At 34.0% G+C, this 142297-nt stretch overlaps 3 protein-coding genes across 4 annotated transcripts; all 3 read left to right on the top strand.

The window, feature by feature from the left end:
- Nucleotides 1-31519: 31519 nt before the first annotated feature.
- LOC111508633 (uncharacterized) lies at nt 31520-131599 on the top strand. Its single transcript, XM_074173939.1, has 2 exons — nt 31520-31676; nt 128410-131599. Exons 1-2 carry the CDS (start codon nt 31650-31652, stop codon nt 129622-129624), a joined length of 1242 nt encoding a protein of 413 aa, XP_074030040.1. The 5' UTR covers nt 31520-31649; the 3' UTR covers nt 129625-131599.
- Nucleotides 50818-64917, top strand: LOC141481774 (uncharacterized). 2 transcript variants are annotated; one of them, XR_012465164.1, is made up of 2 exons: nt 50818-58162; nt 59241-64917. XR_012465164.1 is itself a non-coding variant. In XM_074173938.1 (2 exons), the coding sequence occupies exons 1-2, from the start codon at nt 57953-57955 to the stop codon at nt 59520-59522; spliced, it is 492 nt and encodes a 163-aa protein (XP_074030039.1). In that variant the 5' UTR covers nt 50833-57952; the 3' UTR covers nt 59523-64917. The 2 variants fall into 2 exon arrangements, 1 of the variants encoding a protein (XP_074030039.1); XM_074173938.1 differs by having other exon boundaries at nt 50833-58162.
- On the top strand, nt 118373-120274 carry LOC111508632 (probable cytochrome P450 301a1, mitochondrial). The gene has a single exon (XM_023164201.2). The coding sequence runs from the start codon at nt 118475-118477 to the stop codon at nt 120206-120208; it is 1734 nt and encodes a 577-aa protein (XP_023019969.2). The 5' UTR covers nt 118373-118474; the 3' UTR covers nt 120209-120274.
- Nucleotides 131600-142297: the final 10698 nt, after the last annotated feature.

The raw sequence follows: 142297 nt of genomic DNA, 5'->3' as shown, positions 1-142297 counted from the left end.
TATAGTAATGAATATTACTGGAATTTTTTCCCAACACCAAACCATTATTTCAACACCTCCACACGTGTTTAGATCACCAAGTAATCATTTTCAAGAGAAAGATCAAACTGTTTTATCTTCCTTAGTGATCGAAACACGTGTCGAGGTGGAGGAAAAACTCCAGTAATATTCAGTAGTAATCCTTATTCATGCCGAGCCGGAAATAATTTTCATGAGGCAGAAACTTGGACAAACTAGTATATACAACAAGATTGTTGGATTAGCTCTAATAGACAATGGGAGAAAAAACTCAATAAACCAATGTTTTTTGAAGACTTGAAATTGATGCTTTGATTATTATTCTAATTATCTATTGAGCTATGTTCAAAATGTTCAATGCAAGATTTTTTGATGATCTCAAGGAATTGGTTGAAAAAATTCCAAACTATTGGAAATGTAGCTAGAGCTGAAGGAGCTGGAAAAGTCCCTCTCGAATGAGAAACAGAAAAAAAAACGTTGGGTCTGTGCAATCCATGACAATAGTTGTTTGTGGGAATGATGTCTCAACAATCACCGTCAAAAAATATCTCAGAAGACGTAAGTTTCACCCCTTTATCTTTTTTCTGATTAATATATTTCTGATGATGGCTATTCCACGGCTCAGCGAGAATTTCGAAAAAAGAGTAACAAGTTGCTAACGGCAGTCAATATATTAGGAGGCAGTGCTTGTGGGTTTTTTATTTTGTGGAATATCCTATTTTTGGATGGGCACTACTTGGTTTGATTTTGCTCTAATCAAGAAATGAAAAATATGCATCGGTCAGAAAGTTATTTGATAGGTAATTCAGTTCGAGACCTCAAAACTATGTTAGATATGATAGCAGTTATAGTTTTTTTATAATGATCATGTTGAGTTGATAATGTATATAACAAATGAAATAATTTGCAGGCGGTGCAGCTGCAGTAGGATCCTACAAAATAATCAATATAAAATTCATTGGCAGGGAAATAATGGAATATAAGATTGGATTCTCAATAATCCAGCAAAAAGAACGTATTCAGAAATCGATGAGAATTCCAAACCGAATAAAAATGTTAGTGACGTTAAGATATTCTACGCTTCTTTAAAATACCAAGCGGCTTTATCCATCCGTGGCTTAATGGAAACCGGCAGATCTGCAAAAAAATATTTCGCTTGATATATTGATTCCAGAAACACTTTAATTCTTTTCTGAACCCTAAACAAAAAAGCCTCTCAGGTCGACATGTCCCTGATATAGTCTGGTTAACATGTACTCGATTTAGCTCTTTTTGGTGACATTTTTCAGCCCTGTCCAAAAGTTACGACCAAGGTGTCATTCGATTCGTATTTTTGCCTAGAAAGTTTAAGGTGAGGTCTGAAAACGAGCCGATAAAAATTACAAAAGTTATAAACAATTAAGTGAAAAAAAATGGGGCTTTAGTTTTTTCTTAATATCTCGGAAAATTTTCAAAATTTTGGAAATTTGAGAAGATCAATGAATTTGCGTAAAAAAAGTCCCAACTCCCGAAACTGTATTTCGATTATTTATAATTTTTACAGAGCCCTGAAAATAGAGCCAAAAGCGGGTAGTCTGGCTTCCGCGCGCCTTTCGTCACTCTGACATAAAAACAAAAAAAAATATTTAAACATATCAAATATAAATATTAAGGAATGAAAAAATTCATGTAATGTTGGGATACATCAACAAACAATAATCCGCAGTCAAAAAATTTTTATCCCAATTTTAACGTTAATTATAAATTTGATAAATAATAACTTTTTCTGAATTGAAAGTTGATATAAAAATCCCTATAATTATTAAACTAAAACCCTGGAATTTTTTTCCTTCAGTGAAGTTATCCTTAATAGGCAAAAAAATAGATTACCGTTGCCAAAATAAATTTTTTAGTAACAATTGAAAATTATAATTCTATAAAAAATACATTACAAACTTTCTTTTTAAAATTTTTATTGTTTCAAAGTCTCATGACTAAAAACTAATTATTATTATTTTTTTTTTAATTTTTTACAGCTATTGTTAATAAATGTATTATAAACAAATACATTGTTTATAAGCCATTCGAAATTTTTTTTTTGCATTATGTTAGTTGAGAAAAATCATGATTTTCAGGAGAAAATGATTTCTTAAAAAAATTTCTTTGTTGTTAAAAAATGCGTTTGTTAATCAACAATCTTTTTTTGCAACTTAATATTAAAATTAAGAAACCGTTTTTTTTTCATCATAAATTCTATTGTTCTTTAGGGTTTTGAAAAAACTTTTTTTTTAATTCTTTTTTTAATTGTTTATTTAGAAATTTTTTTGTTAAAAACAATTTTTTTTCAATATTTTGTTCTATAATAAAATTAACTTTGTGTTTTTTGTTTTTTTTAAGTTATTCTATGTTTTATAAAACTTTCAATATTGTGTAATATAATAACTTTCAAACTATTGCAGTCATCTTTTCAAATTTTTTTTCAAATTTCCAAAATTTTGAAAATTTTCCGAGATATTAAGAAAAAACTAAAGGCCCATTTTTTTCACTTAATTGTTTATAACTTTTGTAATTTTTATCTGCGCGTTTCCGGATCTTTTCTCAAACTTTCTAGGCAAAAATACGAATCGAATGACACCTTGGTCGTAATTTTTGGACAGGGTTGAAAAAAGTACATGACTAATAAGAAGAACTTTCAGCACAATCTCGTTCTTTGCGTCATAACGTACATGTTAACGAAATTTGTCGGTCTAAGACTACTCAAATAGCTCTCTTTTACCCCTGGAGAAATTAGAAACAAATTCAAAATACCTCTCTCTGGTCTACTGTTCTGATGCGGCGTATCATGATTCGCGAGGCGCAGCCAAACTAATTCGCCACCTAAAACAGTATCCTTTGTTTATACTTCCTTAAGCCGACACAAACGGACCGTCGCTCGAGACAAAGCTACCGCTGTCTTGCCGAAAGGCGGCGTTCGGTTACTCCAAAGAATGCGTTGCAAGACATTTGGGTGAACATACCATACAATTTTACTATGCCGCCAGCATCGATATCTACTCGTGAATGCGCAGTCCCTTGGAGCTCTGTAGTACAAAGGAAGGTCTCGGGGAGGAACTGGGCTTCATCAAAAAAGATCTTCGACGGAATGATTACTCCAAAGTGATGGTGGAACAGACTTGGGCTGGAAGACAGCAAGAGCCTCGCAAGGAAGAGAAGTTGTCACAACCAGTACTTGCACTTTCCTACATCATAGAATTGTTGGAAAAGATAAGAAGAATTGGGCACCAAACGTGGACTGCGATTCTGAGAATTGCATATACCAGATACCCTGAGAGTGCGGCAAATCCTAACATAACATCGTAACATAACATCAAGTGGTCCCTAGCTGAGATTATTCACAGGGAGTACCACTGGTTCTGGAGAAAATTCAAAGAAACCGCATATATGTTGTTCAACAAGGTATTCAGCCAATCTAGCGTAAAGATACGCAACATACGGAAACCCATAATGAAGCGGAAAACTGCCAATTCTCGCCAAATGATCATCTCTCGCTAAACCGAGAGAGGGAAGAGAGGATACGTGAAAGCACTCGAATGTGCTATAAATTGTCATCTCCCGGAGGAATAGTCCAGTTATCACCGAAAGATGATTGTGGATACTAACAATCGAAACGTCATGAAGTAATTGAAATCCTTCAATTTTCATTTCCTCTTTCTTTGATTGTTCGATTTTTTGCTTGTATTTTATTTTATTGTAGTTTGATTTCAGGGTTTTCTGCTTATTATTGTCATACCGTCATACCGAAAAGATATAATAATGGTTTATGGTCTGTAAGGATAATGAACTTTTTCCCGTAAAGATAAGGACGAAATTTTTTCACACTCCAACAAATAGCAAGTAATTCTTTCTCTATCACACAATAGTTGACTTCAGCTTTATTCAGCGATCTGCTGGCGAACGCCACCGGCTTATCATCTGAATTTGACAGAACTGCTCCGATAGCCAAATTTGAGGCATCGGTACGTAATTTAAAAACGTTTGATTCCGAAAAATCAGGATATGCGAGAATTGGTGGTTGTACCAGCGCCTGCTTTAGCGTTTCGAATGCTTTTTGACATTCTTCGCTCCAAGCGAATACTACACCCTTTTTTGACAATCTGTTAAGCGGTGCTGCGATATCCGCGAAATTCTGAATGAACTTCCTATAATAGTTCGCAAATGCTACAAACCGTTTAGTTTCATTCGAGTCTTTTGGAACCGGAAATTGCTGTATAACACGTATTTTTTCAAAATCTGGAGATATTCCTTCAGATGAAATCACGTGACCCAGATACAATATCTGTTTTTTCAAGAATTCGCATTTGTAAGGATTTAGTTTTAAATTGACCTGTCTCAATCGCTGACATTGCTATGGTCATCGCTCGAGAGAAAGCACTTGGACTCAGTTTCAACCCCATCGGTAATCTCGTCATTTGATACTGACCTTTATCGGTTGTGAAACTTGTGTAAGCTCTAGATGTTGCATCCAATTCAACCTGATAATAGCCCTGAGATAAGTCAAGATGTGAGAAGTACATCGCTCCGGAGAGTGAGTCTAAAATTTCATCTATGCAAGGTAATGGAAATTTGTCATCCTCAATGCGTTTATTCAACAGACGGTAATCGATAACTATCCTCCATTGTTTATTACCCTTACTATCCTCTTTTTTCGGTACTATTAACAATGGTGCCGACCATTCGGACCTTGTTTCCTCTATAATTCCTTCTGACAGCATGTTGTCAATTTGTTTATTTATTTCCGCTTTCTGCGAATGCGGTAACCGGTATGGTTTTACGTATACCGGAATGGCATCCTTTTTTAAATGTATGGTCTGTTTACAGACATTTGTCACCGTCAGTGGGTCATTTTCAAAGCGAAATACGTCCGCATATTTTGCACAGATTTTATCAATAGCTATTTTTTCCTGCTTATTAAGACCTTTGGTATTTATGGAGTTGAGTAACTTATCTATACGCTCAACTGAAAAGTGTGTGTTTCCAAAAGTATGAACATCAAATTCTGAAATATTTTCAGTTTTGGGCCTAAAATTTTTCAAGTGTACCTCTTTATCCGTAATATTCAGAATTTTAACAGGTATAATGTGGTTGTGAGGCTTTGCGATAATTCCCGCAGTATAAACACCTTCTGAAATTTCTTCTGGTATGATAATACAATCATCTGAGTTATGTACTTGCAAATATTTAATAATTTCGCACCTTGGTGGAATCGTTATATAATTTTCATACTTGGATTGCAGTGGAATCGACAGTTTCCGATTGTTTATATATATAGAGAATGTGCATAATTCGTAGTTTAATATTGCAGAGTGCTTGACAAAGAAATCTGACCCAATAACACCATTCATATCACTACCAAAGTCATTCACCACATGAAATTCGTGACCTATCTTAACGTCAGATAGTTCTAATGTAATATTAGCCGAGCCTTGCGTGAAGACAAAACCCGCTATGCCGTTTATTTTGATTCTATTTGTCGTATCAACAAACTGATTTTTATTTATACATGATGTAAAAATTACGCTTACCGAAGCACCCGTATCCAATAAAAATTTCAACTCACTTTTTCCGTTTTTCATACATACATAATTAAGACCATTCATACTTAAAACCTTATAATCACCTACATTCTCACTGACTCGACCGAAAAAACTGATTAGCTTGCGGGGAAGGGTTGTTTAATTCAGCATCCTGAGCGTTTTCCATAAAAAACCCTCTTCGAGATGGACTGAAAGTTTGGTTGTTGTGATTATTCCAACGCCCTCTAAAATTTCCGCGAAAATGTCCCTGGTTTCGACCCCTAAAATTATTTTTACTATGCAAACTACTTCCTCTGATCTTATTCGATTGTGAGTTATTGAATTGTCCGGTACTGAAATTTGGTCTTCCCCTATTATTCTGCTGAAATCCTCGACTCGTACGGTTGAAATTATTAAGTTTTGAGTTCCCTCGCATGTGAAACACCTGCGAAGAAGAGGTTGCACCTCCCGTACATTCCTCATCTACAGCTCCCGTTATAGCATCTTTCAAAGCGCTATAGTTCCTAGCTTTTATGACAGTTCCCAGATCGTGACTTCGCAGTCCGTTCGCGAAAGCATGAATTGCCAGTTTTTCGTTCGCAACTTTAAGAATTTTCATTGCCTCGACATTTCCATCGGCTTGCGCTATTGTCAAATCGACCAGTAATTCCTCGATTGATTTACCAAATTCATTCACTGATTTATGTTTTTGTTTTGCATTATGTAATTCAACTGATAAACTTGCGGCAGAATGCTTTGTCAACAAGTGTGTTTTGATGTCTTTAATTAAATCAGTATTAGACGGATATGACGACTCTAATCTCATCTTTGCACTTTGTGACAATCTAGTTTTAAGGACATAGTTTGTTAGTGTTATTTTTCCATTATCGTCTAAAAGACTATCGTATAATTCAATGGCATCTATTAACTGTTTTACAGATTCCTCCGAATTGTCGGTTATAGGCAATAAGCTTGACGCTATTCTGAGATCAAATTTTTCACCCATTATTGTAAAACTTCTAGTAATTTCTGTAATATTAGCTAATCTAGTCTCTAAGGTATTTCGAATATCGACTAATAATTTGTTTGAAGATTCAACATATAACTTAACTTTTTGAATTATATCTGCATCTTTAGGGCCCGCATTGAATTTATTTTTCACTTCATTTAACTCTGATTCAATCCTATTTAATTCTTCAAACTTGCGATTTATAGCTTTTAGATCGACTCGCCTCTCTTTGCTATCTTTATTTAAATTCCTATTAAAAACTTTGAGTTCTTCAAACGAGTATCTAAATAAGTCTATGATGCTCATTTGCTACGCTAAAGACGAAAATAAATCGATATATTGATACACAAACTTATACTAAATAAATACGACCTTAAAATGTCTTTCCATGTGTCATCCAATTTCCACTCTACTTGTTGTTGGTTTTCACTTTGGAATGCGTGAACCACCCATGAAATTCGTTTTCTTCTCACTCCTTACGCCTATACCAACTCCTGACTCCTCGTTATCTCTCTTCTTATCTTCTTTTCTAATGATTTCTGGCACCTCTTTATTAGAAATGCGCCGAGTGCCAAAATGAAACAGGCGAAAGCTACTATGCCTAGTACTTCGGAAACGGAGAACCCATTGCTAGCTGAAACTCCACCACTGTTCCCGGCTTGGCTTATGATTACTTCTTCTTTACTCTCTGTGGATCCCATGTTGGAAGATGTCAAATGCAACTCGTCTCTATTTCTCAGTATCTACCCGTTAATAACATACGTGGTAATCCTGGAATCATCCTGGCAGGATCGCCATGTAATAAACTCACTTCAGGTTCATTTATAAGGAACGGAATGAAACGACTTCGTAGAAAAACTTCCTCTATTCAGAATAACTCAAATTGATCTACCTTGTTTCAATTACATGTTTTAATAACATAAGATCGGCATACATCGAAAAGAGCTGTCCTGGCACGTATTAGGTGTTCTAATTAGAATATTGTTTATTTCTCAATTTGTTATTGTTCCACATTATTTGCTATACCAGTACAATTGTATTTTTATTTTTATTTTGGCTTTTTATTTATTAAATGCGCCGACTCGAGTATTTTTGAGAATGTTCAAGATCGAGGGTAGGAGTATAAGAGCGACGATCGTACTTCCACACTGAGGCCGGTGACATACTTCGCGTATTTCCGAGAGGTATTTTCCAGGCTGGATTCCGAGCGGGAATCGCTGAGTAAAAATTGATACAGTGTCCGCGATTTTCGAGCGATTTCCTGGCAATCCAGATTTCTAACTGGAGGCGGATTATCCCCTTGTCGTCCTCTAGTATCGTTCGCGCCTTGAAAGCAACCCCTGAAGTCTCCTGCTGTGATATTTCACCATCAAATGGTGTTATCCCTTTGTGCTTTGGAAACAGAAGATGCCACCCAAGGAGTTACGACGTGCACCAAAAGAGAAACCAGGAAGAGAGGTTTTTTGTTATATGAGTGCCCCTACCACCCGACATGCTTTATCTCTCTACAGTTTGTTGGCAAAACGGGGGTCGCTTTTGTCCCACTAACAAGGATGATGTTCTACGCTATGAATTGAAGTGTCCATTTCCATGTTCGAATCGCAACTGAAAAACCGCTCGGAAATAGCCAACACTGTCTGGTCCCATTCGTTTAGCTGGGTTCTTCCTCTACTTGGTCGCCCTTGCCTTCCGAATGTCATGTTTCATTTAAATGCAGGGATTGTCATAAAAATAAAAAATTACTGGTAAACCGAGCTGGAACAAGCCGTTCGGGAACCGCGCTGGAAAAAGCCGCTCGGATATTGCGCTGGAAAAAGCCGTCCGGAAATCGCGAAGTATGTCACCGGCCTGAGTCAGTGGACGATTATCGTTCGGAGCAAACCTACCTGCTAGACACGAAGTGTTTATTGTTCTATTGATGGATTCTGATTGTATAGGTTTTGTACATTCCTTCTTTGAACTAACTCTTTTACGCAGTGACTATCGTACATTATTTTGACCTCACCATTTGACTCACTATCTTCTATTATTATACTTGTCATAGTTAGTAATAAGTAAGTGTTACCTTGTACTGTTATTATGCTCATTAATAAAGAATACACTTATTGTAGGGTTCCGTCACAAAAAAAGTTTGAGAACCTCTGCCATAGATACTATAATATCCATTGGTATTCATATCCATGAAGATTTTTCATTAAAATGTCATTAGTTTTGGTTAATTCAAAGTTTACTAACAAGAATATTCACTTATACATTACTGATAACCATTATTGTACGAGTTTATATTGTATGTCTTCAATACCAAAGCCAAAATGGCCAGAACTACATTTTGACTATCGCACTTGAAAGATACAGTAAATTATTGTCTCATTTTAGTCATGCGATAAAAATTTATTGAATTGATGATGCCGTTTGAAAAAAAAATCATTTTGATTTTCATTTGAATATGAATTTTGTTCTCTGATTATATATTTCTACTTTTTCTTCATTCTGATGAATGTTATGTTGCAAGCATCAGCTTGAGAGTTAGGTGATGTTTATACTATTCTCATTCTCATTATTCATGACTAATATTTTTGTTTATCATTCATATAATTTATATACTCATTACTCAATGGATTGTTTAAACCCGTAATACAAATGCTCCTATTCAGTGAGCATTTGCAAACTTTCTTGCACAAATATTATGTAAATTTCAAATGCCAATATTTTCGATGTATTTTGTAATACAAATATGGAGAAAATTTCTTGTCGAGTTAAAACTATGTGGGAAACAATCACCTGTTGTCAAAATAATTGTATTGGGCATTGACAGATATGTATGAATACCACGTAGGTAGACATGTTCGAGCTTAGTTCCAAATAGGTAGCAAAAGACGTTTCATTTTTCTATTCGTGAGTCATGCATTTTTAACCTCCATTTATGAACTCTATCAAAGTGTGCCACTGAAAATATAAGATTCACTACTTGCCGCTTGTTAGATTTCACTCTCACTAATTTATTGCGATTTAAATCCTTCTTGAGATATAGTGTTATCACAAATGTTTGTAAACTGTATAAGAGAATACATTTTTGGATTTCCGAACATTATTCGTAGGCAAATAGGTTTATCGAACGAAACAATTGGTATCCTGTACCAGTTTTTCTTCAACAAACATTTGAAGATTTTTTGATTGATTTTCAAATTCATAGTAGTGATGTTAAACAAGGCGTAAACTTGATTGACCTCCGTGTAACTCAGAAATGAACGTGTGGTCAAAAAATGTCAAGGAATACCTCAATTTTTGTTTCGAAAAGTAAAAGTTACATCACATTCTATTCCAATTCTGAAGACGGAGGCAGATTTTAGCCACCAAAACGTTAATATAATTATTTATATAATTTTTCATATGGAAAATTATTGAATACTGATAAACAGGAACGAATACTTCTATTTAAATACTGAATTATTCAGAAAAAATTTTTTTCTGCTGTTTGTATTACAAACATTCGTTATGAAATTAAATCAGATATCATTCACAGGGTTTCCACACTATATACTAAATGAAAATAAAAATTTCACTTACATGGAACACTGTCATGCTCACTGGTAGACATCGATATTTCGCCACTTGCCTTAGGGTTCTTCAGTACCAATCTGGATAACATTATGAGAAAACATCCAAACATTCGTTTGGAATACAAACTGTATTAAGATGGAGTAGTAGAAAGCCAAAGACTTTTTTTCCCAAAAAATTTCATATGTTTCGGTAACCCCGATCCTGCTATCTGTCTTTTTCTTATATATTCACGATGTTCATTTTTTCTCACATCAAGGAGTCTTGAGGTTTCACCTATGTAACTTTTTCCCCAGAAAAGAGGTATGTTGTAAATACAATCTTTCGTTCTTTCAACTGTATTTTAGGGTTTAGTTTGTGTCAAAAGAGATCTCAATGTGTTGATAGTTCTCTGAAACTTGTCTTATATTATGCTTATGACCGATGCGTCTCAATTTCTCAGACAAACCGGGAACATAAGGTATAATGTTAGTTGTGAGGTACGTGTATGGTTGTTGTATTTGCGGTGATTGTGGGATCTATATAGGATAAAACCGGGATAGATGCCCTACTTTTTGAAATAATACCTAAGTTGAAAAATATTAATTTTATACGAATAATTTCAATAATGTAGCTAGCTCAATCCTTTATATTGAATTATAATTATTATTTTTCAACCTATCAAATACAGATTTTGCAAAAATTAACTTTTCGTGAAACTTTTTTTTTGAGGATAGATGCCTACCTGTATGGATAGTTGCCTCACCATGGAAATAGTGGGAAGAATAGATGCCTGCAGTACAGAATAGATCCCATTCATACCATGTACGTGAACAAAAATCCAAACCAAGTGTTAGGTAGTTCCAATCCTGAAACAGCAATTGTTTCCAAGAAACATGAGTCATAATTATAAAAAATATTTTGTATTTTTTTGAATATTTTAATTATCATTGAAGAATGATTCTGATATCACATTAATGATTATAATCAAATTTGTAAAGCGTTTGTTCAACTGAAATATAAATTCTTAAGTTTCAACATGCATAGGTAATCATATTTTTTTTAATTAAATTTTACAAGCATTTATTCAAAAAATATATAAATTTTTGATGTTGTTATGAAACATTCACATTGAGTTTCAATATGTACATCACGCAATCATTTTTTCAATATTGAAATAAATACAATACAGATATCTTCATTATTTTATCCATTTGCATTTTGGGTCAGAACTTTGATCAAAGAATCATAGAAGTTATTGAATTCTTCTCTACTGAGACCTTTACCTCTAGCCACGGATAAACCTTCAGATTGTCTGATAGACAGCTGCGAGTTTCGTTCAATGAAAATTCTGAACCATGCACCTTCAGCCATTTCGTTTTCGTGGTCGAAATTATGTTTTAGCTTCAGCTTTTCAGCAAATTGATAAGCTAACATGCGTATGACTTGTCTATTTGGGAAAAATCCTGCACCACCAAGCTTGAGAATGTGCTTTACTAGCCTTTTCTCGTTGTCAAAATCCAAAATAGGATGTTCTCCTAGAAAAATGCTTACGTTAATGTATTGGAAACTAGAGACAGCAATTAGTTACTTGTGATACACTGTTTGGAACCTTTGGTGTAGTAATGAATATTACTGGAGTTTTATACCAACACCAAATCGTTATTGTTAACACCTCGACACGTGTTTGGGTCACCAAGTGATCATCTTCAAGATGAAGACTAATCTGTAGTTTAGTCTGAACTTTAGTTTAGTTTTCTTCTTGAAGATGATCACTTGGTGATGGAAACACGTGTCGAGGTGTTGAAAATGACGGTTTTTTGTTAGGATAAAATTCCAGTGATATTCAACAATTGGTTAATTGAAAGTTTGTAATGTCCTCTAGTACATGATCTTTGATACATACTCAGGATCAACTTTGTTGTATTTCTAGCAGCATATCATCTTCGCAATGTTTCCGATGGAATCCCAGACTGTCGGGATATTTCGTTTATCCCCATGGTTTTCTTGTCCATTTCATCGAAAGTTGACTGTAGTAGGTTTTCTGTGGTCCACGAACATACTCGAGCTCGCACTCCTTTCTTTTTTTACAATTTCGAGGCATAATTCTGCTGTAATCATAAATGACAGTGTATGGAGGGATTTATGACCCTAAGGGCACCTATACCCCGAAAAATCAGGACAACTATCCTTTCTGGATGGGGATAGATTCCCAAGTATTTACGTCAATTATAATAAAAAATCTATTTGCACCTAGATTTTGATCCCAGATAGCGAACACATCATGAACATATTTCCACCATATCTTTGGACCCTTCTGGTAAGTTTTGATATATTATGTTTCCTCAAGTTGCTCCAAGAAAATGTAACTCAGAATCGGCGACAAAGGTACGCCCATTGCCATTCCAAATTCTTGTTGATAAAAATTCTCCTTGAACTGGAAAACAGTTTTGTCGGTACATAACTTCAGAAGCTCCAAACTAGCTTCTGCATTCAGTTTCGTTCTGTTTTTGAGATTAACATCATTTTCTAATTCAGTCGTTATAATTCTTAGGGTTTCATCAACCGGAACATTTGTGAACAAACTCACAACATCGAAACTCACCAGGAGATCTCCGTTCCAAATTTATAATTTATCAAGTTTCTCAATTAAATCGGAAGTAATCTTTATATAACTGTTTCTATTTTCAGACGAAGGTTTCAAAATTTGAAGGAGATATTTTGTAAGTTTTTGACAAGGAGGGCCGATTGAACTAATAATAGGTCTCATAGGACAAATCTGTTCGTGTATTTTTGGTAACATTTTGCTTGGTTTGCTTAGTAATGATCTTCAAAAGTTTCGACTGCAACTGCGGTAGTCATCTTCAGTGGCGTTATTGAAGTACTCTTCTTGACGTGTCAATTCTTTTTGGAGCAACTGCAAAATTCAAATCCTTTTGCTAATACGAGTTTTTCGTTCATATTCAATTCTCTAGAAGACAAATGGTCGAAAATGAGAAGATAGGAACAATCTTCTAGGTATAAAGACCATTATAATTCTCAAACTAGACAAAAATTTAGGTATAAATACAGTGAGTTACTGACCCCAGAAAAACCTATATTCCAAAATTATGAACGAAAAAGTCTTTGTTACAATTACATGATTCATTTCATCATTTTCTTCCGGGTGGACTAAAAGTGTTAGATTTGAATAACAGCTATTAGCTGCATACATTTATCTCACGTTTACTTCAATAAAAAACACAATAGTTCAACTATGAAACAATTATTAAAAAATGCGAATATTGTTTTTTTACAAATGACTGGTGAAGCAAGGACTCTATAATATATTTTTATTGGTCTATTATAGAAAAATCCTTGAGAGCAATTATCACAGATGATGCATTATCATGTTAATTTGAGAATTATTTCAATAGAACAATTATTCGTTAGGATTTCTTTGGATTTCACTCAACCAGGTTTGTGAGATGTTAAGCTGTCACCCACTTAGAACTACACTTCCTAATTGAAACAAATTCTCACAAACACGAAATTTGACATTGGCAGTCAAATAAATTACCTAGGTCAACCATTGTATGCATATCATGCCCGGAGAATATCAAGTTAAAAAAAACATCATGGAATTATTACGTCGCCTGAATAAAAGAAGAATTTGAATTATCAAAATACGGTTCCCCACATTTATGATGATGATAATAATAATAGTAATAATATCTTTCGTTCCAACCACTCATATGCGTACCCTCAAGTGATGTTGATTAGGAGCAGATTTGGCCGTATTTCATAAGTTATAACAGTAACAGATTATATATATGATAAGAAACCAAACTAATGGGGAATGAGGTGACTCATACAAGGTTGTCAGTCTGTGAAAATATTGCTATCAAATATAACAATAAAACAAGAAATTCATTAGATGTGAATCTGAATGACATTCTAATAAAAATTGTGTTAGTTACCGAGAGAAGAATAAAATTTTGCATAGTGGCAAATCATTTACTACGGCTGATATCTCAATCGCCACAAAAGAAATAACCAGGGAAAGAATTTCTGCCAAAAACATAACAATCTGCCCTGATAGCAGACAAGCCCTAATAGCCTTGAACAGACGTGTTACCTCATGGCTAGTACTAGAGTGCCACCAAGATTTAGCCAAAGCCTCGGTAGATAATAACATTATCCTGAGGTGGGTTAAAGGGCACGACAGGAGTAAAGGTAATCGCATTGCCGACTCTTTAGCCAAGGAAGCGGCTGGACTAAAAATTTCAGGACCCAGTGGCACCTACGGTCTGGAAAGCCTGGAGAGCTGGCACCGAAGAAATATCTGGCGATGACCAGGAAAAATATACGCTTGACAGTAGGATTTCTGACTGGCCACTGTCAACTAAGGAATTCTATAATATATAGTGCTAGTGGACAAACCTCTATGCAGAATGTGTGAACAGGAAGATGAGACTATCAGGCATGTCCTATGCGAGTGTCCGGAGTTATCGCCAATGAGAGAGTGTTTGCCGATATAAAGGAGATGTCTCCAAATGTCCTGTCCACCTTCCTGGAAAGAACGATGGACGATGACCTAGGAGGGCAACTCCTCGGGAGGATGTACAATGGGTCACATGTGGCCTAAATGCTGTAGGCCTACACTCACCCTCCTTTTTCTACAGATACAGAATCATTTACTATTACCCAGAACCCATACAAAATTTATTTCTGTTACATCTTGGCGCCCAGACGTAGGGTAATAGCAAAAAAATTGTTTTGGATCATACACCTGACGGAAACAACAATGGTTATAACCTTAAGAGCAAGAGCGGCAGGAATCCAACAGGAGTTGTTCAAGGAGGTCGAATAAGAGCAACGGAAAGATTGAGCTTGAATTTGCTGGTAACACCTAACAGTCATCACCAAGGTATGTGACTCTTATTCCCTTCTAGTTCCGGGCCCCACCGAGGCAAACTAACCACTCTCATGAATGTCAAAATCCGGGACACATTCTCGCGCTCACCACCGTATACACTGAGAGGGCAAGATTTTGGGGTTGATTCGCAAACTTCCACTCACCCTGCAAATCAATTCAATGAAGCAGGATCTCAAGCAATTGACAATTAATTATTTTATTCCCTCAATTATTACAAACAATACAAAATGTAAATCACCTAACCTTACATAACCAAAATAATTCAAATTTTAATAAATCTGTTCAAATTGTAATCATTCAAAAGTTATTCCAGAAAAACCTATTTTGCAGACAATATTTTTTTAATTCACCACCCGCATGTCTACAGCAATTGAGTGGATTTTTTAGGATAGTTAGTCAACATCACTATGTAATTCCGTGAATCTCAACTTTCAGAAACAATATATAGGGTGCTCGGTAAAACCGGTTAAGTTTCATTCATTCTGGCAATGCCGCAACAGAAATTCGAAAACAAACATTCTTAAGAGAGCTAAAAATATGGAATTGAATGACGTATTCATATATTGGATGTTCCATATGAAAAAATATAACTTTGATTGGACACGCTCGGTTGAATCACCTAATGTGCGACAAAATGATTTTAAAAGATAGTACCTATTTATCGATGTGACTGCGAAAAAAATTGAGCAATTCAAATTTATTTCCCCGATAGCAATGGAACAAGGGAATCTTGTTGACTCACCCTGTATGTATTCTTCAATTAGAAATAATACACTGAAATTCCACTGTAACACCCTTACATTTTGAAATTTCAAACAGCAGCTGACTAACGAACTACATTCAACGAACTATACTCTTTCGAAGAAAAAACAATAATGAAAGAATAACAATTTCTATTTTCCTATCGCTACCACTAATACCTTACATAACTCATAAATACTCAAACTATCAAAAGAAATAATGCGTCATCGAATTCTTATTCACAGCCTTCATTTGCCTTCATCATTACCGTTGACAATGATGTCAGTTCATACTCGGCCATTCCTAATCAGATGATGACTGCTATATTTCCATCGAAAAAAAAATGTTACGATTAATTACATAGTTTGTTCGAAGAAATCAGAACCCCATTTTTTTAAAATTCAATTTCTTCTAGTTAGTAATACAGCTTCGAAACTGAAAGTCCCTCCACCTCCACCTTTTCATGGCACAGGGAGACGTTCCCGACGGCCCAATATGGCACAGGGACACGTTCCTGAAGGAACAACATGGCATAGGGACACGTTCCCGAAGGTACAACACAACACAGGGACACATTCCTGATATTCCTGTAAGGCAAAGGGACACGTTCCCGATGGCCCAACACGACACAAGGACACGTTCTCGAATGTTCAACACGATACAGGAACACATTATTGACATTCCTCTACGGCACAAGGACACGTTCCCGACGGCCCAACACAGCACAGGGACACGTTCTTGACGGCCCAATATGGCACAGACACACGTTCCTTATGGCCCAACACGGCACTGGAACACGTTCCTGACAGCCCTACATGGCAAAAGGACACGTTCCCGATGGCCAATTATGACACAGGGACACGATCTCGACGGCCCAACATGGCACAGAGACACGTTCACGATGGCCCAACATAGCACAGGGCACGTTCCCGACGGCCTAACACGGTACAGGAATACGTTCCCGACGGCCCATCTCATTATTACTCTTGTTCGTCAGCACCCATGGTGGCTAGGCAGTCACTATTATTTCATTGTATCCCTCAACATGTTATTCCTCCTGTGGTATCCATACCGCATCGAGGTGGTGACCAATGTTCTTCTCCATGCAAAACTCTACGAACCTTTCCAATGTTCGGGAAGTACTTTTTCATACTTCTATGGTATTCTTTCATCTGATTTCAATGGATTATCTTGGAGTTGGGCAGCAAGAATGCAATCATCTACAGTAAAATCAATACTCAGAATATCATCGTAACCCTCAATAGGAACGTGACTAAGTGCATCAACGTGCTCTCCCTTTGATCCAAGTATTTAAATATCTTCAATATATAACTCTCGAACTTGTAACTACCATCTTCCAACTCTAGGTATCTTGCCCTTTCCTGTGAACATAGATTGTATTAAACCGATAACCTATCGAATACACAAGAAACTCTTGAGAAGTATAAAAGCTGAATCAGCTGAACAATTTGCATCCCACTCTACAGTCGATATTTTTGCCGGAAATGTCTTTTCGACAACGTCAAGTCAGGCGAATTTTTAAACTGCTCAATATCAATAAGGCGTCTGGTCCTGATGAAGAACCCGTCGCCGTACTTAAAATGTGCATCAATGAACTCGCACCAGTATTTTGCAAACCTTTCAACCTATCTAACAAAGAAGGGGTATTTTCTCCTTATGGGGAGATTGATCGCGTTCAGCCTATTCCCATAAACGGCAAGAAAAATCTTCCAAATAACTACAGACCAGTCGCTTTGCTATCAGTGACATCAAAAATTATGAAGAAAGCAGTAAACCACCATATCCTTGAATATTCAATACCTTGACCGATCATCCGATGTCTTTCGGAAACAAAGATCAACAGGCGACCATCTATGGTATATCACCCATATTTGGACTAACGCAATAGAGAAACATGCAGAGTCAAAAGCTATTGCACTTGACATTTCTGAAGCCTTTGACCGTATGCGGCATTGGGGTTTGCTGGCCAAACTTTGATGCTATTGCTTGTCGGATCATTATTGTGTATGGCTCTTCAACTTCCATCAACGCAGGTGTTCCCCAGGTGGCCATATCGTATCCAACCCTCTTTTCATTGTATATCAACGACTCATTGGAGAAACAAAAAACAAGAATCCAATATATTCAGCCTTGCTGACGATAGCAGAATTGTCTCGTCATTCCATTTAGATTCCAGGACATTGGCTACGGACGCACATCTTTACCGGCAGCAGGAGGTTGCATACTAGAGATCTAGATCTTGAGATCTAAAGCTGATTTTGAATTGAGGTGAAAGTAACCAGGTTCAATTCAATACCACGAAAACTCAGGCATTGGGTTTCTCCAAAAAGATAAATGTCTCCGAACCGGATATAATAATTTCGGGACAGACAATTCTGCTTTCTGTTTCGATAAGTTTGTTGGGGATTAAAAAGGACATCAATTTGTCTTGACACAATCATGTCGCCGAATTGCAAAGGCTGCTTCCCACAAGCTTGGAACACTGTTTCGAACCAGAAAACTGTATGAACCCCTGTAACTTTTGATGCTCTATAAAGCTCAGCTCATACCTCATTGGCCTAGATGTAAGGACCACTGTCGTTGAAAGCCACTTCCTGATCGTCAGATCACAGAAATGTTGTATCCTTCTCAAGTAGCCTTGTGATAAGTGCAAAATTTTGATACAACATTTGATGTACTCTGTGAAATATCCTGAAAGGCATTTAAAGCATTTAGGAAAATTCATGTTTGAACAGTCATTACTTTTTGCTCACCTCGACTAATGCCACTATAATAACCCTCCTGCTCTGTATGATTCAAGCTTGTCTGGTTTCTTTTTTCTCAAAAACTGGGTTACCGTAGACAGAACTTGGTATAATTCCACAACAGTGTAGGCACCAAACTATCAGAAATATTATTGCATTAAACACAACTTTGAGATAAATTCGACTAAGACTAACTTATTTCACTCTAACATATCTATCTTTTTCGCGAATGTGTTTTCATATTTGTTTTTTGAATATTGGTTCGGAGTAAAAAGTTTTTATTTTATTGCCATGAAATTTTGTTGCCATGAAAAAATATGCTCCTAGTGAAATTGACTTTTTAACAGTAGGATAGGTTAGTTGGCCGCGATGTCGTGTGTTATAGTCGTGGTTTCGTGATGATGCTTTATTTTTGCTGAAATGATACTTCACGTTTGTACAATAGTAATATAATTTTCTCATATCCATCACTTCACACTCTTTATACAGGAGATCTGACGAGAAACGCAAATTTCTAGACATGATTAACTTCATGAATCTCCATTGGTATACGTCTAAGGGTTTGAGGTGTACACGCAGAGCTGATCCCCATGCTGTTGTACCATAACTCAAATGGCTCTCCACTAAGGAACTATATAATTGTTTGAGTTTTCTGTAAGGTAATTTTTCAAGAAACGGAAATTGTGAAGCATTGTTTGCAGTTTTTTTATTATAAAATTAAGTTTCTATCTATTTAGTATTGATTTCCGCCAGGGAATCTATTTTTAGTGTTTTCCTTGTTCACCGACATCAAGAGTTTCAAATGGAGCAAGTGGAAATCTGTTTCTACGTTCTTTTTCAAATCAACCCAAGTGTCTGCCTCATAGAATATTGCAGTATCTTCTGCGTATCCAATTATTTTCCCAACGCTGTTCAAATTGAATAATTCATTTAGATATAAATTGAAAAGCAGAGGGCCTAGTACCGTACCTTGTGGGACTCCACATTCTATTTGTTTCTGATTGCTAATTGTATTGTATCTGCAATTTGAACAGCTGGCATTCTATTTCGAAGATAGCGTTCAAAAAGCGTTTGGAAGTTCCCTCTGATACCATTATTATTTAAAGTTTTTAGGAGTAGTTGATGATCGACAGCATTGAAAGCCGGTGATCCAACGTATCACTTTATTGAAAACAGTGGTTCACATAATTTTCTCATAGTTTTCCTGTTGACCCCATTACACAACAGAAAATTCAAATTTGATTATACATGTTATATAACCTTGCATTGTGAAAATGACAGAAATAATCACTCATTCCACAAATTATGGGAATATGTGCTGATTGTTTGTAAAAAACAATAATTTGTATCAACTATGTCTAGTTGAGTCGAATTTTGTGAGAATAACAATGACGTCTTTCTTCTTTCGAATATTTGTAATTTTACATATTGTGATCTCAGAAACTTGAGTGAGGTTTTGACACTTTTTCGTCCATTAGATTGTTACGTTTCCGTTAAGTAAGAAAAATTAAAAAGTGATCAGTCGATAGTTTAATCAATAATTTCAATGCATGGTTTTGTATATTCTTGACTCTTAAAAAAGAAAATTTGTCTAAGTTTATTATTGTTCTGCGTGAACCAAAATGCACTAATAAGTTGGATCAATTAAAAAAAACGGAACATACAAATAAGTTACTAAACACCGTGTTCACTTCAACAGATGAAAAATAAAAAACATTTATTTTCAGTGTATTATGAGAAAAATACAGGGTCTGGTCCTCCATAGATTGTATATGAAACTGAAACTCTCGAGTTTGAAGTCGAAATTTCATGATTTAAATGAATCCAAAAACAATGGAACATCGTGGAAAAAATAACATGAAAAATCAGATGAAGTCGAGATATCATATAAAAAAATCATCCACTACAAAAACTTGAGAAACGATTAAATAGAAAAACTTGAAATTAGGTATATTTTGAAAATGATAATGACTTGATGATCGATAAATCAATTGATACACTAAAATAACACATTGAGAATAACACTCGAACCATAAAAATAATTTCCTAACATAAAAACAAATAAACATGGATGACCATCGGTTTGTTCAAATCAGTTAATTCCAAACAAGAGTTATACATGAAACTAAAAAAAAAAACGATAATTGATAACTGGAAATGAAATATAAAACTCATAAATTCACTCAAAATCTTCCTTAAAATAAACTTAAAAATACATGTACTACTAGAACTATGAAAAATGTAGAACGTGTGAATGTAACAAAACCAAAGCTGAAACCAGAAAAGAAAGAAGGATGATTTAAAATAGGAACATCTTTGATGAAAGTGATATATCCTCTGAGAGTCTGAGAGAAGTATCTACAGGAGTAGTGGCCCCAATACTAATCCTTGGTGCACCCCATACTCCACAAGTTACAAGTTAAATATGTCTCAATGAGAGACAAAGATACCCCTCTAAAACCATTGTAGTATAATTTCTTCACTAGTATATCACAGTCGAGAGCCTGGAAAAGGTCACAAAGCACCCTGTTCAAGTCCCTCGACTGCTCTTACTACATTCAAAACAGCATGTGTTGTGAAACGTTCTTTGCGAAATCCGAATTGTCATTTGTCAAAAAACTTGTGTTTTTTAAAATAAGAGTAAAATCGATGTTCAATGATTTTTTCTATTATTTTTGAGAAGACTGATATTTCACTAGTTCGGACTTCCATTGTCTACTATATAAAATGATTCGAAATCCCTGAAACAAGTAAAAAAGAATAATTAAAAAAAGAATAGTTGGAAATAACAATTATATTAAGCAACAATAAACCTGAAATGAAATGAGAGTGAAATAACCTACAAGTAAAAATATAATAATTGAATAAATAAAAATTGAAGGAATGAAAAATGTGAACTAACGTGACTTGGAATCTCTACATTTTTTTTTTATTATTTTCTTTTTTCATTCCTTCAATTTTTATTTATTCAATTATTATATTTTTACTTGTAGGTTATTTCACTATCATTTCATTTCAGGTTTATTGTTGCTTAATATAATTGTTATTTTCAACTATTCTTTTTTTAATTTTCCTTTTTTACTTGTTTCAGGGATTTCAAATCATTTTATATAGTAGACAATGGAAGTCCGAACTAGTGAAATTCATCACGAAACATTGTCAATCACCTTCAAACAAGACTGATATTATTGAGATGGGACGAAAATTGTCGAAAAGAGATGGGTCCTCTTTTTATCGACTTCTTTTGGGTATCTGTTACCTTCCACAATGTGAAAAATATAAAAATTATAATGGAGAACTTTATACAAGTGTAGAAGTGCAAACTTTTTAGTTTACCCCGATAAGTTACTGCGTAAAAATCAAAGTATTTTTCATAAAAAAAATCTTCTATTTTAATACTTGTCGTATTTAACAATTTTGGCTATCAAAGAAATTGTTAAAAAATAATACAATACTTATGTTAACGTTTCGGAGGCCAAAATCTGCCTCCGTCTTCAGAAATGGGCAAAAGTTTCTAATATATTGGCAGTTATTCCTTTTTGATTATATATTTTATTACTTCTTCGACAGATGTTGAAGGAGTTTTGAAATATGAAATTATATCAATGTTGTTGATTGACAACTGAAATTCGATGTAATACAAGGTGACGTATTCCAAAAACACTTTATTGTGAGATTTTCACTAAATTGTTTTACAAAAACGCAACACGTGTTTCGCCATACAATGGCTTCATCTGGCGTGTCTTTCAACTCACAATACAAGGTGCTCTCCGATATCAATCTGTTGCCATTTCGCCACTATCCAAATTTTTCTTCAAGATGGTTAGCCAAGTACAGTCTACTTCTAAGGAGCTATTCGGAATACAATTCTCTTCAGATATGAGAATATACGTTGATTCTTTTAACTTACGTCTCTTAGAGTGAGGCTCATTGGTAACCATTCTTGTCCTATTCCATTCCACTCAATGTTCACCGTCTGATTTCAAAATGTGATCTGACAATTTAGATCCTGTCAATTGTCTATTTTTTATGTAATCTCGATGTTCATTCTCACGCACTTTCAACGCTCTCGATGTTTCACCAATGTAACTTTTACCACAAGAACAAGGAATTTCATAAGTACCTTGTTCTTGTAGTTCTTGTGGTTCTTCAGTGTTGTTGTGTTTTGTATGTGTGAGTATAGATCTCAGTGTATTTTTTGTTTTGAAAGTAGTTCTAACATCATACCTATTTCCAATTCGTCTTATTTTTTCAGATAGTCTTGGAATGTAAGGTATAACGTTAGTTGTGGAAGGTGTCGGTGGATGTTGAGTCGGTAATTGTTGAGTTGTATGTTGTTGAATTTGTGAAGCCGTTTGTATGTTCGTTTGGTTTTTAATTGACTCTTTATTTTCTATTGCATTTATCGTTGAATTTATGAACGAATCTGGATAAGTGTTACCTTTCAAAACATATTTACTTAATGATATTTCTTTATTGAAATTTTCAGTTGAATTGCATATCGTTTTAGCTCTTTTGTAAAGGCAATTTATTTGTACCTTTTTTAACACTCGCATGATGATTCGATGTATAGTGAAGATATCTATTTGTATGTGTTTTCTTCCGATAAACATTTGTATCAAATTGATCTGATGACTTCTCCAACATAACATCAAGGAAAGGGAGTCGACCATCTTGTTCAATCTCTATTGTGAACTTTATTGTCGGCTCCTGCTCGTTGAAATAATTCAAAAAAGCATTCAGGTCATCATGGTTTCTATTACAAACAGCAAAGATACCGTCAATGTATCTTCATCAAACTTTTGGACCATTCTGGTAAGTTTCAATAAAAGATTCTTCAAAATATTCCATATATATGTTGATGGGAGATAAAGGGGAACCCATAGCCATGCCAAATTCTTTTTGATAGAAATCATCTCCATATTGAAAATAAGTTTTGTCTATACATAATCTTAAAAGTTCTAATATAGAACTAACATTCAATTTCGTTTGATGTTTTAAAGTTGAGTCATTTTCCAACCTGTATCTGACAATTGGAAGAGTTTTATCAACAGAAACACTCGTGAAAAGACTTTCAACATCAAAGCTCATCAGAACATCACCATTTATAAGTGTTATATCTTTAAGTTTGTTTACCTATGAAATGGGTTGTATTTTTTAGGAAACTATTACTGTTTCCTGAGATTGTTTTCAAAATTTACAAAAGGTATCTTGCTAATTTCTGACAGGGAGATGCAATTGAACTTACAATTGGTCTTAAAGGAACATTAGGTTTATTATTTTTGGTAAACCATAGAAATGAGGAGGTTTACTAAAATGGGAAATTAGTTGAGTGCGTTCTGGTTTGGTTAGCATGTTTTTATGTTTAGCCAATGTTCTATAAATTTTTTGTTCAATTGATTTTGTTGGATCATCCTTCAGTTTTTTGTAAACATTTTTTGTTATATTATGTGTTCGATATGTCGTGTTCGAAATCAACTGAGATAATTCATTTTCATAATCGAGAGTATCCATTATCACTGTGACATCACCTTTATCAGCTGAAAGTATTTTAATATTAGTATCTGAACGAAGGGATGTTATTGCAATTCTCTCATACTTATTCAAGTTACTTCTAGTACGATGGGGTCGTGACAAAATATTTTTACATTCAGATCTGTAATCACCAGATATTTCAGGTGGTGAATTTAGGGCTCTTTCTTCTATAGCAGTAACTAGTTCAATATTGGTACCATTTTTGGAGTTACTGAGAAATTCAGTCCTTTGCCCAGTAGCGATTTTTCATAAATATTGAGAATTTTGGCGAAATGGCAACAGACTGACATCGGAGAGCACCTTGTATTACATCGAATGTTTCAGTTGTCAATCAACAACATTGACATAATTTCATATTTCAAAACTCCTTTGACATCTGTCGAAGAAGTAAAGAAATAAATTATCAAAAAGGAATAACTGCCAAAATTTTAGAATTTTTTTATCCATTTCTGAAGACGGAGGCAGATTTTGGCCTCCGAAACGTTGAGATAAGTATTGTATCATTTCTTAACAATTTTTTTTATTGGCAAAATTGTTGAATATGACAAATTACTGATAACACAGCTCTACAAAAAAAAAAAATTGTGTTGCCCTGGATATTTTTGCAAATTTTTATGTTTTCGAGTGACAAAATCACGAATATATTTATGAAAGTACTGAATGTGACCTATTTTTCATGATTTTTACGTATCTTGTATTTTAATAATAATCGGCTTGTTAGTAAAAAGAATTTATTTTCTCAGTCATGATTAGACTTCTGCGCAACTTCTTTGCGCGTACAAACATCACGTGATCCTTGCTCTGCAAAACAGCTGAGAATTCAGTTATTTGATAATATTGAAGTACTAACACGGAAATCTGGATAAGTTGTTATATGTTAATATTTTGTTTCAATTGTTGAGTGTCCGTTCTAATATATTTATCTTGTCTTTTTAAACATGAGTTTGTCACGAAGGAAGTGCAAATATAATAGTGATTTATTCTGTTATATTTGTGGTATTAATATATCAAAAAAACAAAAAAGAAATATCACAGACTTTGTTAAGGAAACTTATGCTGAATATTTCGGTTTTAAAATAGACAAATTAGATAAATCATGGGTTCCTAATAAAGTTTGTAAGTCTTGCGTTGAGTCTTTGCGGTTGTGGAAAAAAGGAGAACGTTCTGGATCAGACTTTGGTATTCCTATGATCTGGATAGAGCCTAAGAATCATTTCGATGATTGTTACTTTTGCGTAGTAGATGATAAAGGTTTCAATCGAAATCAAACGTGGAGATATCCAGACTTACAGTCTACAAAATGTCCTGTTTTACACAGTGAAAATGTCCCTCGGCCTATTTATGTTTCAAAAGTGATTCGCATGCCCTCAGAAACAATGATGTTGCCTAATTCACAGAAATCGAATCAGTCTACCAGAGGAAGTGAATGGGAGGGTGAAACATCTACGTCAAAGTTGTTTTCTCAAAATGAACTCAGTGATTTAATACGTGATCTAAATTTATCAAAACAAGAATCAGAACTGTTAGCTTCAAGATTGAAAGAAAAAAATTTATTGGCACCGACAGTTACAATTACAACGTACAGAACGCGAGAAAGTGAGCTATTACAATTTTTTGATGAAAATGAAGGATTGGTATACTGTAATAATATTGCGAAGCTGCTTCTGGACATGGGTTTGAAAGAATACAAACCTACTGAGTGGCGTCTTTTTATCGATAGCTGTAAAAGAAGTTTAAAATGCGTCTTACTGCATAATGGAAATAAATTTGCATCAATTCCAATTGCCCATTATACAAAAAACATGTTTCTGCAAGAAGGTGAGATTTTGGTTTCTTTTGATGTTAGTTCATTATTTCCTAGCGTCCCAATTCCACAGACCTTGCAATACCTCAGGGAACTACTAGAGAAAAATAATTTCAATAACAGCGAAATCGATGAATTCGTTTCTCTTACCAATTTGTGTATGAAATAAAATCGTTTCCAGGTTGAAGGTTGCTTTTATGAACAACAGGAAGGAACGGCCATGGGAAATCCCTTGTCCCCCTACCTGGCAGACCTGTTCATGAGCAGATTCGAAATGGAAACTAAAGAAAAGTCAAAGTATTTTCCTAGGATTTGGCTAAGGTATGTGGATGATATTTTCGCGGTATTCGATACCAAAAAATCGAATGTCGAGGACTTTGTTTCCTTTTTAAATAATAGATGTCCATCAATAAAATTCACGTATGAATTAGAAAATAAGGGACAACTACCATTTCTTGACGTTTTGGTAATGAGGAGCAAAGATGGAGGGTTAGAATACGATGTATTTAGAAAAGAAACAAGCACGTACAGGTATATTCCTGACAGTTCACATCACTGTGGACAGCACAAACGTGCTGGGTTAAATTTTTTGGTGTATCGTCTTTTGACTTTCCCTCTAACACATGATAGGTTCACAAAAGAAAAACGTATAATACAGGAAATAGCAGCCACTAACGGTTTCCCGAGGGGTATTGTAGATGACATAATTAGGAAAAAGAAGTTTAGGTTAAGAATGAACGAAATCTCGACTTTCAGAAAGGACAAAAACCAAGATAAATACATCTCAGTTCCATACCACCAATGTACGAAGAACTTTGGAAGGATTTTCAAGGAACTAGGTATGAAGGTGGTTTTTAAAACAAGTCATACACTGCAGAGCCTTTTGAGAAGTCCAAAAGACAAAGTCGAAAATTCGGAAAAGTCTGGAATTTACGAAATTGAATGTAAGGACTGCGATGCAAAATATTATGGACAGACAAAAATATCTATTAAAGTGAAATATAAGGAACACATAGCACACTCAAATTATGGAAGACCTGAAAAATCAGCAGTCGCCCATCATATTTTGCAACAAAACCATTCCATAGACTTCAGTTCTTAGACAAGTTAACAACAACAGGCAACTAGATGCCTATGAGAGTGTGGAAATAAGTAAACATAATAATATCATGAATAACGATAACGGACCAATACCAAATAGCATACTATACCGGGTGTCAACGAATCTATTAGACAAGTCATAACTTCTAGACTATTAGGTGTATCAAAACGAGATTTGGTACAGATAAATGGTATGTGGAGAGGAGAGTTTTCACATATTTTTCACTTTCCGGTCACTTCCGGTTTCAGCGGAAATGGATCCGGTTCTGAATTTTTAAATGGAACACCCTGTATATTGTAACATTTTTGGATTTCTGAGACAATTCTGGATCAGAAACTGACATTTCCGGAAGTTTTTCAGCCTACTTGATTTTTTCAGAGTCACTTTTAAAATTGCATCTAGGTGGCCATGATCGGACGTAAACTAATCTATGGACCTCAGGTGATATCAGAAAATTGCAATAGCGGAGTTTTAGTGACTAGTGTGTTGAATATGAATGAGACAAGTTTACAAAATAACATTTTCGTGTCTAACTATTATTTTTCAAATGGCGACCATTTTTGACAAGCACTTTCCGAAAAAAGGATTTTTTGACAAATCTAACGATACTAATTTATTTGCGATTGGATTACAAATAAGAACATAAATTAAATATCACTGAGGAAAATACTCGATACAAATTCATTTACTTTTGTCAAGGGTGCCATGGATAGGAATGATGCATAATATTTTGCGGTTATTTCCATCAAGTCCACTTTGGAGAACAAAACGCTCACCTAGGTTATGACAGTGACATAAGCTTTATGAGCAGAAAGTAGAAGTTTCTCTTGATTTTCGTTAATTTTAGTTTAATTTTTCGTCGAAATAATGTATACTCAAAGTGAAAAAGTGGATATGTTGTTATTGTTTGGAGAATGCCACAGAAATTCAAGGAAAGCTGCTGAGTTGTATGCTCAGAGATATCCCAATCGGCAACACCCATCTCATCAGTATTTTCCCTATGTTGAGAGTCGTTTTAGGCAAGAGGGAAATCGAGACGCAGAACAGAGGTTTGTCATAAATGAGGAGACTGAGATTAACGTTCTTGCTATGGTAGAAGTTGACAAAACGGTTTCTTTAAGAGAAATTAGTAGAGAAATGCAGATAAGTCACGAATCAGCAAGAAAAATACTGAAAAAGCACGGATATCGAGCATTTAAATATCAGTTACATCAACATTTGTATGCTGACGACGGCAATAGAAGAGTAGTATTTTGTGATTGGTTGCTTCAAAATCATAGAGTTAACCCAAATTTTATCAACTTCATTCTATTTTCCGACGAATCACGGTTTACAAATAATGACATGTTTAATAAGCAGAATTGTCGGTACTGGGTCCAACAAAATCAACATGCAATGAGAGAGGGCAATTTTCAAGAAAGGTTTGGCGTCAATGTCTGGGCTGGTATCGTTGGAAACAGAATAATTGGTCCAATATTGTTTCAAGGTCAGTTAACAGGGGTTAGATACTTGGGTTTTCTTCAAAATGAAATCGAGGATCATCTTAATCATATGCCTTTAGAAGTTTTACGGCAAATTTACTTCCAGCAAGATGGAGCACCACCCCATAATAGCAGAGACGTACTTGATTTTTCAATAGAGCATTTTAATAATAGAGTTATTGCAACCAACGGTCCAGTACGGTGGCCTGCCCGCTCACCGGATCTGACTGTGTTAGATTTCTTCATTTGGGGATATGTAAAAGAAAGGGTCTACTATGCAACAGCCCCAGCCACTCTCGAAATCTTAGAAGAAAGGATTCAACAGGCATTTAGAAGTATATCGCCTCAAATGTTACAAAACGTGTTGAGAGAAACAATTGAACGAGCTGAAATGTGTCTTGAACAAGGAGGGATGCACTTTGAAAATTTACTATAGTGGAATTTTCAAGAACTTAGGATATTGCAAAAAATCTAAGTGCATCGCTGAAATTATTAGTTAAATATGTTAAATTTGTTGATCCAATCGCAAATAAATTAGTAACGTTAGATTCGTCAAAAAATCCTTTTTTCGGAAATTGCTTGTCAAAAAATGGTCGTCATTTGAAAAATAATAGTTAGACACGAAAATGTTATTTTGTAAACTTGTCTCATTCATATTCAACACACTAGTCACTAAAACTCCGCTATTGCAATTTTCTGATATCACCTGAGGTCCATAGATTAGTTTACGTCCGATCATGGCCACCTAGATGCAATTTTAAAAGTGACTCTGAAAAAATCAAGTAGGCTGAAAAACTTCCGGAAATGTCAGTTTCTGATCCAGAATTGTCTCAGAAATCCAAAAATGTTACAATATACAGGGTGTTCCATTTAAAAATTCAGAACCGGAGCCATTTCCGCTGAAACCGGAAGTGACCGGAAAGTGAAAAATATGTGAAAACATATCTCTCCACATACCATTCAACTATACCAAATCTCATTTCAATTCTCCTAATAGTCTAGAATTATGACTTGTCTAATAGATTCGTTGACACCCGGTATAGCTTGTTGAAATAATATTGTTGGGTTTACTGATTACTACAAAAAGACACATTGTAAATATGTGAAACTAATTGTGAAACTAATTTTATATAGCTGTAACATTTAAACATACATAAGGACATATTGTAAAATAATAGAAAGGCCAGTTGTAAAATTAATTTAGGGTGGTACACTTGTATGGGTGGTATTACTGATTACCTAGCTGTATGATGTACCTGATTAGTATAAGTAGCTTTACTTTTGAGTAGTCTTAGTTTTATCTTCCTCTTGAAGATGATCACTTGGTGATCGAAACACGTGTCGAAGTGTGAAAATAACGATTTGGTGTTGGGAAAAAACTCCAGTAATATTCATTCTACAAAACTCAAAGAAGAATATGAAAATGTCAAATTAGTTTTAGTAAAAATCAATTACTCGGAGCATCTATGGTCGATCTGTGTGGATTTAAAAATGGTTAATTTTTTACCTGGTCAACAAAGTGGATTCACGAAATACCCTTGCTTCATTTGTATGTGGGACAGTAGAGCAAAGCAACGTCATTGGGAACAAGATGTTTGGCCTGAAAGAAATTCTTTAACTGGCGGTAAAGCTAATGTAATAAGAGAGCCGTTGGTGAGCAGAGACGAAATTATACTTCCACCATTGCATATTAAGTTAGGAATGTTAGCAAGTTAGCAATTCGTAAAAGCTTTGGACAAGGAAGGAGATTGTTTTAAATATATTTGTAGAAAATTTCCAAAAATTAGTATGGAAAAGTTGAAAGGTGGAATATTTGATGGTCCTCAAATACGGCAATTGATGAAAGACACTGATTTTATTAAAGTTATGACTGTTCCGGAAAGTAAAGCTTGGGAAAGTTTTGTGTTGGTAGTCGAAAATTTCCTAGGTAACCATAAAGCACCAAATTATGAAGAAATTGTACAAAATATGCTGACAAACTTTCAGATTTTAGGAACAAATATGAGTATCAAGTTACACTATCTTCGCAACAATTTGAATAAATTTCCAGATAATTTAGGAAATTATAGTGAGGAGCAGGGAGAGCGGTTCCACCAGGATCTAAAAGAAATGGAAGAAAGATATCAGGGTCGATGGGATTGTCACATGATGGCCGATTACTGCTGGTCTTTAAAAAGAGATTGTCCTCTGAAAAATTATAAAAGAAGAACTCTTAAAAGGCGTTTCATGGAAATATAACGTGTTTTCGAAATTCCCCTCTATATTTACTTCAAAGTATCATATTTTTTTCCAAATAAAACTGAGATTATAAATATATCTGTTTTTTTGTTTTTTGTTTTCGAATTTTTGTAATGTAAAATGAAAATGAATATTCAAAGAAAACGAGAGCAAATCTTACAAAACCATTGATAATTTCATGAATTGTGAGTATAAATACACCCAAAATAAATCTTATATCTAGGGCAACAAAACCACTGTAGACCAGTGTAAATATAAGATTTTTCTTTGTCAAAAATACTTTGATGTTTTTACGCAGTAACTTATCGGGGTGAATTAAAAAGTTTGCCCTTCTATACTTGTATAAAGTTCTCCATTATGATTTTTATATTTTTCAGATTGTGGAAGGTAACAAATACCCAAAAAAGTCGTTGAATAGATGGGTCCTCCTTTTTGAATAACGGAATAACCTTTGAAAACTTGAATCTATACTATTCTATTCTATTCTTTTCTATCCTATCCCATCCCATCCCATTCCGTTTTCTTCCATCCCTTTCCATTTCATTCAATTCTATCCTATTCCACTTCTAGTTTAGAGTCGAAATGTTGAGTTTGAAGTCACAATTTCAACTTTTAAACTTGGAATTCCAAGGAAAAATAATAAAAATATGTGACCCTTCTATGCTTCCGTAGTTAGTTAGCGTTTAGCACCTCATTGTCTTGGTATCCCTCTGCATCGACAAATAGAAAAGATAAGAAATAAGTGGATTACACGTAACGCACGCACAACCTTGCATTGTACTCGACCTCTGACTCTCGATGGCGGGGCACGCCCACTCTGCAGCCACCGGATCGAACGCCCGGACTCGAATTCGCGACACCAGATACGCGTACAAGCCGCGCCGGTCAGTGTTTGTTTGTGCTGTTCCAGTGAGTCTCAGAGTGCGACGCTTTCGACGCAAGTGATACTATGTTGTCTTACTACCTTTTCATTCTGGTATGTGACTCTCGAGTATTTTTTAATCGCTTTCTCGTAGGTCGTTAACAAAATTATTAGAGGAATTTGGTGAAAACGGAGTTTTTAATTTGTTTTGATCCACTGAAATTGTACACACATACTTTTTTTATATCATAAAATTAGGATGCTTCCCAATTAAAACTGTTTTCAAAATTTCTTGTAATAAAAAAAAATCAGTAGGAATTAGTTCACGTATTAAAAAGTACAATATATTGGTGTGTATCAATATTGGTTGTACATTTTTAAATTAATTTTTCATTAGCTGTTACCCACAACTCTGAGTGTAATTCAATTTTTGGTTTTTCCAGATTTCCTAAAAACAACAGATATCATGTATTTGCTTGTTTTGCTTCATAAGAAAACATTTCACAAATTGAAAAAATAGGTACTAACCAAAAATTCAGCCAAAGCAACTGAAGAGTATTTAATAGCCTGTTAATTGACATAGTCAAACATTGAATATGAATTAAAGCTTACCCTACCATAATACACTGGTGAAAACCGCATTCAAATCGATTAGGCCGTTTTTGAGATTAGCGCCCAAAAATGCACACACAAACAATCCTGAAATTATTTTTATGGTTTTTATTGCATTTATACAGTGAAAATATAGTTAAATAATAGTTTCTTCGAGTATTTTCCATGCATAGACAATGATTAATGATATAAGGCCGTACACACACTGAATACTTTAGTTCAAGGAGCTTTTCAATCAAAAGAATCGAATAGCACACACTTGACAATTCAAACATGTTCGATTTTTCTGAACATTCAAATGTTGGCGGCAAAATGTAACGCACATGTTCATGCCCGTCTCGGCATATTTGAGTGAAAAATAACTGTTGATTTTTTTCAGTTTTTGTTACATCTTTTCCGTATCAATATGTCGTCAAACATTCATTTTTTCCCTTTCCTCATAGGTCATTGATGGGATTATTAGAAGAAGTTGATGAAAGTGGATTTTTTTTCTACAAAAAATATATGTATAATATGTTGTTTTGATTATCTAATTCACATATTTTCTATAACGTAACATATAATGTGAATAGTTCCTAATTAAGTTTGTTTTCAAAATTGTTTATGATAAAATTAATACGAATATTCAGAAGAAGTTACGTATGGGAGAATAAAATAAATATATTCATAATAATATTGGTACCATAGGATTCAAATATATTTTTCATGTCTGGTATAAACAAAATGAAGAACATAGAAAAGAGCAATACGAGTATACAGCACTTTTTTCACTTCAATGAAATGAATGAATACATTTTTGTCTAATTTCCACTATTTATTTCATATTTACGACCGGTTTCGGATTTTACCCGCAATTATCAAGTATGCAACAAACATGTGAAATCTGAAATTTTTTTTTGGGAAAGAAAAGTAGAGAAAAGTATCTTCTGTATAATTCAGTGTTCATATAGAAGTATTTGTTTCGAAAGAATTATTTTCAGGAGGACTTTCTTTCAGTTTGTGTCTGAAAGTTACTTCTTTGCATGATCTACACATTCATGTATAGAGTTTCAAATTGATTACTTCCTTCCTTTCTTTGGAAGATTCTCTCATCCCTTTTTTTTGTATCAGATGGAGTAGTAGAAAGCCAAAAACTTTCTTTCCCAAAAAAATTAATCACTCCTAAAAATATAACCCCTTCAATTCTGAAAATTTTGTTATATCGAGAGTTTTTAGATAAGCTAGAAGGAGAGGTAGTTGAATGAACAAGGCGGCCAACTATAAAATTCAAAACTGAAGATTATAAGGGCTGTTAAACTTATAAATTCGAAAGTGGAGACCTATATAAGACGAATTGCTGGTGTAGGGGTATATCGAGTGGTCCAACGAAAAGTATGCACCTTGCTTTTCTCCTTTTTTTGTAACTTAACGCAAAAATGCTCGGACAGGTCAATTTTGCTTTTGAGGGGAACACATTTTAGATGTATTTTTCTACCTGTGCCTTCAACCCCCTAGTGAGGGTGAGTAACAACTCTAACATTTTAAATGGAAAGTGGGGTCGAGTGATGTTCATACATTGTAGATTTTTTGTCAAAACAGACGTTTCACAAAGTCTTACATCGAAATTTCTACCAGTTTGGCCTGTATATACTGCAGAACATTCGTCAGGTATATATAAAACAGAGTGTGGCGAATGCTCTGCAGTATATACGGGCCAAATCGGTAGAAATTCTACCGGTCCGTATATTCTATATGTATATTCTATTCCACACTCTTTCTATATATATATATATATATATATATATATATAATATATCTGATTTCATCAGATATACATACCTGATATAGATTTCATCCCATTGTTCCACATTCTAACAAGCACACACATTTTATTGAAGCAACTATTGCTTCGAGCAATAGCTTCGAGCAATAGTTGCTTCAATAAAGCATAAAGCGACACCGCATTATTCAAGCTTTAAAAAATTGACCTTCAACAATTTAAGTACCTCCTTTTGCATTCGTCTAAAACCAGCAGTAATGTTCGAACCAGAGTTCAGGAAACAAACTAATTGTGTTCCAAGACTGGACAGCGCTGTGTTTTGGATATTTGAAAGGCGATTTTTTCAAATTTCTGCAAGTTTTTTACAACATTATAATTGATCATAGTTACTTCAATTATATACTGAAATAGAATAAAAAAAATTTGAGTACATTCATTTGGATATACTGCTCATCTGAAATAAATATTCTCTTCTGCAGTATGAGTCCAGAAGGAACATCTATGGATGATAAGCGCAAAATCATAAAAAGGTTTTCTCAGAAATAATCCTACTTTTTATTTTTTTTTTTTCAAAATAAACCACAATAATTATATTAAACAACTTGAACTCTGTTTGCTTATGAAATTCAAATTGCAGAAGAAGGAAAAACGTGGAAATTTAACGAAACTAACAAAAGAAACTATGGGAACATTTTCAATTCAGTTTCGATAATGGGATTTGGTTCGATATTTTATTGCAGTAAAATTAAGAATACGAGTTGCTGAATAATTTGGTGTTGTAGAGGAAACCGGTTTCGAAAAAATCTGAAAACATAACTATTAAAAAGTATATTTCAAAACTGATTACCAGAATATTTCATTTACGAAACAAAATATGCATTCTCAGTCAGTTTGAATTCAAAATAACTACAATCGCTAAATTTAAATAATTTTTACTGGTTGTTATTGATATATTGTAAAGGTAAAAGTCAGTTTTTCAATGTTACTGGAGATCCTGCGATGATAAATACGACATGCATAAAAGTTCCATTATGGATTGTGGATGTTGAACACCTATTCGATAATGTCAGCTAGATGAAATCATAAAGGTGCAGTAAACAACTCACTTTTATAAGGAAGATGTATGCAAATATCAGTTACGGCCGACCTTAAATAAATAAATTGTGTATACATTTTCACTGTGTAATCTAAAAGCATAATTTGTCAGTCACAGACCTCATATGCTCGCAAGTAATTTGAAAAGTGATATCATCAAATACTGGAGCTAATACAGCAAACAATAACTGATGCTAATTGTTTGAAGTTTTCAATGTATGATTCACTACCAGAATAAGTCATTGAAATATTGAATAGAATACGTATTAAACGACCAAATTTCTTAGACAAAATAATTTTAAATTATTATTTGATATTATAAAAAATTAAAAGAGGACTCTTTGAAAATATTTTTTCATCTTTCTCTGGAAAAAGTATGAGAAATATTTTCATAACAATGATATTGTTAAATGGTAAAATCTGTTTTCGAAATCGACTTTCCAATAGGAGGAATAAACATGAAGTGCTACTTATTCAGGTTTACATGAAAAAATGGATTTTTATACAAAATTTGGGAGAAAACGGATGATCCATAATTCAAAAGATCCATTGTTTTTTATATATAATATCATGAATGTTCTATTAAAATTTCAAGTATTGAAGGCATATTGAAAATAATTTTTCCAACAGCAGCGATTAATTTATTTCATGTTTTATAGTCGCACCTTTAGCCTGACAGGTTGTCCGGCCCTAACGCATATTATTGATCTTTTTCATTTTTTTCATCGATTTCATCAACAAGAGCTTCTTTGTACCTATCAGCACATGTTCATATCTAATCAGCCTAGACTACTCCTGTGGATAAACAAAATAATGCATTACAATAGCAAGGATGAATAACTCATCAGACTTGCGCAATAAAATTTGAAAAGAAAGGAAGTTGACTGATATTGTGAAAATTGAAACACTGGAGTATGTAGTTCATAACATAATTTTATCAAACCGGTAAAATGGACTGAAACGAATATCTGAGCCACTGAATATTTCGTATATCATAAAGTTCACTTCTATTCAGATATGAGAAACATTTTGTCAAAATCGACTCAAAAATATATGAATGTTGACAGAGGCATACATAACTAGAAGCTACGCGTTCGATCTATACTCGGTTTAAAAAAAAAGCAAACTTCTCAAGCCGTGTTGTTACTTTGGATAGAACTTAAGAACATTTACACAAAGCCAGAATGTTTCTATGGACATGTCGAGGGATTTGTGATAAAACATGGGGTTAAGGTCCCAAACAAATCCATTGGATTTATGTGATGACTGTTAGACCAATGATCACTTATGGTGCAATTGCCTGGTGGCCGAAGGCTTTACAGAAAACTTCCCAAGTGAAGCTCTCTGGCTTACAGAGACAGGCTTGTCTGGCTATCAGTGGTGCCATCAGCATCAACGGCCATAAACATGTGGAGTGTGGAATGTGGAGATCTACCTCCTCTCCACATTCTTCTGGAGAGGGAGTCTAGATGGATTGCGTACAGACTTGTGCACATTGCCAATTGCTCAAATCAATTTAATGCAGAATGCCACATACTGTTGGGTGACACTGGAAGTCACAGTATACTGGAAATGACCTCTGACTTCAAGCCTCCAACTGTCAACTACAAACTGCCTTATAAAGTACTATTCCCGAGTAAAGAGGACTGGATCCCCCAGGAGAAGGAAGTATTGAGAGCAGATAGTTGTTGGTTCACAGATGGATCATAAACACCTTTCGGTTCTGGTGCAGATGTTTTTAGTCGCAGACCCAGGACAGAGATACCTACCTGCCCAGGAACCTATGCGAAAGTATTTCAAGCGGAAATTTACGCTATTGAAATGTGTGGGGAGAAATTGAAAGAATCCAACCTCATACATAATTCAATAAATATATTCTCGGACAGTCAAGCGGCGTTGGAAGCTCTTGGTTCCTACCGAGCAACGTCAAAGTTGGTAGCAAATTGCCAAAAACGACTCTCGTCGATAGGAAGACTCAACAGATTGTCTCTGGTCTGGATTCCTGGCCACACTGGCCTGGGAGGCAATGAGGCTGCCGACTCCCTTGCAAAGAGGGTGCTGCAAGTAGCTTCATCAGACCAGAACCTGTCATTGGCATCGCTTTAGGCTTTGCCAAACAAAAATTGAACACTTGAATGGCAAGAAGATTTATGGACTTCTGGCAGAATCTTCCAGGATTGGCTCACTCCAAGGCGTTTATTCACCCTTCGAAGCTTGATACCAAACAGTTGTTGGACTAAAGTAGGGATGAACTACGACGTCTAACAGGCCGTCTTACAGGTCACTGTCATTTGAATCATCATATGCAAAGACTTGGGCTGTCGGAAGACAGTGTGTGTCGCCTCTTTTTGAAAAATGATGAAACAGCAGAGCATATACTTTGTGCCTGCCCCGCTGGGGACCGAATCAGGTTTTTAGAGTTCGGCAGAGCCGTACTCTTACCATATAACCTGAAAGATCACTCACCATACAAACTAATCGGCTTCGTTAAGAAGCTGGGTTTATTTGGTCGAGTGTGAATGGGTGTGAGCCACAATAAACCCTTGCGGGTTGCGGTGGAGGGTCCAATAAACCCACTCACTTCAGACCTAACCTAAGTACATTTCTTCGTCCCAGAAACAAAGCAATGAACGATACAATGGAAACCTTCAGATTCTCTAAAACCGCAGGAAGTTTGTATCAGAATCTGTTTTAATAGTTCTTGTTTCAGTTGTTTTTTGGGATTGCCAATGATCATCGTTACTGATTTTTGGGAAAAAAGATGGAACAATAACTGTAAATTGCTTTTTTGGGGAAAAGCTTTTTGGTTTTCTATATCTCCACCATTGAAGAAAAAATGTGTGAAATTTCCGACGAGAGCAACAAAGAAAATAACTACAATGAAGATACGTAGATCACACACAGACGTTCCTTCCAGATACAAACTAGAAAAAATTATCTATTCGAAACAGCTATTCTCACATGAACATTGAATTACACGAAAATCACTTTTTCTCATCCGCCATCATCCTCACGCTCTGTTTCGAACTTTTGTGATAAGACACTCGTCTTATCAACTCATCAGACGAAACGAAGCACTCATTTGTTTCATAACATTATATTCAGCTTTTTTCCAAAAAACTAACCTCTTCTGAAAATATTCCTTTTCAAATATAAATGTGAATTACTATTCGAAGTTACTAGTAGAAAAATTGTATAGGAAATACACGGAAAGTCATTCAAAGGTATAGCATAATAATGCTTCTGCCTACAAATCGCTTGCTGCTTGTTAGGATTCGAATTACTCGATCGCCCCCGATTCACCGGATCTAACACTGTCCGACTATCATGTCTTTCTAGGACGGAAAAACAGTTTTTCTATTTTTCAATGAAGAGCTTGTGAATGTCGACTTGCAGAAAGGTCTAGAGGAATTAGGAGATTTGTTGTAATAAATTCATCCAATTAAAATTAAATCTGTTTTTCCGTGAACCAGCTATCGCACCCCTACGAACAACAACCCTCAGAAGTCGAAAGTTGTGCGAGCTAAAAACTACCTGACATAGCATAAATACGCGTTACGAAACCTTAATATTCAGGCATCGGATATTAATCTAGGATGTATAAACCTCTGAAGTAGCTAGTCGCTTACGCCAGCGAAACGTAAGGAAGAAATTCCAAAAATACACGGCCTTCGAACCCGAAAAATAGTGACGCCGAAAACCTCGGCCGCAAAAGCCTTAACCATTTTGTCATGATATTTTTACTTCGAGGTGATATTGTTATATTTTTGAAAAGGAAACTCTTTTGATTGAAAATACCAAGATAAGAGATTCTGAAATGAACAACTCAATTGAATTGTCAGTCATATTCAACACTTTTCAAATATGCATCTTCTGATAACCAAATTGCAAAGTCATTTGAAAGTTGAATTCCGACGAAGATTCAAAATCTCGTTTATTCATAACATTTACCTGGAATACAGTAGTTTAGTTCTGGTTATAATAATACCTAGTACTGAAAGGTTGGCATTAACAACTGCGCCGTAGAAGGAATAAATATATTTCATAAGCATTGTAAAAAATGTTAAAAAAAGTATTACTACCGAAAAATTCATTTTTTTTTCTCAGTGATACTAAAATGTTTGACTCCTTATACACTGATCAGACAAAAAATCAATGAAAATTTTTCTGTACATCATGGTATTGAAGAGAAACAAGCAAGAAGTAAAATCAAACTTCCCCTCATTGGCAAATGAAACACTACAGATTTAAAAAATCACCTCAAAGAATTCAAATGGATTAAAACCACTGATAAAATATTGTTTTATCGAGGAAATAAAACACGTCACCAAAATGTACCTCAGAGGATATTTGATGGTTAAACAGTCATCACTGTTTCCACATCCTTTTACGAAAGTGATTACGATCCCCGATGACAAAATTCCTATCATCTTTTGACGACAGTTCTAACTCATGTGAGTGTAATTCCCCGTTACGAAATTTTGCGAGGGAAGTCATCTGATATAGATGACCAAATTTGAATTCACTGTTATTTCTTTCATTTCCATGTTGAATATGAAGCAATAATATTGATATTTGCTACCAATTTTCATAGAAATGAATAAAATTCTATAAGTTAATATTCAATCACTTCTTTGGTCCTAGAGAAGAATAAAACTTTTTCTCTGAGGAATAACCATCTGTAGGTCGATGAAAAACTCAAATCCAGTAGTCTGAGATGACAGAATAATAACGATTGACTCATTGGACTTCTGGATAAAATATGACTGTGTACTGAAGACAGATACTCAGCTTGTCATGTTGGCAAGTGTAGTGAAATAATCTTCGAATCTGATTTCATGTAATGAAGACCTGAATTATAGACGAAGAGATAGATATATACTCAGTGGCAAGTGTGGTGAAGTAATCTTCGATTCTGATTTCGAATTTTATAAGTGAATTTTGATATTATTAAATAATGATTTGATTGCAAATTCTCAGTTCAATACGTATTCTTTTTCATTTATTCATCGTCCATCACATTAATACTAAAATAAGTATTTCCTGCAATTTCCAAGTTGAATGTTGGTCTCAGAATCGGGTTTCAAATTTCATTTCGGGCCACTGATTTTAAATCTTCGTCCAGAATTGACGTGTATCTGGCTATTCATAGCCAAATATCTCAGCAGAAATAGTCCACCTTCTGACGAGAAAACTATCTAGTCGATGGAGGATTGAAAATCATGACACCAGGATTGAGAGCTGAGCACATGATTATTGCACCAGTTTACCGTTACTCAGAAAAACAATAAAAAATAAAACGTTGCACAATCATGTACTTGTCACTCTAAAGAACATACCGCTCATTCTTGATATAACTTTTCAAAGTCATGGTTCCACTATTATTTTTACTTCTCGTATTTTTCTAGTACCAGGCTGCTGTACAGAAATGTTGCCAAATTGTGGAAGTTATATTGAATATTGTGATGAAACCAACTGTTGTGTTCTTCTGTTTATTATTTAATAAAGCTATTCGAATCTCCATCGAGTCCAGAGTTCAATTTTCATTTTCTCAATTTCACTTTACCGGTCCTATGGCTAGAGTTCAGTTTCTGTTGTATATTCTGAAGCAACAACTAATGCAATAATTTGGCTCATTCGTTCTGTTTAATCTCCACTCCAAATAAGTCTTTTTCTTTGTGCTTTGGATGCGTTTAACTCATCAATTTTTCCCAAGTCTCCAGAAATCACTGCAGCTGAGGTCTCAATTTTTTAGACCTATGTTGTTCAGGTGTCCTTTAATTGAATAATGTCCACTGAATGGCCCTGTAATTATTCTGAGCTCTACTTTGTTCTGTTGAAGCAGATCTTCAGTTATTTTCTCAGATGGCCCTTCAAATAAGTTTTTCCGTGTGTGTTCCATTTCTTTATTAACCCATTTCTTTATCTGGTTCCATCCTATAGATTTTGGTATCCCGACACATAAGACCAAGTGTATTTTCACATTTGGTTCTGAAAATATCTTTGACGAAGTTTTTCTGTAAGGAGTCTTCATAAGTGTTTCATCATTGTCCGAACTTATTGAGTAGTTTTCACATATGAATCGAAAACCACACAAAAATAAATTTCACTCTATATAAATAAATTTTGAGATTTCTACTTGGCTGCGTAATGACCTTGATTCGAGTCATCTTGAAGAAATCAATTAATTCAGTATCGAAGAAAGTAAAAGTCCAATGTAATATGTGTTATGTAAATTTGTAGGCGTTACCAACTGAAACTAAAACTTCGAAATATTGAAGAAGCGTCAGTATGTACATAATTTTATGCAGAAATTATTTATTTCGCATCCGAGAAGTATCGTCTAGAAATCTTGAGAATACGGAATTTATTTTATGTAATTGATGGGAATTAAGATCTTTCCCAATTTGAAAAAAAAAATAAGAAGCTATTTGAGTCACACTTGTTATTGATATAATTTTGTAAGATATGAATTTTCCAATAGTTGATGCTTATTATATATTATAGACATTTTGTGATTGACAACCTAAATAGGATCTGAAAAAAATCCTTATTTCAACTTGAAATTACTTTCGATTCACTGAAAATAAATAATTCTTGTCTATATTTGGGATATGGAAGCAATTAAATTTTTTATTGATGGAAAGAAGAATATTACAGTCCAGGATAGCGAATATTTCAACATTAAGAAATATTATACAGAGTGTTTCATAACTACGGTACGTAACTTCAGAGGGTGATTCGTTGGATCGTTTTCAAAAAAAAAAAGTTGCTATGAACATATGTCCGAAGTTGCTTCGTTTCTGAGATACAGGGCGTTGAAGTTTGAAAAAAAGGTATAAAATATCATTGATATCCTTACACCGATTTGGTTGAAATTTGCTATACATTATTTGAAGTAATGAGGCGCTTATTTAGTCTTATGTAGACTGAAATTATTTGGTCCAGTGGAGTATAGAATGCCTATTGATAGTTAGTATTTTTTTAAGGATTTCGCCGTGGTCTTCAAGGTCTTATAGGGGAAATAGGGACAATAAGTTTGAGAAACCCTGCTCTCGATGAAAGAATTTTCAAAGTCGGTTGGGTAGTTTTTGAGTTCATTCATTGCAAACAACACATGGAGAAAATCAAATATTTTTATATATTGCAGAAACAATATATTTCAATAAAATAAAAATATTATCTTACCCAGTACTTTGATTGTTTTATATGACGAGTAGACTCAACCTTGAACAGACGTGTAACCTCAGGGCTAGTACTAGAGTGTCACCAAGATCTAACCAAAGCCTCGGTAGATAATAACATTCTTCTGAGGTGAGTTGAAGGGCACGACAGGAGTCAAGGTAATCGCATTGCCGACTCTTTAGCCAAGGAAGCGGCTGGACTAAGAATTTTATGACCCAGTGGCACCTACGGCCTGATTACTTCGACAATTGCGGAACTGGCCAAATGTTACAGCCATGCTCAATCCCTAAAGAGATGAGATGGAATCAAATGATGCAATCTTGACAGGATCAACTTGGGCGACCCTGGGAAGCTGGCGCCGAAGAAATATCTGGCAATGATCAGGAAAAATCTACGCCTAACAGTAGGATTTCTGACTGGCCGCCGTCAACTAAGGAAACACCTCCATTATATGGGGCTAGTGGACACACATCTATGCAAGATGTGTGAACAGGAAGATGAGACTGTCAGGCATGTCCTATGCGAGTGCCCGGAGTTATCGTCAATAAGAGAGTGTGTGTTCGGCGAGTCTTGGCCTACACCTGTCGATCAGAGCCACAATAAAATTAAATTGTACTCTTTGTTATTTTTTTAATGAAAACATTTCTTTTTCCAAGAGACTTCACTTAATGAGCTGGAAAAATGTTAGACTGGTTTCCATCTGAATATGACTTCCATTTATTGTTATTGCCTTCTTTCAAAGTTGAACATGAAATCAAAAATTTCATGTGATCTAGAGGGTCTTCATCATCAATTAACATATTATGCCAAGATTGATAACGAAAGTAGTTGCAAATTATGGATCCAAGGTAATCCAAGTTTTGTATAGACCATCTGGCCTTGTCAGTATTGCAAAACTTTGTATCTTAAGCAAGTGGTAATAATTTCTTCGAATTCTCACTATGTGTCTATGAAAAATAATCAAAAGTTAAAAAAAATGCATGATGAATGAAAAATAGTTTTTCGATTTTATCGAAGCTCATTTTATGAATATTTCGATTGTTTTATATCTCTATTTTGAATTGGATGTTTTTTCAATAGTGACCTAAAGAAACCTCTCTCAATCCTTTTTTAGATACACGTGTATGTATGAAATAAAAATACGGATTCATAGTTTGAACGCATACTTGTTGGAAAAACGCTCATTTATAACACGGAGGATAAAAACTATTTTTGTAGATCATTCAATAATGAGCGAAAATGATAATTATTAATTTCATCATATCATTCTGCTAGGAATTTCTCGGACTATTCAGGGGTTGCATTTTATGATGAAATACAGGTCTAGTAAAAAATCAGTAATTTTAGCATAAGCCTTTTGGCACTAACGGTACTGTATTATGCATAATCGTATGTCAATAAACTCATAGTTTGCGTGGGAACCCGACATTCAAGACTATTAATATTTCAGGTTCATAGATGACAAAAAAATTTGAACTTTAACCGATTGATTTCAAGCTCACATAATATATTGAAGTGCTGATGAATAGATGATTCATTTTTTCAATCTTTTTTATTATTATAATTTGGTTGTTTAGGGTATTCAGATGAAAAAGGTTATGGTGTCTACACGTAAACGAATGACGTCAGATTTTTGCCATATATGAGGTATGTGGGAGAGTGACTAACTCGTTAAATATCCTGCTTAACAGAAGATTTAAAATTCCTAATAGTAGTTGCGAACCGAATCAAACCTATTCTGAACATTTCTTCTCATTATTAGGAATTTTTTTTCAACTTCAGTTTCGAAGTAAAAATTCAACCCATAAGATGCTTCCCTTCGAACATTTGGAATCGTGAAATATTATTTTCAAAGGTATAACTTTATTGTCGCCGTAATATATACTTTCAAATCAGGAGACCGCTGTCTCGTAAGAAAATCAGTGATATGAAGAATTGCATTCCTATCCGAGTTATCATCTAAAAGACTTATATAACGTTCTAAGCAATAGGTAATAGTCTAATAATAGTATCAATCTAATAAACGTACCAATCAAGCTTTTGATTGAGATCAAGTATACGAATTACCATCAGGTTGATTGTAATTCTTTCATAATTGATTCCCATTATTGGGACAACTCAAACTGAAATTGGTTTGCGACTACTTAAAAGGATATACAAAGATTTCGCTAGGAATGCATGATGAGATCTTCATGATACTTTCTTTGAATAGCAAGTTTGTTATTCATTAAATAACAATGTTCAACTCTCTCATGGTCCTACACTTTGCAGCCTTGTTATTTGATACGACACTGAGGTTGAAATATTTCTGATTGATGTCGATTTGATTATATCAAATCAGAGTCAGTTTCATAAGTATTCATGTGGTCTCAATAAACTTTCGTCATTTTAAATACATTTTTATCCAACTATACACGAGTACTATATTATTATTTTAATGTTTTTCAAATAATGCCTTTGTATAATTCTATTGAGTATTTTTCCATACATGAATCATGATAGTCTGCTGTCTGAAGAAGAAACGATCAATGAAGGTCATAGTATGGGACTATAACAAAGAAGAAGAAACCTGAAAACTATGCAATCAAAAAGAAAAATCAATAAACAATTGGGAAAATATAAAAAAAAATCTTGAGAACAAAAATGGAATGAAACATTAGTATTAAAATTTTGAAAAGAAGTGCTCTGAAAATGATTTCAAACCAAGTTATATCGTGATTGAAATTTTTTGAAATACAATTGAAGCTTCATTATAAAGTATGAGAAAATGAAGGTAGGTATTGGGGAAATCATATTTCTAAAATATTTCGATGAAATACATATGAAAGTTAAATGCACTTTTTATTTCAAGTGTCAACAATCGATAGTTTCGAAACGAAATATGTTTCTACATGAAAATGAAATTTTAAAGATAATGTAACCATTATACCAAAAATTACCAGAAAAAAATTAAAATGTCAACAGTTCTTACATGTTTCAAAGAGAAGTGAAGAAATTCATTCTGAATACCTGAAGAGTTTTTTTTCTGATTTTATCAATGAAACTATTCCATACAGAAATTTAACCTAAGCAATTATTGAGTAGACGAAAATAACTATGAATTCTGTCTGTAACTACTGTTTATGCTATCATGGTTATTGACTGATTGATCACTCATTATTTTTCAATATTATATTAAGTATTTATACACTTAATTCACAATATAATCTTATCACGAACAAGCTATAGACTTCTATGGCTTCTGTGTTTACCTTGTTTATTTTTGATAGCACTCTATGTAATTTATATCAGTGTATGTAACAATAAACATATTATTATTATCAATTCAGTTAACTAGTTTAGTGATCCAATAATTTTTCTGAAAAAATGGTTGGTTGGGTAACAGGATCAAGTTTTTGTTAAAAAAAACAATTCTATTATTATTAATATTCCCTTGTGAATTTCACTTTGAGAACTTGTTGTTAATAAATATATATTAATAATATCATTAATATGCCGGAGATATCTTGTCCAAACTTTCGTAAAATCGTCTAAAACAACTATAAAATAGAAATCAAATGATTAAAAAATAATAATGAAAGCAAGCCAATCCAAATATACACTGTGTCCGTAAAGTATGGAACAAATTCATTTTTAGCTAAACAGGTCATTTTAAGAAATGTTAATTTACCGTATTTTAAAATAATAATCTAATATACAGGGTGAATTACGTTCGAGTAATGACGTCACCGTCATTTTTTTTAAATGGAACACCCCATTTTGTCTCAATTTTCCGATTACTCTAGCTGAGCTGATTCCAAAAATGTATCACATCTTGATTCCAATTGGTACAGGGTGGACAAAAATACAGTAGTTGTGTGTGTGCTAATAAAGTAACGCGTAACATTCTTTATTAGGTAAATTAACAATATTATCAAAAATACTTATTGTCTAGCGGACAGAATATGCTAGAATACATGACTTCATATTAAATGTTCGAACTGCAGCCCTTGCTGTATTTGACAGTAACCCAAACGGTGTTTAAATTCTTGTTGAACCTTGTGTATGGTTTCGGAAAAATTTCATCTACGTACCTTCTAACATCTACAGCATAATGTGGAGGTGCACCATCCTGTTGAAACCATAAACTTTCATCAAAACCTCCAGGATTACGTCTGCTGGGAAATGAATTACGTAAAGTAGGTACGAGATACCCCCTTAAAAAACTCAAGGTACTTTGCCCCGTTTAAATTACCTTCGATAAAGTAGGGTCCAATGATTCGATTTCGTAGGTACAATTCTAGCCCACACATTTACCTTTTGAGGGTATTGTGTATGATGCTCACGCATCCAGTGGGGGTTTTCTTTTGCCCAGTATCTACAATTCTGACGGTTAACCTCACCATTTAACGTGAAAGTGGACTCATCAGAAAAAATAATGTTTTGTATCAAGAGAGGGTCTCGGTGACATTTATCCATCATTTCTTCGCAAAATTGGAGTCGTCTATCGGGATCATCTTCGTTTAATTCTTGCACAAGTTTGATTTTATAAGGATGCCATTTTTCAAGCTTCAATAGTTTGTGTACCGTTGTTTTGCCAACACCGATTTCGCGACTAACTTTACGAACGCATCTTTACGCATCTTCTTCAAAACTCAGTAAAACATCTAATGCCGTATCAGCACTTGTAGGGGGACGACCTGATTTGCGTACATTTGCAACCATACCAGTTTCTCGAAATTTCGTTTCCAGCTTACTGACTGTTGAACGCGTTATAGGTCTTTTTGGATATTTATCATTGCACACTTCCATCTGAGTTCGCGATCTGTCTCCATACCCAATCATCATAAGTATTTCAATTCTTTGTTTTACACTTAACTCCATTTCTACTTCCAATTAAATCTAAGCAATCATTCGAATATTCACGAATACCAAAAATATTGTAGTACTAAACTGTCACTGAGCATCAATAAATTACTAAACAAATAATAATATTTCACAAAAAACTAGACGACTATGTTTTTTATAAATGTAGATAAGAAATAATTTCTTTCATATTCTGTCTGCTAGACCACAAGTACCAAACATGTTTCAAAACAGCTCATCTTTATTACTCTGAACATGTAGCAAATTAGGGGGTGTTACATTTAAGCCAATTGCCGCTAGACAATAAGTATTTTTGATAATATTGTTAATTTACCTAATAAAGAATGTTATGCGTTACTTTATTAGCACACACACAACTACTGTATTTTTGTCCACCCTGTACCAATTGGAATCAACATGTGATACATTTTTGGAATCAGCTCAGCTAGAGTAATCCGAAAATTGAGACAAAATGGGGGTGTTCCATTTAAAAAAAATGACAAAGACGTAATTACTCGAATGTAATTCACCCTGTATATTAGATTATTATTTTAAAATACGGTAGATTAACATCAAAAATCGACGTGTTTCAGGATTATTTCTTAAAATGACCTGTTTAGCTAAAAATGAATTTGTTTCATACTTTACGGACATAGTGTATGGACATTGTACATTGTCAGTATGACTGATAACTCTCCTAAGAGAAAATTATTGCACATACTTGAAGTATCTCAATACCTCCTGAGATAATAATTTGAATTGTTTGGTGTTAAGGACAATTATACCTAAAGTACGCTGTCTGTTCAAAAAATAAGGTGAATTCTTTTTTTTCAATATTTATTTATTCATTAATTTCTATTTTGTCCCCTCCAAAGTAACCCCTCTCAGATATAATAACTTATGCCAGCGTTTTTCCAACCTCGAAGAAGTTCCGATATGCACAATTCAGTGTTTTATCTCCTCAATTGTCACAAAACGCCGTTTTTTCATGGGTCTCTTCAACCTTGAGGACAGGAAAAAATCGAAGTGGGACAAATCTGGTAAATACGGTGGCTGAGGCATGATTACAGTGTGGTTTTTGGTAAAAAATTCGAAAAAGCAATGACGAGTGAGCAGATGCATTATCGTGATGCAAAAGCCATGAATTGTTTTTCCACAAAACTGGACGTTTTCTTAGAAATGAATCTCGCAAGCGGCTCATAACTTCAAAATACTACTCGTTTTTGACTATACGACCATGCGGTCGTACAGTACGACCATGCGTTTTTGACTGTACGACTGGGCAAAACCTTGACATTCGATCCAATTTGACGTGCTTTTTCGGTGTTGGCTCCCCTGGACTCTTCCATTGGATGATTAGACTTTGATTTCGATGATATAACCATATATCCATATCCGTCACCAGTTATCATCCTTTTAAGCAAATCTGGATCGCCGTTGACGCTCATTAACTATTCTGAGCGATGCTCATGCGACGGTTTTTTTGATCAACATTCAGCAATTTTAGAACGAACTTCGCTTCCACTCGCTTCATGCCCAAAATTTTCGAAATAATTGCATGGCATGAGCTAACCGATATGTCGAAATCCATAGTCACTTCTCTAATAGTGATTCAAAGATTTTCCATAATATTATTTTTCTCGAAATTTTTATCGGTTGTTGATGTGCTGAGTCGTCCAGGGCGAGCGTCATCATTCTCATCTTCTCGACCTTCTGTGAAAAACTTGTAATACCTATAAACATTTTTCTGACTCAAAATACAATCACCGCATGCCACTGTCAACATTTAACGTGTTTTCAAGTACTCAATTCCATTTTGATAAGCTATCCTTGAAAGATTGACATATGCAATTCCGGACTTTTTTGTAAACGTATAAGAGGAAAACAATATGTATTGAATCGTTTCGTCACATATAAAAGTAATTAGGCAATGTTTGCAATGAAAACGCATTGGGGAGCACCACTGCCTCGACAACTTTTCATGGATATCATCATCATATTTCAAGCAATTTAAAAAAGAAACCAATAAATCATATAGATAAATCCTTCTTTTTGAATCACTTTGTCCATTGGTGAAAACCGTTTCAAAATCCTTTCGGTAGTTTTTGAGTTTATTGCGTTTAGACAGGCTCAGACATCAGAGGACTTCAATTTATAATTTGTAACGTATATTTCTCAAATTGATTCATAGTCTAATCAACCAGTTCAAAAACATGAAAAATAGAGATAAAGGTCCTAAAAATATGAGCGATAGCTCATATATTTTTTTTCAATTGATATTTAGCTATGTCTGTTTTCACATTAAACAATTGCAATTATTAACATAGGATATGAATTTTTTACGTAATTTATTTATTGAATTGTTTTAAACAAATAGAGAAGATCAATATTTTTGAAAAAATGTTTTTTGCTATTTTATTGTCTAGAGATAATTATGATTTAAAAAAAATCTCAATTTTAATTTTTAATCGTTCAAAATCGATTTTTTCATATTTCGATTGTTTAAATAATTAGTTAAGAAATGCTTTTGAAAAAAAATGTTTTATTCATTATTCAATTGTTTATTAGTTTAACAATTTGTTGTATACAAACATTGATCAACGTTATATTTTTTTTTGAAACAGAAAAAAATTATGAAAACAGCTATATATAAAAAAGTACCATAAAATTTACTTTTTATTATACCTAATACTTCAGAAAAAATATATAACGTTGGTCAATATTTATTTATAACAAATTGTTAAACTAATAAACAATTAAATAATAAAAAAAATTCTCGCCAAACTATTTGAAAGTGTAAATTATGATTTTTAAAAGCAAAATTATTTCTTAACTAATTTCATTTGAACAATCGAAATATAAAAAAAATCAAATTTGAACAATTAAAAATTAAAATTAAGAAAAAAATATAAAAAAGAAATCATAATTATCTCTAGACAAAAAAATTTTTTTTTAAATATTGAATTTCTCTATTTATTTAAAGCAATTTGATAAACAAATTACGTAAAAAATTCATTTCCTATGTTAATAACTGCCATTGTTCAATGTGAAAAAAAAAATTATCAACAATTTATAGATATTTCAATTTGCAGTAGTTATAAAAAATCATAATTAACAATTTAATAAATTTTTATGAACCTTTATCGCAGGATCCTATGAAGTGTATATATATATATATATATATATATATATATATATATATATATATATATATATATATATATATATATATATATATAAATATATATATATATAAATATATATATATATATAATATATATATATATATATATATATATATATATATATATATATATATATATATCTCAAAAGAGCTCCACGAAATTTAAAATTCATAGGCCAATTATTTATACCTTTTATCCCATTTATAACTTCTTGAAAAATGGTGATAACATTTTTTTTTCTACAGGACTCGATTCATTCAAGTGTTAAGAAATCACTAGATTTCTTTCAAATTTTTAAAATGACATTTTATGTTATAAAAAACAAATTCTTTTGATAAACTCTCTTTAGCGGCAGCGCGCGCATGCCATAACAGCCGCTCGGAACCCTATTTTCAACGTCAAATTAAAATCATAAATAATGGGGATAGAGTTTCGAAAGTCGGGACTTTCTCATCGGAAATTTCCTCCTCTTTAACGAGCTTTTTCAAAATTGCTTAAATATTAATATTTTTTTGAGTTATTAACGAAAAACTTAATACCATTTTTCTAAATCTTATTTTGTTAATAACAATTGCAATTTTTTACCTGCACCAAAATCCTTCGAAAATATTCTTCTAGAGGTGATTCCAAATCGAATGAGCTATCGCTCATATTTTTAGGACCTTCATCTCTATTTTTCATGTTTTTGAACTTGTTGATTAGACTATTATTATGTTTCACATAGCTTTTCACTGCTCTTTCAGACATGAAGAGAATAACAACACGTACGATTGGTATTGCTGATCATTGGTAGTAAATCAATCAACTTGATTCTAAGTGCCCTGCGTGGGTTGGTACTTCTTTATTGCAAATCGAGCTTCTTTGAATTGTTGACATCCCACTGCATTCCACTCATCACCCTTTCGGAACGAAATGAATATAGTGTATTTCTATCTACCGAAATATTGAGCTTGTTGGACTGAGAGAATCAGATTTTGCTGAGACAAAAATGAAAAATAACTTCAGCTGAAGAAAATAATGGAGAGAGATTCGTTGGGAATTTATTTGTTCATACACACTGCAATTGCCTTCAAATACCTTCTTTGAGATGTTTGCTTAATCTGGAGAGCCGCTCCAAAACAGGCCATGGAGCTATTATATTCTATCTAGGAATTAGTGATCCACTTAGATTGGAAGAAATGAGCGGATCAATATTTTTACAGACAGCAAATGCGCATTAGGGGCTATGACAAACCCGAAGTTGTCATCAAAACTGGTGAACTTGCAAACAGGAACAAATTAACTTTGTACTGGGTGCCAGAGCATTCAGGAATCACAGGTAATGATAAAGCTGATGAATGCGCTAGACGCGGATCATCAACTTCATATATAGTTCCTGAACCAGCTCTGGGGGTACCAAAATCATTGGTACAAAACCAGATTAGGACATGGACCAAAAAGAAGCACACAGGGTACTGGACAAAAGTACCCGGCAACAAACACAGTGAAACATTCATTAGAGAACCGTCCGAGAAAAGAACCGAAGAACTACTTCAATATAGTAGGGATCGGCTCAGAATAATTACAGGGTTACTAATCGGTCATTGTCCGCTTAGAGGGAACCTGAATGAAATGGGGCTGTACAACGGAGACCTCAGCTGCAGATTATGCAACGAAGGGACAGAGACAGCTCTACACATCTTATGCGAATGTGAGGCACTGAATCACAGGAAGTAGGCAATATATGAACGTACAAAATTACGCCCAGGAGAATATGACGAACATCCAACACGGAACCTGTACAAACTAGTACAGGGAACGTACATACTGATGGAATGGGTGTCATGAGAAGATGGGAGAATAAACGCAATGAGCCCAAGAGGCTGCAGTGTTTTCTGGAGACTTGGACTAAATGGACAAGTCAGACAGCTCCCAAGGTACAAAAAAAAATCCACTCGGATAATGATACAAACATCAGAAGCTACTTCGATAGTCTGAAACATTGAAGGCAGGCTGGAAAATCTATATCTATATTTCACAGATACTTTCACGGGAAGTATTTAACTCAGTTGAGCATACCCTCTTGATTGTGCATCTCGATAAAATATGAAATGAATTTATGAAATATCATAGAACTTCATCAGGGAGATGGCGAAAACATTTTTCTTAAAATTATTTGCAGTTTTCATTTGAGTCGTTTTCCATAAGCGATGGCCATACCCCATGAACGACCTCCTCAGTATGAGATCCTCACCAATACACAACTTTCTAAATGACAGTATGATGATTTATAATGATTGACTATTCCGAAGCATTCCGTGTCTTTCTACCAAACGAGACCAAGCGAAATCACAAACAAATCATTAGCTAGGGCTTGGCGAAACTATAAGAATGGGGAACCGATATTTCTGTTTCGTTCAGTATGATCATAATTAAATCATGAAAGAAGGTCATGTTGTCTAGTGAAAAAACTGAGAATCTTACATTCACTGAATATTCTATACACTGAATGGGACGAAATGAAAAAGTCGGACAAAATTTGTGTGAAAAAGAATGGTTTTTGGTAAATTATGATAAAAAAATCATTGATGTGACATAACTCGCTACAGAAATGGTATTCACTTTTTTTTTTCAAATGGAAAGTGTTTTTTGTGACTCTTTGCTCGAAAGGTATTTGATTTCTGTATACGGCGACTTTTACTGTTTTGAATTTGGACGACCGGTTGGGGAATTTTTAGTGTATGAATTGAAGAATAGGAAACACGATAATTCGTAACTTCGCAAACAAGAGAGTATTGGGATAGCTCCGAAGTTGTTACACAGGTTACACAAAGTTCATTATGTGTAGAAGAAAAAATTGTTCACGGAAATGATTTGTATTTAATATAAAATTGAACCAAAATTTGTGACAAAAAAGCGCATTTCTGTTGTCAATATGATTTAGATTATTTTGCTAATCGACTATATAGAAGACAACTCCCACCGAGTAACCCTACTAACAGAAATTATAGTGTTAGCATGACAGCTGTCACTATCAATACTGAGAAATCGCTTCATTTCATTTTGTTCAAATTAACAAAAATGGTTCGCACCAGATATTCAGAGAAAACAACAGTAGCAATTCTTATTCATGTCGAGGCCGGCCGTACGTTTCATGAGGCAGAAAAAATAAACGATGCAGGATTTTCTGATACTTCGATCTGCTGAAAATATTTCAAAGAATTTTTTAAAATATTTCATGCAACTGGAAGCATAGTTAGAGCTACAGGAACTGAAACAAGATCTGTCTCCGACGAGAAACAGTTGGACATTGTTGCGTCTGTAGTAAATAACCTCCTGCGGCCTACGACAGTTGCTCGTGTGAATGAGCTCTTAACAACCACCGTCAAGCGTGAATATCAACTGCCAAATTGGATGATATTGGTCTGGCATACACCCACATATTCACACACGAAATCCTGGAAAAAAAATGTTTGGGTAGGAATATTGACAAATCATATTGTTGGTCCCATATATCCAAAGGAGAGTCGTGATTTACATTTGAAAATTCTTCAAAATTTTATTCACTCACATTTTTTTTTCAATAATATGATGCGCTGTAAGCGGGTGATTGGATTAGCTATACCCATGCATGTGCATTGGTGGGCGCGGTCTGTTCGTTATTCGAATTTGACTCTTCTCGATTTTTACCTTCGGATCCAGTTTATGGGACGCAATCTGGGACAGAATCAGTGAAACTTGTGTTTGAATTACTCCAGAATCAATGCAAAGCATTCAAAAATAGACTGTTTCACTAACAGGAGGTTCGAGAACAACATTTTGAAGATTTTCTCAAAATTTTTTATGTATAAGATAAATAAAATAAAGAGCTATTTTTGTATGCCCTTGAAATAAACCGTAATCGGAATTTAAAACATAGTGAAGTTGATTGTTTAGAAAATTTAAATATACTTATTTCATAGGAAATGTCACAAGATGCCTTTCCATTTAACAAAAAAAGTTTATAGCGCCCTCTCGGCGACAAGTGATATCACACTATTGGCTTTTTGGAACAGATGCTTCTATTCCAATTGAGATATCATTATCCATACTGGGAGTTACTGTTAGCAGTCCTCTATGACATGGTAATTTTTCATGATAGAAATTATTTTTTCTTCAATGATTTATGAGAAATAGATTTGAGTAAGAACTGAAATACCGTATAACTCCATGTGAACTTTATACAAACGGATTTATGGAACTCTTTAGCAGGTAATTTTTCTTTTTCCACATTTCTATAGCACTTCAGGGAAGTAAAGGTGTGAAAAATAATTTCTATGATGATTACTGAATCTAAATATGACAAATGTAACATTTTTCAAAAAGCTGTTCATAAGAACAGTAACCATAATGGTTACTGAATGCTAAATGTTACAAATATAACGTTTTTCAAAAGGATGTTCTTTTGAAAAATAATTCTCATATGGTTTCAATAGAGCTTCATTTTTGTGGAAATAATAATCCCTGTGAGTTTAAGTGATATCCACCATTTCATTTTGAGTTATCAGTCTATAAAAATTTGAGATATGAACATGCAATTGTCATCAGAAATTAACGCCAAATTCATACAGAGTTTTGCAGTTTCGAATAACGGCCCTGCTCTAGTATAGTTATCCATACATATGAACATCAGTTGTAGAATTTCAGAATGTCACAAATATATGTTAAAGAACATAGGAGTAGTTTTGTAAATAGAAAGACCAATTCCACATTTGCAAACCATCTTTTAGCAGAAGGACATGAGTTCAATCATGAGTACGAGGTGTTACATTTAGAAGAGAAGAGTTTGAAACTTAATCTTCTAGAATGTTTAGAAATCAATAGATTCAGGAATTCGGGTAATTTACTGAATGATCAATTAGAACTCAATAACTCTCCGTTACTGAATGTATTTTTTCAAATGTGAAAATGGAACATAAGTGCAGGTAATTTAATTCGTTAGAAACTCAGGTAAAATATCAGCTACTTAAAATTCAGGTACTTAGTTTACAGGTACTTTGATTTCAGGTACTCCATAAACTATATATATATTTACTATTGAATGTGTAGAATTAGTTGAAAGACACGCCAGATGAAGCCATTGTATGGCGAAACACGTGTTGCGTTTATGTAAAACAATTTAGTGAAAATCTCACAATAAAGTGTTTTTGGAATACGTTAGTTATGGATTTTCATCAAGTATCGGCCGATTCCATCATATAACAAATATTAATATTGGATCTCACTCGTTAATGGAATGCCTGTCAAAGTGTATATCCCACTTGATACTACTTAATATTTCATTACAGAATTCTAATACACGTATTTCTTTCCTAGAATACTTTTTTACGACATTTTCTGAAAAATTTAAAAAGTTTTCAATTTTGTTTGGATGTGTGAAATAGATTTTTTATAATATTTCTTCTGTTGATAATATCTACTTTTTTCTTGCATCTTATCAGCCTATGGTTATTTATTGATTTTTGGAGCCCCAATCTTATCTAAATATTCATCTTACCGATCACACATATTCAAAATTTTTTAATATATAAAATGGTTTTCATAAGATTTATGATGAAAAATTAAGCCAAAAATTCGATTTTCAAAGTGTACCAACATCACCCTCGATAACAAAACCTGAAGGAAGATGATTAGTACTAGCGCCATAAGTAGAATTTATATCACTCGAGAATTATGTCAATATAATTCAATAGTTTCATTGGAATTGATGGGTACTGAATATTTCAGTATGATTGTTACATAAATGGAATGCCTGCTTATGCTTCGGTGGTCCTAATTATAAACTTTTATAATTTATACTGATACAATACATTTTTAATACTGATTTAACTTACGTCACTGAATATAAACAATCCGTAAATGGAGAACAATGCTGAGTACAAAATAACAATCAGCCATGAAATTGAACTGGAGGCGAGACAAAACAATGAAATAAACGGAAGCCATGCAAACGGAAGTAGAAACGTTGACTCTGATTCCTGAAAATACTGAGATGATCATTATTGACATTATTGACTTGGAATTTTCTAAATTCTGAAACAATATCCTGAATTATTCTCAGTCATTCCAATTTTGGTGAAATATATAAAATGAAATTGGATGAACGTGTTTCAATAGCTCCGACTGTTCTAGATAATATGATATTTTCTAATTGGGAGAAGAATTTCAGACGAAAATTTTAAAAATGTATGAATTTGGTGAGATAATATTATTTTTTTTAAAAGAGCTGTGATTTCAATTCTCATCGTGGAAAATAAGTAGGTTATATTTTCCATCAGTCATGCTCAAGTTGAAGAAATGAGAGAAAAATTTTACAATTGCGAATTCTTTCGGAACTCCTATAAAATATGTCACACTAGTAGGTTTTTAAGTTTCACTAGCATGAGACATAATCGGGAAAAAATGATTTATTGAGATTCAAGGCGAAATACTGATACTGATTATTAGATAAAGAAACTACTTATTTGATTTCAATTCAGCTTCAAGTAATATTGGCTTCATTTGCTCAATAATCCAAGGAGAGACTTGAGTCAAATAAAATATACAGTGGGGCGAATGACATGAGATAAGTATCGATAGAAAAATTCTGTAATTTATGACAATCATTCCTGCTCTCAAACTGAAAACCGTTTTATTTGAAAACGAAGGAACCCTTTTACTCGAAAAAGTTATAGATTTTCATCAAGTATCGACCAATTCAATGACATATAGGAAACATTGGATTGAATATACACAGAACTATATAGGTAGTTTTCACAGGTAGATTGACTCCTCCAGTTTGTACCTGAAATAAATCTGTAGATGATTTACACATTTTCTTTACAAAGTATTTTTTTCATATTCATACAACCATAATGAATATAATTGTAATGCACTATTTGGAACCGTTGGTGTAATAATAAATATCACCAAGTGATCACCTTCTTCTTGAAGATAATCACTTGGTGATTGAAACACGTATCGAGGTTTGGTGTTAGAATGAAACTTCAGTAATATTCATAATAAATATGTCAATTTCAAAAAGATGTCTGAAGTACAGTCACTCTGTTATTAAGAAGAGTCTTGATGCACACAAAAAGGGTCTGTAAATTTACCCGTGAGAATATAACACAATAATCTCTCGAACTGAAATTATGAAAAAACATGAAATAATAAACAAATACAAGGTTGATTTTCTTAATTGTTATTCCATTATCGTTTATTCGGACAGTGATCCAACTGTTCAAAATGTATGAAAGTGGGCTATGAAAAGTGATTCTATCTACATTTACATAATGCACGTATCTATCATAAGTCACGTAAGATAAAACTGGATCAACAACTATACCTAAAGGCCCCCGTAGACGTCGTTCTTTTTCGACAGGATTACCCGACGTGCAAAACTGTTCGGGTAATCCGGTCGGTGTGTGGCAGAAAACCGTCGTGATTGCCGGCGTTCCAAATTACCTGTTGTGATCTGATTTTTGAATGGGATCGTGCAAGTCGGCCCGTATGTGGTAGGCACACCGCTAGTCACCAAGTAGATTTTGAATACCAGTAGTGTGCGTATTCAGTGTATTATATAAAGTGAGTGATTTGAGGCAATGCAGTAAACAATTTATGACGAGTATTCTGACAGAAATAAAAAGAGTAAGGCGTACGAGGAGATGTTAACCAAGCTAAATGAAATTGATTCATCGGCAACATAAGAAATGGTGAAAAAGAGAATTGACTCAATTCGAGGAACATTTCGGAAGGAACTTAAAAGAGTGAAAGCGACGATGAAGTCAGGAGCGGGTGCTGATGATATATACCAACCACATCTTTGGTACTATAATCTTCTACTATTCTTAACCGATCAAGAGACGCCTCGAGAAACTAAGAGCAATATAGATGAAGATGATATCTCAGCATCAACTATGGTAAGGAATGTTTAATAAAGTACATATAAACATCATTACATCATTTGGTAGAGCATAGTAACAACATTCAGCAAATATTTGAATTGAATAAATTTTTCTTGCCAAGTTACGACTCCGTCAATATTAAAATATAACATGTATAAGTCTCGAATCCTTTTTGCCTCTTCAGATGCATTTCGGTTATAATCCCGCTGCAAATTCATCATATTGTCCTGTCCAGTACCTAAGCCTTTTTCGATTATTCCTGTTTCATGCTGTTCTCTGTCAAAACTAGCTGGAGGTGCATAAATCTCTCTGCGATATTTGATCAAAAAGTTGTGAAGTATGCAACAAGCCATGACAACCGCATCAATATTTTCTATTTACAAATTAATGGCAGTATGGAATATTCTAAATCTTGCAGCCATTATACCGAATACATTTTCTATTATGCGACGTCTATAATTGAAAATTCTTCTTTCTGTGTTCAAATCTTTCTGGCCATATGGTTTCAAAAACTCGCTTCTCAAGGCAAAAGCTTCATCGCCAATGAAAACATATGGAACATGTTCACAACTTTTTCCTATTTTACAAGGAGCAGGAAGGTGAAGGGTATGGTTTGTTAGTTTTTCGTAGAAGACAGTATTTTCTAGAACTCCTCCATCGGATACTCTTCCATTTGTACCAATGTCGCACATACGGAATTCATAATTAGCATTGGCGATTGCCATTAAAACAATACTATGCCTACCTTTATAATTCCAATAATAAAAGCCGCTATTTGCAGGTGGTATCATAGTAATATGTTTGCCGTCTACTACTCTAAGGCAATTAGGAAAGTTCCATTTATTTTCAAAGTCCTAGGAAATAGTTTTCCATTCTTCTGCAGTTTTGGAAAACTGAAACAAAGAGATACTCTAATTCTACCGCATAGTTCAGAAATTTGAAATGAAAGATAGTGAACTTTATAGGTGTATATATGTTACTTATGTTGTGACCATTTTTATGTGGTCGTAAATTGAATTGATAACGATACAAATTATGAAAAAAACTACCCAACTATTGTTTCATTGTAATTACGATTTCTATTTTTTCACAGGAAGAAATAGACTCTCAAACAAATTCACTACAATCTCCGCAATCCATTAGCGATTTAGAGACAATGAAACGACCGTCGTCAAGCCAGTCGAGTACATCATCATTGCCTACAGCTAGTGTGAGAGCAAATAGACCCTGCAGGAGCAAAGCTGATGAAGTGCTGGAAAAAGTCAGCCGAAAGTTGGATAGTGATGACAAGTTTTCTGTGACAGGAAAAAACATCGCAAACAAATTGAGAGAGTTATCAGGAGAAACCGCATTAATAGCGGAAAAATTTATATGACAGAAATGTCGGAAAGTATTTTTCACATTTCGAACCAGATTTCAATTTATCTTAAAATACGAAACTCAACTGACTCTATTCTGATTCACATAAACTTTCATTCCATATTTTTATGTATAAAGTAAGTAAACATGTGATAAAATAAGTTTTTTTCTTACCTTCAAATAATCTTTTTTTAAAACATAGTATATAGCTTTAGCGGTAGCGATAAATCTCAATGTGGCAGTCAGACGTTCATGGTGGGTTATACTTTGTCTCATGAGAGTGTCCTCTTTCTTGATTAAAGGCATTACTAACTTAAGAAGTTCTAGGTACGTGTCTTCATCCATTCTCAGATAATTAAACCAAGCACCTGGTTCTAACCGCAGATTCGCCAATAAATTAATGTGAGAGAATTGTTTCCTTTTTAGAAATCACTCTTTTGCCCATTTAGAGCGTTAGTAGTATAGCTAACGTGGTTCTAGATACAATGGTAACCATGCCATCGAGCTGTCCATCGAGAGCGTAAGGGGTGCGGTTGTTTGGGGTGAAGAAGCGTGTCAAATAGGCCTTGTTGGCGAAGAACAATGGTGTGACAAAGAGTTCTTGAGCAACCCTTGTGTAGATCGTCAATGACCAGAGGGTTGTGATGGTCAATGACCAGAGGGTGTTGTAAGAAGAGGCCTCGGCAGGTGTAGGTTAGCCGTGTCGTAGAGCCGTTTTGGCTCAGTGAATGGTCTTCGGCCAACCCTCTTCAACCCTTTTCGGGCAACCCCTGTTGGGGCACCCTCATCAGGCGACCCATTTTCGTTAAAGCAGGCGTACGCCAATGTGTTCGATGAGTCGGTGCACCAGTTGACCTTGAGACAACTTTGTTGCAGTTGATTAGGATATTTTCGTTGCATTTCATTGGAATACTTGTTGTTTGCCTGATAATAAACCAGATTAGCTGACCTTAAGGTCATATGTATGATTAAATATGGATATTTTTTGCAAATGAATTGGAAAATACGTAATTCCTCATGAATACAAGGTTTCATTCGATTTACAATAACAAGTAGAGTGTAATAATAGAAATAACATTGCTACGTTTTTTATGTTTTATTTTTATGTAATAAAAATGTTTATAAATGATTCAATATATGATCTACAAACTGGACAATTATCACATCTGATAGAACAATCAATGCAGCATGCTATATGTTTACATGGTACAAATAATATATTCATTTCTTTTTCTAAACATATTTTACAAATATTACTTGAATTTGTGGGCACTCATTGGCACCTCTATTGGGATTCGAGAAAAAGAAATTACAACCGAATAGAAAACATATATCGGTTTTTCCAATCAATATCTCCAAAGTGAATTCGATTTGTGTTGAATGCAATTTAATAACGAATTCATTCAATAATGACAGTGCCGTACATTTGTTACATATGTTCTACCCCACCGTACCAAGTGGATTTCGAATTATTGAAAAAGTTGCAAATGTTATCTATTTACCAATCAACACCAGACATATCGATGAGGTTTTCCTTAAAATAAATGATCAAGAGGGTAATTTAGTCAATTTCCAACAGGAAACGATAACAGTAAGACTTCATCTCAAAGAGCAGCTCTGATGGTATTTTTATATAATATTACAACTTTTCCAACAACAGCACATAGTATAATTGATAAAGATCCTGGAAAATGTGTCACTATAGGAAGTGCTGTTAAACGGTTAACATCAGAAAATCGACAGTTTCTTCTTTCACTTGGTTTTCGAGTACTTTAAGTGTCAAAGTGTCAAAACGGCTACTTTTTACGAGTTTTGGTGTAACCTCAAAGTCAACATCAGTTCAAGATTCAGACAAATTTTATTATTTTTCAAGTGTTCTTGCGGTGGCAGAAGCAGCAGCAGCAGCAGAAAGCGCAGAAAAACAAAAATACTAGATAGTGGAAAAAGGAGGAAAAAAACGCAAAAATGAGCTTTAATATATTGAATATTGGTGAACATGTATTGATGGATGATTCTATAACTAATTACGAGATGCATAGTCATCCACCTTATGCAAATACGACATTCAATAATTCTGATGAAATTAGAATTCCTATTCAAACTCAAGATATTTATACATTGCCATCCCAAAGTTACCTTTATATCGAAGGACGATTAACTGATGCTGAAAATAAACCTAGTATAACATTAAATTTTGTGAATAATGGTATGGCATTTCTGTTCGATGAGATAAGATATGAGATAGGAGGCACAGTTATGGACAGGGTGAGGAATCCAGGTATAACATCATCTATTAAAGGATACATCTCCTATACAAGTAGCGAATGTGATAGATATAATAATGCCTGTTGGAATCATTTGGAATATCCAAAAGTATCCGATTCGAATGGATACTTCAACGTCTACATCCCCCTGAAACACCTTTTGGGTTTCTGTGAAGATTTCAAGAAAATAATCGTAAACATTCGCCAAGAATTGGTACTCATTAGAACAAGTAGTGACGTACATTCTGTAATATCAACAAAGGATAATGAAAAACCCAAAGTTAATTTAACTAAAATTCTCTGGAGAATTCCTCATGTTCAAGTTTCCGATACAGAAAAATTGCGATTACTCAAGTACATTGAAAAAGGACGTGACTTAGAAATTGCATTCAGGAGCTGGGAACTACACGAATATCCACTTTTACAACAAACAATGACTCATTCTTGGAATGTGAAAGCATCTAATCAATTGGAAAAACCTCGATTCATCATTGTAGCTTTTCAGACTCAGAGGAAAAATCAGATCAAAGAAAATATTAGTCATTTCGATCATTGTAATATTACCAACATCAAACTCCACCTCAACTCAGATGTATACCCTTACGATAATATGAATTTGAACTTCAAGAAAAACCAGTTTGCATTACTTTACGAGCTCTTCGCCCAATTTCAAGAATCCTACTATTATAAAACTTCTGGAGAGCCCTGTCTTACATTGACTAAGTTTCACGATATCGCACCTCTATTTGTTATTGATTGCAGTAGACAAAATGATAGCTTAAAGGTAGGAGTGCAAGATATAAGACTCGACTTCGAAGCCAGTGAAAATATTCCTGCAAATACATCAGCATTTTGTTTGATTTTACACGATTTACTCAGATACAATCCACTAACGAATTCTGTGAAACAATTCTAGAGTGAGTTATGATGAGTACTAATAATAGAATAACTTTCAATGAAAAGAAAAATGAAGTTCATTACATATTTGCTTTTCGCCTATAGAAATGCAAGAAAAACTTATTGGAAATTTTTTGCCATTGATCGAACACGCTTTCAGCGACGTATTCGGAGCAGTTCAGCTTTTATAGATCCAATTTTAGAAAATTCACATAGACAAAAAATTTTTGACCAAAGATTTCGCGAGAAGAGCTTGGAAAATTTTAATCTTATTTGATAACAGAAAAGTATAAATATATTCATTGGATTTGAAGTTACTTATAACGTTTTATCTCAAACATGAATACACAACAATATGATCGAATTGACATTGAACAGTATACCAAAAATTTGATTAGAGAACTTTGTCCTGATATGGAAGAGCATAAAGTGTCTTCCGAAGCAAACCGTTTGATTATCAAAGCTTCCAGAATTTTTGAGAAGAGGAGAGCACAACCACCAAATCAAATTCGAAACAAAAATCCAAAGGATCCAGGAATTAGAAAATGAGTACCATTGTTTTATGAAATATGTATGATAGATAGTGTATGTATTAATAAAATTTCATCAATTTTCTTGAGTTTTCTTCTGACCGTCATACCATGAACTTTCAAACTGATGTTAAAAGGGATATTATTGAAGAACTTCATAAACAAGCCCGAATCAATTTCAAAAGACGAAGAGTAATCATTAAGGGTTTCGATGATCTTTTTCAAGCTGATTTAGTTGAGATGATACCATATTCTAAAGTGAATAAAGGATATAAATATATTCTAACTGTGATAAACTGTTTTTCAAAGTTTGCTTGGGCACTACCTTTAAAAAATAAAACAGCTAATGCTGTGTCCAAAGCTATGGAAGAAGTTTTACGTAAACAATCACCACAAAATTTACGAACTGATTCAGGTAAAGAATTTTTCAACTCAGAATTTAAGAAATTGATGGAAAAATATAAAGTTAATCATTATAGTACGTTCAGTGAAAAGAAAGCATCAATAATTGAGAGATTTAATAGAACAATGAAGTCTTGGATGTATAAAGAATTCAATTTTCAGGGTAACTATAAGTGGCTTAATGTATTGAAGCATATTTTGGAAAAATATAACAATTCCACTCATAGAACCATTAAAATGAAACCTGCTGAAGTGAGTAAAAAAGATGAAAATAAATTACTTCACACAGCCTACAATCATATCAAACAAATTGACTTCAATAATACATTCAAAGTAGGAGATCATGTACGCATATCTAAATTACGAGGAATTTTCGATAAAAAATATTTTCCAAACTGGTCAACAGAAATTTTCACGATAGCAAAAGTACAATTGACAAATCCTGTAACCTATTTACTGAGAGATGATAAAAAACAAGATATTTCAGGAGGTTTTTACAAAGAGCAATTACAAAAAGTAAAACATCCTGATATATATCTCGTAGAAAAAGTACTTAAAAGAAAGAATGGAAAAGTTTTCGTTAAATGGTTAGGATTCGATGACAAACATAATAGTTGGATAGATAAGAGAAATATTGCGTAATCAGCATTCGTATTATAAATACTCTATGAATCAGTATATTACTTTATTTTTACGGTGTCATTGAGTGTGGTATCATGTTTATCATCGATGTGCAAGGTTTTCAATATGGTAAAGGAAATTTTTTATGTGAAGAAATTGCAATTTTGAATGTTGAAAATGGAGTATGGTACCATCGAATGATTAATTTACCAATAGGCATCAATCAATATATGCCTCATGTGAAAAAACATATGAACTGGTGTACAAATAATCTACATGGATTGTCATGGCAGCATGAGCAAAGTTCAACAACAACAGTAGCAACCATCAACTACGAACAAATTTCGGAGTTCATCAAGAATTGTGTTGGTTTTGATGCTGTTATAAGTGTGAAAGGTTGTGAAAAGAAAAAATGGTTAAGTCAACTCATTCAAAATGAAATTTCCGATTTGTATGAAGAAGGATGTCCTGCAATAGGAAATTTGAAAAGTTTTCTCAAGTCACACCATTGTATGAATCATTTAAATAACAGTTTGAATTGTGAACTAGAAAATGCTTTTTTATTGAAATATTGGTATTCTCACTGTAAGAAATAAATTCTGAATTCTTGTTCTTATAATGAAACATTTCCTTTTCACACATTCTCATTATACATGTGATTTTTACTACATTGCAGAAATAAAAAAATATTTTTCTCAATTTTGTTTATTTTATTATAATAAATAAATTTTACAAAAAATCTTGGGATTCTTGGAAATTTGTTCTAATGAGTACCAATTCTTGGCGAATGTTTACGATTATTTTCTTGAAATCTTCACAGAAACCCAAAAGGTGTTTCAGGGGGATGTAGACGTTGAAGTATCCATTCGAATCGGATACTTTTGGATATTCCAAATGATTCCAACAGGCATTATTATATCTATCACATTCGCTACTTGTATAGGAGATGTATCCTTTAATAGATGATGTTATACCTGGATTCCTCACCCTGTCCATAACTGTGCCTCCTATCTCATATCTTATCTCATCGAACAGAAATGCCATACCATTATTCACAAAATTTAATGTTATACTAGGTTTATTTTCAACATCAGTTAATCGTCCTTCGATATAAAGGTAACTTTGGGATGACAATGTATAAATATCTTGAGTTTGAATAGGAATTCTAATTTCATCAGAATTATTGAATGTCGTATTTGCATTTAAAGCTCATTTTTGCGTTTTTTTCCTCCTTTTTCCACTATCTAGTATTTTTGTTTTTCTGCGCTTTCTGCTGCTGCTGCTGCTTCTGCCACCGCAAGAACACTTGAAAAATAATAAAATTTGTCTGAATCTTGAACTGATGTTGACTTTGAGGTTACACCAAAACTCGTAAAAAGTAGCCGTTTTGACACTTTGACACTTAAAGTACTCGAAAACCAAGTGAAAGAAGAAACTGTCGATTTTCTGATGTTAACCGTTTAACAGCACTTCCTATAGTGACACATTTTCCAGGATCTTTATCAATTATACTATGTGCTGTTGTTGGAAAAGTTGTAATATTATATAAAAATACCATCAGAGCTGCTCTTTGAGATGAAGTCTTACTGTTATCGTTTCCTGTTGGAAATTGACTAAATTACCCTCTTGATCATTTATTTTAAGGAAAACCTCATCGATATGTCTGGTGTTGATTGGTAAATAGATAACATTTGCAACTTTTTCAATAATTCGAAATCCACTTGGTACGGTGGGGTAGAACATATGTAACAAATGTACGGCACTGTCATTATTGAATGAATTCGTTATTAAATTGCATTCAACACAAATCGAATTCACTTTGGAGATATTGATTGGAAAAACCGATATATGTTTTCTATTCGGTTGTAATTTCTTTTTCTCGAATCCCAATAGAGGTGCCAATGAGTTAGGTTTTTCAAAATGAATTGGTTTATTGGACATGATTTCATATCTCAAAGTATTTCGGTTTGCATACAATTTCAGATCGATACTACTCTCAGAATTTTCCTCTTCTTTAGTTATGATATTTGAAGTTTTCGCCATGAGTTCTTGTTTCGTACTTTCTTTCGATTTCACTTCATTCAATTGCCTCATAATTTCACTCTCTATATCAGATATTTCATATGAACCAGGAGGAATCTTAATTTTTGTAGACCCAATATAAAAAATATTATTAGTCTCATCCACATTCGGTATTGTATTGAATGTTACAAAGTCAATCAATCCTAAAACATAATTTTTTGTATCGTCCAGTATGATAGGAGGATTAATTTTAGACATGAGAATCGAATCTCGGCCTGATAAGGTGAACGTATATGAACACATGTTAAAGGTTATCTGTAGAATGAAGAGAAAACATTGATTGCATACATGTTTATTGAGAAAGAAATTTCAAACATAGTTGTCCGCAATTAACAGAATTATATGATTGATATACAGTATGATTATAATTAATGAGACAAGGTCCATCTGAATTGAAGTATATTAAAGCTTCCAGAGGTGGCCTCAGATTACCATAACTATCAAAATAAATTATATGAGGACCATTTTTGCGGTAGGCAGTCCAATGAGTCCCAGGTCCAGATTGTTTATCGAGATTTATTATTCCTCTTTCTTTTTTTCGGATTTTTTTCGGTAAATTATCTCTCATATAGACAGATCTGAAGAATGGAATTTTTAAATCCTTTGCATACTCTATCAAGTCGATATTGGATAACGAACGATTATGAGGAATTTTTTTCATGTTTCACCTCTCCCTCTCAAACGGTGGTACGATTCAAAAACAACCCCAAACCAGTTTTGTAAGGTCTTAAATAAAATCCTTTCCCCAATGCAATAGATTCCATAGTTTTATTGTGACGTTGAGCTTCTTCTAACTGATTTTTTGCAGATTTAGCATCAGTTACAGCTTTGGCAATTCCAGCTGCTCCCCCTGTTAGGGCACCGAGTGCACTCAACCCAGCAAAAATTGGAATCAAAGGAAGTATTCCACCTGTTTTGGGTATTTTCACAACACGTGTTGGTCTAATATTCAATTTTTTTGCAGATTTCAAAGCTACCGTCACAGCTTCTCCTAAAGTCTTTGGTTTTTTACTGATGATTTGTTTTTTTATTTTTCGTGTCGCTGTCATGAAACACATCCCCTTTTTATTTCTACATTTCTTCACAATTTTTTTCTTCCTAGAGATATTTTTCCTCTTATTTTTAGATTGTTTTCTTTTACATTTTTTGACAACCATCTCGTTATGAATTACTCGATACACTGACAGATTCACCCTATTACAGTAAATATTTATATGGATATTTTTATTTTCTTATTATCAACATTTTCAAACTCTTCCTCCAAATTTCGTTTTTTAGGATTCTGCTGCTGCTGCTACTGCTGCTGAGACATTTGTTCATTTATTCCTTCAATTGAACCATTTTTCTGAATATCTGACTCGATTTGTTGCTCTAAATTTTTTCTTTTCGCAGATAATTTGGGTTTATTTTCTCTTGAGTTGATTATTCTCATTTTTTTATCTGGGATAACAGGTATATCGTTGAGGAATTTTCTTTTAGTAGCACGCTTCAAGTCTTCTATTATATCAATATCCATAGGTTCATTTTCTTCTTTGTTATCGATAATAAGTCGTTTTCGTCTCGGTGGCGGCGGCGGCGGCAGACGTTTAGTCTTAGATTTTTTCTTATCAACTCGAATAATTTTATTTCCATTGCTACTGTTGAGAAGTTTTAAACACTCTCCAATATTCTTCGTTACATCTGTTAGTCGTTTATTCATTCCACTCAATAATTGAATACATTTTCTCTTGATATAAGCAGTTAAAGGTGTACGATTACGACGTTGTAAGCCCATACCTAATTTGACTTTTGCCTTCATGGTACCTGCGACTGCTAGGGCAGCCATTTTTTCTCCTAATGAACTATCTTTCGCTTTGAATCGCGTCATAGCCTTCTCAGCTAGAATTCTATCAGCTTCATGTCTACGATTCAAATCTTTGGTTTGTGAATAACTTATATCATGATTTTTACATGCTTCATCTAAACCATTTATACCTTTTTGACCACGAGCCAGACGTTTTTGTAATTTTGTACCTGGCCCGCAATATTTATATCCGGGTATATGCAATTCAACCGGTAAATTATTGATATCGCTATTCACCAACCCATCACCGTAACGTTGCATATTAGATCTTTTCGCGTATAAGTTTGAAAGTTGACTGATTAAAATTCAGTTACCTCAAGTATTTTATTGGAAATAGATATGCAAGGTATTAAAGTTATTCCACAAAAAATTGCTCTACCAATCGAGAATAATATATTTGAAACAGAGGAAACTTTCAAAAAGCATGGTATGCTATTCCCCTCTACAATAAAGTGTATAATTGTTGGACCTTCAAACTGCGGTAAAACAAATTTAATGGTGAATATGTTGGAGCATGAAAATGGATTGAAATTTGAAAATATATATGTGTATTCTAAATCACTTAATCAACCTAAATATAGGTACTTGGAGCACCTGCTTAAACCAATAAAAGGAATCGGATATTACGCATTCAGTGCCAGTGAAAATATAATGCATCCGTCTGAAGCTAATCCCAATTCAATTTTTATTTTTGATGATGTTGCTTGTGATAATCAGGAAGTTATAAGAGAATACTTCAGTATGGCGAGATATGCTGCTGTCGATCCATTTTATTTGAATCAAAGTTATGAAAAAATACCCAAACACTTAATTCGAGACAATGCCAATTGTTTAATCGCTTTCAAACAAGATGATCTAAACTTGCGACACATCTATACCGATCATGTAGGAACTGACATGACCTTTGATACCTTCAAGGTGATTTGTTCTTTATGTTGGAGAGAACCTTATGGATTTATTACTATTTTTAAAGATTGTTGTCTCAATAGGGGTCGTTACCGCAAAGGACTCGATCACTTCATACACATTCAAGAATAAAAATGGAAACAAACCACATTATCAGATTAATACCAGTTCAGACCTGTTGTGAACCAGTTCATACCTGATAAAACCGGTTCAAACCGGATCAAACCGGATCAAAACCAGTTCAACAGACCTGATAGAAGCAGATCAAGTGTCGGTTCAACCTATTCAAATACCTGATCTATTCATAACCTGATAGAGACCAGTTTGACAATGAAAAGTGAAGACATAGAACTGAAAAAAAGACTCATTAATAAACGGAAAATTGTTAAAAATAAATTGGAATTTTTGAAACATGGTGAATTACTACATGAAAGTATGTTCAATCCAATTACAAAACACCTGAAAAATATAGAGAATAAATTACAAGACAAAATTCCTAAATTAGGTGAACAACAAGAAACATCATCTGAAACATATAAAACGTCTCCAATACAACAATATTTATTGCAAACTCCAAAAAATGAAAAGATGTTTCCCAAGATTCCTCGTCGATTATCAATGAAACTACTATCAAATTCAGAACCAAAAATAGAAAATGTTTCACATTCTGATGATGATGATGATGAACCAAGTGAAATCAAGCAATCTATTGTAGAAAATATTCAGTCTGAAGATGAAGAAGAAGAAAGTCATTCATTCATCTGGAGTTAATCGTCTGAAAGATATTACACAAACTTCATATATTGATTATTTAAATCAATATGATCCTCTTCCAAGAAAGTATATCAATGAGATGCACCATGATGTAGACAAAAAAGAATTCGATCACAAATATGGTGTACGACTTGATGAAAATACTGAAAAACTATCAATCGGAGATTCAAGACTGCACATTGATGGTCCAGATATAATCGTTAAAAATAGAAGATATAAGGGTACACCCGGTCTATATGAATTACTTTTCAAAAAATATCCTGAAAATTTCACCGAACAAGATCAACAAAATTATAAACAAATTGTTTTGAAAACGAATGCTCACCGGCGGCATTATCAACCAAATAAACAAATTGACGGTAGTAAATTGCAAAAATATAAAAATATAATAGCTCCAATAACTGGTATATCGGGAGAAGGTATGTTTATGGAAGCAAATAACAATAAAATAGATTATATTAGATGGGATGATCCAAACGAACTCTGCGACAGATTACGTTTACTACTATCACCAAGGCAGGCAGGTCATTCAGGTCATCAAAATGAAATAAATTCCATTATTGAAGAACTGCGAGAAGCTAACATAATTGCATGAGAATTCAACAGAATTGATTAGAGAGAATGGAAGTAGAAGCACGTATGCATTTGATACACGAAAGAAATTTCGAAACTTTTGAAAGTAGAATCGAAACTTTTCATAATTGGACACATGAATTTCCAAAAGATAAACTTGCTGATGCTGGTTTCATTTATACTGGTAAAGGTGATATTGTTGCGTGTCCGAAATGTCACATTGAAGGATTCGAATGGAAAATGGGAGACGATCCGCTGATGGATCACTTCAGATGGCAACCAGATTGTATATTTTTTGATGGAAATACATTGCTCTCTGGAAAAGAAACTCTAGAAAAAGGAGAAGAAAAACCACCCAAAGACAACGTTCCCACAAATTCAAGTAATATTTGTAAAATATGTTTAGAAAAAGAAATGAATATATTATTTGTACCATGTAAACATATAGCATGCTGCATTGATTGTTCTATCAGATGTGATAATTGTCCAGTTTGTAGATCATATATTGAATCATTTATAAAAATTTTTATTACATAAAAATAAAACATAAAAAACGTAGCAATGTTATTTTTATTATTACACTCTACTTGTTATTGTAAATCGAATGAAACCTTGTATTCATGAGGAATTACGTATTTTCCAATTCATTTGCAAAAAATATCCATATTTAATCATACATATGACCTTAAGGTCAGCTAATCTGGTTTATTATCAGGCAAACAACAAGTATTCCAATGAAATGCAACGAAAATATCCTAATTAACTGCAACAAAGTTGTCTCAAAGTCAACTGGTGCACCGACTCATCGAACACATTGGCGTACGCCTGCTTTAACGAAAAGGGGTCGCCTGATGAGGGTGCCCCAACAGGGGTTGCCCGAAAAGGGTTGAAGAGGGTTGGCCGAAGACCATTCACTGAGCCAAAACGGCTCTACGACACGGCTAACCTACACCTGCCGAGGCCTCTTCTTACAACACCCTCTGGTCATTGACCATCACAACCCTCTGGTCATTGACGATCTACACAAGGGTTGCTCAAGAACTCTTTGTCACACCATTGTTCTTCGCCAACAAGGCCTTTTTGACACGCTTCTTCACCCCAAACAACCGCACCCCTTACGCTCTCGATGGACAGCTCGATGGCATGGTTACCATTGTATCTAGAACCACGTTAGCTATACTATACTCTCTTAGCATATTTAACTTTTATTGCTAAAACCGCAGCTAACGCCACTGTCGTCTCCATGACAATGACAATACTGAAGGAAAACTGACCCGAGCAGTGTGTGGGCGCCACCACGGTTCGTGATTGCCTGAACAGTTTTGCACGTCGGGTAATCCAGTCGAAAAAGAACGACGTCTATGGGGGCCTTATGACCGTACTGCTAAGTAGGTCATGAAAATGAATGTTCTACCTGAATTAACGAAGTGATGGCCACGATGTAGACTCACTCTGAAATGGATGATTAGTAAATATGTTGTTGTTACAAAAACACAACTTTTTCAAAAATAATATGACTGTAGAGAGCTTAATTTTCACATTCGTTAATGCAACAAAATACCGTTAATGCACAACTCGTTCATTTGAGTGTTTTTAATCACTCGAATGAACAAAAGTCAACTATGAAATTATTTATAGATATTAAACGTCATGAAGTTGACGATCATTTAAACATAATTTATAAATACGCGATGGACTGTGGCTGCTCATCGTTTGAGGTTCAACTCAGTTCACCTCAGTAATTGAACAATTGAAAATGGAATCATTTAATTATTCAGCTACTTTGATTTTTTCTTATTTCATTCTATAGTAATTTCATTTCACGACTTGTTTTTCAATAAAATTTTTATTTTTAGCTATTCATTTTATTTTTTAATTCTTATTTATTTTTTCATGGATTTCAAATCAAATAATCACCTTTACTGTTGATCATAAATACTTTATTTCAAGTTTTTTATCATGTTATTATATTATTTTAACTATTTTATTATATTTTAAATTATCATTTATACTTTTTGTGATGCAATATTGTCTTTTATTGTTTTATTGTTTGTATTCGGTATTATTTTCATTACATTATACTTATTAAAAATTTGCAAAACAGGTGCAGTAGTACCTACTTATCACCCAGATCCTTTATTCAACTTGTTTCCCTAAAAAATACTATTACTCTTGGGAATAAAGTTATTATTATTATTATATTATATCATATCAGACAATGTGAGTTCGAACCAGTGAAATTCGTCATGAAATATTGTCTACCACTTCAGAACAAACAATTTCTATGCTCACCTCATTACGAACTGTTTTGATCAATTCATAGACGTCTCACGGAAACCATTATATGATCGACATTCTGAAAATACAATGTATACCGGGTATCCATCAATAAATGACATGACCTATTTTGATTCGAACGATCAATATCGTTAACAGTGATTTTAACTTGGGGTGCGGAAAATATATCCGAGATGTCTCTAAAAGGGTTCCGTTTTCAAGTTACCAATACATCCTGGTCGGTAGCCAGGCGGTTCGACGTGAGTGTTTTGTTCACTCACTCGAATTGACTGCCGTGTTGGTCGGTGGTTCAAGCCTTGGTCTGAACGATCGATTTTCACTTGCTATCGTCCAACCCGTGTTAGGAATCAGACGTTAAAAGGTAAGACCTCGTTAATCCTCATCTCACACAAGTTTTGACTTCTGAGGGTTGTCGTTCGCAGAGGTGCGACAGCTAGTTAACGGAAAAACATATTTTACACAGATTTAAACAGACATATCCTAATTGAATATTAAGAGCAAATCATTTAGCTTTGCTAAAGTGCGTATGGGTATGGCTACTTTGGAAACTTACTCTATAGTGTTTTCCGTTATATATTAAATTTGTTAAAATAGGTTTTTCCATTATTCAGGTCTCACCCTCTTGCGAACGACAACCCCCAGAAGTCGAGACGGTACATTCTTATTTGTGAAAATGAATCTTACTAGTTGAAACCAGAGCCAAAAAACGAAGCATTTGTGATTCAACTCCAGATAATGTCGTTTCGACAATTCATAGGTCTTCTCTGTAGTACAAGGCTAAATCACGAATGCATTGCTTCACTCAACTATCCTCAAATAACGAGTCTGAATATACATAGTGATTTTCGACTCCCTTCCAATCTTTCAGCCCACAGACCAACGTCTAGAAATGGGTGTGATAGGGATGAGGTGATCTAAAACTTTTGCAATACTCAATGAAGCCGACTATTGAGTTTTTTATAATGAAACGAAAACATTTTCATAGAAAAATTCAGTTGAAAAACCGAAGATACCAGTTTTTTTATAAAAATCAGTTTTTTCTTCAAAAATGTTATGCCTCTTGTCTCGTACCATGAGTTCTCAATGATTCATTCGGAACTTCACTCTCTCAACTTTATTTCATTAAAGATGTTCAAAATGTGCTCGTTTTAGTTCTAGACAAAAACCCAGCCTACTATAAAATTATTTTCAGATGTTTTCGAATATCTGTGAAATACTCGAATACTACGTTTCTGCTGTTAGCTCATTTTTCAAATCTAGCTAGTTTACATTTTTTTTTCTGTAGAACTTGTTCCCATGAAAAAAATCCAGTAGAGTGAGGTAAGATTATCTCGCCGGTCATTTCAACACACTTCTTCGGAAAACCTGTATTTAAATATTCTCCATTCTGTTGAAACAATAAAGCAGAAAGTGGTATAAAAATATTTTTTTCATTTTGAGAATATGCTTTGTCGAAAGTAATACCACAAGACTTTAATTTTAACAACAAATTTCCATGTTTTAACGCAAACTTCGTTATCTAGCAAAACTATTGCTGGTTACTCGAATGATGTGGATTGGATTAGATTGGAAATAAATTTCATTAGCTAAATAACAAATATCAATATGAATACTTTTTTGAAAAAGCCATCATTGAAGGCACAATGTTCGAATATGTGAACAGAGTATGTAAACGAAAAAAAATCGTATTTTTCAACGATAGGATGTTATTGTTGAAATCTATCGTACCTTGACATGAGACCACAAAGCAGACAACCTAGTCATACGAGCCAGAAATGTTGTTTTGGTCTCTCGTAAGTAACATTCACATCCGGTGAGAACTGTTTAGAGAACAGCGCCTACAATTTTTGACGATAAAGGTGGATTCACTAAAAAACAATACAGGGGTTAGCAGTAACTCATGTCGGTCTAACAATAATTTCCTCACTGAATAGATATGGCTCAACTGGATTGAAAAATCAGTCTGTTATATAGAGGTGTCTGTATATAGAGGTTATGTGTAGGCTTGATCTTCGTACGATTTAAAAAACTCAATAGGATGATATGTAAGGCAGCAAATTGAAAGGATATTGAAACATCCAATCAATGGGAAATATATTCAGTCATTCAAAATACATTGAAATATAGTTTTTTTTTATAAAGATACGGCTTTTATGCAATCATTGATAACCTCATTGTGCAATGATTAATGTAATATGAATATTAAATTGAATATTAAACCGTTTTCGTGACTCATTTCAGATAAAAACCGTTTTCGAATCTCTCGTAAAATTAAATTTTTATTTCCCAGATGTTTATACTTCTGGAAGGATTCAGCAATACATTTACACCAAAACTATTAAAGTGACTAACCCAAATACTCATTGACATAATTTGCCCAAATCATTAACCTCCAATTCTACAGAATCTTATAGTGAAAGTTAATCAACGTGTACTATCATCGGCAGTGAAAAATTCCTATTGAAATATTACAATTAATTATAATTCCATAAGGTTCAAATGACAATTGAAATTATATCGGAAGTTTACAGTTTTGAATGATGGATTAGGAATATCTCGGAGAATAATGTTAGAATGTGACTTAAGAAGATATGACAATTACAAAAAATAAAAAATTAACAGAAGCTAGTATATAAAATATCGAATTGCAATGAAAAAATTCTCACGTTTTCTGATATCAACTCACCGAGAACTGGTATGTTAACTCTTTCTCACAACAAATCACGATTTCTATAGAATGGTGACATTTTCTCCTGCAATTCTTGTACTTCATTACGGTATCCGTAGTACTACACAAGTTAAAAATAGTACAATTCAGTTGACACAGAATGTTTTTTACAACATTCCGAATATAATTCTCGAAATTACTCTATGAGGTTAGATTCATCAATTACAATGATATACACTTTTGGTTTATTTACTTTGTCAATCAAGATTGATTATTTTCAACAGTATATTTACCTGAAATTTTTGGATTATGGAAAAAAGTCAAAGTTTGGCCGTTTGAGGACAAAAACAAAACAATAACTTTGATATCGAATACAATAGATATAAAATAATAGCGATTCTTCACAATTCGTGAAGTAGTAACTACATTTCTGTACCATTTCACTGATGAGAGCCAATTTTATTCATTTGACTCTATATTTAATCATCAGTTTCAACTAGCTGTTCTTGTAAAAATCATAATTTGCAAAGTGTTTTACAGTTTCTCTTCAAGTATTTTGAGTCTTCTAACTACCAATTTTCACATTAGAAATTAGGTTCAAAACAGGAGAAGAATTCAATTCTATCCCGTCATTCAGTAAATAATCAAAATTCTTAAATCTATTTACTTTCTAAGTAAGCACTCCAAAAGATTGACTTTCAAGCCTTTCTCTTCCAAATGCAATACGTCATAGTCATGGTTCAACTTATGACCCTCTAACAAAATATTGTTTACAAATGTGAAATTGGTCTTCCCATTCAAGAAATTACTTTCATGTTCTTTTTTTATTTTGGAAAATGTTCTCCCTGTTTGGCCAATATAAAATTTTGAGCAACAACCACAAGTTAACTCATATACATCTGATCTGTCCGACATTGGTTTTTCATAAATTTGCTTGAATTGTTTGTTTATAAAGCACATATAGAGTAGATATACAGTTATTATGAAAACACTTGATGGATTTTCAAGTATCTGTCAATACCATCACATAGCTTCAACTTTGTGACTGAGGGTTTTGATATCGTGAAATTTTTCATATTTCTATTGAGAGTAATACGTGCTGCTCCTTTCACACTAGAAGTAGGATAGACAATCAAATTACTGAAATTTTGAAAATAGTTCACCAACAACATTTCAACATTTCATACAAGTTGAGAAACTGACAGTTTAGCGCACTATATAATTTCAAATCAAGTTTAGAGAATAATATGCATGTTTTCTGACAGTACTCAGGAGGAAAAGCTTTGTTGCTGAATACCGAAAGCAAAAGTCCCTTTTATGAAAAAAAGTTCACTTCTGTTCCTTTCACTATTTAGATAATATAATTAATTATTTGAAATTATTGGTAAATGATAAAAATAATGAAACGCGCAAATTAATAAGTTCAAGATGGTCCATGTCCATGAAAGTATAAAGCCTAAATGTTTGCGCATAATATGCGTCTTTAGAAAAATAATAATCAATTACTTACTCCTCAGTATAATGACGATTGAATAGTTGACCAGAGAAATGGTAAGATTTTAGCAATTCTAGAATCGAAAAACAGCAAAAAAGTGTCATTTACTTCTTCTAGATCATAGCAGTTTTCACATTGTATATTATTTATATTCTCTTATTCTTTATTATTTGAGTTCTGTGCAATTATAATCAACTAGATTACGTTAAATGCATTATCAATTACCAGAGATCGTTTAAATTGAAAGGGGTTTATTAAAAAAATAATAATAATTTTTGGAAAAGAAAGGACTTGGCTTTTCTCCGGCGAAAAGCCGGATTACTAGAATAGGCTGTTGTTCAAATCAACCTTACAAAAATATACACTTAAAGAAACAATTATATAAAAACAAGTATCGAATGAAAGATAAATCAACCAACACAATAATTCAAGCTTAATTGAAATAAAAAAGTTCAGCAAGAATCGACATACAGAGCACCAATTACTAGGATTAAGGAAGAAGTTTCAAGCGTTTTTTAAATGTCATTATCGTGTAGAGTCTGAAATCACTGGGCAATTTATTATACAGTTTGGAGGAAATCATTTCAATTGATACAATTAGTTTTCCATTATTTTGATATTAACATTTGTTCACAAAAAGGATTTGGAGCTTTGATAACTTCTAATTATTATATACGAGCGCTTTCGATAGCAGACTGTGCTATCATCTTCATGGATCTACTCAAACTGCAGTTTGAGTAGATCCATGCTCTACTCAAACTGCAGTTTGAGTAGAGCAGTTGTGAACAGATGTTAATATTGAAAGTTTAGAGGAAATATAGGAAAAACTACTAGTGAAAAGTACCGAGCTGTGTTTGGAAATGACCAAGACAAAGCCATTTCGAGTATAATAGTCGCTAGTCTATGAAAAGCTAACAGGTCTGTTGTATAAATAATTGATGTTTTTTCGTTGAATTTAATTTATATCTGCTGGTAATATACTAGTAAACTCAAGAATCTTAGCTGATTATTGCAATATATTACTAAAGATCTTAAATTACAAATATCAATAATAAATGTTTCAAGACAAATTCCACCATCATTAGAGAATTGTTTAATCAAATAATTTTTGGATGTTTCTGTTGATAACAAATTAAAAAAAACATTCGTGCGCTACTCGCTATCAGCTAATTTTGAAATACAATTTTGTCAGTCTTCATGAAATGTATTCCTCAAGCAAGTATTTTAGTGAATTATTATTCATGAGAATGGAATTACAATTATTTGATAATTGATTTGAAAATATTATATGCTATGACAATTATGTACATTTTGATCTACCAGGAGAATAGATTTTACATTTACTGACCCTTAAGACAGACCAAATATACGCTGGCCTAATACGCAGATGAATGCACACTTCAATTATAAATAAGATATAAAAATATAATTAACACACTTATGAGTTGATAGTATGTTGTAGTGTGATTTTGCTTCCTTGCAGGAGGCTGCTCACTCCTACTCTGTAAATTATCATTGTCAGACATATTTTATTTTCAATAAAAAAAAAACATTTATTAGGTAAAACACAGGTGATGTATACTTTCGTAAACATAAAGTTAAACAATATAGGTATACGAGCTCAGTACGACCCATGCGTCGCCACGCCAGCAATTGGTTTTACGTGCGGCTATAGATGTTCCATTCACAGTTCTTGCTACACAATATATATATATATATATATATATATATATATATATATATATATATATATATATATATATATATATATATATATATATATATATATATATATGATGTGTTGTTTTTCCGGGTGTTCATCCGTTGTGTACTATTCGATAGTCGACGTTTCGCCATCATCTCAGATGGCAGCAAATACTTATCCAAAATCATGCAACCAAAGACGGAGCTGGCAGAATCTTATGTGAGAAACTCAGAGCACTTGGTGGATATCATTAAAAACATCAAACTAAACGACACCGACATCCTTGCCAGCCTAGACATAAAATCCCTCTACCCGAGTATACCCATAAACGAAGCCCTAGCCACCATTAGAACTGATCATAGATTTCCGCAACATATCACGGATCTAGCAGAGCACTGCCTTAAAAACACCTATTTCATATTTGACAACCAGATCTATAAACAGGTAGAGGGAGCTCCGATGGGTTCCTCCCTATCGCCCGTGATCGCAAACCTGTTCATGATGCACTTCGAGAAAGAAGCACTTAACAACGCCCGCCTCGAACCAACCCTGTGGAAAAGATATGTAGACGACATATTCATCATCTGGCCCCACGGAAAACAAGAACTAGACCGGTTTGTGACCTACCTGAACAACATCCATCCCCGCATCCAGTTCACTACCGAAAGAGAGGAGAACAGGCAGCTACCTTTCCTAGACCTACTCATAACACGAAAACCAACTGGCAACTTGGGTTATACAGTTTACCGAAAACCCACACACACCAACCGCTACCTACAAGCAGCATCACACCACCACCCTACCCAGCTACAATCCGTAGCCAACACGTTAATATCCCGCAGTTTCCGCCTAACAAAACCAACAAGCAGGGCAACAGAATTGGGGGAGACAACAAAGGCTCTGCGACAAAATGGCTACGGACCAAAGATCATTCGAAAGGCCATCGACAGACAAAGAAGAACCAACAAAACATCCACTAGATCGACAGACGACTCTCCACACGACAGACAATCTGTGACACTACCTTATATCAAAGGTGTGACCGACAAAATCGGGAGAATTTTGAGTCCACAAAACAGATAGCACAGGTGCAAAACCCAAGAATACGACAAATCAGGGAAGCTATCGAAATCGAAAAGCAAGGCCTCATCAACAAAAGGGATGACTCACTAAACATCCCAAGGATTTGGAAAACAATAATTAAAAACAACCACCAAAGACAACCACAAATTGATAATGAACCATCGCAGGTAGGAGAATCGCCAGAAGCCATTAACAACCCTCAGGTAGAAAAACAGGTAGGAGAACTACCAAAAGCCATCAACAACCCTCAGGTAGAAAAACAGGTAACAAATCCATACGCAAGCGAAACCATATAAAAACACCACAAGAAGAACCTGACATCAGTTACACCTCTCGAAGCGAAGCAGTAACTCGTCTTGATAATGCCATCTGAGATGATGGCGAAACGTCGACTATCGAATAGTACACAACGGATGAACACCCAGAAAAACAACACATATATATATATATATATATATATATATATATATATATATATATATATATATATATATATATATATATATATATATATATGTAGACAGACAGCTGTTTCAGCCTATTGGGCATCTTCAGTACCGGGCTGGCTCCTGCTGGTGGCTCAGTCAATCTCTGCGGGCTATGGAAATACTATTTTTTGAAATTCGAGCTTTCGGAAATTTTTTTTTTTCCTTTATCAAGAATATCTGAAAAATAAAGAGCATGCAACATTATATAGTAGTAGATAATAGATATGTTACAAAAGACTCACCAAAGTTAGTTTAAAATATAAAAAAAAGCATATAAATCCAAACATAAAAACGAAAAGTCAAATTCAAAATTTGACGTTGAAAATTTTGTTACAGAAAAATAATTTAAACAAAAAATCAGAAATAAAAAATTTAAGTCAAATTTATACTTATATTTTAACTTTTGCTCAATAAAATTGAACAAATAATTTCAATATCATATCAATAATAATTTTTCAAAAATTGTATACCGATTATACGTCATATGTTTTCTGTAATACATATTTCAAAAATTGTGACCTTGATTTGAGGAAACTCCATTCTTCTGGTTATAGGCATGAAAAAAAATCAATAATTTCACATGACATATTTGTTAATGTAAGGTGGAAAACTACAGCCCATTGAGCTATGTATTATTTTTCATTACTCTGAAGTGATGAGTGATATACTCTTGTTTTGTAATCATAAAAGTTAAAAAAAGTTCTTTTAAGTCCAGTTCATTATATTCAAGGTCGCAAACTTGTTCTGGTAATTTAAAGAAAAATTTCAGGATATTGTGTAGACATGTGCAATTATTAAACCGTTCAAACGGGAACGGGACATGAAACGATAATAATTAGTCTAATCAACGCAATATGTAATTGAAGCTTATTGAAAGTGATTAAAACGTTGTTCTTATGCAATTCTTCAAGAGTCTCTTCTGACTAAGCGAAATTACACGTTAGTAATCGTTGAAAAAAATGAAATTAGATCAAACACTATTATATAAGTGAAATGACAATACAAGAATCTATGATGAATCAGGTTAATAATGTTTAAAGTGAATATTTTACGTTTCCACCAAATCAAAAAATTCAGAGATAATGTTGCAAAAGTACTGCAAAAGGATCTGAAAATGTACAGAGAGCAGTATCTATCCAAAAGAAGCGATTGATGCTTGACCATCTATGAGAGTTATTCCACTGGAAGGCCATTCTCCAAATGGAATAATTCGTAAAAAGGGGTGTGGCGCACTTCTCTCTCATTGGATCTAAATTCAATCAGTCCAATAATTCCTATGAAATTATATATAGGAAAGAGACGATTCCTCACTCTTTCTTCCAAGCTATCAAGATTTCTTATGATGATTCGTTTATTTTCGTTGTATAACTTTCAGAAGTTTGAATAAAACTTAAACTTCAATGCCATCCTCCAATTCGGCTCTCGCAGAGCTTTCTTCATTCAATCAGTAACAAAACTATGCGTTATTTTTTGGAAAATAAGCTTGTATTGACCTCTTAGCCATAAATACAAAGATCATTATATACTAATGATGACAAGTTCTAGTGGCGAAGAAAATAGAAAAATTAACTAAGGTATCACCTTTGCTGGTATTTTTATATTGTTGAATTTCGCGAATGATATTAAAGAAGTTGCTGAGGATGTTGGTATATCGGTTGTTTAATGCTATGCAATTTTTTCGCAAATTTTGATCAATGATTGTGGCAGCGAAGAATTGCTGAGTTTTAACAAGAAAAACCGTCGCTCAGGAATGATTCAGTGTTGTCAACGGCGATCCAGATTTGCCTGTGAGGGTCATAATTTTGCTCACTGTTTTCCTCGATTACCGAGTCGTAGTGCATCAGGGGTTGCCACGTGATGTGATCGTACGGTCAATATGGAGTATTATCTTGAAGTTATGCGCCGCTGGCGAGTAGCGATATGAAGAAAAAGTCCGGTTTTGTGGAAATTCAATTCATGACCTTTGCGTCACGATAATGTACCTGCTCACTCGTCATTGCTTGTTCGTAATTTTTTGTCCAAAAATTACACCGTAATCATGCCTCAGCCACCGTATTCACCTGATTTGGCCCCTGTGACTTTTTTCTCTTCCCAATATTGAAGAGACTCATAAAAGGATGGCGTTTTGTGATGACTAAGAAGATAAAAACCGAATTGCTGAAAGTGTTCTAGCACATACCAAAAAGTGCATATCAGAACTGCTTTGAGGATTGGAAAAAACGTTAGCACAACTGTATTATATCTGAGGAGGACTACTTTGGAGGAGACGCAATAGAAATTGGTGAAAAATAAATATTTTTGAAAAAAATGCAAATTCACCTAATTTTTTAAACAGACCTCGTACTCTCCTTGTATAAGTATTCTGAATATCTATTTCGTCCATAGAGAATTCAGTCACAAAGTTCATAATTCACTGAACTCTGTGAAATTGGTCAATTGAACGGGTACGGTTTGGTGGGGGTTTATGATCCCTATGACCTATCCATTGGACCGAGCCTGTGTGGGATGAGATGCCATTTATTCTGTATGAAAATTTGCAGAAAGATCTAGAACCTACACAATAATGGAGATTGGAAAATGTTTTTGACTTGTTGTTCACCTTTTGAAAATTGTATAAGAATTTGAATTCCACGAATAATATAGAAAAGTACTAATGATTGGTTTCCAATATACCATGCCCTAGTATATTAGAAACCAAAGATAGATATTAGTATTTAGTGTGAATCATCGGAGACTAACAGGGTATTCGTGATTGTGACAATAGTGTCAGTGAAGATTTTCAGGAGGTGGATTGATTAAAAATAGTTTCTATTTTGAAAACATCGTAAAAATTATATTTAATATTAATTCAACTCAATGATTCTCTTAGGTAATGTTTATTGCTAGTATTCTTACATATATTATAAAACTAGCTCAATTACGTATTTAAATTACACCCCTTAACTTATCCAATAAATAATTATCATCTGATGATTAACTTTGACATTCAAGTCAACCCATTCACATCCATCTCAATTTGAAATATAATGAGGCAAACAAGAAGTTTTATTACCTTGCGAGACGGGATTAACTGAGGGCAAATATCCAAGTACGAGCGTTGACAACAGGATATTAAAAAAAATCATTATTGTTTTAATTACACCAATTGAAAAAATGTTTAGTGATTATTCAATTGCATCTAGTTATGCATATAGTGCAAAGTGTTTATTTTTCAATTTGAATATGGGAATTCGAATTAGAATTTGGGCATTAAAGTGCTTCTTTTGTTTATTTATGGCAATGATGCTCTTTGTTTATATAATTTGTGAAATAGTTTTCCGCTAGAAAATTATTGGTTCATTCAGATAATTTTCCTGAAGAAAATTATTTGAGTACAAGAATGTATTGTTATCCATTTACACTCCGATCAGTACCTATCTGAAATTGAGAAAATTGTACCTATATTTAAAGAGGTTAATAGGCAAGGCATTTACGAAACAATTTGGCAACGACATTTGACAATAAATTCCTTCGTAAACTATGAAAAATTGAATTGAAATGAAACTGAAAACCGATCGGTGAGGCCAGTTTCTGTATCGACAATGGTAAATGCCGATGCAGTAGGTAAATAATATGAATCTGTCAAACCGCCACATCCTTGTTCACGTCGATTTGGAGATGAGACAAATTTTTGGAAAATGGATCCTCAAAAGTCAGATTGCTAATAAAAACGCGCAAGGTTAGAATCATCGCCTTTGATCTGTGAACGATGATTCTTAAAACGTCTTGTTACTCAGATGGAACTTGGGTACGATCCAGAAATAAAGCAGTGAGCGATGGCCCCAAAGCCTAAGAAATTTAATATTAAAAAATCCACTGGGATTGCCAGTGAGCAATGCTCATATGTATTAGAATATACTTCTATTATTCATCCAATCAATATTTTTCGTGAGATGAAAATTGGGGAATATCTACCTCGCCCAAACCAAACTCGTCAGTCCCATGAATCATTTCCTTTCCGATGGTGGCTCGTCATCGTTCAACATTCATCACATACCTTCAAATTTCACACAAAGTTTAATATGGTGAACCTGAAAGCAACAATGCTCCATAATGAATAATGCGTCTTTTAACAATATTTTTATCGAAGCAATGTCACATTGTTACAGTATGCGTGACCTTGTATTTAATTCTTGTCTTGTCAATTATAATAATTATTTTGTTCATATACATGAATACCAATGAAATTCCAAATAATATTCAATGTCAATGTCACTAATTCAACAGCGTTTATTATTTGAATGTGTGTAGGATTACGAGTCTAACTAATGATTTGTTTATTACCTAATATACAGAGGAAGTTCAAAAATTAGAAACTTTGTTGAAGTGGAAGTGCAAACAAGCAAATGAGGAAACGTGCGATAAAATGAAGTTTGTAATTTTGACAATTCTTGTTTTTAATCGAATATGACTCAAGATTAAATAATAATATACTTTTATAACAATAAATATGGATGTATAGATTTTGAGACCATATTTTTACAAATTTTTTCAGAGATAGGAATACTTAGAAAAAATACAGCATGCCATAATATTGGTTAAAAACAGTATATTAAACGCGATTCTTCGCAAAATATTTTTATATATTGATTTTTGTAATTTCGAAATGATTCAGCTAAGTATATACCTATTGTTGATCAGTATGTAATAGCAATGTAGAAAGAAATAGTTCTTCTCATGTTCAAATTCACAAAAGAAATTGAAAAAAAAAATTAAAAAGAAATTGACAATACTTGAACAAAATACTAAACAGAATTCATGAAATAATTAAATTTCCTTCTTCAGGACACCATTTGTTGAATTTTGCTTGACTATCAGTATCAGAAATTTCTACTCTAGTACTCAAGAACTATAAATAGTCGTGTTGAGGAACAAGAAAAATATGCAATCTTCGGAATTCTTCAGAAACGACTCCGAATTTGATGATTGCTTTTTAGAACTTTTGTTCTGATACTGATTTCAATAGTATATTAGATATTCACGTAATAACTATAACACCAACGTTAAAGTTATTTCTGAATAATATGAATGATTGATGATGACTAAATTTGCGTGTCTAGGAGAAACAGTAGATATATAAGTTATAATTCCATTGATATTAATTTGAAGAAGACATGCCCTTGAGACAATTTAAGATAACAACTGTAGGTTGCTTCATTTCGATTGGTTTTACGTAGTTATTTTTTTCCAACACTATTGTTTAGAAGATATTATATCATACATTTTCAATTGTTGATCTTGCAATATGTCATTTTTCTACATTGTCCGTTGGAGATGACGAACTGAGTTGTATAGTGTTTTCAGAGGTATTCGAAATGACATCATGATCCTGAAAGATAAAGCCAGCGGATAGGTACTCGATATGGAGTCGAGTTAATTATTTTAAATACGTGCCTTTCATACAGGTGAACATAATGAGCCTTTGCTCGCAAACGGTTATACACTTGTTCACTTCTCAAAAATTATATACCGAGTCATATTCCTTCTATAACACATATTTCAAAAATTTTTAGCTTGATTTGAGGAAAATCGTTTCTTCTGGTTATAGTTATGGAAAAAAATGAATGATTTCACATGAAATATTTGTGTATACATATATAAGTTATAATTCCATTGATAAAAATTTGAAGAAGACATACCTTTGAAACAATTTCAGATAACAACTGTAGGTTGCTTCATTTTGATTGGTTTTACGTAGTTATTCTTTCCCAATCCTATTCTTCAGAAGATATTACAACATAAATTTTTCCATTGTTGATCTTGCAATATGTCCAATATGTCATTTTTCTGCATTATCTATTGGAGATGACGAACTGAGTTGTATAGTGTTTTTAGAGGTATTCAAAATGACAACATGACCTTGAAAGATAAAGCCAGCGAATAAGTACTCGACATGGAGTCGAGTTAATTATTTTAAATTCGTGCCTTTTATTCAGGTGAGCATAATGAGCATTTGCTGGCAAACGGTCTTACACTTGTTCACTTTAATCCGTGTCCAGTACCTTCCCCCTGATTTTATCAGTCATGATCCAACACCAGACAGTGCCAAGGTCTCATCAGTGGTGCTACATTGAACCACTCAACTGTTCTCTGAAAAAGGGAGGGTATATCAGTATACCTCTGAAAACTCTTCATGTTTTGGTTTTCTGAAGCTAATGCATTGAAACGTTTATAACGCAGTTCATTCTCGAGTTTTTGTCAGTTTTTGTACCGTACATTGTCACAATACAACTGATACCTTCAATAAAAAGTACTTCTTCACGTGGTTCCTCAACCTTAAAAGTTACTGCACGTAACATCTGATTCAAAATTTCTAACATTATTTTTTTCCATTATGAAGAGCGGATGCAGTATCACATCCGCTTCGAATGCATAAATGAAGGAGAGATGAGCTGTTGTTATATCATCATCAGGTGCTAAATCCACCTATACTATAAACATATGAATGTCCTCTCCTACGACGGCTCCATTATGGAAGTTACAATCCAGATGGGATGATATCATAATGCTCATCATTGACTTGACTGCAATCAATGTCATTTACGAACATTTTTTTGCAGATGATAGCAATGAATCCATTTTATTTTTGCTGTTTTCCAACAATTTTTCTTCAGTTGTATTCAGAGGCATGTACGTTGACTGTTCAAAAAAAAATAAGGTGAATGTTCAAATTTCGCGGGCTTTATACATTAGATTGGCTATTTTTTAATTATTTATGTTGGTACACTCGTCTCTGGCAGATATTCACAGATTCATCTGTTTAGCATGTTTAGTTTTTTGGTAAGAGGCATAAAACTTGAAGTGTTTTGCGTGTTTGGCGATTTTCTGGTATCGAAAAAAATGGATCAATGAATGTGCATCAGTTTTTACGAAAAATGAAATAAATTGCTCAAAAACACTTGAAATGTGGTACAAACTTTCCACAGAAGGTCGAAAGATGTCGACACCCCAGTACATCCAAATCCGATGAAACTGTTGAGAAAGTGAAGGAAATTGTTATGGAGAATCGTTGAATCACTATTAGAGAAGTTGCCGAGGATGTCGGCAAATCCGTTGGCTCATGCCATGCAATTTTTTCGAAAATTTTGGGCATGAAGGCAGAAGTTCGTTCAAAAATTGCTGAATTTTGACCATGAGCAGGAATTGTTGAATGACGTCAACGGCGATGCAGATTTGCTTGAAAAGGTCAAAACTGGTGACGAATCCTAATGTCGTCCTAATGGAAGAGCCACAAAAAGCATGCTAAGTTCGATCAAATGACAAGGTTTTACTCACTGTTTTCTTTGATTACCATGGCGTAGTGCCTCAGGAGTTCTTGCCACATGATCGTATGGCAAATAAAGAGTATTTTCTTGAAGTAATGCGACGCTTGCGAGGAGCAATACAAGGAAAACGTCCGGTATTGTGGAAAAACAATTCATGGCTTTTGCATCACGATAGTGCACCTGTTTACTCGTCATTGCTTATTCGTAACTTTTTTGCCAAAAACAACACCGTAATCATGTCTCAGCCACCGTATCCACCTGATTTGACCTCCTGCGTATAAGTGACATACGTAAGATTTCTCCCAGGTGCATTAATTCCATCATTATTACATACATCAACAACTTCAAAGTTGATGCCATATTTATTACATGAATATCTAATGTATTATTGTTATATTAGTTCATATTCGTTATTTTTTCGAAAAAAAGCCACGCAAAACTCAATTTTTCTCATAAATATCATACATATTGTTGAAAAAAAACATCAAAATTGAAGATGTTTCTAAAGACTTCCAAGAAAAAGACAAAGATTTTTTCGTAATTATTTTGCCTAGGTCTGTCTATCGATGTGAAGTTGAATCTTGCTTCTGCATACATCTTAGCAAAATTGACCCAGCTTAACTGATATACTGATAAGATAACTTTTTTATTGAAATATTGGATTGCAGTAGATCTTCATGGATAATTGTAAAAAATACAAATAAACTTTCAATCGTCATGTTTTTTTGTAGAAAAATTACTTTTTTCATTTCGTTTTTATGTTCTATAATTTCCGCCGAAAATATTACCAGATGTAGAAAGGTAGATCACTTCTGGTTTCAAACCTCCGTATATTCAGAGCAGATAAGCTATTCAGATCATTTCTATGTTATCTATCATCGTTAAAGAGGTCAATTATTTATTGAAAAAAAATGCGAATAATTCTGACATAATGTGTAACCACATAATAACGTAGGTCGTATGAGTGGGATGCATTTCAAAATTCTTGTATACAAATAAGGACAGGCGGCTTGAGCAAATTTGGTTAGGAAACAAACACCGATAAAACTTGTAAACAACTGTGATGTGACTGTTATTTTAAAATAATTAGTATCTGTAACAGGATGAAAATGGAAATGATTAGGTTCGAATGTGTGCCATCAAAGTATAAAATCGGCCCCTTAAAAGTTAACCTCGTTTACGTTTATTGGGCATTGATGGGAACAAAGGCAGTGAAATTGTTATTTCAGATACGTGCAAGCATGTTGTTGGAACGAGTGCGTTGCACCATTCAGTTGCATGATCACATTGTTCATAGAAACATTCGAACAATGCCCTCATATAGGAATTACCGCGTGTTTGAGGAGATAGCTAGCTCTAAAAATAGGAGATATCATTTTTTTGGAAAAAAACTACTCCATCAATAAATAAAAATGTAGTAACTTTCAGATAAATAAAGAAAGAAAATAATTGCAATAAAAACCCTTCATGAAGATATATAGATCATACACAGAAGTTATTTTCAGTTACAAAGTGAAAGAAAAAACTCTTTCGAGGCAAGTACTTATATATGAACATTGAACTACACGAAAATTACTTTTTATATATATATATATATATATATATATTCATGGGCAGAACTATGTCTTACGGTGATATAAAGTCGTAATATTATGAAGGAAATGGGACTTCCTCTTGTAATATACTTTCTATACAAATACCTTTGGGAAAATATTAAATTTGCTAAATACAGTAAGAGTGACACACGGGCCTGACTTATAAAGTTCCCCTTATTTTTCGAACGGGATAAAATATCAAGGTCGAACAAAGTTTATGTAAAAAAGCATTACTTCAGTTCATTTAATTAGGAAAGTAATAGTGTGGCATCTTTGTCGCCAATTCGAATAGAAATAGGGTCTCGCGATATGTTGTTTGAGGTCATTTAATCCCCTATGGAACACTTTTTTGAGATATAATCTGTCTTTTCGGAGTTTTTAACAGTTCCATTTGCGTTTAAAAAAATTGTAAGCAAATAATATGATGATATCATAATTTCAATTGAATAAATTATTCATAAAACACTCAATAACCCCTAATAAATGTTCATAAGTCTCTTTGTAAAATAATTTCCTACTTTATTAAATTTTTCTGGGGTTATTTCGTTTCAAGCACCTCCTATTCTATTCTCGAGTTCTGGAATGGTATGCAGCTGTGTAACGCATACTTTGAATTCCATTGAGGTTGGTGGTTTTCCATGTGGGTAAAATTTTATATAGATGTTACTCTTTTATACAGTGTGTAAAAGCCAAATGGAATAAATTCATTATTTCGGTTACTGTACCTATTAAACAAACCCCGAAACAAGTCAAATGTAAATTATAATTTGACAGTCTTCAACGTCAAAATTTCACCCCTACCTTCAACCCCCTTCGAATGACAAGTAGAACTCCCAATTTTTTAAATGGAAAGTATGTGTTTGTGATATATCATTCTCCATTCAAAAATGTTATTGCTTTCGAATTTATTGTAACAATTGAAATCAAATAAACTAAAATCACGTGGTTACCGAAGGTCGTTTAAAATACATTCAAAAACTAAAAGGTAATGCAAAACGTAATGAAATGTAGAATACGAAAAAGAACTATAGATGTTAACGAAGTTGATATTCAAAATGTTCTCCGCGAACGTCTTGGCAATATCCTAATCTCAAATAAAACTGCCTTCTAACATTATTTAACATATCAGGCGTGACTGACCTAATCGCAAGCGTTATTCGTTCTTTTAAGTTATTTAAATTTGAAGGTTTAGTTTTGTACACATTGCTGTTTACTTATCCCCATAAAAAAAGTCTAATAATGAAAGATCAGGTAATCGCTCTGCCCATTCAATCGATCCTCGCCTCCCTATCTATCGATTGGGAAATGTTGTATTGAGGTATTGCCGGACATTAACTTGGTAATGTGCTGGTGCTCCATCCTGCTGAAACCATATCGTATTCACTAGAACTTGAGGGTTTCCTGGATCAGGATATAAATTTGCTAAACTTGGAATGACATCATTTTGAAGTAGTGCCAAATAATCATCGCCATTCAAGTTGCCCTTAATGAAAAAGGGACCAATAATGTGGTTTCCTACAAAGCCTGCCCAAACATTAACCTTCTGAGAGTATTGCGTGTGTTCTTCTCTCATCCAGTGAGGATTTTCCGTTGACCAGTAGCGGCAATTTTGCCGATTAGTATGACCGTTAAGAGACAAAGTACACTCATCAGAAAACATAACGTCTTCTAATTGGATGATATTGTTATCCAACATGTCCATCATTTGCTCACAAAAATAAGTTTTTCTATTAAAATCGTTTTTCATGAGCTCCTGAGTAGGTTATCATTTTATAGGGATGCATTTTATATGCTTTTAATATGTTTACTATCGATGGCTAACATTGAATGTAGGGGATGCCTGTCTACTCGATGTTTGTGAGTTTTCCTGAAACTCAAGCATCTAATTTGAGTTCATCACTCATTGCATTGGCAGCTGCTTTTTTCATCTTCCCCACATGACCAATCTCGCCAAAACTGCTTCTCTATTTTGCTTATTGTTCGTTGAGATATAGGCGTTAAATTAGGAAATTTCTCATGAAATAGGCAGGCTACTTACTGTCGTGTTCGGGTTTTATCTCCGTAACCAATCATTTGTAAAACTGTTATTTTATGCATCTCTGTTAATGTAACCATTTATCAGACTTGAAGTTAACGAACTTTGAACTTAAATTAAAATATTGACAACTAATATTATAACATACAAAACAAGTTGACAAGACGTTTTAAATTAACGTTGCCACGGAAATTATTTACAGTTTTTTAAAGGATACCATCTGAAGAGAACACTATGGTGTTTGTTTGATTTCTTATTATCAGTACCTCAACATAAAATAAGTTTTGATTATATTGCAATAAGTTTCAAGTATATTATATCGAATTTCGGTAACCACATGATTTTAATTTATTTTATCTTAATTGTTGCAATAAACTTGAAAGCGATAACATTTTTGAATAGAGAATGAAAATACCTTTCAAAAGATATATCACAAACCTATTCTTTCCATTAAAAAAATTGCGGCTGTACCTGTCACCTATTTTGTTAAAATATGTACATTAACCGAAATAATGAATGTGTTCCATTTGTTTTTTATACACTGTATATCATATTCGCATTAAGAAGAATAAATAATATTATAGAAAGCCGAAAAGTTTTTTTTTCCACCTCCGTTTTATTTGAAAAAAAAGTTGATAAGGCTCCCTCGGTGACAAGTAATGTCACTCTCTTGTTTTTTCAAAGAAAATTAGTGGAATTGAGAACTTTCCATATAAACTTTGAACATCCTTTTATGTCGTCACGTTTAAAAAATAGAAAGGATGACTTTTTATGTCTTCACTGTATGCGACTTTTTGTGACGGCTGCTAAAGACATTCATGTAGTTCTTAGTATTGCAAAATACTATATAACTTCTTCACATTAATTTTTCAAAACTTACTAATAGATACAATTATGTAGCTAAACACGTGTCGCGCTTTCATAAACCTTTCATAGTGAAAATCGCAGTAAACTTTGATACGGATACATTGAAAACACATTTTCCACACCAAAGTAGAATTACCATGTTAGCATCATCAGGAGATGAGTTCCAATTTTAAAGTTTGATATGAATTTTCATCAAGTAAGTATGGGTTAGTTTCATTCAATTTTCAATGATTTTATTTACGAGTGTTTCGTTTTTTTTTTTTAGTCGAAACATCATTCACGGATCGTTGAGTGCTTCATGTTTCATTGATATCCTTACTCATTAAGCGTATAATGATTAAAACCAGTGACAGTTGGCCTGAATTGTAAGGAAACCCCGACTAATAGCCATGCTATTGCAAAATGTTTCATAACTGTCGAACGAAATGAATCGAGTTGTAAAATGAAAGGTATGCATGACGTTTTTGTTATCTTTCTGCTCTCCAGGGTATCTTATAATGATATCGTGCTTTCTCCTGCAAATCGTGATATACAGGGTTAAACCTGCAATTTTTCCTCACTTACTAGACCACGATTATTTTCGAGTTGCCCCAGAAATAAATAAAGTTATTTCTGTAAACTGTTAGTGCAAGAACAATGTCTGTAAACAAAATTCTCCTGGATGCTTACCCTATTACTTGTATCAAAAAATATGTAAAAGAAGGCAATTTTCTGAAATTCTCGAAAACGGCTCCGATTTTGATTATTTTTATTTTTGAATTTTTTGGTTTTTGATATTGTTTGAAATCAGAAATATTCCTGAAGAGGAAACAGAATCATTCATATTATTCAAACAATATGCATGTTATTTATATATAATATGCATATTGTTTGTGTTTTTTTTTTTTTTAAATCTTTGAATTTTGAGGGTCGTATGTAAAAGACGACAAATGGATCTCAGAAAAATTTCAATACATTTCAACGTGCATACATATAACATTCATAAAGAGCACAAACAAATCGTAAAATATATCCTGTATGTTTATTTATTTATATATAAGGAATACAAATGGGACTGACCCAAAACAGTATTCACAGATAATATTTCTCAATATTATGATTTGTTTCTATAAATAGTTTCTGAAATTGTTATGAAGTTGAGTGCATGGAGTGAATGAAAATGATTATATACATAACAATACACAAATGTTAATACACAAATACATAAACATATATACACACAATTACCAATCAAGTCTATGTAGCAAGAAAATGTTTTTTCAAGGTGAAGAAAAACTTTGAAAATGAGAAAGAGAAAATATCAATAGAGATGGAATTTGACAGCGTATTTTATGATATGTTGCACCTATGCATAGGAGAGTTGAAAAAATAGTATGTTTGAGATTGTTCGTAACGGAATGAATTCTGATGTCTAGTAATATGAGAAGGAGCATTGAGGTGAATGTTACTAAGGATAGCAGGCGAATAAACTCAATTATTTATGACTTCAAACAGGAACTTTACGTCTGAAATTTCCCTTCTAGTCGCTAGTGTTAATATGTTTAGTTCATTCCGAACGTGGATACGGTTACTGGGGTGGAGTAAAAAACATTTTTTATTGGTATAGTCTATGATTATATTCTGTACCCTTTCAAGTTTATTTATGTAAATGTCAATAACACAAAACATGCGCAATGATAGACTCAACTCGCTCTAACATTCGCATCCACTTCAGTGTTACTTCATGTTGTACAATTGTTACACCATTTTAGGTTATATTAGAGTACGTGTTGCACTCCTTCCGGAAAATACCCTAAGTTTTGTACAATTTTGCATTTGCTCGATGATAAAAAAAATCCATGTAGGTTCCTGGTAGCAAAGGCCAATAAAAATTGGAAAGTGAAGGAGAAGATTAGGACAGCTGTCATTCTTTAGATTTTTCTTCAAATTTCATATATGCCCTTTGCGTTTGCTCCCTCCACAAATTGAAGCATTTTCTACTTGATAATGCACACCTCTATCTATGATATGTATAAAATTCAGCTTTTATTACTATAACACTTTAGAATTTAAGGGTATTCGGTGGAAGGTTGTTATCTGCCATCATGATGATCCAATCTTCATAGTAGCCCATCATTCCCTACGTATGTTGGGGCCATGCACTGCACAAAGGTTGGTATTTACGGACTCTCAGACTATAGGAATAGTATGCAGTTGATTAAAAAATAGTTATATTGAACGGATGAAACTTATATGAAATGAGTAAGTGAAAATAATTTGAAAATCCAGTGTAGGCCCAAATGCTAACATATCACCCTCAATTAGTTCTGATTCACTTTTTCGATAAGTTTACTTGATAAACTTAGATATCTGTCGCTAATAGTTTGTGAGAGAAAATCATTAATAAATACTATTTCTCAAACAAAGCATTACATTATAAATGAAAGTGTTCCTAGGGAATGAAAGTTCCTTTTTTTTCTCTATACGGAAGCGAACGTATGAAACAGTTCTCGTAGGATACTGCTCTACAAGGAGTAAAAGTAATCACTCCATTCTAATCTACCTCAGTGGACAGTGTCGCGATGCAGGGCAATTTTTCGATTTCTATATGATTACGTGACTTGCATCGTAACATTGCTCAAATATAATCCAATCAATGCAGATATCGTACACACAATAAACTTGCCGGATATGTTGAGGGCACTTGGTTTTATAGCATTTTCTCATAGTGATAAATCGATATTGAATGTTGAACTTGACTTTTACGAGGGCAACAGGTAATTACACATTTGTAAATGAATTAAAAGTAAAAAAACTATTTTAAGTACACGCTTTTATTTACAAGCATTAACTAGAAGAGAATGAACTTCAAATTAAATCAAACTCATCAGTTTATTAGATTACTTTTAACGGTATTCGTTGAAGCTTGTCACGAGATTCACCTATTTTATCTTTCTTTTCCGAATAACTTGAGTTCATCAAGATCAAATTACATATTATATTTTTGTTTCTACACAAGTGAATATCTCGACAATAATATGATATCTTGATGAGTTTGATTCAGTTCAAAATTTGTCTTTTTTCGAGTGCTTTATAATAAAAGCTTGTACTTAAAAATGTATTTCTACTATTATTTCATTCACCATTTTTGAGTTATCGCTAGAGATATTTCTTGGTCTGTTTATTCCAATCAATACGCCATTGTTGCATGGCCGGTCCCAACAATATTTTTTCGAACACCACCAAACTATTCCTAACCTTCGACTTCGAATTGGTATGGCGGCCATTCTGTTTACCACCATTTCAAATGTTTCCCCATCAAATTCTTTCATTTGCATTTTATATCAAAATCAAAAGTCTTCATTTACTACAACAAGTTACTGACTAATTGGACTTTCCAGTAGTTTAAATTACGCAGTATCTTTTTGATGTGAACGTTTTAGTTTGCTACTACTTTACTTGAGCAGATTCTCTATTGAATTGAACTGAAGAGCGTCCCAAACGTTGGTAGTGGGAGCTCTTCACTTGGGATCCAGATTTACAACCTTATTGTAGTTCCTTCTGTTGCCTCCTGCCTCACACTTATACGCCACTTATCCTGAGATTGATATTTAGGTCGATCGAAGAGCCTATTCACTGAAGGTCGGTTTCATAAAAGAGACTCCCGGAAAAAGCGCATGCTTATAATATTCGATGATGAGTTCTCCTTATCGGATTTCGGATGGTCATACTTTTATATCGCCTCTCTAAACCTATGCTTGTGTACAGCCTCATAACAAAAGTCTTCATCTGGTGTGAATCGAATCGTCTCTCATTCAATATACAGAAAACCAATTTGATGACTTTCAAATGTAATTTTGATGACTTAAATATTAACTCGAAGAATATTGGAAATATAGGTACTGTGAAAACACTGGGAATACTAATTGATGATAGACTTAAATTTGATAATCACTTGACTGTTCTTAAAAAAAAATTATCTTCCGGTTGCTATGCAGTTAGACTAATCTCTAAAGAATTAAGTTTTCCAACTGCTAAAATTGTATATTATTCATTATTTGAATCACACTTAAGATATGGCATTCCATTTTGGGGCAGTTGCTGTAATTTTCTGTTCAATAGCATATTCATTTTACAAAAACGTGCCATTAGGTACATGTGTAAAGCTAAATTTAACGACCACTGTAAACCTCTATTTAAATCTCATAAAATTCTAACTGTAGTAGCATTGTATATTTTAGAAACGGTACTTATTGTAAAAAAACATTTGAATAAATTTGGTTCAAATTCTTCACATTACGTAACTCGGCAAAGTAATGACATCAAACTCCCACTGCCTACCACTTCTCTTGTATATGACTCTTTTATCTACAAAGGTGGCAAAACATATAATCACTTACCACTTGCAATAAAAACCATTGGATCCTTCTATAAATTCAAAAGAGCAGTAAAAAATCTATTATTAGACAGAGCCTACTATTACAGTCTGAATGAATACTTAAGTGAAACACTAGAATAATCCTTATTTAATTTCCATATGTCGCATAGTGTTGCTCATCTTTTATTATGTATAGTTGTGTAGATTTATATAGTATTAAGTGTGACATGTTACCTTTTATTAACAAGTTTAATTGTTGTTGACATATTTTCTCTGGTATCAGTGCTATGTATATTTTATATTTTTTTTTTTAATTTTTTAACTTTGTAACCATGATGTTATTTATGAACAATAAAGTACTTCCTCTCTCTCTCTCTCTCTCTCTCTAACTTGCAATTATCAATGTTTTAGAGAAACACAACGAAAGCTTCCAGGGGTCCTATCGTTTCTGCTAACAAACGAATGAGGTCATTAATCGACGTTAACATCACTTCCATGTTGAACAAGGAACTCTGTTTGGAAAGAGCCATGGAAATGTATTTCCCCTGTTCCGCCATCTCGATAAGACACCGAGGATGTATGTTGTTCTCAGAGGGTTTTAAAGGTGAAGATTTGCCCGCAAGAATCGTCGGTGTGGTTTTTGTTGTTGTCCTATCTGCTCGGGTGCTCCTGAACAGCAGACTGCTGTTCTTGTTCTCTTATCTGCTCGGGTTGAATCATCTTCCAATTTGACAAAATGGTTAGGGCTTTCGCGGCCAAAGTTTTCAGTGTCACTATTTTTCGGGTTCGAAAGCCGTAGATTTTTGGACTATTTTCCTGACGTTTCGCTGGCGCGAGTGGCTAGCTTGTTCAGAGGTTCATAAATCCTGAGTTGATATTTTCAGCAGGGGTTTATTGTATACCGTGCACTTGTGGGCAGGTATACATCGGAAGCACCTAAAGTTCCATGGGAACAAGGTTGAAAGAATATATGAAAGAAACTTCTGACCAGGCCAAACGCACAAGTCGGCTGTGGCAGAATACATACTAAGTGAAGGAAACCACAGGATTCCGTTTGAAAATACGGAACTGATTGTTCCCGACCAGAGATACTATAGCCGGTATGGAAAGCAATAGAAATCCACAAACGCACAGATAACTCAACAGAAAAGAAGAAGCTGTGAACCTCAATCGAATATGGAATCCCATTCTAAGAAGTTCAAGAATAGCAAACAGCATGACGGCATATAGAAGAAGATCAACGAATGTTATTGACAATTTACCTTATCCACATAAAGGTTTTATCGCACCAGACTATCTGAATCGTCATAAACACGTTTTACGAAAGTTGCCTATCTGAGAAGTCAACATAAATACGCGTTACGCAGCCGTAATATCTAGTCGTCGGAGATATTAACTCAGGATGTATAAACCTCTGAAAAGGCTAGCCACTCGCGCCAACGAAAGGTCGGGAAAAAATTTCAAATATCCACGGCCTTCAAACCCGAAAAATAAGAACACTGAATCTTTCAAACTGTTTAAAATGTTGCTAAGAAGAAGTTATAACCTATCGAAACGCCAAAACCTTTGATTTACGGTAATGGCAACACGTGCGTTCTCTACCAAGTTAGCATGTCCTTCTTAATGGGGAAACTAGGGTCTGAGTTCTTTGGCCACACTGGCCTGGAACGTAATGAAACATTCGACCCTCTCGCAAGAAAGGATGCTGTAAATGGTTTAATCCAACCAGAACCTGTTATTGACATTGTTTTTGGATTTTCCATAAAACACTGAACACCTGACTGCAAAGAGCCTTCGAAAATTTAAGTGAATGATCTTTTAAACTGTTCAAAATATTGTTGACAGAAAGTTGATTATGAGGTTTTCAATCCGAAATTTTTTATCCAAAAACTGGAAATCTGCCTCTTCTTTCGCGATCTCTTGCCTATCATCGAAATGCGATGTTTTTTTTCAACTAGTTATTTAGATTTATTCTAGGTGCATCTTCCTCTTTTCATACACTCAAGAAAGAGAAAATTTCTACGCAAATTTAAAGCCTCAGTCATATGCAACCGTCCAAAAAAACAACAGCGATGTTTTTTTGAACAAGCATTTCCATTCTTTCGGTCTCAAAGTTTAGTTGAGGTATCACAACACGTCGTTGTAGCTAATGATGAAAGTAACAAACTCTATATGCTCCAGAAATTTTTCTGGAGTTTTAAGATATGTGCTATTAATCGACATTTCAGTATCTGCTCCGTACTTCTCAAAAATTTCCTGTGTTTATCATATCGGCTGTTGAGTTGGCTCTGATGAACTCACTTCCAGTGTTGTTTGAACCAATATGTCATCATGAAGTAGCACCTTTATGCACCTCCTCCGTGACGTAAGTTAGCCTTCTACGGATCTGCTTCCTATTAAACTTTCATGATCGTTTCATCCACCCTACTGATTGTCATGAAACTTTTCTGGTGTTTTGCCTCGCAATGCTAGTACTAGTCTGTCCATTTGTTAATGTTGAATTCTGCCACATATTTTCGACGATATATGGCTCATGATGACTGGTTTTCGAGAGTTGGCGACTTCAGGGTTTCACCTGAAGATGGTCTTGTTGCTGTTGGTAAGGCTGATAGGTAAACTTAGACCATGGAAAGGTTGTTCAATTGGAAATGTGAATGTGCACGAATTGATGTATCAATTTATTATCCATATTTTCCACGACCTTTTCGTCAAATTTTTATATCACTTTCATCCTTTCCAGTTTATTTTCTCCTCTTTTCACTCGCTCGATAAAAGTCTGCACTTCATGCTAATTTCTCTGACTTCACCTCCAACTTTTTACATTCCACTCCAAATTTCTCTAAATTCGAATATTTCACCTTGGGATCATTGGACATTATCTGTCATTTACACGTTAACTGATTTCGTTCTTTCGAAGTAAACGTTCCTTTTGTACTAACTGGTTTAACAACATATTATTATCTAATTCTACTTTCCTTCCTTTTATTTTACATTCTTATTCTTCCAATTCATCTTCTTTACTTCTCTTTAGTGCTTCGTTCATTTTTGTAAGTTCTCTTGGTCTTCTCTCCTCTTTCTTATGTTTGCATCTTTTTCAAAGTGTACTACTATTCTACTAGTCAAGCACTGTCATTTGATACCCATACTGAGGAAGTTGTGAAAAAATATGTAATCCGCCATTTTGTAGCTGCGGCCATCTTGGATTTGCATCTTCATTTCTCAAGACAGAAATCAAGCACTAGCACTACAAGAAAATCCTCAAGGCGCTCTTAGAGCGGTACCTGTCCGAAGGTAGCGATTCACATTGGATTTGAATTGCTGAAGATTATATCCAGTTGGAAAAACATTCTCAGGAAGTTTATTCCACATAAACGCAGTTCTCCAAATGGAAGAGTACTTAAAAAGTTCGAGGTGTAATGAGTTGAACCTCAAAACGATGAGCAGCCACAGTCCGTCGCGTATTTCTGATGGAATCAAATGTGTTGAGTCACTTGAACACTTTCCGTGAAAATATCTATAAAAGAAAGACAAATCTCCAACCTTTCTACGATGTTGCAGACTATCAAGGTTGCGATTGATAGCTCTTTCCTGGATGGAATCCTGCAGCTTCAGGATATGCATAGGGGCGGAGCTCTATACATGAGAACAATACTCCAAAGAAGGTCTGATCTGAGCTTTATAAAGCATCAAAAGTTGCTGAGGTATGTACAGTTTTCTGGTTCGGAACAGTGCTCCAAACTTTTAAGAAGCAGCCTTTGCAATTCCAGCGACATGATTGTGCCAAGACATATTGATGGCCATTTTAACCCCCAACAAACTTATCGAAACAGAGAGCGGTATTGTATTTTTCAAAGTATAATACCTACTGTTCTACTAGTCAAGCCCTGTCAAATGAAATATATTACAAGGCAAATATCGGAAAATAAAATACCTCTCCCTATTCCGAAATCCACTCTGACAAAGGATTCTCTGATTCATGAAAGCAAAAAATATATAATCACATTCTCTCCGAAATCAGAAATTCAGAAAAGAAGCTCCATTTAAAAAGCATTCTTTGAAGGAATTTTACAGTGAAACTCTGCAATGATTTTATTTCAGATATGATTTTATTCTCAGGATGTATTATTTATATTTCATTTGTTTTTTGGTTAATTTTTATGTGCTTTTTTAGATATCCACTAATTTCATCTATAGTTGACATATGTTTATTCTTCATCTGATTAGTATAGGATTATTCTACTTTTGTAAATATTTTGTATATTTAAAAAACCACTCTTTAACATTTTTTCCCTCACATGCTTTGTCAATAAGAACTTGTTTCTTGGACATGGAAGTAAATTTCTCTTTCTCCCTCTATCTCTCATTTGATACCAATGTTGAGGTAGTTGTGAGAAAATATGTATTCCACTATTTTGTAACAATGGCCATCTTGGATTCACAATGATACAGAATTCATTAAATTATATCGACATCAAAACTAAGTTTTTTTCCTAAATTCTCTTCGTGAATTCAATTCTTTTCGTTTTGAAGTTGGCGGGTTAATTTAAATTTCGTGTAAAGGAACTAAATTCACAGTTGTGAAGAATGAAATTCATCAACATTGGTTTGTTGCAAGTTAAATTTCGAGATTGATCTCCATAAAATGAGAATGGTTTTTTGCCTTTCTGCAAACTCCACTTCTCAGCTTTGATCAAACTTAATTAGTTTGCAGTAAACAGTGATTTATAATTCAGTGGCTAACGTTGAATGTTAGCTTTTACAACAAACGTTTATCAGGAACACGGTTGAATCTTTGATTACTATTCACATTAAAAAAGGAATATTTTCAAGAGAAATTGGTTATTGAAACTTGTCTCTTCAAATCAGATGAAGACGTACGTTATAAGGAGAATGAGTGCTTCGTCGGTTAATATTATCCAGAACGTTGCTGATGAGGTGATAAGACAAGTGTCTTATCACCTTCAAAGTACACTATCGAGTACGAATTTATTTCGAAATGGTTTTTCCCTCATTTGGTATCTAAAAACACTTCTTCATAAAGAATTTCAATTGTAGTTATACTCATCCTTCCTTTTTTTTAAGTTTCTCATATTTCTGTTTCAAGCAATAGAAAGTCGAAAAGCATCTTTTCTTTGGTTGATGTGTGAACCGCTCAATGTTATTCTGGAAATCTTGTAGAGAAAACTTGTTGGAAAATTTGATAGTTATACAATGCTATGCGTGAAATACTCCAAACAATTTCGTCGAATCGAGAAAAATGTATCTTGTTTTTTCAAACAAATATTTATAAACGAAAAATTTCAACTTGAAGGTTTTTTACACCACAATATTGTTTGGTTGATTCTAATTCTAATATTGAGAGCGTCAGTATTACTATTTGCCATAATCTCATTATAAGTTTTCATATTAGATTATGACTGGAGAAAGCTCAATGAATAATAAATAAGGAGCGTTTCAGATTATTAACTTCGGCAGACAATATGGGAAACTAATAACACAATTCTGCTACATTCTCTGGAATTACTAAAAAGGTTCATTTTTACTTGTGACAAAATCATTAAAAATGTCACGACATGCTACTTCTAACCATCTTTTTTGTTATATTCATACTGTTTTCATTAAAATTCTCTTTTGGCATCGAAACGGTGGTATTTTTACAATATGTTTATATGTTTTGAACCATATTCAATATCCAGCTAAAACAACAATACTCTTCTAAACAATGGTACATTAAAAAAAAACACAGAATCTGACCCAGCAGCAATCTGATGGGGAATATAACTCAGAGAAATTTTTGGGCAGCGTTACCACATCTAATTTTGAAATTCTTCCAAACATATTTAAAAAAGAAACACATAAGTGGCATTAGTGAGTATTCATATTTAACAGCACGTCAACATCATCGATTCATAGAGACTTCTAACGTCAATAAATTCGGACACGTTTTTGGTGCGTAGGGTTGTGTGTTTGAATTCATATTGTTTGAAGCAAAGTATATGCTCAAATATCATTGAGCAAATGGAAAAAGGAAAGTTGTTCCTTACATAACATTAAAGAATGCAACTTCATCATAGGCGCGGAAAAACCAACACGAATATTTTGGAATGACCACGATTCGATAATATCGAAATTATTGCAAATATCATAGGATTATTAATAAACTATCCGGAAATCTATCATTTTGTCCGTTGGAAAACATTTATTTTCTTCTATTTTAACTTAGATAACTTGCCCCATTATACCTCTGATATGTTTAAAAAAAATATTTATATATAATTGGGCTGCTTCAAACAAATTGGATTTTCCAATAATGAATTCGATGTTCATCTTGTTCGTTTATTGTTATTTCATCTATTAGTTCCGTCTTTTTGGTGTCAAAAACCTGAACGGAATGTTACTATTTATTTTTTCCATGGTCACGATTCGCATCTATATTATCATTAACAAAATTAATGAACTAGCTTTATTAACATCAAATTGAAATGAATGAACTAATACATATTATAAAACAAATTCCCACGAAGTGTTTGTCTATCTAAACGTGATAAACTCAAAAGCTACAGAACGGATTTTCATACGGTTTTCACAAATGGACAGAGTGATCCAAGAGAAAGATGTATATGCATAATTCATTGAAGTTTTGTGTGAATTGGTTAAAAATGACTAGTCTCACCTTCAATAAAAACATGTTATTACGATTTTATTAAGAATTAGTGTTATGGAGGCATATATTTTCTGTTACTCGTGCCAAGCCGGATTGTCTCACTAATATACTCAAATATTCAAAAATATTGAACACGTTTTTCAGATATCTCAAAACTCGGTATATTTTATTGATTAACGACGTTCATTGAATAAAAAGTGGGTCGATTAGGTTATTATCCACTTATTGTTCATAATTATTAATAACACATGTTCAACTTGAAATTTGTATCGTAATCTTTGAGGGTCGTGCAGAAAACGTGCTATACCAATTCATGAAATTAGATCACTGATAATTATATAACTGACCATATACTTGTATACTTTCAATAGTCACCTTACAGCATTTGCATAATTCTTTCAGTTAAATCATTAGATCCGCAACATTAATGGTAGACTGAAATACATATAGACTGAAATACATATTATCAATAGGAAAAACGTAATATAAAAATTGCATACATAACAAGTAATATGTTGGGAAAGTTAGGTAAAAATAATAAAGACAAATTCAAGAGGTCAAAAGTATATAAGTTAAAGTGTGGAACGTGCCCTAAGGTATATATTAGTCAACTTGGCAGAACATTTGGGAATCAAATCCAGGATCATCATATGAACTATGTAAATAAGAAAACAAGTTCCACATATTCAAATCATCTTTTAGAAGATAATCATATCTTTAACAAAGAGATCTAAATTTTACACATAGAAAATAAAGGTTGAAACTGAATCTTTTAGAAATATTGAAAATCAATGAACTTAAAAATTCAATCATTCTGACGAATGACCAATTGGCTTTGAATAGATGACCATTATTAAACTCGTAAAAAAAATGGGGAAGAATTATTATTGATGTAGAAGTGAATTAATATGCTTCAGGTAACAATAACTAGAGGTACCTCAGGTATATAAGAATTGTAGAGGTTTAAGTAATTTGATGGAGGTAGTCCCAATTGTAGTTACCTGTGGTATATACATATTAGCGTAAGAAGCAACTTGTAGTATTCAAATCACTGTTGAAAAAGCTACTGTGTTCTATGTTAGCGAAACATGTGATATATTTCTCAAATGAAGTTTGTGGAGATAATACTAATACAATAGAAGACACATTAGATATTCACGACATAACTATGGATATAAAGTTCAAGTTGTTCATGCTGGATATAATAATGACGATGAACTCAAGCATCTGAGAGAAATCGTAAACTTATAATTTATACCTACTTCAATAGATAATTTATTTGAAAAAAATATACCTTCAAATCCAACTGACGGAAGAAGTAAAAAAATTGGTTCAGTAAATAATTTTGCAAAAAGTGGCCGAACATAAAATTGATTTGAATCAAGCAAAATGTGATGAGGATCATTTGATAAGACAAAAAAAAACAATCTTGCCTCTAGAAACTTTCATGATATAGTAGATGTAGTAGAGAACTCTAATGTATTAGTTGTGAAACAATGGCCTGAAATGAGTGCATTCGACAAAAACCATATTCATGAAATATCGTAATATAACGAAAAATCTTGTCTTCTTTATTCAGACATTCACTGGCTGAAAAATACATCCGGATATATTATAAAAAGTTTCAATTTCCATCAGATGTTTCGTGCAGTAGCTGAAACTTTCATGAAAAGACGTATTTTTTAATGAAAGTATTAATTGTATTCGCACAATGTGCGAATACAATTAATGTAAAGAACTGCCAGACACTTGCTATAGAAACGTTCCAGTGAGCCGCATTATATTTAAGAAAAAATCACGCAGGTATTTACAATATTCAACTTTCATTCTTGTCGGGTACCTATCTGCTGGTTTCATTTAAGATCTTATACTGTTTTTTTGAGTTTATAACCTACCACAATCTGAAAAAATAAAAGATAAATCAATAGAGAATCTGCTGAATTGTAGTACCTAAAGGAAAAACTGAAAAGTTCATCCCGAAAATTAACTGCGTAATATAAACTACTGTAAAGTCTAATTAGTCAGTAACTTGTGATGCACTGCTTGAAACTTTTGGTGTAGTAATGAATATTACTAAAGTTTTTTCCCAACACCAAACCAGTATTTTACCACCTCGAAACGTGGTCATCTTCAAGAGGTAGATCAAACTGATCAAATTGATATTTCTCTTGAATATGATCACTTGGTGATCGAAACACGTGTCGAGGTGTTAAAATAATGGTATGGTGTTGGGAAAAAACTCCAGTAATATTCTTTAGTCAGTAACTTGTCGTAGTAAATAGAGACTTTCGATTTTGATATATTTGAAAGAAAGAAAGAATACAGGTTTTGAAAACCGAAAAGGGCTGTTTTTCGAAACTTTATCCACTTGAGAAAGATAAGTATCAATATTTATTCATTTCAATTAATTTTTTTTTCAATTTGTAGGCGAAATTTATGAATATAATTTACTGTCTAATTTAAATAACGGGGTGAACTTTACAGTTTGCCGTCTACTACACTTCAGCAAATTCTCTATTGATTTATGTTTTATTTTTTTAGATTGTGGAGGGTTATAAACCTAAAAAAACAGTATAAAATATTGAAAACTTCCGAAAAATGTCGTTTGAAGAATATTGAATTGTCATTTTGTATATCTCTGAAAACGCTATACAACCCAGTTGAGGATGCAGCAAAATAACATTAAACCAATTTACTTGCAAGTTCAAAATATGAAAAAATGCTCTAATACCTCTTGAAGGATGCGATTGGCAAAGAGTTAACTATTTGAAACCAACTGCAGAAAACAGCTGTATATTGCAGTTGTTTTCTGAAGACATATATTTTTCAAATAAATAATTATGTAATTTATTTACGATTTCTCTCAGATGATTCAGTTTCATCACTATTATATCGCATAACAAAATGAAGCATAACCCTAAGAAGGAGTTTTCCTATTATTTACCTACCATACACCAGGAAAATGACGATGGTTTAATTTCTGCTGAAGTGGATAAGAAGAGTCTGTCAAATATTCCACTATAACGCCACTTTACCTTTTCGATAATATCAGCGTATAAAATCCTTCCATTAACTTTTCTTCAATCTTGAGGATAATTGAAAAATGCATGAATCAATGATGAAATATTAAATTTTACCAGATACTCAGAATTCGATTTCTTTCTGTAGATGCATGACATCAAAAATAATTCTCCTCATGGGATAACCAAATATACCCTAAAAATGTTATTCGGTTTTTGTTGTTTTAGAGTTGTCAATCTTTTAATTTTTCAAATTGATTCACGGTGGAAATTGCTCAAAAATCTTCGAAAACCTCACTAAAAAGCTACAAAAATGGACTAACATACATAGGGTGTGTCTGAATATAATTTGTTTTTGGACGTCACGGTTTGGATCACACCGTATATTTTAATTTTCACTATAAATTCTCAAATTCTTTATTTACTATCAATAATATTTCTATTTCCTCTTTCAAAATCAAATTAGATCGTGATGAATGGTGTATTTTGATAAATGGTGTAAATTGCGTAATCTCATTCACATGGCAATGCAATTTGTTTAGCGAATGCCACTGGCGAAAAGTGAATTTTCAAGGCGAATCAACTTGAGATTCTACTCGAAAGTGAAAGTTACTATACATCTGAAATTCACGTTTGGAAGGTGTGGTCTGAAATTTAATATTCAGGTTGATTTTTTACTTCACATCCTTAACTAATTTATATTTTATGATATCATCATGTGCTCTCTATGAATAGAATTTCCTGGTATTGTGAAATACCAGGAAATTCCACCAAATAATCTGTTGAGAATACTGTTTTTAAGATTTCGATTTCTCTACTTGAAAATAAAAATAATAGAAAAAACACAAAATAGTTGGATCCTGTATTCTGTTTTAAATTCTTACTCAATTCATACCATGTACTAAAATGAGATTTACCTTAAAAATTGAAGAATTCCACGAGAATGTAAAGTGTTCGTGTGGCATCTTCTCCTTGATTGTCGTCCTTATCCTTATCTGTCGAAGATTCTAATGTAATACTTATGATTCCCAAGACCAAACCCTTATTTTAACACCAAGTGATCAAGAAAATGATCACTTGGTGATCGAAACAAATGTCGAGGTGTTAAAATAACGGACAGGTTTTGGGAAAAAACTCCAGTAATATTTATTAATGTAATATTCAAATTGAATGAATAAGGAATAATGTTCTCTCAATCAAAATAAACGAATTCAGATATATGATGACAGACACTACACACTTGAATTGTTTGAAAAATTCCCAAAACATAATTAAAATATTCTCTGATGGTTTCACAGAAGTAAGCACCATTTTTTGCAATGAAACTGTCTGCATTATCTATAAATATTATACAGCGCGAGTCTCTAACATGGAACAAATTCACTAAATCAAAGGTGTTGTTTCTTTCGGAAATATGCGAAAATATACTAATCGACGTGTCGACGAACATGTCGATTAGTATTTTAAATTGCCTTTATTTTAATGCAAAAAAATTATACAGTGTGTCTCAAATATGAGATATAACGTCATCGATAATTTTTTTAAATGGCAATCCTGTTTTTTTAATGACTTTTATTAAAGGGTTCAACAAGTTGCACATGCCTGCCAAATTTCAATTTTTTACTCCTTGTCTTTTGAAAGATATTTAACAAACATTATCTAATTAAAAAATTGAATTCAATTCAATAGTGTTTCGTTAACAAGTATTCAAAATGTTGTCCATTTACTAACTGACAATACACTGAACGTAACTGAAACTCGTTTTGAACATTTCTGATTACTTCGCCTACACTCCTGTCTTGTTCGTTCTTTTGAATCCTCAATATTTGCCGGTTTGGTTTTAAAAACTTTGCTCTTCAAGTTTCTGTTTCTATTCGAGACATCAGCTTCTATAGGACAAGGGAACAAAATAGCCAAATTCGGAACTAGGTCCTCCTGCAAGAATTCTGAATATCTTGCTCCAGTAAGATTTTCTTAGAAGAAAATCGGTCCTATAACTCGATCACCAACAATCCCTGCCCAAACATTGACTTTTTCTGAATGTTGAGTGTGGCCTTCGCTCATCCAGTGTGAGTTTCTGTCTGCCCATTAACGACAATTTTGACGATTTACCACACCATTCAACATAAACGTTGATTCGTCAGAAAATAGAACGTTTGCTTCTTGTACAACATTCCTGTCCAGTAGATCCATCATTTGTTCTCAAAACTGGAGTCTTCTATCTGGATCATCTTCGGTGAGTTTCTGGAGAATTGTTATTTTATATGGATAACATTTTTCAGCTTCAAGAACTCTTGCACTGAAGTCTGGCTAATTTCGAGTTCCTTAGCTATCTGCCTAGTGGGGACATGAGGATTTTCTTCGACAGAGAGAACATTTATTATGACCTCTTCACTGAGCGCACTCCGACGATGATTAATTGTGAAGCCCATTTTCCCGGAACTGTTTTTCGATCTTGCTTACGGTACTTTGCGATATGGGTGGTGAATCAGTATACTTCTCTCTGAATAAATGGGTAACTTCATTTTGTGTTCTTGCCGTATCTCCGTAGCCAATATTCATTAGAATTTCAATCTTATGTGTTTCAGTTAAGTACGGCATTTTACTAATGGCGAGCAACAAACTGTGAAACGAATAACAGTTTTTGTGCACAAATATGATTGGAATGCGATACTACTCTCCTTACTTTTTTTGATAACTTTTTTTATGACAATGTCACTGTCAGGTATCCCTGACATTCTGAGCATTTATTGAAGGAAGACTATTGAATTGAATTCATTTTTTAAGTTAGATAATGTTTGTTAAATATCTTTTAAAGGACAAGGAGTAAAAAATTGAAATTTGGCAGGCATGTGCAACTTGTTGAACCCTTTAATAAAAGTCATTAAAAAATCAGGGTTGTCATTTTAAAAAATCAACGATGAAGTTATATCTCATATTCGAGACATACTGTATAATTTTTTTGCAAGAAAATAATGGCACTTCAAAATACTAATCGACCTGTCCGAGCATATTTCCGAAAGAAACAACATCTTTGATTTAGTGAATTTGTTCCATGTTAGAGACTCGCACTGTATATCAAAGTCATCATGTCTGTCTGAATGCCATAAACTCAAAAACTACGAACGCATGCTGATACTATTTTCAACTTTTTTGAAATTCGTGCTTAAAATTAATGAGCTCAATGAATGTGGTTGGCATTATTTCATTCGAATATGAGAGGTCCTTTTTCTTATTGTCAATAGATCAGTTGGAATCTCTTTTACCCTATCGTTATCTCTTCTTCTATTTTGTATCCCTCTCATTCATCTCATGTTATCAATAATCGTTTTATGTCTTATACATTTTTAACCTCGACATTTTTGTTTGTACACATTATCAGTATCCAGAGTGATATTTTACTTGCCGGTAAACTTCTCTAGTCCATTTGTCATTATGTGAATTTTTTTTAACGTGTTTGATTGCTTGTAACTCTCAAGTTCGGGATCTGTATTTGACAGAATCATCGATATAATTGCTTGATCTATTATTTGCGGACACTTGGCGCTGTACGTAACCTCCTTGATATATCGACATTATTGCTTGATCTATTCGCGGGCAGATGGCGCTGTAGGTAACCTCCTTGATATAATTCAAACTCACTTCACATGTATTTCTTCATTTGGCAATTTTTTTTTAACACGCGCGCCTACTGCTTTATTTGTTACCCTTCTTTGCGCGCCTGCCGCCTTGGGCTTGGTAACTGATTTTCAAGCACCCTCTCCGGAATCGGAAAATATCAATGGTCATTTTTCTAAACAATATACGGCGGATTGATCCCAAAGTTAATATAAAATGCTAGTATTATTGTGAAAAAAGCGTGGGCACTTTGTGCCATATTTTTTTGTATATGAAGCGCCCGTCGCTTTTTTCACAATACTACTAGTATTTTTCATTCGCTATTGTTTTAAGCTTATTTAAAAAAATATTTTCAACTTTTTAGTTCGATGTTCTTTAAAAGCATGTTTTTTAGTTTTTTAAACTATATTTATTTCTATTTCAATCTCAATTTTTCCTTCCAACGTCTACATGTTTCGATGTTATAATTTTCTATCAACTTGTTTATACGTCTCTATTTCTATCTCATCTATCATTATCTTCCATCTCTAGAGTATCAGATTTATTGATACTTTCAGATAATGGAGGTCCGAAGATATAATATTCAGACTGGGGTACCGCTTTTCCCAAAAAAACAATGAATCCTGAAAACCTGAAAATACTGATTTCCAGATAAATGGGAAAATTTATTTGTCATACTGTATTTGGGTCAATAACCCTACACAATCTGAAAAATGAACAAAAGTAAATCAAAAGAAATATAACAGATTCTGCTGTTTCCAGTTGTGGTATTATCAAAGAGGAAGATTAAAACTTAATCTTCCTCTTTGATCACTTGGTGATCGAAACACGTGTCGAGGTGTTAAAAATAACGATTTGGTGTTGGGAAAAAACTCCAGTAATATTCATTACTACACCAAAGGTTCCAAACAGTGCATCATAAGAGCATTTATGAATACAAGTGTGACTTATGTAATAAAGAATCTTGCAAATTTTGAAACGAATGCTTCTACTCATAATTATCGTACACGTCATGGTGATATGTTAAGGATACTTTCTCATAAATCGAACAAATTCAAAAATTTTCCAATAAACAATACTTATTTCACTTAACATAAGTTGCCAAATTCAATCAAGGAGTCCAACTCAGATAACACCTAAGAATGATACGGAAATATCCTTATTAAAAAATTATTTTTACAGTATAAATAACTATTGGGGCGATAATTCGTGATAATCCCCAATGTAAGATAATATATGTATTTGTTCTTTTTAAAATTGTGACATGTTATCGATCGAGAGCTGGCAGTAAAGCTAACAGCTTACAATTTCCATAACAATGTTGAGTTTGGTAATTTCTTCTCGAAAATGTTATCAAATCCCTGTTCAAACCTATATTCAACGGGTTTTCTGAAATTTCGCTAATCTCCCCAAGATTTTTTCATCTAACACATCATCAAGTGTAAGAAAATCAGCTTGAAATCCTTTGAGGTTGCAGTTTCTTCAATTACCTAACGATGTCTCCTATAAAAATACATCAATAGGTTCTACTAATAAAATATGCAAAAGGTGTTGAAAAGTGCCGCATACTCTTCTTGAATGTGTAAATTGTGAATCTGGTTCTCGTTCTGGCTGTCTCATACAAATGGACAGTGAAGTGTTGGGAAATCGGAAATAGACTAAAAATAGTTATTTGCGTAACAATCCAGAAAAGAGGTGTTTATTAGCTTATTTTTTTCCAGCAAGTACGTATTTGGGGCGAGGTGAGCCTGAGTGCCTTGAATTTGCTTTCTACCCATTTTTTATTTCTCTCACTCTCATTGGCAATTTTAATTTTGTCAATAATTTGGAAACTCGTTAACAAATATTGTTATTTCAACCCAGAAATGCTATTTTACACTTCAACTATGAAAATTAATATAATGCAATTTGCATGAAGTTGATTGGAATATTTTCTATGAGCTAAGTTCAATTGAGGATATGACTGGTTTTCTAATGGATTGTTATATCCGATTAATAAACGTAAACTTCCCTCTCAGGAATGTGTCTAGCAAGTGTAAAAAATCTCCCCACTGGATGAATGACCAAATGAAAAATATCAAAAATAAAGTTCAAGTTATAAAAACGATATTTAATTGTACAAAGGATGAGACACACAAACGGGCTTATCTTGCATTGAACGTTGAATACCAAAATATGATACTATCAGCGAAAAGATGTTCATATGATGAACAAAGTTAAAGACAGTTGGAATTTTGAAAAGAATCGAGATGGTATCAAACATCGTGAAAGTAAGTTCACTGCGAATGACTTCAATACATATTTTGTTAACGTAGGTGTGAGAATATCTGAGTATCTGTCACCCTCAAATTCCCGTTATATTCCTCTATCAATAACGGACAAACCAAATACACCAAGATCCTTTTTCATGGAACCCATTTTGAACTGGGGCAATATCTGATCTGAAAAACTCAAACTCGTTTTATGCATACGAACTTAATAGTAGAATTTTCAAAGAAACGGCCTCGTATCTAATTGAACTGCTTGGAATACTCTTCAACGCGTGTATCGAAAAAAGTATATTTCCAAGTGAATTCAAGGTGGCCCGAGTTGTCCCAATCTTTAAGAAAGGCAGTGAGGATGCAATTGAAAATTACCGGCCAATATCGATCGTCCCAATTTTCGGCAAATTATTTGAAATCACCCTGAAAAATAGGCTTTATAAGTATTTTCATAAGTACAAGCTAGTCAACACTAATCAATTCGGATTTAGGAAATCATCCTCCAAAATAATTGCGGTAAAGAAAGTAATCGAAAACATAATAACTCGCTTTGAAAAAGAAGAACACACTATTGCTGCTTTATGTGATCTAACAAAAGTATTCGATTGCATCTCCCATTCTATTCTACTGAAAAATATTAAATGACTATGGCATAAGAGGAACCCCCCTGTCTCTTTTTTCTTCATATCTGACAAACAGATACCAATAATTGTATCAATTGACTCGAACAATGTATCCGACTTAAAACCAGTTATATGTGGAGTTCCCCAATGCTCGATTCTGGGGCCTCTTTTATTCATAATCTATATAAATAATCTCTTTTCCTTCATGTCACCTCATAATTGTTTTGCTTTCGCCGATGATACTACTCTCACGACATCCGTAAAAATGATGAATCAAGGGTAATATGGTGCTCGATATGAATCAAATTCAAAAGAATGCTGACATATGGTTCAAAAGAAATAATCTAATGTTAAACGAAAATAAAACTCAACGCATAATTTTTACATCAAACTTTTCTTTGGTTGAAGGACACAGTGTTAAACTCTTAGGCATACATTTAGATGATAATCTGAACAACTTAGCATTAAACTGTCGAAATAAACATTTCTTCTTCAGTCAGGTGGTACCATCATCAATCAATTACTTTTTAAACTACTACAAAAATACAAATAAAACACTTTTCCTTATTCTTCAATAACCCTTTAGCTGCAACTGTAGCAATCACTTCACTAGACCGACCCCTGATCGACCGCTTGTAGTTAATCCCTTGGGTATGACACCAATTTGATTGTGGGCTCTAGATAAGATAAGAAAAGATAAAATATCTTATTATTATCATTTTCATGGAATATAAAATATATTCTGTACAAACGTTTCAAGACGTCAATGCAATGAGTTTTTCTAAACAGTTGTACATAATGTTTAGGGTGTATCAAAGTTAGGTTTTCAATCAAATAGTGGACGTTGTTTTCCATATTCAGATTTCGTCAGAAAAGTACTTCAAAAAACCAAAACTGTATAGGTATGTACCGAACGGTTCAGAAATTATACTAAAATTAATGTCAGGAAGCTGATCTATTCAATCGTTCCCATTTTCAATACAAACTGAATTCAACATTCTTTTTTGTGATGTGTTCATTTCAAAAATTAATGTTTCCCCATTATATAATAATATTTTGACCGAATTTTATTTTCTGGTACTGAGAAAATCAAAACTAAAAAAGCAATGAAATAAAACTATCAGACACCTGTGCAACATCTGCGTCTGGAACACAAGAAACGTCCTATTAGATGGGCTGAAACAGTTCGTACGTTAGCACACATATAGCTCTACTAGTATTACATCCATATTATTTTTAGTCAACCCTACCCTTCAAAAGGCACTGTCGGACCATTAGTTCGTGGGAAAAAACATTTCGAGTGAAGCAACTTTCGTTATTTTGAAAAAAATGGATAAAAAGGAATTTCGTGTTTTATTAAAGCATTGCTTTTTGGCGAAAAACAAAATACTGTTGAAGTCAAGAATTGGCTTGATGAAAATTATTCGGATTTCGCACCAAGAAAATCATCCGTTGAGAAGTCATTTGCTACGCTGACTACGCTGTTACCGATGAAAACATAAAAAAAGTCCAGAAAATGATTTTTGATAGATGAGGCTATAAAGATATCAAAGAAATGTGTTGGACATATTGTGCATGAATATTTGGCTATGAGAAAACTTCAAAGGGAGTGCCACGCGAGCTCACAAACAACGAAAAACAACAACGAATTGATTACTCTGTGCTGTTTCACCATAAAATACCTGAATTTATGTGTCGATGGATGAAATATGGCTTCATCATTCCACACCAGAATAAAAAAATCGTCATCTGAGTGGACTGCACGTGGTGAACCGACTCCAAAGAGTGCAAAGATGCAACAGTCGGTTGACAAGGTTATGGTATTAGTATTTTGGAATACGCATGGTATAATATTCATCGATCTTGAAAAGGGAAAAACCATCAACAGCGACAATTACATAGCGTTATTGGTGAATTTGAAGTACTAAATTGCGGTAAAAAGGCCTAGAAAAAAATAAAGCGCTGTTTCATCAAGACAATGTACCGTGTCACTAATCAATGAAAATGATGGCAAAATTCCATGGATTAGGTTTTGAATTGGTTTCGCATCCACTGACCCCAGCGACTTTTTCCCGTTCTCATGTCTCGGATGCAGAGGTGGAAAGTCATCTTGGTTTTGGTCAGGTTGGAGCATGGCTCCCTTACCCTTTCAATTGGTGTTTGTCAGAAGGACAAATGGGTCATAACTGATGGTGGGATGGCGACATGAATGTGCTCAGAAATCTGCCGCCCTTCACGGTGTACACCTACCTGGCTGGGGTGAAATGGATGAAGATATTATTCATCTGTTAACGGAGGACATGGGGGCCTCATTCGACAGAGTGTCGGGCCTTCTATATCGGATGGGGTCATCTACAGCATGATATATAGCTTCCCTAATAACGGATTATCGTGAGTTTCTGCACAATCAAAAACTCGCTGATTCCTCGACTGAATGGACTGCCGAATGGAAGGCAGCTGCAAATCTCTGCGGATGGCTTCATTCTGCACGAACCACGGAGCATTCACTATCATCAGTATTATCTTGTTTTGCAATTTCGACAGAATTGAGATATTACACGGAGCCGCTTGTCCCCAGACGCCTGAAGCATACGTGATGACAGGTTTAAACATCGTATTGTAGATGGTAATTTTGTTTTTTCGGCTCATTTTAGATCTTCTGTTAATCAGAGGGTACAGAGGATCTATCCGGCCCTCGATCCTTGTTTTAACGGATATAATGTGCGGGTTCCAGGTGAGCCTACGGTTTATTAGAAGGACGAGGTACTTTACCCGCGCTTGCCAGTTGATCTTCCTTCCAGAGACCCTCACTTTCCTAGCCGGAGAAGATATTGTTCTTCCCATGGCTATCGCCTGAGTTTTTTCTGGGTTCACTCGGGTCTTCCACTCGAGGTACCAGCGCTCGAGGTCGTCCAATGCACGTTGCATGTAGACGTTTCCGAGCTCCCGACCCATGAAAGATGAAAGGAGAGCCGCTGGTGTAGAGCGAGTATAACGTGTGAGAGAGCACATCTCCCTGTGGCATTCTAGCGAGGATCTCTCTATTGTCAGACAGGGAGTCCTGTACTCTGACCTGAAATGTTGTCTTTCACTGAAGACCCGATCCACCGAATCAGTCCCCGAGGCAGGTCGAACGCGTCTAATTTGTGTAGCAGGCCTTCGTGCCAAACATAGTCGAAAGCCTTCGAGATGTCTAAAAAGACAACGTGAACTTTGCGGTAGTTGTTTACTTCTTGAATGGTGTTTTCGACCAGTCTCATAGCCTGTAACTCGGTGGAGTGGTCTCTCTTGAATCCAAATTGTTCGTTAGGCAGCACATTCCGGTCCTCAACTTCTTCGTTGAGCCTTTGCAGAACGACTCTTTCAGCCAGCTTAGCCGCCGACGAAAGCAAACTGAACAGGCGATAGTTCAGTAGGAAAAGCGCGTTCCGATCCTGTTTCGGGAGCATGACGACGATCGCATGCTTCCACCTTCTGGAGAAGTATCTGAGGGTCAACGAACTGTCGGATGCAGATGTAATCAAAACTGAGGCCTATTTTGAGGCTAAAGTCAAATCGTACTATAAAAATGGTATAGAAAAATTGTACGACCGCTATAATCATTGTATCGCCCTCGAAGCCAACTATACTATATAAATTTACCTTTTCGATGTTTCGATTCATAGTGTCGTTTAATGTTATAGAGAACAGCTATGGTTTCATTACAAATTAAACATAGTGCCTTATTACTGGACTCAATCACAAAATACTGAAAGTTCCATTTTTCTTGGAACGTTCTGCATTCGCTGTCGATTTTTCGCTTCTTTTCCATACTAACAAATCACACATAAAAACAATAAGTCAAATCAAAATACTTTTATTGACGGGTGTTACTTTATTTCACAATAGACAGTTTCGCTTCTTTCGCCTTTCCTACGCAGACTAACTCGCAGTTGCGCCGCTAGCCTTTTTATATGCAATTATTTCTGCCATATCGAGGTGATCGGAATACACTAGCTAGAACCAGAACTTTCTCGAACCAACGCGGTAATTCCAAATATTTAATTACACCTAATGCCACCTAGCGGGTAGCTGAAAAAGATAGTACATAGTACCACTACTCGCCACTAGATGACGTTAAGTGTCACAATACACAATAATAATTGAAATGCAAAAAAAAAAAAAACGTAAGTTTGCTGAGGTCACGCACTTTGCGACTATCCTAGTCTAGAAATATAGTTAAGGGCAGAAATTGGCCCTTGGAACAAACTGAAAAAATCATTATGGCCTGAAGGCTTCAAAGTGTGGAAACCCCTGGTCTAAACGAAGTCAAACCGAACAGCTAAATAAAAGACTAACGTTAATAACATACAAAACATGCCACATGAAAATAATGATTAGAACTAGTAAATTATATCACGCCGCCTATGCCATACAAAAAAACTGCCGTTCGAATTGACTTCGAATGTAATATACTCATACAACTCCAGTTGAAAATGAAATATATAGTGCTTCATTGGAAAATATAAAAAAATATCAGATTTTGATTCATCCCCTATCAGACAAAAAGGTTTTGGTCTATGTATTATTCGATAATTAAAAATCTATATTTTTAGAATATCACCATAACGAACCAGTTTTTCGAATGAGTTTCCTTTGAGAAAATGAGGATACTTGAATAGATCAGCTTTTTGACATTATACTTGGCATAGCTTCTGAAACGAGTGGTATATATTCATAGAATCCTAAATTTTATCGTAGTACATTTTTGAAATACTCCGATCATGAGAATCATGTATGACATTTTATTTTTGAAAAACCTAAATTTGATTCACGGTTCTACTGGGTACCCTGTATATAAATGATTAATTCGAAAAATCTCAGTGCAATATCTGGGACTTTCAAATGAAGGATTTTTTGATAATATCTCTTTTCTTCTAATTGAATCTTGAAGGGATACACACTGCACGTTTGTGTGTATTATATTTGATAGTACTTCGGCGATACGGCTCGCCTTATCTTTTAATTTTTTTCATCACTTCATTATTTCAGTCCGCTGAATACGAATCTATAGTTGATTTTTTTTGCAAGAATTAACTTTTGAACATATGGTCATACAAATATTCAAAATGCCAAGAGATATATTTTGTCACAGGCTTTCTTTTGTCTGTCTACACTATCTATTTTATTATTATTTTGTTCATTTTTCTGCTAAATTGTATATTCGAAAGTAAGGAATCGTTTGTTCTGAGGGTTGGTATTCATATGGGGAAAACAGCTGGGTAATAGAAATAAATTTCCAGTTCATTCATTTTCTTCGCCAAGTCATTGGAATAATTCAATTTTGTATTCCACTGGATAGAAACTTGATGAAATGAAACCTGGAATTAAAAATCGCAAATCGATTTGGCAACAATGCATTAACTTGTAGCTTAACATTGTAATGTCAACATAACTGATAAAACTAAAATTATCATTCAGCCCTTAAATTAAGTGTATTTACTGAACAGTATGCAATTGATGAAGAAAATGAATCAAATATTCTATATGGAATTCCTATCGAGAAAAGAAGGTGACATTTTGAATTTAGAAAAAATTTGTCTTCTGAAAACATAGATTTTTCTATATTATCAACTTTTGAATAATTGACTGTAACGTACGGAAATAAGTATATGGAGGAAAAATTCATAAATTTTGCCCCAAGCCGACTGCCAAATATAGTGCCCTGTATTTCCTTTTTTTGTCCATCCTAACATTTAGTTAGGCAAATTTTAACTCTTACATCTTACATAATGAAATATATAACTCTCCACCTACTTCCAAAAATAAATTAATGTAAACCTCAATGTGAATTTCCTAATTAGAGAAACATTCCGTATCATCCAAACAACGCTTATGTATTAGCATTCAAGTAGGCTATGGGACATTTTGACGTTTATCGTGAGAAGTCAAATTAAACTGAAGTGGAGCGATAAGTATCCATTGATTGGGTTCAAAAGTTGAATTATCAGTAGAAATGTGGCAAAGTAAACTAAGAAACCTCCCATTGTACAGTTCACGGCGAATTTTGCAGCAGAAGCATTATGCTAAATCAATGAAATCCACCTCAGCAACTGTTATAGATCAACAAACAGACGCCGAAAAGCTGAAATCAACAACCACCCCCAACCTTATCTCCGATTCGATAAAAACGGGCCCGTACCTTGCCAAAAACCCAAAGGCGACTCTTGTGAATGCCGAAGAACAACAAACCATATCTTTTGACGATATTCCTGGTCCAATAAGCTTGCGTTTTATATCCAAATTCTGGTCGATGGTGCCCGTAATGGAAACAGAAATTATCATCAGACTGGCTCAATATTTTCTCAGTGGAGGCAAATTTTTCCGTGGCATCCTCTCATGGGGAGGTAACATGTCATTTTTCAAGAAGTTTTTTAACGAATATGGTCCTGTTGTCAGAATTCATGGAGCCTTTGGTAGTGACGTTGTTCTTTTAAGCAGACCGGAGCACGCATGTGCCATTTTTCGAAGTGAAGGTCAGTACCCTATCAGATCATGTTTAGATTCCGTAGAGAAATACCGATTGGAGTGCAGAAAATACCGCCAAGCAGGACCTTTCCTGTCGCATGGACCTGATTGGGAAAAAGTCCGCAAATCTTTAGAACAACCCATGCAATCTACTCTAACCGATCAGTACGACAAACTGCAGAACATCTGCGATGAACTTGTAGACAGAATAATGGCTATTCGAAACAAACAAGAGGAAATGCCGAATAACTTTGATGTCGAAATTTATAAATGGTCTCTGGAGTGCCTCTCAGCTGTCACACTGAACAAAAAATTGGGATTTCTGGATCCTTGTGGAGTCAGTCCGACGTCAGACCCAGGAAAACTACTTGAAGGGCTTTTTGGGGCAACGGATGCTATCCGGAAATGCGAATACGCTTTTCATTTCTGGAAGTTTTTCAACACCCCTGCATGGAAATCGCTAGTGGCAAATTGTGACATGGTAGACAGCGTTTTGAACAAGTACGTAGAAAAAGCAATGAACACTCTCAAAGAAGGAAAAGCTTCTAACATTCCTCTTGAGAGAGTCAGCTTACTCGAAAGTTTACTCCTGAAGGAAGGTATCGTGGAGGAAGATGTTATGACTGTTATGCTAGATATGTTTCTTATTGGCGCAAATGCGACAGCTCACACTGTGGCTTTCTTATTGTACCACCTTGCAAGGAATCCCCGCTGTCAAATCAGGTTGTACGAGGAGCTGAAGAAATATAACAACAATGTTACAAAGAGCGAATTGATGAGTATCAAGTATCTGCAAGCCTGTGTGAAAGAATGTCTAAGGCTCGATCCCCCTATGCCGATTTTGAGTCGTGTTTTGAATAACGATGTTGTTATTCACCATTATCGCATTCCAAAAGGTACCAACATACTTTTCGCCACTCATTTGAATAATATGGGAGACGATTACTTTGAAGATGCTACTAGATTTAAGCCTGAAAGATGGCTCACTGATGAACTTGGCGGCTTTGGAAATGAATATCAGGCGTTTGCTTCCATGCCGTTCGGACATGGCCCCAGAGCTTGTTTGGCGAAAGACTTAGCCGAAACGGAGATCGCCATGGTTCTGTTCAAGATCTGCAAGAAATTCAGAATCGAATACAATTATGGAGATATCAAGAGTTCTAATGCATTTTTGGCTTCACCTACTAAACCTCTTAAGTTCAGATTCATCAATCGCATCTGAGTTCTTTCTTTATCGTTCTGAAATGTATGTTTATTTATGACATGAATATAATTTTCACTAATATAAGTTTGTTCTGCTAATAAATGACGGAAGTGGATTTGCCATTTCAATATCATATTTCGATAATTTTCAAATAACATGATTCTAGGCTGGTACAGATACTCCGATGGCAAAAAATAAGCATTACTAAATTTGACCTCTTTTACAGGGCAAAATGTTCTGCAAGGAAGTTGTTGATGATAGAATAAAAACTTTTATGCAAAATACTTTTCAAAATAAAATCAGCTTCTGTCTTCAAACTTGAAAAATAGTATATTACGCACCTTGAGAGAAACGTACTGCATTCTCACCAGCGAAATATTGTAAAAATCGCGGACGAGGATGCCGTACTTTTCACCCGTGGTGCGTCAACGACTTTTTCTCACTGTGGGATGAAAAGTGCGATCCTTTCGATCCTAGGTTACCGAGAGAGAGAACGGAAGAGAACGAGGCACAAAAGCGAACTTTTCATCCCGCTGCTCATTTGCAGTTTTTTTGTTGTTTCGTTTCATTTTGAATCTTTTTTGTCAGATGTCAAAGAAGTTTCGAAATGTAAAATATGTCGAGATATTATCAAATGACTTCTGAAACATTCGACAAAGTACAAGGTGTTTTCTGATATTAGTTTGATGCATTTCGCTACTATCCATAGTTATTGAAATATTTCAAAAATTAAGAAAAAAAATTGACGTTTGGTTTGTTAAGTTATGACAGTTGTTAGATTAGGTCAGGTTAGGTCAGGTTAGTTTAGGTTGACGACGTTCGGTTTGTTAGTTTCACAACCGTGATAGAAATCACACGTTAAAAGGTGAGACTTCGTTAATCCTTAGCTCGCACAAGTTTCGATTTTTTAGAGTTGTCGTTCGTAGAGGTGCGACAGCTGGTTAACGGAAAAACAGATTTTAAACAGAAACAGAATCAGACTGCAGAATCAGTGCTCTGCAGATAAACAAAATATCTCACTAGAGAAGCGATGTGTTCAGTGTTGCCAGGTAAACTGTTTCGACTCTTAATTTACTGATCTAATATTTGGGAGTTGAAATCTATTGATGGCTCAGTTTACTTTCTATGATATATTAAAAAATTAATAGTGGAAATTACTAAGTATTTATGTATAAAATATTTTCGACTGTTTTCCGATAGAAAATATACCTACTGCTAAGCATAAAAATGTTCTGCCAACATTGGCCGTGATAGTATAGCTCGACTTCGTGCTTCATAGTGTCAAAACGGTAATATAACTCAACATTTGTTACTTCTGAGACAGGACTAAGTTTGGTAGGCAGTTGTTTTTTTTTAATTTCAGTAAATTCAGTTTTCATTTATTCAAAACAATGAATCACGATTTGTGAATGAAAAATCAAGTGTAGCCAAAAATTTCATTCTGTAATGAATAGCTTTCTTCCTTTCTTTGGAAGATTCCCACATTTTTGTATGAAAATGAAGAAGTGGAAACCCAAAACCTTTTTTTTCCAAATACTCAACGTTACTCTATTTAGAAATTACCTCATCAAAAGATAATAATATTTACTGTAATAGGCTTGTTTCATGCTATTGAAAATGATACTGGTTTGATTATAGACTGATCGAGTTAGAGGTACAATACCTTTTTATATTTGCAGAGAAAAGAAAAATTCGAGAAGCAAGAGTTCAAATTGGCCGCCTGTCGTTTGTCCAATAAAATTACGAATAGTCTAGGATCTTGCTGCAGAATCACTACGTCCATAGCGTAGTTAACTAAACTCAGATTTTAACATACATTTGTGAATAGGAGAATACATTTACGACAGGGTGCCAGTCAAAATGTGGCCACAAATATTTTTAATTAAAAAAAGCGAGTGTGCTTCGAACCAAGGGGCTGAAGTAAAACTTCTTCAGCTGCATCTATATGTATGTATGTACTTACAATGACTATATCGGGGAGACCAAATAAAGTATAAGAAATCTATAAACAAATAAGTTAATAAAATAATTGAGTATATATGAAATAAAAAAAATTGGAACTAACAGAGAATTATCTTCAAAATCGATTTTTCGTTGTCAAACATAACTGATAAATTTCAGGTAAATTTCCAGCTAGGTCAGGTGTACCACAAGGATGGAATCTAGATCCACTTCTGTTCATAATTCTCATCAATAATGATTCATTACTATCAGTTCTGAAATATATAGATTGTCTTCTTTTTGCTGATGATTTTAAACTCTTCAAATCAGTCCAATCAGTCCGAGACTGCACATATCAGCAAAAGGATATTAATAACATTTCAGATTGAAGTTTGGAGAATAAATGTGAGTTTCACAGAATCTGCTTCAGAACCATTTCTCAAGCTGCATTCGATCCTTCCAAGTGATGGAGTATTTCGTAGAGGGATTGACCCGGCTCTTACTCCATGAAGTATTTTGGTAACTTGATTTTTTCAAATAAAAATATTGGCGGGCACTTTTTGACTGGCAACCTGTCATACATGTATTTCCCTATTCATAAATGTATGTAAAAATTTGAGTTTAATTAACTACGCTATGAACGTGGTGATTTTACAGCGGGATCCTGTACTAAAAGTTATGAAACATTAGAAAGAGTACATTGTCTCATACATTCACGAGAGATAGCTGACTGGGTGGCAATATGGCTAATATATAACGTTGAATTTCTTATTTTTGGTGGGTGGCATGAATGCATAATTAATTTATGTTATTAGGGTTCATGAGCCTTCGAGAACCATTTAAAAATATAGCTCGTCAAATTAATTTTAGAACCATGGTTTTCGAGTATATTTTATTTCATATGGGGAATGTTTTCATTTTGAACGTTAACGCGTTCATATACACTTCCATTGTTAAAATTTCTGTGATATCAACATGAAAATGTCTACTGCCGGAGTTATTTCAAAAATAACGTTTTTATTGCGTTTTGTGTTATTTGGATTCCATTTATGATTGATTCTCCTTTCCAATGCATTTCTTACACTTTCTTCTCATATTTAGTTGTCAGAAGTGAGTGTGATTTTACTTTGAATAACGAATAAATCAGAAACTGTTTATACGCTCTGTGAATTTTACAAGTTGGCAATGTTCATTATTTGTATTGTACCTATTGGTCAATCCAACAAGAAGCGGGACTAGGCCCCACGGAAAAACAACGCTATTTAGAGAGCTGACACAAATTTCAAATGAAATTACTACCAAATGAACTGTAAACCAAAAATCATGAAACAAGCCCTAAATGAATTGATCAATGTAGTGATATAAATCCATTGTTTTATATTATCACATTGAAATTGTTTGACTTATTCATGTGAGTGATCAAGTGATTTTTTTTTAATTATGAATAACTCGAAAACTGTTCATTATCAAGAAATCATGCTGATTCAGCATCAACATTCGTGAACATTGATGTCACATTGGTCGGTCGGTAGCCAAGCGGTTCGGCGGGGGTGCTTTGTTCACTCACTCGAATTGACTGCCGTGTTGGTCGATAGTTCAAGCCCTAGTCTGAACGATCGATCTTCACTTGCTATCGTCCAACACGTGTTAGTAATCACACATTAAAAGGTGAGACCTCGTTAATCCTTAGCTCGCACAAGTTTCGACTTCTGAGGGTTGTCGTTCATAGGAGTTCGACAGCTGGTTAATGGAAAAACAGATTTTAAACAGATTTTTTTTAAACAGAAATCAATTATTTTTACGTGAGAAAAAAAACTGATGTTCACAATTTTCTTTCAAAATTCATTAAATTTTTTGGAAACTATAACTAATATTAATATTTGTTCTTTGAATCATTAGCAAAAAAAAATATAATATACCTACACCTATGCATATCACTCAAAATGATTACTTCTTTTGAATTAATTTGAATAATTTGACGTTTATTATAGGATAGGTTTCTCTTATTAACTTTCACATCAAAACATCATACATATTAGGAGATTATATACCTTAAACAAGATGCGATTATAATAAAGATATTCTAAAGCAACGTTTCTTTTAAATACGAATTTATATATTTTACCTGTTTACTGACTACTTCGTAATACAGCATTCCTCAGTAGAAAAAATACATATTGCTCCGCTCTCGACTTATAATTTGATGCTCTCCTGTCCACATCTCTTGTAGTATCTTCATTACATCTGGATTTTCATCAAATGACGATCAATACCATCAAGAAAATTTTTTTATTTGAAATTAGGTTTTTAATTCCATAGATCGCTCAGATGTTTTTTCTTTTTCTGACAATAACTGACTATGTTTATGTTTATAACTTAAAACTTTTCGAAAATATCGATACTATCATTGAAAAATAAAAAATCAAAAATGTATTTGTGAAAATGATCTTTTTAATCCACTTTTCGAGGGATTCGAAGATAGTTAATGTTCCTAGTATCTGGAAATATTTGCAAAAGCAATGACTTCATATTCATAAAGATATCAGAATGTCAAACCAAATAAATTTCATTAAAACTTTCCTGATTGATCTCAGTAATAGAACGCATTGTGTTAATCTACACGGTTTAACGTTTAATTATATTCAAATATCACACAAAGGATCAATTTCATCTCCGTTACTCTTTAATATCGATACCTACTTCTGATTTTGGCAAAGCAATTGAAATATTTGAAATGCACTCCTACGCAGGCGATACCAATTTTTTTCAGGTAAATTAGAAAATTCGTTAGCACAAGAATATTCATTCAACAACGATATAAAAACGTGGTGAATATTTCTAGAAATCATTTTTTGAACGTTAATCCCAACAAATCTATGTATTCTAAAGACAGAGGGCCACGTTATAGTACGAGTATCAAAATTAGGATCGAGATTGAATGTAGCGATGAGATTAAACGATCTGGACTTAATATTAACTACAAACTACGCTTTCAATCACATGTCAACTCACTAATACGCAAAGCATATGGATTGTTAAAAAAAACTTTATTCGAACAAACATTTTCTTAGTCGCAACATGAAAGTCATTTTATGCGATACATTGATTTCATCCATATTCAACTACTGCGATATCATCTATGGCCCTTGTTTCGATCAAATATCGTCATCAAGAAAGTTCAGAATGCATGTATAAGATTGATTTTTTATTTAAAATTCAGAGACCATGTGTCCTTCCATACATTAGATTGGATGGCTGAAAATATTCAACAGAAGAAAACTTCGTTCATAACCTCAAAATAAATAACAACCCCAATATTTTTTAAAGAAATTGATAAAAAGATGTTATAATACGGGAGCCCAAGCGGGGATTTCGGGATTTACTATAGCGCGGCAGATTAATATACAGGGGGGTACCTTGTACCCGGTTAAGTACCTCCACTAAATATGAGCCCCATATATAAGTCCGCCTGTGAGGGATAAAGGATCAGATTAGTAAAAAAAAATTGATCATCAGAAATTCTTGAGCGCGTCAGATTAAGGTAGGGTGAGTTAATTACTTGCTAAAAAGTGTATATTCCAGTAATCTGACAATTTGAGAGTGACGTAAAGAAAGGGGAGGGCAGCAAAGTTCTTAGAAAATAACGTCCTTTCGACATTCTCGAGCGTAGGTATTTTTTTTTATTTTGAAGGAAATAATTCAAGGATAACAAAAAATATATAATCTGATATATAATCTGACGATTTCCGCAAGCCGAAATAACAAAAATTCGTCGATAAAGTTTAATGAGAGCAGCTGTGTGATACCTATATTTCCCTCTCCGAGTTTCTAATCCTCTTTCACTTTTTCTCTATCTATTACTCTCTCTCTCTCTCTCTCCGTCCTCACTCTGAATTCTGTTGCCATGACGACATCACAGCTGATCACAGAGAATCGTTCATGATGAAGATGAAGATAGTGATCAATTAATTAATTGATTATATAAAATTATATTTTTTTGAGCATTTTTCAAAATTTATTTTCTTATAAATACAAGTATTCTACTTAAAAACATACGCTTATTCATTTGCATGCTATTTCCTGAGCTTTTCATATAATTAAGTTCAATGATTGAAAAAAATTAAGAAAAAATTATCAGATTAGGCGAATCCCTCTAGATAATCGTCAGACTATGAGACAGCACGTCTAGAACATAAAGATAAACGATATATATCCTAATCTGACGCGCTTGAGTATTTCAAAATGGCGAATTTTTTTGCACATTATAATAATGGCCGCGAGTTTGCGTCAGATCGAAATCGTTAGATTATTGAATGAGAGCTTTTTTTGTTGCACTTAAGACCCCCTTAGAAAATCTGACGCGCTCGATTAATTTTTTTTTCTTTTCACTTTTAACCCTTACGTACAGCCACCCGCATCATGCAAACGATCAGATTAACATACGAACATTATTGAAAATACGTAGGATATTGATGCTATCAATATCTGACGCGCTCGAGTATGTCAATGCAACAGTATTTTTTTACATATTTAAAAATCTATAGCCGCTTTTCCTACCGATGAAAAGTTATATATTATATAACATTTTTTGTCTTCTTATCATCTAAGCTTTGCAACCTGATATGTCTCTATGACGCTCGAGTAAATCCCCATTTTGCATCGTGGGGTCCCCTATTACTACACATGTAATGAAAGTCACAGAAATCGGAATGAATATTCTATCCCACAGCATAAATCCTAACAGTTTGAGTAATTCTTTTCTTATCAGGTCGTTACTTTCTATAAGTACTTGATCGCCACCTGGAAAAAATAAATGTATTGCAAAAATGGATTCTGAGAGTTATTCCCAAAAAACTTACCTTTTCCAGTAACGAACTCTTTCTTTTGAGTGAAACACTAGATGTAAGACAATTATACATAACTGTCCAAATTTCCAAATGTGAAAAAATAATTGGACAACGATGTACAAGATTCTAGATCAAAAATTTTATGATCATTTTTCTTCAGAACTTAAACTGATCAACAACATCTCTGATATTATTTTTTTTTTCTTTACCTTGTATGCGCTGGTCCGGCCCTTTCCCCCGAAGCCCTGATACATTCGAGAGGATGTAGCAGCATTATCAACCAACCACCACTCCCCAATCCCGTGGGATAAGTGATCATTGGGTCCGAGAATCATGTACCCTGAACAACGCAGTGAGCCAAGACTGACAGCCTTATGCATCTGTCGGGCTGAGATTTCTGTCTTAGTGCGGCAAAACGGTATGATTTTAAAATTCGAGAGTAGAGAGAGCATCATTCCTCTAAGGACTCCAATAATCAGAACAACCATCTTGACAGAGTGGTCTGGACAGAGTCTGCGGAATTCGAAGAGAAAATCTCGATTTTTTTATCCGTTCATTCTCCTCTTTTCGGACGATAGTCGTCTCGCCAAGAGCTGAAAACTCCACGACAAATATCGTCTTGCTCTGGTGGTCGAAAAGGACTACATCAGGCTTATTAGCATGTATGACCCTGAGGGTGGAGAACGAATAGTTCCAATAAATTCGGCACTTCTCTTTCACCACAAAGGATTCAATACTCCCCGAAGCGTAGGTCAACACCGGTGTCTCGTCAATATCGTGAGAGTGACGTAGATGGTGACATAGCACTCTTAGGGCCGCGTTATGTCGATGGATATAAGCCAAGACTGCATATGCTGGACATGCTGATAGCAAGTGTATAAGGGTCTCGGGCGTCTCGCGGCAGGCCCTACACCTTGTGTCAGGAACCTCTATACCCATCACGCGACTGCGGTAGACTAAGGTGTTGAAGACACCATCTTGGCAAAGCATGATGAACCCCTCAGTTTCCGACTCCAGCCCACTCGACCTGAGGAAAGCGAAAGTCAGGCGCTTTGATACGCCAAGGTCTCCAATGTTGTTGAACATCGAAGAAAATATGAAACGGTTTTCTTCATCATCTTTCAAATATAGATTTAAAAAAATACCTGAATAAACAATGATTTCGAAATTAGGTAACCAAAAAAAGTTCTTCAGAACATTTTCCGTTTCAATTAATTTTTTACCAGTTTATTGAAAATCATTCCAGAGTTAATTTTATTTGTATGTATTTACCGATGTCTGCTATGTATACTAAACTCCGCCGAATGAAATAAAGACCAGTTATTATTACTATCGTTATTATTATATTATTTTACACATCCACTTCTCATCACAAAATTACAATAAGTTCATAATATTTGACAATATGTTTTGAAAGATTTTTTTTTTCAGGTAGTATATTGGATATCACCACCAACGAATGGATGGGAAACACCGTCGCCACACCAATACCACATCCAAACGGATGAGGGACCAGAACGATACTTTCGATACCAAACCGATAGCGGTCAATACCGTAAAGAAAAACGACTTGAAGATGGTACCGTTGTGGGAACGTACGCTTGGATTGATGCCGACGGAATCATGCATCAAAGGGATTATATCGCCGACAGTGCAGGCTACCGAATACTCAAATCCAAGAAAGTCTATGTTGGGAGGCACACAGACGTAGGGGAAGCGATAAAAGTCGCAAAAAAGTACCCTGCCTCAGCTGGCACGTTGGTACAGTCGAACAAACGGCCAGTCATCACAGTTCCTTACTCGGCAGGAGTGCCTCCATCTACTTATGCACCCAGTCTGCCTTCCTCCCATTATGTTTCTAGTTCTACTCCTGCATCTGTAGTCACTACCACTTCTACATCCCATGTGAATATATCGCCCCATTCCATTCTCTCAACAACACCACATGGAGTTGTTTCCTCAACCGAAACGCCTGTAATGGAAATAACCCCTAGTCAGTACCTGCCACCATCATCCACTCCCGCACCAAGTCTTGAACCACCTGTTAATTTCACTTTCGTTTCGGGTAATTATCTTCCCTCTTCCCAAAATCCTTTTTCTGTGGCAACGGAATATATTTCAACATCAAATCCTACAAGGCAATACGTACCCCCTGTGGTAACTTCTACAGAACACCCCTATTATCCTCCTGTGGTGCCCATAACACCTCCTCAACAGTATATTCCAACTTCGTATAATAATTTGCCTCAACCTTTAGGAGAAGTCGATAATTCCTTGGACTACAATCCAAATGTCCGTCAGGTGAATAATGATTATAGATTCCAAAATGGACCGACCTATCCGATAGACAGGAACGGAAAACCTTACAGCGGACAGAATTTGGGAAATGGGTATGATCCCCAGTACCCCACTTACGACGGGGTTTCGGTTACTAATGACGGATTCAGGTATTATATACCAAGGGCATATCACGAGGAACAAACTCTACCTGGAGAAAAACGATCTGGAAGTTTTGGCTACATCGACCCATTCGGAATTCGTAGGGTTATTTATTATAACACAGCACCTGGGTCAGGCTTCCAGCATAGAAAAAATAACAGATACGTTGGATTCCAAGCCACGCCATATGACCCACGACCTTATTGATGTTAAAGAAAGTGGAAACCATGGTGTATCCAGGATTTTTTATCTTGCCAGTTGAAATGATTTAATCACTGGAGAATTTTGAAGGATTTTTTGTGATAAATTGAATTTAATTATTGTAGTTATGATATTTGCGCAACCAGATAACATAATCATCCAGGGGAGATACTTATCAGTGATGATTATTCAATAACAGTTCAGAAGAATGACAAAACATTCGAATAATATTGAATGTGATTTCAGGGATGATAATTTGCCCAAACCTTTGGCCAGTTTTCAACCACTGGAAACACAAGTTGCATAATGAAATAATGTCCCATTTTCGCAAATAATCTCCATTGGATGAAAGGATATGAATATTGTACTGCATTTCTATTGAAAGTTATTCATAATTTCGATAAGTCAATTATAGTTGAGTTATCATTCTTAGGCTCATTTCGAAGATGGACCTACTTCAAGTTGCACAGGAAATTTATCATAGTATTTTTCATAGAAGAAATGAAATTAATCTATCTATCCTTGGGCTAAATTTAATCTATATTGTTTAATTTTAGTAGGTCATATATTTTTTCTAAGAATCGACGAAGTATTAAACACATTGTATGAGGCTCTGTAACAATTTCCTCTGTAAGAATCCCATAGTGAGGACACTAGTTTTAGAAGGTGAATAAAATTTTAATATTTTTTACTTGTGATTGAAAATATTTGTTGCGCAAATCAGTACATATCTTTATATAGACAACTCCATATTTCGGTTTCACGTAGCATCATTACCCGAACGAACGAACGGATAGTAATAATAGTGAGAAAGCTTTAATGACGACCTCAGTGTAAACACTGCCATAATTTCTGTTCCACTGAGGATACTCAATATATTCTATTCAATCTCTACTTTAATAATTAATTTCATCTGTTATTTTCATTCTTATTCTGATTCCATTGCATTCCTATTGTTTTCGTTTATTTTTTCAACAAACCTGCCTAGGTGATGAAATATCAAGGTGGGGATGATAATAAAAATAATAATAATTTCAACTCTAGGTTTGAATGGAACTTATAAACTATAAAAGAACAATGAATGAAAATTGTACGAATAAACAATATTGATCTGAATATATTTTATGAAAAAATAATAATTGAAAGATTTACAAAAATCCTGCTTTCTTTCATGTGATGTGTAAACTTCTTTATTCCTATGTATCTGTGAATTGATTCAGGATAAAGAAAATTTTGAATATTTTATTCTAGTACTAAAGATCAATTGTACAATTGTAAAATTTTGAATATTTTATTCTAGTACTAAGGATCAATTGTACCATGACATTAGGAATGTATGAGACCTTGAAGCAATTTTTAATGTGGTTGAGCCACCAAAAACAAGCAAATATTATCAAAATAATCTTTTGTGGCAAATTTCATGAATTATTTTCAGGAGAGTCATTATGACTAGTCAGTTTATTTTTTCATGCAAATTATATGTCTATTCGTGGGTTCCTGAATAACATTTCAGTTCCTTCAAGGGTCCACAATCTTTATTTGATGTAATGTTAGATAAATCATTTCAACCTATAGTTTACATAGTTAGCAAGAATGTGATGTAACTCAAACTAATTTATTTTAAAATAGTTGTTAGTCATTAATTTATTGTAGTGCTACATACAAGTGCCATTCATTTGTTATTCGGTCCCGTGAATCACGGTTTGTTCTCCAAAAAATAAAAACCCTAGTTCCAGGACCTTTCACGCATTTGCTGGTGTTTTAATGTATGAGCAGAGTAATAAAAAATATGTGATTTTTGGTTACTTCAAACTGGTTGTTCTCATGTATCAAGATGGTTCACTAATATGGTTCAATTCGAGCAAGTAATTTATGAGGGAAATACATATTTTTCTATAATGTATGTGTGTAATTTATGTTTTTAAAATATTTTTCAAAAAATCGATAAAAAATAAAAAATTAAAAACAGTATACCACTCAATTGCATTTATTCATTTTCCTATATCAAAAATAACGACTTCATTAAACTAATGAAAAGCACTGTATTTCTACTAAATACTGAAAGTATGATGTATGGAAGCAAGGTACACAGTTTAACATTATTTAATTATCATGAAATCTTGTACTTCTTTGATCATAGGAATCCTAAACTTGAGGAAAGAAATTCGACCATCGTGTTGACAAAAAGGGTTTTCCTAAACCTTGAATGCACTGTTTGGAACCTTTGATGAAGTAATGAATATTACTTGAGTTTTTCCCAACACCAAACCGTTATTTTAACCTCTCGACACGTGTTTCGATCTCCAAATAGTTTAGTTAAATCTATCTCTTGAAGATGATCACTTGGTGATCTAAACGCGTGTTGAGGTGTTAATATACCGATTTGGTGTTGGGAAAAAACTCCAGTAATATTGGAGTTTTGTTTTGTCAACTTAACTTGTTTTGGAGGGTCAAGCTCCAGCAACAAGCAACATGTATAGTACCTACTAGGTTTGATAACTCGATTTTCATGAATATACTAATATAATAAACACTTGAAGAGATGCAAGATTTTCGTTTTGTAAAGGAAAGTTGTGAAAAATTATAAATTTTGTGGACATTCTATTGAAACATATGAACAGTAATAATCAAGGTTGCCTCAATCAGTTCAGTTCACTTTCGATAAAACCTTCATCGAGCTCCCTAACAGAATCAATGAGAAAAGATCTTTACCTAGCGGATAATCATATTATTTCGTGTTTAACTGATAAATATAATAAAACCTTCATATAAAGGATTACGAGTATACTTTCAATGATAGCAGAGATAAATTAAACGTTTACTCAGCCGATCCCTGATAAAAGCTAAAAAGCTTCTGTGGTTTTGTAATAAGAGCATACATTTGCTACATAAACCGTTTTCAATACATAATTTCCCACTTATCTAATAAGTATATAGTAAGCAGTTGCAATAAAATTTGTATCACATAGTTCTGGATGGTTTGAGTTGAATGATTCTTCGGCAAACCTAATATTTACAAGACAATACTTGAGAAAATTCCTCAACATTTCACTGAAACAGCTATCTGGAACGTCAATACTCTGAAGAGAATTACCACGAAATTTTCAAATAAAAAGTTTATCTGGAGAAATTAATCAAAATTCGTATGGTGTTTTCAAACTTGAGCAATTCCGCATACATCCACCACTATTACAGTTTCAAGTCGTAAATCCACTGTTGTATTTCGAAATTTTTTGTCTCAGAAGGTGAGTCATATTTGATATTATTCAAAATCTTCACAACCATTGGTGATATTTTCCTGAAATTAATAAACCAATGCTGATTGATATATGTGACGTGAAGATTCCTATAAAACTGACAGAAAAATTAGCAATAGTTTTTTATTTCAAACTATGGCATTTTTTTGATGTATGAAAAAGCTGAAAAAATATCTGTGAAAAAAATATAACCAAAACTGAAAATGATGGCACCAGGAAAGTACATTTCAAACTGTAGGAATTAAGCATATCATCTTTTTTAAAGATGACGTGCAATCAAACCAAATGAACATATTTTTTTTTAATTGGAAGGAGAGATATTTTTAGAAAAGATTGGTTTTTGGTTAGGTTTTTGCTTTATAATTATCCATATTCAAACAAAAAATATGGAAAACTTCCGAAGAAAAGAAGAAAAAAATTAGATTCAAACTCATGAGAGTCCTCTTACTGTTTTTTGGGGTATATAACCTTCTACAATCTGAAAAATAAACAAGTCTAAGGAAATAAAATGAAGACTGGAGTTACTAATGGTGCTGAGTGCTTTAAATGAAAATTTTCAAAATACAGAAGGAGCTACATTATTTAGCACGAAAAAACCTTGAAAAAACATAGCACTCAGATCTTTTACAACAATTCCTCTTCAAACAATTCCTACAATTGAAAGGAAAGCCAGTTTTGGCTTGTTCTTTGGGAAAAATCCACCATGGACACCTAAGTCTAAGTAAATATTGACACCTCCCTTAACAAAAATACAATTTGTCAGATTGACAGAAAACAAGAAAACAGAAAACAAAATTATTCTTTGAGGGCAATTGTATCTAATGTTGCATCCGTGGTTAAGCCCAGCACCACTGATGAGACCTGTGGCATCAAAACAGCACTGTCTAATGTAGATTTACTAATGCTTTGCTGCATATAAAGGTAGAAAGTAATTTTCTCATTCATGACGATGTTGAAGTTTGGCTTTGCAACATACCGATGTGTGAGTTTTCATTTACGAGCAAGGTTTGAGTTTTCTGTCGATCCCATTAGTGATGTCTTCATAAGGATAAATATCCACACCACTCAGGGTTGTTCTTTAAGAATAATTGAGTCCAAGAATGTATCGTGGTTCTACCTAGGACCACTGATGAGATTCAAGGTAGATACGATATATAGGATATTTCATTAAGCGCTTCCTATCTGTAGATTAAAAAAACAAAGTGTGTGTGAGATATCCTCGTAATTTTTTATTCGTTTGAGAGACTTATTGATGCCATTATGTGTGGAATTACACAGCGTTCGATTGTCCTTCACAACTTCTCTGGGTGGAGCGCATCCGAAACGTTCAACCTTAAAGAAATATGGACCGATGACACCGCCAGCCCAAATTTCAGACCAGTGACTTTTTCGGAATACATTGGACGCTCTTGGAACTCATTCATCCAGAAAAGGGCCTCATCGTTGAAGATGACTTCTCAATGAAAATAAGGGACAGTTGCCAACTGCTCCTGCTGAACACAGGCCGCTATCTATGGTCGTTTACCTTCAGTTTCTGGGTTGGTTAAATTTTGTACGGGTGCAGGCCCAAGTCACGATGCAAATTTCGCCAAGTTATGTGTTATGTCGGTATCGGATCACATGTAGAAACATTACCAAAGCCAAAAACAGCAATGCTACCGACAAAAAGCTTTAATTGTCAGTAACAAAGGCGCACACCGCATCGCCAATGTTGCCAACATAACAATTCTCCCTCCTTTTTAAGAATATTGGTTCATAGTACAGAATAATCAAACAGCAAGGTATATATGTACTCATAGTAACTGCAAATAGAGACAATGGCAGTATTATACTTCACAATAATAACAACTTCAGATAATAATACTAAAATTGGAAGATTGCTATAACAATTTTTTTTAATTCATAAAATGAATGATTACAATTTTGTTTAGCATATACACTCAAGGTGGGAAATTTACTGAGACTAAATAGATTTGACTAAACTCCATTTAAATAGTAAAATCATTGGTACTTTGAAGATGGAAACCAAACTGGAGGTCTCCGTACCGAAGAAGGTCTCAGTCCTTCTCTATTTAGCTCTTTGTACAATTGACTGTTGTGGAAAACTTAATCCTGAACGAGGAAGTAGAGCAAGGAATTCATGAAGGCTTTCTGAATTAAATTATCCAAAAGAACAATTCGTTGCCCACTCAATTGGCGGAGCTTTTTGAATTCACTGAGACTTCCAGAGAACCTTGAACTGGCTCAAGGTACCATTGACTTGCCAGGGAATGGCTGGCATCAGAAAGTTGACTTTTACGTAACTGGTTCAGGTGCACTTTTCTAAAAGATTCATTTTCTAACTTCACAAGTTATACGACCGAACTGATTTGTTTCATCACCCAAATTCTAATCCATTTCAATATACCTGTCTTATGATTTTCTGACTGACAAACTTCCAGTCTGAATTTCGTTAAAGTCGTTCCCTGATAACACCTTATCAGCCGGAGACAACATACTGAAATGGTTTCGAGCTTCAAAACTCAAGATCATGCCTGAAGGGGAATTCTTCGTTACTGATGAGGGAGTAGACCTGTAAGGTAATAAGCAATAATATAACTTCCCCGGTAAATCAGTCGCTGAACTGTTGGCTACCAACGATCTCAATAGAAGTATAGTTGGTACATTACATTCTGCTCCCCTATTGGAAGCAGGATGGTACGGTGGACTACGTCTTACGTTTTTCAAAAAATGACTCCAATAGATGGGGGCCCATTATCGAACACCACACATTGAGGAAGAACAAACCTAGAAAAATATTCTTGCGGTTGCTGAATTGTGTCCAGGAAATCCAAATGCAGTCGTCTCAATGGTCCGTGGCAACTTGGCATGGGAAAATAGATACGTGGAATCGAATCGTTTTGAGTGATTTGACACATTACACACGTCGTCACTTTTTGTTTTATGTCTCGGTCCATACCAGACCGCTAGATATATGATCTAACAAGTAATTTCGTCCTAACTATGCCAATATGTACCCGTACATTTTGGGACCAATAAGCGACACAAGGGATTTAACTTTGTCTGACTCAACGGTTTTGTTAAAGTAAAAAACCGCCACTAGTCTGTCGAGGTAGTTTTGAAACGGTTCAAGAGACGGCTCATAAAGGTCGACGTGTCCCAAAATTGCAATTCGACGAGAAGGCCGTAATTCATCGTTTGCTTGTCCTTCTACCTCAGAGCTTTTTTCTGAAGAATCCATTTGTGGCAGTTTAACACGTTGATCAAAATCAACGGACGACACAGTTCCAACCTCCACACGCCAGAATAAACCAAAAACAGTTTCAATTTGCTAGTCGCCAATGTTATGTCGGTATATATAGGATTCCAATAAGGTTTTGATATAAATTCAAAACTGTATTGAGCTATGTTTTATTAATCACACATAAGATAATGATCACATGTACAAACATTACCAAATCCAAGAACAGGAATGCTACCGACAAAAGGCTTTGACATGTGTCAGCAACAAAGGCGCTCACCGCGTTGCCAATGTTGTCAACATTGTGGTCTGCGCCGAGTTCTTGTGAGCGACGCGAAATCGATTCCTTTTATTCTCTTGCACACTCTCACAGATAGCGGCGACGTTTTAGGCAGATCGTGCATTTTGTCAACGAACAGGTATTGGTCGATCGTTTACTGAACCAGTGGACTCAAATTCATCTTTTTCCATTAGGCGTATAATATACTTAAGGAAAGAAACAAGTAGGTACCAATAAATGTTATTATTATTTTTACGGGTTACGGATACAATATTGGTGCGTTCTTCATAATTCGTCAATTAAGTCTGGCTTGAGGCACTAAGAGAGACAGAGATAAAGGGGGAAAATGGAAATCTGATTCGGCTAAAAGAAAAGGAAAATTTTTGTTTTTCCAATAAAAGTGAGTAAATAATAGCAGTGTCAGTGACTTTGATTTGAAGTTTCAATACGGCAACCTAGACATGATGTTTTTTATTAATTTTGAGTCGTTTTTTTCACTTTCAATTTCGTTGTTAAATGTGTCAGAAAAGTACATAAGTGAAAAATTTTGCTTATTGTTCCTTGATGAATTAAAAGTTGTTTAATTTCAAGTGTTTTTTTTTGGGAAAGAAAGTTTTTGGCTTCCTACTACTCCATCTGATACAAATAAAAGGGATGAGAGAATCTTCCAAAGAAAGGAAAGAAGTAATCAATTTGAAACTCTATACATGAATGTGTAGATCATGCAAAGAAGTAACTTTCAGACACAAACTGAAAGAAAGTCCTCCTGAAACAGCTACTTTCTTATAAACATTGAATTACACGAAAGAAAATAATTCTTTCGAAACAAATACTTCTATATGAACACTGAATTATACAGAAGATACTTTTCTCTACTCAGTTTGTATTTCAAACATTTGTTGTGGAATAAGAATCAGATATCATTCACATGAGTTCTACTTTGAATGAATAGTAATAAATTGTACTCACATAGAACACTGTCACCCTCATTGGTATACACCGATGTTTCGCCTTAAGACACTTGCCCTAAGGCTCTTCAGTACCAAATTTATTTTATTAACACTTCTTGTTAAATTAAATTTAAGGCTTGCGCCGCCACTGACCCTATAGAGTATCTATTACCCTATTGATGAACAAATAAATGAATTTATCATCGAATTGTTATTAAGAATGGGACTAAGTGAATACGGAACTTGAGAATATCAATTTCTGTTCAAAGTTAAGTGTATTGAATTAGCAATATTTTTCTGATTTCCGCCCAAATACCAACTATCTTAAGTACATCAGAATATATTTGTGACTTGCTTGTAACATTCGTATTGGTGCTGGTGCCATCTATCGCTAATGTTCGCAACCTGAAGTACCGATTCATACTGTGAGAAAGTGGTACCATCGTGTTGATATACCGAAATACTATACTTACCTTACAGGTGGCTCTGTCAGTACTTTAGGCATCTATAACATTGGGCAGATAACCGATTAAGGTTATGTCGATGGTGTTATCTTCGTTCCTCATTTGGATTTCACATTTATTATATGAGCCTAGAAACGAACAATATTGAGTACCATTATTTTTGGTTACCTTATCAATGATAGTATCGAACGTTTGAGAAAAAGTAAGATACTTTTTAATTGATCCATAATATTCCTGGAGTATGAACCTACATAATCAGGTAATGTTGACAAGGATTTCAACATAATCGGTAAGTGTGTAGTTGATTGCATACGATTCGTGGTACCAATCATACATATGTGTGATAAATTACCATGGTTGGAATATACGTGGACTGATTAAAAATAAGGTGAATGTTCAAAATTTTATATATATATATATATATATATATATATATATATATATATATATATTCAGAGAAAGATTAATCTTCCTCTTGAAGATGATCACTTGGTGATCGAAGCACGTGTCGAGGTGTTAAAAGAATGGTTTGGTGTTGGGAAAAACTCCAGTAATATTCATTACTACACCAAAGGTTCCAAACAGTGCATCACAAATTATATATTGAAAAAAATCTGTTTAAAATCTGTTTTTCCGTTAACCAGATGTCGCATCCCTACGAACGACAACTCTCAAAAGTCGAAAATCATGCGAGCTAAGAACTAACGAGGTCTTACCTTTGAACGTGTGATTCCTAACACTTGTCCTACACTTGTCGCGAACATATGTTCACAGTTCCAACTATTTGGCTTGTTTAGTTTGTTGGTGAGAGTCATAAAAGTCAGAAGTGTTTTGCGTGTCAAGCGATTCTCTGCCATCTATCGAAATTTTCTATAAAAAATGGATTTAAAAGTGCTCGAAAACACTTGAAATGTTGAGAGTGGCATACGATGATTGTACTTTGAGTCAGAGAAATGTTTACAAGTGGTACAAGCTCTTCACAGAAGGTCGAGAAGATGTGAATGACAACACTCGTCCTGGACGACTCAGCACATCAATAACCGATAAAAATTTTGAGAAAGTGAAGAAAATTGTTATGGAGAATCGTCGAATCACTATTAGAGAAGGCTCATCGGTTGGCTCATGCCATGTAAATTTTGGGAATGAAGCATGTTCTTTTCAAAGGTAAAACTAAATGGAAATGCTTAAGGCGCTCTCAGAGCGGTGCCAGTGTGAAAGTAGCGCTTCATACTGGATTTGAATAGTTGAAGATCAAATCCATTTGGAAAACGTTCTCAGGAAGTTTATTCCACATAAACGTAGTTGTCTAGATGAAAGACTTTTTGAACAGTAAAGTTCGAGGTGTGCTGATTTGAACCTCAAAACGATGAGCAGCCACAGTCCGTCAGGTATTTCTGATGTACCCTGGGAATCAAATGTGCCAAGTCGCTTGAACACTTCCCGTGAAAGTATCTATAGAAGAGATACAAATCTCCAACCTGTCTTCGATATTCCAGGCTGTCAAGGTTGCACGTGATGTTCGCGTCTCCAATCAGGTGGATGGCTTTTGTCTGGATGGAATCCAACAGCTTCAGGACATGCTTAGGGACGGAGCTCCTTACATGACAACAAAACTCTAAAGAAAGTCTGATCTGAGCTTCATAAAGCATCAAAAGTTGCTGTGGTGTGTACAGTTTTCTGGTTCGGAACAGTGTTCCAAGCTTTTGAGAAGCAGCATTTCCAATTCCAGCCACATGATTATGCCAAGACATATTGGTGTCTACTTTAACCCCCAACAAACTTATCGAAGTAAAAATCTGAATTGTCTGACCTGAAAATATTATATCTGGTTCGGAGACATTTATCTTCTTGGGGAAAACCAAAGCTTGGGTTTTTGTGGCATTGAATTGAATTGTATTCTTGGTTTTTTCCAATAAGTTGTTAGTATACAATAAAAAGAAGGTTGGAGAAGTGTGGCAGCGAAGTTCGTTCCAGAATTGCTGAATTTTGACCAAAAAACCGTCTCATCAGCATCGCTCTGGAATTGCTGAATGACGTCAACGGCGATCCAGATTTGCTTGAAAGGGTCATAACTGATGACGAATGGGTTTATAGTTAGGTTAGGTCCGGTATTGTGAAAAAACAGTTCAGGCTTTTGCATCACCATACTGCACCTGCTCACTCTAAACACCCTGTGACTTTTTCCTGTTCCCAAGATTGAAGAGACTCATGAAAGTACGGCGTTTTGCGACAATTTAGGACATAACCAAATCGCTGAAAGAACTCAAAGACATACCAAAAAGTGCATATCAAAACTGCTCCGAGGATTGGATAAAATGCTGGCTGTGTATTATATCTAAGGGAGACTACTTCGAAGAGGATAAAATAGAAATCGATGAATAAATGAATATTTTTGAGAAAAATTAAAATTCGCCTTATTCATCAGAATCTAATCTCAGAATCAAACTGCACACATCTTGAAACGTTCTCATTTATAGTTAGAACGAAGTTTTTCGCGTATTCGTCAACGCCTTCCTATGGGTTCTTTTCCCGTTCGCGAAGATTGGTACCTACATGTTGCCATGGTGACGATCAAATTGTGATTTTTGGTATTACTTGACTTCAAATGTGTTATGTCTGAAGGTGGGCCGGGAGTTAAATAATACTTCCAACACTAGTTGATCAGGTTTTACTTCACTTTTCTTTACAACTAACATTCCATTGTCCTCTACACGGCATCCCGAATTCACCTCACGGAAGGTATCTGTGCGCATGCTCGCCTGTGTGGCGGCAAATACAAACAGTATACAACAAAATGAATGAAAAATGTAAACAATAAACAATCTGAAAAATATGAAAATTATAATGGAGAACTTTATACATATATAAAAGGGCAAACTTCCTAGTTTACCCCCCATAAGTTACCGCGTAAAATTATAGTATTTTTCATATAGGAAATAGTTCTATCTACCAGTAACTTGTACTCAATTATTTTGCCCATCAAAAAATAGCTTAGAAATAATACAATACTTATCTTAACGGAGGCCAAAATCTGCCTCCATCTTCGGAAATTGACAAAATTCAAATATATACGCAGTTATTTCTTCGCTGATTATTTTCATTTCTCAACTTCTTCAACAGATGTCAAAGGAGTGTAAGGTACAAATACCAGAAAGATCAATAAAAATAATTGATTAAAGGTTTTTGCTATTTTTTCTCTTTTTCCGCTCAAACGTAATTTTCTCACGATTCTGCTCTTCGTCATCTCTCATAACGAAGGAGAGAAGATAACTATAATTTGAACCATTTGTGTCATTTCAGTTAATCAATGGTTGTTACCAGACCAGATAAAATTATGGTTTTATATCACTGGAATGGACAACAATTCTAGTCTTGCCAGGAGTTCGTATAAATATGGATTCGGTTAATTATTTCACTTCTAGAAGAAGAAGAAGAATATATTTATTGAAATAGGTAATCGTAATACACAATATTATATAAAACATATAACTAAGATAGAAATTGAAAATAAACATTTTTAGTTTGAAAAATAACGACATATGCTATTAAAAATACATTGCAATATAGGTGCAGCTCCAATACAATGATTGAAAGCAGAAAACAACATACAAATACTATATTTATTTATATTATCTTACCGAGTTTTATTCTATCTATAGCATTGTGGGTGGATTTCAATAACTGTTTTTTAAAAATACTTAATGATGGACTAGATTTAATCTCATTTGGTAATTTATTGTATGCAACAAACCCTTTGAAAAATAAAGAATTCGTGGCACTTCTTCTATTTGTTCTGCATAAATGGAAATTAGTATAATTTCTTGTGGCATGTTTGTGCACTTCTGAATTCAAACTAACAAATTCAGAAAAATATGAAGGTGATAAGTTATTCAGAATTTTATATATAAATATCATAGTTAAGTAATACAACCGTAAAGAAACTGGTAGCCACCGCAAAGTTTGTAACATAATTCCGATTTCAGTGAATCTATTCACTTTTAGAACAATTTGCATACCACGATTTTGAAGTTTTTATAAATGAGATGTTTGATTTAGATTAAATAAGAAAATAATAGAAGCACAGTAATCAAAATGTGGTTGGATAATCTCATTGTACACAGTAATTTTAGACTGAGTGGATAAATTGCCAGAAATTCTTGCAAAGAAATATAGTTTTTCAGATATTTTTTTACACATATGATCGAGATGACTGCCAAAAAGTAATAAATTATCTAACTGAAATCCAAGATATTTGATACATGATACAATTTCAATGTTTTCATTATCGATTTGTAGATTTATTTCATTCAAATCAAGGTTGTTCCATTTATATTTTGTTGTAATAATCATTCCTTTCGTTTTCATTTTATTCTGTTTTAATTTATTTGCCATGAGGTACTCATTTACATCCTTTAATGCGGTAATCATTTTATCAATAGCTTTATCTAAGCTTGTATCATAGCATGCCAATAGTGTATCATCTGCAA

Source organism: Leptinotarsa decemlineata, unplaced genomic scaffold, assembly GCF_025532065.1.
Source record: "Leptinotarsa decemlineata unplaced genomic scaffold, Ldec_3_MD MMD2_tig00000505_RagTag_RagTag, whole genome shotgun sequence".
Lineage (NCBI taxonomy): Eukaryota > Metazoa > Arthropoda > Insecta > Coleoptera > Chrysomelidae > Leptinotarsa > Leptinotarsa decemlineata.
The sequence above is the reverse complement of the archived record's forward strand: the minus strand, read 5'-3'. Positions and strand labels throughout refer to the sequence as shown.

Coding starts and splice junctions, on each gene's coding strand:
- LOC111508633 (XM_074173939.1), top strand. CDS start 31,650: ATGTTGTCTTACTACCTTTTCATTCTG. Junction 31,677..128,409: donor CTTACTACCTTTTCATTCTG/GTATGTGACTCT, acceptor TTTTTTTTTCAG/GTAGTATATTGGATATCACC.
- LOC141481774 (XM_074173938.1), top strand. CDS start 57,953: ATGGTGAAAAAGAGAATTGACTCAATTCGAGGAACATTTCGGAAGGAA. Junction 58,163..59,240: donor ATATCTCAGCATCAACTATG/GTAAGGAATGTT, acceptor ATTTTTTCACAG/GAAGAAATAGACTCTCAAAC.
- LOC111508632 (XM_023164201.2), top strand. CDS start 118,475: ATGTGGCAAAGTAAACTAAGAAACCTCCCATTGTACAGTTCACGGCGA.